Source organism: Rhinoderma darwinii, unplaced genomic scaffold (genome assembly GCF_050947455.1).
Source record: "Rhinoderma darwinii isolate aRhiDar2 unplaced genomic scaffold, aRhiDar2.hap1 Scaffold_102, whole genome shotgun sequence".
NCBI classification, from domain to species: Eukaryota; Metazoa; Chordata; class Amphibia; order Anura; family Rhinodermatidae; genus Rhinoderma; species Rhinoderma darwinii.
In genome coordinates this window covers 121,509-265,687 of record NW_027461901.1, presented here as the reverse complement: position 1 = coordinate 265,687, position 144,179 = coordinate 121,509, and the positions used below count along the sequence as shown (strand labels likewise).

At 45.5% G+C, this 144,179-nt stretch overlaps 6 protein-coding genes and 2 long non-coding RNA genes across 10 annotated transcripts; 6 read left to right on the top strand and 2 right to left on the bottom strand.

Moving 5' to 3' along the window:
* Positions 1-66,400: 66,400 nt before the first annotated feature.
* Positions 66,401-72,832, bottom strand: LOC142698321 (uncharacterized). 2 transcript variants are annotated; one of them, XR_012865804.1, is made up of 3 exons: positions 72,773-72,832; positions 67,415-67,599; positions 66,401-67,342 (listed from the first exon to the last, which is right to left on the bottom strand). It is a non-coding gene; the product is annotated as an uncharacterized LOC142698321 (long non-coding RNA). The 2 variants fall into 2 exon arrangements; XR_012865805.1 differs by having other exon boundaries at positions 67,461-67,599.
* Positions 72,833-93,502: 20,670 nt separating this feature from the next.
* Positions 93,503-94,260, top strand: LOC142698329 (histone H1.01-like). 2 transcript variants are annotated; one of them, XM_075847893.1, is made up of 2 exons: positions 93,503-94,142; positions 94,182-94,240. In XM_075847893.1, the coding sequence occupies exons 1-2, from the start codon at positions 93,503-93,505 to the stop codon at positions 94,238-94,240; spliced, it is 699 nt and encodes a 232-aa protein (XP_075704008.1). The 2 variants fall into 2 exon arrangements, with proteins under 2 accessions (XP_075704008.1, XP_075704007.1); XM_075847892.1 differs by having other exon boundaries at positions 93,503-94,260.
* An 838-nt stretch (positions 94,261-95,098) lies between these two features.
* On the top strand, positions 95,099-95,819 carry LOC142698320 (histone H3). The gene has a single exon (XM_075847887.1). The coding sequence runs from the start codon at positions 95,108-95,110 to the stop codon at positions 95,516-95,518; it is 411 nt and encodes a 136-aa protein (XP_075704002.1). The 5' UTR covers positions 95,099-95,107; the 3' UTR covers positions 95,519-95,819.
* A 712-nt stretch (positions 95,820-96,531) lies between these two features.
* On the top strand, positions 96,532-96,843 carry LOC142698324 (histone H4). The gene has a single exon (XM_075847890.1). The coding sequence runs from the start codon at positions 96,532-96,534 to the stop codon at positions 96,841-96,843; it is 312 nt and encodes a 103-aa protein (XP_075704005.1).
* A 2,127-nt stretch (positions 96,844-98,970) lies between these two features.
* On the top strand, positions 98,971-99,351 carry LOC142698333 (histone H2B 1.1). The gene has a single exon (XM_075847896.1). It carries the CDS (start codon positions 98,971-98,973, stop codon positions 99,349-99,351), a length of 381 nt encoding a protein of 126 aa, XP_075704011.1.
* A 2,485-nt stretch (positions 99,352-101,836) lies between these two features.
* Positions 101,837-102,229, top strand: LOC142698330 (histone H2A type 1). The gene has a single exon (XM_075847894.1). It carries the CDS (start codon positions 101,837-101,839, stop codon positions 102,227-102,229), a length of 393 nt encoding a protein of 130 aa, XP_075704009.1.
* A 10,195-nt stretch (positions 102,230-112,424) lies between these two features.
* LOC142698325 (uncharacterized) lies at positions 112,425-119,692 on the bottom strand. The gene is made up of 3 exons (XR_012865806.1): positions 119,322-119,692; positions 112,629-112,808; positions 112,425-112,530 (listed from the first exon to the last, which is right to left on the bottom strand). It is a non-coding gene; the product is annotated as an uncharacterized LOC142698325 (long non-coding RNA).
* A 1,262-nt stretch (positions 119,693-120,954) lies between these two features.
* LOC142698323 (histone H4) lies at positions 120,955-121,266 on the top strand. The gene has a single exon (XM_075847889.1). It carries the CDS (start codon positions 120,955-120,957, stop codon positions 121,264-121,266), a length of 312 nt encoding a protein of 103 aa, XP_075704004.1.
* The last annotated feature ends 22,913 nt before the right edge of the window (positions 121,267-144,179 follow it).

Below are 144,179 nucleotides of genomic sequence, written 5' to 3'. Positions count from 1 at the left end.
ATATCCCTGTTCCTTTATATTACATGCATTTTGTACCTATTCCTTCATATTACCGGCATTATGTCCCTATTCCTTCATATTACCGGCATTATGTCCCTATTCCTTCATATTACCGGCATTACGTCCCTGTTCCTTTATATTACCGGCAATACGTCCCTGTTCCTTCATATTACAGGCATTACGTCCCTGTTCCTTCATATTACAGGCATTACGTCCCTGTTCCTTCATATTACAGGCATTATGTCCCTGTTGCTTCATATTACAGGCTTCATGTCCCTGTTCCTTCATATTACCGCCATTATTTTCCTGTTCCTTCATATTACTGCCATTATGTCCACTGTAGGAGGGTACAGGGACATAATGCCGGTAATATGTCCCTGTTCCCTCATATCACCGGCATTACGTCCCTGCTCCTTCATATTATCGGCATTACGTCCCTGTTTCTTCATATTACCAGCATTACGTCCCTGTTACCAGCATTATGTCCTGTTTCCTTCATATTACAGGCATTTTGTCCCTGTTCCTTCATATTACAGCCATTATGTCCTTGTTCTTTCATATTACCGGCATTATGTCCCTGTTCCTTCATATAACCGACATTAAGTCCCTGTTCCCTCATCTTACCGGCATTATGTCCCTGTTCCCTCATTTGAACCGGCATTATGTGCCTGTTCCTCCATATTACCGGAATTACGTCCCTATTCCTTCATATTACCGGCAATACGTCCCTGTTCCTTCATATTACAGACATTATGTCCCTGTTCCTTCATATTACCGGCATTATTTTCCTGTTCCTTCATATTACAGGTATTATGTCCACTGTAGGAGGGTACAGGGACATAATGCCGGTAATATGTCCCTGTTCCCTCATCTTACAGGCATTATGTCCCTGTTTCTTCATATTACCAGTATTACGTCCCTGCTCCTTCATATTACCGAAATTGCGTCCCTATCCCTTCATATTACCGGCATTATGTCCCTGTTCCTTCATATTACCAGCATTATGTCCCTGTTCCTTCATATTACAGGCATTTTGTCCCTATGCCTTCATATTACAGGCATTATGTCCTTGTTCCTTCATATTACAGGCATTATGTCCCTGTTCCTTCATCTTACCGGCATTATGTCCCTGTTCCCTCATCTTACCGGCATTATGTCCCTGTTCCCACATTTGAACCGGCATTACGTCCCTGTTCCTTCATTTTACCGGCATTACGTCCCTGTTCCTTCATATTAACGCATTATGTCCCTGTTCCCTTATCTTACAGGCATTATGTCCCTGTTCCTTCATATTACAGGCATTTTGTCCCTATGCCTTCATATTACAGGCATTATGTCCCTGTTCCTTCATATTACCGGCATTACGTCCCTGTTCCTTCATTCTACCGGCATTACGTCCCTGTTCCCTCATCTTACCGCCATTTTGTCCCTGTTCCCTCATCTTACCGGCATTATGTCCCTGTTCCTTCATCTTACCGGCATTACGTTCCTGTTCCTCCATATTACCGGAATTACGTCCCTATTCCTTCATATTACCGGCATTACGTCCCTGTTTCTTCATATTACCAGCATTACGTCCCTGTTCCTTCATATTACCAGAATTGCGTCCCTATTCCTTCATATTACCGGCATTATGTCCTGTTCCTTCGTATTACAGGCATTTTGTCCCTGTTCCTTCATATTATAGGCATTATCTCCTTGTTCTTTCATATTATCGGCATTATGTCCCTGTTCCTTCATATAACCGGCAATAAGTCCCTGTTCCCTCATCTTACCGGCATTATGTCCCTGTTCCCTCATCTTACCGGCATTATGTCCCTGTTCCCTCATATTACCGGCATTACGTCCCTGCTCCTTCATATTATCGGCATTACGTCCCTGTTTCTTCATATTACCAGCATTACGTCCCTGTTACCAGCATTATGTCCTGTTTCCTTCATATTACAGGCATTTTGTCCCTGTTCCTTCATATTACAGCCATTATGTCCTTGTTCTTTCATATTACCGGCATTATGTCCCTGTTCCTTCATATAACCGACATTAAGTCCCTGTTCCCTCATCTTACCGGCATTATGTCCCTGTTCCCTCATTTGAACCGGCATTATGTGCCTGTTCCTCCATATTACCGGAATTACGTCCCTATTCCTTCATATTACCGGCAATACGTCCCTGTTCCTTCATATTACAGACATTATGTCCCTGTTCCTTCATATTACCGGCATTATTTTCCTGTTCCTTCATATTACAGGTATTATGTCCACTGTAGGAGGGTACAGGGACATAATGCCGGTAATATGTCCCTGTTCCCTCATCTTACAGGCATTATGTCCCTGTTTCTTCATATTACCAGTATTACGTCCCTGCTCCTTCATATTACCGAAATTGCGTCCCTATCCCTTCATATTACCGGCATTATGTCCCTGTTCCTTCATATTACCAGCATTATGTCCCTGTTCCTTCATATTACAGGCATTTTGTCCCTATGCCTTCATATTACAGGCATTATGTCCTTGTTCCTTCATATTACAGGCATTATGTCCCTGTTCCTTCATCTTACCGGCATTATGTCCCTGTTCCCTCATCTTACCGGCATTATGTCCCTGTTCCCACATTTGAACCGGCATTACGTCCCTGTTCCTTCATTTTACCGGCATTACGTCCCTGTTCCTTCATATTAACGCATTATGTCCCTGTTCCCTTATCTTACAGGCATTATGTCCCTGTTCCTTCATATTACAGGCATTTTGTCCCTATGCCTTCATATTACAGGCATTATGTCCCTGTTCCTTCATATTACCGGCATTACGTCCCTGTTCCTTCATTCTACCGGCATTACGTCCCTGTTCCCTCATCTTACCGCCATTTTGTCCCTGTTCCCTCATCTTACCGGCATTATGTCCCTGTTCCTTCATCTTACCGGCATTACGTTCCTGTTCCTCCATATTACCGGAATTACGTCCCTATTCCTTCATATTACCGGCATTACGTCCCTGTTTCTTCATATTACCAGCATTACGTCCCTGTTCCTTCATATTACCAGAATTGCGTCCCTATTCCTTCATATTACCGGCATTATGTCCTGTTCCTTCGTATTACAGGCATTTTGTCCCTGTTCCTTCATATTATAGGCATTATCTCCTTGTTCTTTCATATTATTGGCATTATGTCCCTGTTCCTTCATATAACCGGCAATAAGTCCCTGTTCCCTCATCTTACCGGCATTATGTCCCTGTTCCCTCATCTTACCGGCATTATGTCCCTGTTCCCTCATATTACCGGCATTACGTCCCTGCTCCTTCATATTATCGGCATTACGTCCCTGTTTCTTCATATTACCAGAATTGCGTCCCTATTCCTTCATATTACAGGCATTTTGTCCCTGTTCCTTCATATTATCGGCATTACGTCCCTGTTCCTTCATATTACCGGCATTATGTCCCTGTTCCTTCATATTATCGGCATTATGTCCCTGTTCCTTCATATTATCGGCATTACGTCCCTGTTCCTTCATATTATCTGCATTACGTTCCTTTTCCCTCATCTTACCGGCATTTTGTCCCTGTTCCCTCATCTTACCGGCATTTTGTCCCTGTTCCCTCATTTTAGCGGCATTATGTCCCTGTTCTCTCATCTTACCGGCATTATGTCCCTGCTCCTTCATATTACCGGCATTATGTCCCTGTTCCTCCATATTATCGGCATTATTTCCCTGTTCCCTCATCTTACCGGCATTTTGTCCCTGTTCCATCATTTTAGCTGCATTATGTCCCTGTTCTCTCATCTTACCGGCATTATGATCCTGTTCCTTCATATTACAGGCATTATGTCCCTGTTCCTTTATATTACCGGCATTATTTCCCTGTTCCTTCATATTACAGGTATTATGTCCCTGTTCCTTCATATTACCGGAATTACGTCCCTATTCCTTCATATTACCGGCATTACGTCCCTGTTCCTTTATATTACCGGCAATACGTCCCTGTTCCTTCATATTACAGGCATTACGTCCCTGTTCCTTCATATTACAGGCATTATGTCCCTGTTCCTTCATATTACAGGCTTCATGTCCCTGTTCCTTCATATTACCGCCATTATTTTCCTGTTCCTTCATATTACTGCCATTATGTCCACTGTAGGAGGGTACAGGGACATAATGCCGGTAATATGTCCCTGTTCCCTCATATTACCGGCATTACGTCCCTGCTCCTTCATATTATCGGCATTACGTCCCTGCTCCTTCATATTACCAGCATTACGTCCCTGTTACCAGCATTATGTCCTGTTTCCTTCATATTACAGGCATTTTGTCCCTGTTCCTTCATATTACAGGCATTATGTCCTTGTTCTTTCATATTACCGGCATTATGTCCCTGTTCCTTCATATAACCGACATTAAGTCCCTGTTCCCTCATCTTACCGGCATTATGTCCCTTTTCCCTCATCTTACCGGCATTATGTCCCTGTTCCTTCATTTTACAGGCATTATGTCCCTGTTCCTTCATATTACCGCCATTATTTCCCTGTTCCTTCATATTATCGGCATTATGTCCCTGTTCCTTCATATTACCGGCATAATGTCCCTGTTCCTTCATATTACCGGCATTATGTCCCTGTTCCTTCATATTACAGGCATTATGTCCCTGTTCCTTCATATTACCGGCATTATGTCCCTGTTCCTTCATATTACAGGCATTATGTCCCTGTTCCTCCATATTATCGGCATTATGTCCCTGTTCCTTCATATTATCGGCATTATTTCCCTGTTCCTTCATATTACCGGCATTATATCCCTGTTCCTTCATATTATCGGCATTACGTCCCTGCTCCTTCATATTATCGGCATTATGTCCCTGTCCCCTCATATTACCGGCATCATGTCCCTATTCCTTCATATTACCGGCAACATGTCCCTGTTCCTTCATATTACAGGCATTCTGTCCCTGTTCCTTCATATTACCGGCATTATGTCCCTGTTCCTTCATATTATCGGCATTACCTCCCTGTTCCTTCATATTATCGGCATTACGTCCCTGTTTCTTCATATTACCGGCTTTACGTTCCTGTTCCTTCATATTACAGACATTATGTCCCTGTTCCTTCTTATTACCGGCATTACGTCCCTGTTCTTTCATATTACAGGCATTTTGTCCCTGTTCCTTCATATTACCGGCATTATGTCCCTGTTCCTTCATATAACCGGCATTAATTCCCTTTCCCCTCATCTTACCTGCATTATGTCCCTGTTCCCTCATTTGAACCGGCATTATGTGCCTGTTCCTTCATATTATCGGCATTATGTCCCAGTTCCTTCATATTATCGGCATTACGTCCCTGTTCCTTCATATTATCGGCATTACGTCCCTGCTCCTTCATATTATCGGCATTACGTCCCTGTTCCCTCATCTTACCGGCATTTTGTCCCTGTTCCTTCATCTTACCCACATTTAGTCCCTGTTCCCTCATCTTACCGGCATTATGTCCCTGTTCCCTCATCTTACCGGCATTATGTCCCTGTACCCTCATTTGATCCGGCATTATGTGCCTGTTTCTTCATATTATCGGCATTACGTCCCTGTTCCTTCATATTAACGGCATTACGTCCCTGTTCCTTCATATTACCGGCATTACGTCCCTGTTCTTTCATATTACAGGCATTTTGTCCCTGTTCCTTCATATTACAGGCATTATGTCCTTGTTCTTTCATATTACCGGCATTATGTCCCTGTTCCTTCATATAACCGGCATTAATTCCCTTTCCCCTCATCTTACCGGCATTATGTCCCTGTACCCTCATTTGAACCGGCATTACGTCCCTGTTCCTTCATATTAACGGCATTACGTCCCTACTCCTTCATATTATCGGCATTACGTCCCTGTTCCCTCATATTACCGGAATTACGTCCCTGTTCCTTCATATTATCGTCATTACGTCCCTGTTCCTTCATATTATCGGCATTACGTCCCTGTTCCTTCATATTATCGGCATTATGTCCCTGCTCCTTCATATTACAGACATTATGTCCCTGTTCCCTCATCTTACAGGCATTTTGTACCTGTTCCTTCTTATTACCGGCATTATGTCCCTGTTCCTTCATCTTACCGGCTTTATGTCCCTATTCCTTCATATTACCAGCATTATGTCCCTGTTCATTCATCTTACAGCCATTATGTCCCTGTTCCTTCATATTACAGGCATTATTTCCCTGTTCCTTCATATTACCGGCATTATGTCCCTGTTCCTTCTTATTACAGGCATTATGTCCCTGTTCCTTCATATTACCGGCATTGTGTCCCTATTCCTTCATATTACCGGCATTTTGTCCCTGTTCCTTCATCTTACAGGCATTATGTCCCTGTTCATTTATATTACAGGCATTTTGTACCTATTCCTTCATATTACCGGCATTATATCCCTGTTCCTTCATCTTACAGGCATTATGTCCCTGTTCCTTCTTATTACAGGCATTATTTCCCTGTTCCTTCTTATTACAGCCATTATGTCCCTGTTCCTTCTTATTACAGGCATTATGTCCCTGTTCCTTCATATTACCGGTATTATGTCCCTGTTCCTTCATATTACCGGCATTATGTCCCTATTCCTTCATCTTACAGGCATTATGTCCCTGTTCCTTCATCTTACAGGCATTATGTCCCTATTCCTTCATATTACAGGCATTATGTCCCTGTTCCCTCATCTTACAGGCATCATGTCCCTGTTTCTTCATATAACAGGCATTATGTCCCTATTCCTTCATATTACCGGCATTATGTCCCTGTTCCTTCATCTTACAGGCATTATGTCCCTGTTCCTTTATCTTACAGGCATTATGTCCCTGTTCCTTCATATTACCGGGATTATGTCCCCGCTCCCTCATCTTACAGGCATTACCTCACTATTCCTTCATATTACCGGCATTATGTCCCTGTTCCTTCATATTTCCGGCATTAAGTCCTTGCTCCCTCATCTTACCGCCATTACGTCCCTATTCCTTCATATTACCGGCATTATGTCCCTGTTCCTTCATCTTACAGGCATTATGTCCCTGTTCCTTTTTCTTACAGGCATTATGTCCCTGTTCCTTAATATTACAGGCATTTTGTACCTGTTCCTTCTTATTACAGGCTTTATGTCCCTATTCCTTCATATTACCTGCATTTTGTCCCTGTTCCTTCTTATTACAGGCATTATGTCCCTATTCCTTCATATTACCGGCATTATGTCCCTGTTCCTTCATCTTACAGGAATTTTGTCCTTGTTCGTTCATATTACCGGCATTATGTCCCTGTTCCTTCTTATTACCTGCATTATGTCCCTGTTCCTTCATCTTACAGGCATTATGTCCCTGTTCCTTCATCTTACAGGCATTATGTCCCTATTCCTTCATAATAACAGCATTATGTCCCTGTTCATTCATCTTACAGCCATTATGTCCCTGTTCCTTCATATTACCGGCATTATTTCCCTGTTCCTTCATATTACCGGCATTATGTCCCTGTTCCCTCATATTACCGGCATAATGTCCCTGTTCCCTCATCTTACCGGCATAATGTCCCTGTTCCCTCATCTTACCGGCATAATGTCCCTGTTCCCTCATATTACCGGCATAATGTCCCTGTTCCTTCATCTTACAGGCATTATGTCCCTGTTCCTTCATCTTACAGCCACTATGTCCCTGTTCCTTCATATTACCGGCATTATGTCCCTGTTCCTTCATATTACCGGCATCATGTCCCTGTTCCTTCATCTTACAGGCATTATGTCCCTGTTCCTTCATATTATAGGCATTATTTCCCTGTTCCTTCATATTACCGGCATTATGTCCCTGTTCCTTCTTATTACCGGCATTATGTCCCTGTTCATTCATCTTACAGCAATTATGTCCCTGTTCCCTCATATTACCGGCATTATGTCCCTGTTCCTTCTTATTATCGGCATTATGTCCCTATTCCTTCATATTACCGGCATTATGTCCCTGTTCATTCATCTTACAGCCATTATGTCCCTGTTCCTTCATATTACAGGCATTATTTCCCTGCTCCCTCATCTTACCGGCATTATGTCCTTGTTCCTTCATATTACCGGCATTATGTCCCTGTTCCTTCTTATTACAGGCATTATGTCCCTGTTCCTTCATATTACCGGCATTATCTCCCTGTTCCTTCATATTACCGGCATTATGTCCCTGCTCCTTCATATTACCGGCATTATGTCCCTATTCCTTCATCTTACAGGCATTATGTCCCTGTTCCTTCATCTTACAGGCATTATGTCCCTATTCCTTCATCTTACAGCCATTATGTCCCTGTTCCTTCATATTATAGGCATTATTTCCCTGTTCCTTCATATTACCGGCATTATGTCCCTGTTCCTTCTTATTACCGGCATTATGTCCCTGTTCATTCATCTTACAGCCATTATGTCCCTGTTCCTTCATCTTACAGGCATTATGTCCCTGTTCCTTCTTATTACAGGCATTATGTCCCTGTTCCCTCATATTACCGGCATTATGTCCCTGTTCCTTCTTATTATCGGCATTATGTCCCTATTCCTTCATATTACCGGCATTATGTCCCTGTTCATTCATCTTACAGCCATTATGTCCCTGTTCCTTCATATTACAGGCATTATTTCCCTGCTCCCTCATCTTACCGGCATTATGTCCTTGTTCCTTCATATTACCGCCATTATGTCCCTGTTCCTTCTTATTACAGGCATTATGTCCCTGTTCCTTCATATTACCGGCATTATGTCCCTGTTCCTTCATATTACCGGCATTATGTCCCTGTTCCTTCATATTACCGGCATTATGTCCCTATTCCTTCATCTTACAGGCATTATGTCCCTGTTCCTTCATCTTACAGGCATTATGTCCCTATTCCTTCATCTTACAGGCATCATGTCCCTGTTTCTTCATATAACAGGCATTATGTCCCTATTCATTCATATTACCGGCATTATGTCCCTGTTCCTTCATCTTACAGGCATTATGTCCCTGTTCCTTTATATTACAGGCATTTTGTACCTGTTCCTTCATATTACCGGCATTATGTCCCTGTTCCTTCATATTACCGGCATTATGTCCCTATTCCTTCATCTTACAGGCATTATGTCCCTGTTCCTTCATCTTACAGGCATTATGTCCCTATTCCTTCATCTTACAGGCATCATGTCCCTGTTTCTTCATATAACAGGCATTATGTCCCTATTCATTCATATTACCGGCATTATGTCCCTATTCCTTCATCTTACAGGCATTATGTCCCTGTTCCCTCATCTTACAGGCATTATGTCCGTGTTCCTTCATATTACCGGCATTATGTCCCTGCTCCCTCATCTTACCGGCATTACGTCCCTATTCCTTCATATTACCGGCATTATGTCCCTGTTCCTTCATCTTACAGGCATTATGTCCCTGTTCCTTTATATTACAGGCATTTTGTCCCTATGCCTTCATATTACCGTCATTATGTCTCTGTTCCTTCATCTTACAATCATTATGTCCCTGTTCCTTCATCTTACAATCATTATGTCCCTGCTCCCTCATCTTACAGGCATTATGTCCCTGTTCCTTCTTATTACAATCATTATGTCCCTGTTCCTTCATCTTACAATCATTATGTCCCTGTTCCTTCCTATAACAGGCATTATGTCCTCCAGTCCCATCACCCTCTGGTCTATCTGCTTCATGTCATACTATGAAAGAATGCTCTAGAGATTGACATGTGACAGGACTGTGTCTGGAAATGACAGCTCCTGTACACTCGGAGTCGTCTGCTGATGGAGAATGGGATTCGTCCGGTGAGAAAAAATGTTTTCCCTTCTGAGGAACGTATCCATTTTTAGGTTGGGTTTTGTGCGGCCCAGTAGTTCTCCGTTTGTCCCCGATTCCACCCTTCGTGGCCGGGTTTTACCCGTTTAGCTGGAGGATTGCGGCATGTTGGTGAAGAGCTCTGGAATCAGGCGACCATCACACAGCGCGGCTAGCTCTGACCCACAACTTACTTTATTTCATCAGAAAACTTGGAATCTGAAGAAAGTTCAGGCTCCACAACTTACTCAAAGCATCCTGTCAGGTCTCCCAGAACTCTTTCCTAGAGGGGACCTCAGAGGGTCGGGACTGTTACTCATGTGTCCCCAGGGCCGCCATCAGGGGGGTATTAGGGGTAGTGGTGTGAGGGGCCCGGCCAAACCTAACTGAAAGGGGGGCCCGGCAACTGCCGCAACATTCTTTTGGTAGGAAAAAACGGGCCCCTGTAATGGGGCCCGTTTTTTTCACCAAAAGAATGTCGTGAGTTGCTGCTGCTGCTGCTGCGGGCCCCCTCCCCTCGTCATGGGGGGCTGTCAAACAGTCCGCCCGCGCGCGCGCACCCGATGGCGCGCACAAGGAAACTCCCGCGCGTGCGCACTCGCGAGCGCGCACCCACGAACGCCCGCACCCGCGATCGACCGCGATCGGCCGCGCTCGCACCCGCGATCGGCCGCGCTCGCACCCGCGAACGAAGCGCGCGCACCCGCGAACGAAGCGCGCGCAGCCGCGGACACACATGGACAAAACTTACCTGGAGCCTGGCTGGAGGTGAAGGACTGGACGTCTGGACCGAAGACCTCGCCTGGAAGACATCGCCGGAAGAGGACTGGAGTGGGAGCAGCTCTTCTGACACGGTGAGTAAATTATCTCAAAGTGCTGTTTATGTATGGCCCTGTTCACACAGTATTTTGCAGGCAAAAAAAAATTTTGACCTGCCCACACTATCTTGCCGCGTTTTTTTGCTGTGTTTTTTGCTCGCGGCGATTGAGGACAGCAGACAAAAAACGCAGCGAAAAATGCATTTTCTGCCTCCCATTGATTTCGATGGGAGGTCGGAGGCGGAACCGCGGCAAGAAAGGACGTGCTGCTTTTTCTTTTTTCCGCGACTGGCTCCTATTGATTTCAGATTAAATCAATGGGAGGCAGTTTTGGAAGTTTTTTGGTGCTGATTCTGACGCAGTGTCCGAGTCAATATCAAGGCCCAAAAACTCTGTGAACTGGGCCTTATTGTTAGGGCTTATTCAGACGAACGTGTAATACGTCCGTGCAACGTGCGTGATTTTCACGCGCCTGGCACGGACCTATGTTACTCTATGGGGCCGTGCGGACTGTCAGTGATTTTCACGCAGCGTGTGTCCGTGAGTTCGCTGCGTAAAACTCACGACATGTCTGATATTTGTGCATTGTTCGAGCATCACGCACCCATTGAAGTCAATGGGTGCGTGAAAATCCCGCCCAGCACTTCCGCAGCCGTATAAACTATGAATGAAAACAGAAAAGCACCACGTGCTACAAACATCCAAACAGAGTGTCATAATGATGGCGGCTGCGCGAAAATCACGCAGCCGCGCATCATACGCTGCTGCCACACGGAGCTGTTATGGATCTTTTGCATGCGCAAAACGCCACGTTTTTTGCGCGTGCAAAAAGCACATGCTCGTGTAAATCCGGCCTTAGGGTAGGAACACACTAGGCATGAACACTGCGGATTTTATGCAACACATTTTATTGCGGATAATCCGCAGCGTATTACAGTCGCAGCCGAGTGGATGAGATGTGAACAAATCTCATCCACACGCTGCAAAAATAATGGACCTGCAGTGTGGCTTTTGGCTTTTTAAGCCGCAGCATGTCAATGTATTCTGTGGAATCGCTGCTCCTCTGTTGCGGAAATGCTGCGGTTCTGCCGCAAAAATCACACATGAGAAGAAAAAAAAAGGCACTTTTTTAAATTGATAAAAAGTTTAGACTCCCCCGGCCGTAGTCCTGGTGACGCGATCCTCTATTCTTAGCGCAGCCCCGCCTCCTGTCATGACGTTTCATCCCATGTGACTGCTGCAGCGGTCACATGGTCTACAGCGTCATCCCAGGAGGCGGGGCTACGTTCAGAAGAGAGAGATGCGTCACCAGGACTACGGCCGGGGCAAGTCTAGACTTTTTTTTCCCTGCAGGATTCCCGCAGCGGACACGCCTCACCAAACCTGAGCCACTATTTGGTGCGGTTTTGCTGGCAGAATTCCCTGCGGCTACCGGGGCGGATAAGCTGTGTAGTTTTACTCAGCATATCCGCCTAGTGTGTCCCTTATGATGTCGCTCCTGGAGCTGCTGCCGGTCTCTAAATAGGCAGTTGGTCCAGTAGAATTTGGAATTATTTTTTTTTGGGAACCAGTTTAAAAAAATACAAAACTTTTGTGTTAGGGCCTGTTCACATCACCGTTCGCTTCCGCTCCGGGGTTCCGTCTGAGGTTTCTGTCGGGTGAACCCCGCAACGGAAAGTGAAAGTGACAGCACAGCTTCCGTTTCCGTCACCATTAGCGCAGTCGACTGCGCTATTGATTCCGTCCGAAAACCAGCCGGAATGGTGACGAACGGAAACCATTAGCGATGTTTCCGTCACCATTGAGATCAATGGTGACGGAAACGGAAGCTGTGCTGTCACTTTCACTTTCCGTTGCGGGGTTCACCCGACGGAAACCTCAGACGGAACGGAAGCGAACGGTGATGTGAACAGGCCCTAACACAAAAGTTTTGTATTTTTTTAAGCTGGTTCACAACAAAAAATAATTCCAAATTCTACTGAACCAACTGCCTATTTAGAGACCGGCAGCAGCTCCAGGAGCGACATCATAAGGGACACACTAGGCGGATATGCTGAGTAAAACTACACAACTTATCCGCCCCGGTAGCCGCAGGGAATTCTGCCAGCAAAACCGCACCAAATAGTGGCGCAGGTTTGGTGAGGCGTGTCCGCTGCGGGAATCCTGCAGGGAAAAAAAAGTTTAGACTTACCCCGGCCGTAGTTTAGGTGACGCATCTCTCTCTTCTGAACGTAGCCCCGCCTCCTGGGATGACGCTGTAGACCATGTGACCTGCAGCAGTCACATGGGATGAAACATCATGACAGGAGGCGGGGCTGCGCTAAGAATAGAGGATCGCGTCACCAGGACTACGGCCGGGGGAGTCTAAACTTTTTTATAAATTTTAAAAAGTACCTTTTTTTTTTTTCTCATGTGTGATTTTTGCGGCAGAACCGCAGCATTTCTGCAACAGAGGAGCAGCGATTCCACAGAATACATTGACATGCGGCTGCTTAAAAAGCCAAAAGCCACACTGCAGGTCCATTATTTTTGCAGCGTGTGGATGAGATTTGTTCATATCTCACGCACTCTGCTGCGACTGTAATACGCTGCGGATTATCCGCAATAAAATGTGTTGCATAAAATCCGCAGTGTTCATGCCTAGTGTGTTCCTACCCTAAGGCCGGATTTACACGAGCATGTGCTTTTTGCACGCGCAAAAAACGTGGCGTTTTGCGCATGCAAAAGATCCATAACAGCTCCGTGTGTCAGCAGCGTATGATGCGCGGCTGCGTGATTTTCGCGCAGCCGCCATCATTATGACACTGTTTGTATGTTTGTAGCACGTGGTGCTTTTCTGTTTTCATTCATAGTTTATACGTCTGCGGAAGTGCTGGGCGTGATTTTCACCCACCCATTGACTTCAATGGATGCGTGATGCGCGAACAATGCACAAATATCGGACATGTCGTGAGTTTTAGGGTATGTTCACACGGCCTATTTACGGACGTAATTCGGGCGTTTTTGCCCCGAATTACGTCTGAAAATAGCGCCTCAATAGCGCTGACAAACATCTGCCCATTGAAAGCAATGGGCAGACGTTTGTCTGTTCACACGAGGCGTATATTTACGCGCCGCTGTCAAATGACGGCGCGTAAATAGACGCCCGCGTAGAAGAAGTGACCTGTCACTTCTTTGGCCGTAATTGGAGCCGCTATTCATTGACTCCAATGAATAGCAGCGCTAATTACGGCCGTAATTGACGCGGCGTTCAAGCGCCTGCACATGCCGGTACGGCTGAATTTACGGGGATGTTTTCAGGCTGAAACATCCCCGTAATTTCAGCCGTTACGGACCCCCGCCGTGTGAACATACCCTTACGCAGCGGACTCACGCTGCGTGAAAATCACTGACAGTCTGCACGGCCCCATAGAGTAACATAGGTCCGTGCGAGGCGCATGAAAATCACGCACGTTGCACGGATGTATTACACGTTCGTCTGAATAAGCCCTAAAAATAAGGCCCAGTTCACAGAGTTTTTGGCCCTTAATATTGACTCGGACACTGCGTCAGAATCAGCACCAAAAAACTTCCAAAACCGCCTCCCATTGATTTAATCTGAAATCAATGGGAGCCAGTCGCGGAAAAATGAAAAAGCAGCACGTCCTTTCTTGTTGCGGTTCCGCCTCTGACCTGCCATCGAAATCAATGGGAGGCAGAAAATGCATTTTTCGCTGCGTTTTCTGTCTGCTGTCCTCAATCGCCGCAGGCAAAAAACGCGGCAAGATAGTGTGGGCAGGTCAAAATCTGCCTCAAAATTCGGTGCGCGGTTCCAGGCGGTCGCCGGTGCGCATGCGCGGGAGTTTGCGGGTGCGTGCGATCGGTCGCACGGGCGGCAGTGTTTGACGGCCCCCATGACGACCCCCATGCTACCCAGGGCCGCCATCAGGGGGGGTATTAGGGGTACTGATGTGAGAGGCCCGGCCAAACCTAATTGAAAGGGGGGCCCGCAGCTCATGACATTCTTTTGGTGAAAAAAACGGGCCCCATTGCAGGGGCCTGTTTTTTTTCTACCAAAGGCAAGTCGCGGCAGTTTGCCGGGCCCCCCTTTCAATTAGGTTTGGCCGGGCCTCTCACATCAGTACTCCTAATACCCCCCCTGATGGCGGCCCTGGGTACCATGATATAGTGCTGGACGGAGTACCGTTAACAGGCGGTGCCACGGTAGGGGGCCCCGAAAATTTAGCTGTAGGGGGCCCTGAAATTCCTGATGGCGGCCCTGTGTGTCCCGATTCGTGTTGGATTTCTATTTGTAGTTACAGCAGGTTGCCAAGCAACCCAACTCACACTAGCAATGTCTTCCTGCTAGGGGCCACAGTTCCATGCTTCCAGACACATTAAGTTGCCATTGAAACAAGCCCAGCGGCCCATTTAAAGAGGGATCCAACCTGCCATCCCTTACCTGCAAATGAAGGCACTTCCTTGTGTTTCACTGGTTGTTCTGGACTTCAATCATCCGCTTGTTGCTGTATTCTGCCTCTCTCTCGCTCCTTTTGATTTCTTGTCTGGTACATGTAGCTCTACTCCGGGCTTTCACTACTCCGGGCTTTCACTACTCCGGGCTTTCACTACTCCGGGCTTTCACTACTCCGGGCTTTCACTACTCCGGGCTTTCACTACTCCGGGCTGTCACTACTCCGGGCTGTCACTACTCCGGGCTGTCACTACTCCGGGCTGTCACTACTCCGGGCTGTCACTACTCCGGGCTTTCACTACTCCGGGCTTTCACTACTCCGGGTTTTCACTACTCCGGGCTTTCACTACTCCGGGCTTTCACTACTCCGGGCTTTCACTACTCCGGGCTTTCACTACTCCGGGTTTTCACTACTCCGGGTTTTCACTACTCCGGGCTTTCACTACTCCGGGCTTTCACTACTCCGGGTTTTCACTACTCCGGGTTTTCACTACTCCGGGCTTTCACTACTCCGGGCTTTCACTACTCCGGGCTTTCACTACTCCGGGCTTTCACTACTCCGGGTTTTCACTACTCCGGGCTTTCACTACTCCGGGCTTTCACTAGTCCGGGCTTTCACTACTCCGGGCTTTCACTACTCCGGGCTTTCACTACTCCGGGCTTTCACTACTCCGGGTTTTCACTACTCCGGGCTTTCACTACTCCGGGCTTTCACTACTCCGGGTTTTCACTACTCCGGGCTTTCACTACTCCGGGCTTTCACTACTCCAGGTTTTCACTACTCCGGGCTTTCACTACTCCGGGTTTTCACTACTCCGGGCTTTCACTACTCCGGGCTTTCACTACTCCGGGCTTTCACTACTCCGGGTTTTGAGCCCTGGTCTGTACTGTGACTACGTCCTCGTCTTGTCATATCCTCATTGCTCTCTTAGTGATGACCCTTAGCTCTGTTCCGGACTGCGCCTCTGATCTTGCCACTAACATCCCTATGCAACGCTCCGCTGCCAATTTGTCATTACTCTCGGGACTGCAACCTAGGAATCCAAACGGGAAAATCAATACCTCCTTGCTGGGGTTAAAGGTGAGGAAGAGAGAGATTCCTTAAACTCCACAGTTTAAATTAGCGAGCACCAAACGTGACAACGTGCCCTCCTACACGGGACATAATGCCGGGATTATGAGGGAACAGGGACATAATGCCGGTAATATGAGGGAACAGGGACATTATGCCGGTAAGATGAGGGAACAGGGACATTATGCCGGTAATATGAAGGAACAGGGACATAATGCCAGTAATATCAGGGAACAGGGACATTATGCCGGTAATATGAGGGAACAGGGACATTATGCCGGTAATATGAGGGAACAGGGACATTATGCCGCTAATATGAGAGGACAGGGACATAATGCCAGTAATATGAGGGAACAGGGACATTATGCCGGTAATATGAGAGGACAGGGACATAATGCCGGTAATATGAGGGAACAGGGACGTAATGCCGGTAATATGAAGAAACAGGAACATAAAGCCGGTAATATGAAGGAATAGGGACATAATTGCTGGATGTATATAGTGGAGTGATAGGTGTATATGGTATATTGATGGGTGTATATAGTGGAGCGATAGGTGTATATGGTATATTGATGGGTGTATATAGTGGAGTGCTGGGTGTATATGGTATATTGCTGGTTGTATATAGTATATTGCTGGGTGTATATAGTGGAGTGCTGGTTGTATATGGTAAATTGCTGGGTGTATATAGTGGAGTGCTGGTTGTATATAGTGGAGTGCTGGGTGTATATGGTGTATTGCTGGGTGTATATAGTGTAGTGCTGGGTGTATATAGTGGAGTGCTGGGTGTATATAGTGTATTGCTGGGTGTATATAGTGGAGAGCTGGGTGTATATAGTGGAGAGCTGGGTGTATATAGTGGAGAGCTGGGTGTATATGGTGGAGTGCTGGGTGTATATAATGGAGTGCTGGTTGTATATAGTGGAGAGCTGGGTGTATATAGTGGAGAGCTGGGTGTATATAGTGGAGAGCTGGGTGTATATGGTGGAGTGCTGGGTGTATATGGTGTATTGCTGGGTGTATATAGTGGAGTGCTGGGTGTATATAGTGGAGTGCTGGGTGTATATAGTGGAGTGCTGGGTGTATATAGTGGAGTGCTGGGTGTATATAGTGGAGTGCTGGGTGTATATAGTGGAGAGCTGGGTGTATATAGTGGAGTGCTGGGTGTATATAGTGGAGTGCTGGGTGTATATAGTGGAGTGCTGGGTGTATATAGTGGAGTGCTGGGTGTATATAGTGGAGTGCTGGGTGTATATAGTGGAGTGCTGGGTGTATATAGTGGAGTGCTGGGTGTTTATAGTGGAGAGCTGGGTGTATATAGTGTATTGCTGGGTGTATATAGTGGAGCGCTGGGTGTATAAGGTGGAGTGTTGGGTGTATATAGTGTATTGCTTGGTGTATATAGTGGAGAGCTCGGTGTATATAGTGGAGCGCTGGGTGTATATAGTGGAGCGCTGGGTGTATATAGTGGAGCGCTGGGTGTATATAGTGTATTGCTGGGTGTATATAGTGGAGTGCTGGGTGTATATAGTGGAGTGCTGGGTGTATATAGTGGAGTGCTGGGTGTATATAGTGGAGAGCTGGGTGTATATGGTGGAGTGCTGGGTGTATATAGTGGAGTGCTGGTTGTATATAGTGGAGAGCTGGGTGTATATAGTGTAGTGCTGGGTGTATATAGTAGAGAGCTGGGTGTATATAGTGGAGAGCTGGGTGTATATGGTGGAGTGCTGGGTGTATATGGTGTATTGCTGGGTGTATATAGTGGAGTGCTGGGTGTATATAGTGGAGTGCTGGGTGTATATAGTGGAGTGCTGGGTGTATATAGTGGAGTGCTGGGTGTATATAGTGGAGTGCTGGGTGTATATAGTGGAGTGCTGGGTGTATATAGTGTAGAGCTGGGTGTATATAGTGGAGTGCTGGGTGTATATAGTGGAGTGCTGGGTGTATATAGTGTATTGCTGGGTTTATATAGTGGAGTGATGGGTGTGTATGGTGTATTGCTGGGTGTATATAGTGGAGAGCTGGGTGTATATAGTGGAGTGCTGGGTGTATATAGTGTATTGCTGGGTGTATATAGTGTAGTGCTGGGTATATATAGTGTAGTGCTGGGTGTATATAGTGTAGTGCTGGGTGTATATAGTGTATTGCTGGGTTTATATAGTGTAGTGCTGGGTGTATATAGTGGAGTGCTGGGTGCATATAGTGGAGTGCTGGGTGCATATAGTGGAGTGCTGGGTGCATATAGTGGAGTGCTGGGTGCATATAGTGGAGTGCTGGGTGTATATAGTGGAGTGCTGGGTGTATATAGTGGAGTGCTGGGTGTATATAGTGGAGTGCTGGGTGTATATAGTGGAGTGCTGGGTGTATATAGTGGAGTGCTGGGTGTATATAGTGGAGTGCTGGGTGTATATAGTGGAGTGCTGGGTGTATATAGTGTACTGCTGGGTTTATATAGTGGAGTGCTGGGTGTATATAGTGTATTGCTGGGTTTATATAGTGTATTGCTGGGTTTATATAGTGTATTGCTGGGTGTATATAGTGGAGAGCTGGGTGTATATAGTGTAGTGCTGGGTGTATATGGTATATTGCTGGGTGTATATAGTGTATTGCTGGGTGTATATGGTATATTGCTGGGTGTATATAGTATATTGATGGGTGTATATAGTGGAGTGCTGGTTGTATATGGTGTATTGCTGGGTGTATATAGTGGAGAGCTGGGTGTATATGGTATATTGCTGGGTGTATATAGTAGAGTGCTGGGTGTATATAGTGGAGTGCTGGGTGTATATGGTGTATTGCTGGGTGTATATAGTGGAGAGCTGGGTGTATAGTGTAGTGCTGGGTGTATATAGTGGAGTGCTGGGTGTATATAGTGGAGTGCTGGGTGTATATAGTGGAGTGCTGGGTGTATATAGTGGAGTGCTGGGTGTATATATAGTGTATTGCTGGGTATATATAGTGGAGTGCTGGGTGTATATAGTGTATTGCTGGGTGTATATGATATATTGCTGGGTGTATATAGTGGAGAGCTGGGTGTATATAGTGTATTGCTGGGTGTATATAGTGGAGTGCTGGGTGTATATAGTATATTGCTGGGTGTATATAGTGGAGTGCTGGTTGTATATGGTATATTGCTTGGTGTATATAGTGGAGTGCTGGGTGTATATGGTATATTGCTGGGTGTATATAGTGGAGAGCTGGGTGTATATAGTGTAGTGCTGGGTGTATAGTGTAGTGCTGGGTGTATATAGTGTATTGCTGGGTGTATATAGTGGAGTGCTGGGTGTATATAGTGGAGAGCTGGGTGTATATAGTGTAGAGCTGGGTGTATATAGTGTATTGCTGGGTGTATATAGTGTATTGCTGGGTGTATATAGTGTATTGCTGGGTGTATATAGTGTATTGCTGGGTGTATATAGTGTATTGCTGGGTGTATATAGTGGAGTGCTGGGTGTATATAATGGAGTGCTGGGTGTATATAGTGGAGTGCTGGGTGTATATAGTGGAGTGCTGGGTGTATATAGTGGAGTGCTGGGTGTATATAGTGGAGTGCTGGGTGTATATAGTGGAGTGCTGGGTGTATATAGTGGAGTGCTGGGTGTATATAGTGGAGTGCTGGGTGTATATAGTGGAGTGCTGGGTGTATATAGTGGAGTGCTGGGTGTATATAGTGGAGTGCTGGGTGTATATAGTGGAGTGCTGGGTGTATATAGTGGAGTGCTGGGTGTATATAGTGGAGTGCTGGGTGTATATAGTGTATTGCTGGGTGTATATAGTGTATTGCTGGGTGTATATAGTGTATTGCTGGGTGTATATAGTGGAGTGCTGGGTGTATATAGTGTATTGCTGGGTGTATATAGTGTATTGCTGGGTGTATATAGTGTATTGCTGGGTGTATATAGTGTATTGCTGGGTGTATATAGTGTATTGCTGGGTGTATATAGTGGAGTGCTGGGTGTATATAGTGGAGTGCTGGGTGTATATAGTGGAGTGCTGGGTGTATATAGTGGAGTGCTGGGTGTATATAGTGGAGTGCTGGGTGTATATAGTGGAGTGCTGGGTGTATATAGTGGAGTGCTGGTGTATATAGTGGAGTGCTGGGAGTATATAGTGGAGTGCTGGGAGTATATAGTGGAGTGCTGGGAGTATATAGTGGAGTGCTGGGTGTATATAGTGGAGTGCTGGGTGTATATAGTGGAGTGCTGGGTGTATATAGTGGAGTGCTGGGTGTATATAGTGGAGTGCTGGGTGTATATAGTGGAGTGCTGGGTGTATATAGTGGAGTGCTGGGTGTATATAGTGGAGTGCTGGGTGTATATAGTGGAGTGCTGGGTGTATATAGTGGAGTGCTGGGTGTATATAGTGTAGTGCTGGGTGTATTTAGTGGAGTGCTGGGTGTATATAGTGGAGTGCTGGGTGTATATAGTGGAGTGCTGGGTGTATATAGTGGAGTGCTGGGTGTATATAGTGGAGTGCTGGGTGTATATAGTGGAGTGCTGGGTGTATATAGTGGAGTGCTGGGTGTATATAGTGGAGTGCTGGGTGTATATAGTGGAGTGCTGGGTGTATATAGTGGAGTGCTGGGTGTATATAGTGGAGTGCTGGGTGTATATAGTGGAGTGCTGGGTGTATATAGTGGAGTGCTGGGTGTATATAGTGGAGTGCTGGGTGTATATGGTGGAGTGCTGGGTGTATATGGTGGAGCGCTGGGTGTATATGGTGGAGCGCTGGGTGTATATGGTGGAGCGCTGGGTGTATATGGTGGAGCGCTGGGTGTATATGGCGGAGCGCTGGGTGTATATGGCGGAGCGCTGGGTGTATATGGCGGAGCGCTGGGTGTATATGGCGGAGCGCTGGGTGTATATGGCGGAGCGCTGGGTGTATATGGCGGAGCGCTGGGTGTATATGGCGGAGCGCTGGGTGTATATGGCGGAGCGCTGGGTGTATATGGCGGAGCGCTGGGTGTATATAGCGGAGCGCTGGGTGTATATAGCGGAGCGCTGGGTGTATATAGCGGAGCGCTGGGTGTATATAGCGGAGCGCTGGGTGTATATAGCGGAGCGCTGGGTGTATATAGCGGAGCGCTGGGTGTATATAGCGGAGCGCTGGGTGTATATAGCGGAGCGCTGGGTGTATATAGCGGAGCGCTGGGTGTATATAGCGGAGCGCTGGGTGTATATAGCGGAGCGCTGGGTGTATATAGCGGAGCGCTGGGTGTATATAGCGGAGCGCTGGGTGTATATAGCGGAGCGCTGGGTGTATATAGCTGAGCGCTGGGTGTATATAGCGGAGCGCTGGGTGTATATAGCGGAGCGCTGGGTGTATATGGCGTATTGCTGGGTGTATATGGCGGAGCGCTGGGTGTATATGGCGGAGCGCTGGGTGTATATGGCGGAGCGCTGGGTGTATATGGCGGAGCGCTGGGTGTATATGGCGGAGCGCTGGGTGTATATGGCGGAGCGCTGGGTGTATATGGCGGAGCGCTGGGTGTATATGGCGGAGCGCTGGGTGTATATGGCGGAGCGCTGGGTGTATATAGCGGAGCGCTGAGTGTATATAGTGGAGCGCTGGGTGTATATAGTGGAGCGCTGGGTGTATATAGTGGAGCGCTGGGTGTATATAGTGGAGCGCTGGGTGTATATAGTGGAGTGCTGGGTGTATATAGTGGAGTGCTGGGTGTAATTGCCTGGTTATTGGACGAGCAGTCTCTGGTTTCTCTTTTCTCAATTCATTGTATATTTCATGGGAACCTGTCTGGTAGTTTTAACCCTTTGAACCGTCACCATGCGGTAATACATGATCTGACAATATTCCGCTGTATGTTTTTTTCAGATGCCGCAAAATTCTTAAAATCCACTTTTAAAACGACGCACACTATATGCTAATTACTCATTAGAGGGTCATGGGGCGGTGCCGATATCCTCACGAGTCACAGTCCTGCCTCCAAACCCACCTTTCCATGTTTGAGTGACATCTCCCTGGCTGATACAACTTTCTCGGATGTGCCATTGCCTTGTGGCACTATACACAAGGGGGAGAGCTGTGTGGCACTATACACAAGGGGCAGAGCTGTGTGGCACTATACACAAGGGGGAGCTGTGTGGCACTATACACAAGGGGGAGAGCTGTGTGGCACTATACACAAGGGGGAGAGCTGTGTGGCACTATACACAAGGGGGGCTGTGTGGCACTATACACAAGGGGGAGAGCTGTGTGGCACTATACACAAGGGGGAGAGCTGTGTGGCACTATACACAAGGGGGAGCTGTGTGGCACTATACACAAGGGGGAGAGCTGAGTGGCACTATACACAAGGGGGAGAGCTGTGTGGCACTATACACAAGGGGGAGAGCTGTGTGGCACTATACACAAAGGGGGCTGTGTGGCACTATACACAAAGGGGGCTGTGTGGCACTATACACAAGGGGGAGAGCTGTGTGGCACTATACACAAAGGGGGCTGTGTGGCACTATACACAAAGGGGGCTGTGTGGCACTATACACAAGGGGGAGAGCTGTGTGGCACTATACACAAAGGGGGCTGTGTGGCACTATACACAAAGGGGGCTGTGTGGCACTATACACAAGGGGGAGAGCTGTGTGGCACTATACACAAGGGGGAGAGCTGTGTGGCACTATACACAAGGGGGAGCTGTGTGGCACTATACACAAGGGGGAGAGCTGAGTGGCACTATACACAAGGGGGAGAGCTGTGTGGCACTATACACAAAGGGGGCTGTGTGGCACTATACACAAAGGGGGCTGTGTGGCACTATACACAAGGGGGAGAGCTGTGTGGCACTATACACAAAGGGGGCTGTGTGGCACTATACACAAAGGGGGCTGTGTGGCACTATACACAAGGGGGAGAGCTGTGTGGCACTATACACAAAGGGGGCTGTGTGGCACTATACACAAAGGGGGCTGTGTGGCACTATACACAAGGGGGAGAGCTGTGTGGCACTATACACAAGGGGGAGAGCTGTATGGCACTATACACAAAGGGGGCTGTGTGGCACTATACACAAATGTCGTTTCTAAGATATTTCCTATATACCTGATGACTCTGTCGGACATTGTGATTTTTCTCTGGTCTATCCTTGGGGTTCACTGGACTGGCACATCTCCCTGCTGGCCATTTCCTGCTGGATCCATCTATAGGAAACACGTGGACAGTGACTGAATACATAGTGTATATTTGATGAAAAGATGGTGGGGTGACAGATAGGTGACCCTCAAAACTGTTCTCTTCTTAAGGGGTTATGCGGGGACCAATATTTATTAGCGGTGTAGTCTGTGCAGCATGTGAGTACACTCGCTAATATACATTCCGGTCCCCGGTGGCGCGGATTATGAGATTTGATAGATTTTTATAGCGCTGCCGGGGGACCGGAAGTCTAGTTGCAGTGTCTTCTTTGATGACGATATGACTCTTCGTCGTGTGACCGGCCCCGCTTTACTCTATGTACAAGCAGGAGAAATAGAACAGCGATTACATAGAGTACAACGGGCTCAGTCACATGACAAAGAATCGTCATCAAAGAAGGGGACCGGAATGTATATTAGCGAATGTACTCACATACTGCAGGGATAATAATTTTTGGACCCCGCATAACCCCTATAATGGAAGTCTCCTCTTACCCGGTGATGTGTGGTTCCAGTGCTCCTCCATCATGACGTCCTTGTACAGATTCCTCTTACCCGGTGATCCTCCATCATGACGTCCTTGTACAGATCCCTCTTACACGGTGATGTGCGGTTCCGGTGGTCCTCCATCATGATGTCCTTGTACAGATCCCTCTTACCCGGTGATGGGGTCTGGTGGTCCTCCATCATGACGTCCTTGTACAGATCTCTCTTACCCAGTGATGTGCGGTTCCGGTGGTCCTCCATCATGACGTCCCTGTACAGATCCCTCTTACCCGGTGATGGGGTCTGGTGGTCCTCCATCATGACGTCCCTGCACAGATCCCTCTTACCCGGTGATGTGAGGGGCTGGTGGTCCTCCGCCATGACGTCCTTGTACAGATCCTTGTGTTCTTCTATATACTCCCACTCTTCCATGGAGAAATAGACGGTGACATCCTGACATCTTATAGGAACCTGACACACAATGAGACAGTCATCATCCCGACACCTTCATAGCGTTACTATATAATGTCCCAGCATTCCCGGTAGTCCTCACCTCTCCGGTCAGCAGATGAATGATCTTGTTGGTGAGGTCTAGGATCTTCTGCTCATGTATCAGTGAGTGAGGTAGAGGTCCTGTGATGGGGCTGTGGGTCCTGCTCACTCCTCCTGACACACGGGAACGGCCGCCGGAGGTCACACCCTCATCACATGTTTTCTTCAGGACAGCGTAGTCCTGTGTATAGGGAGACACTGATACATGTCCCGATACACATTCTTTCAATCCCTCATACTCGTAGTATATTAATATAGACTAGAGAGACGTCATGTGACATAACTCCCAGAATCCCTCACCTCTCCCGTTAGCAGGTAGATGATCTCCAGAGTGAGGTTTAGTATTCTCTCATTCTTAGGGCAGATTCACACGAGCGTTGCGCGCGTGTCAGCAGCGTGTGCAATGCGTATTTTAACGATGTATGCGTGTAATACGCGCGTAAGACATGCGTTTTTCCCGCGCGTGTAAAAAACGCACTCAGCTGTTCTGTTTACGCCAGGCTTCAAAAGGGCCATGAATGCAATACCCCTGCTTCATCTGTGCACCTGTGTTAATTCATTTGTGTGCTTTGGATGCAACCCACTGTTTCTACTAGTATTTTAGGGAAGTTTGTCTGCCACACTGCATTGATGCCACCTAGCTCTCTGGCCCGTGTCCTATTGGCATGAATGCTATCCCGGAGGTTTGGGCAACGCGGTAGCCTTCTACGGCCACACCGGCGGAGATCAGGTAGGATGTGGGTTCACCCAATAGTGGCCCAACGCACCTCTAAAGGGCATTTTCATACCCTCTTTGCTGACCTCCGTCGTCACCCTGAGAAATTTCGGGCCTTTTGCCGCCTGTCTGTGCATGCCTTTGATATGCTGCTGGGGCTGGTTCGGCCTGGAATAACAAACACGCGACGCTGTATTTCCCCCGAGGAGCGTCTCCTTCTGACGTTACGGTATGTGCAGTTTTGTGATCCAGGTTACACATTATTTTATGTGCTTAATGTCCTAACTGACATGTTTGCTTTGTGGTTTGCTTGTATGATTTCCTGTAGATTTTTGGCCACCGGCAATAGCTACCATGCCCTTCATTTTGAATTCCTTATTGGAGTCTCCACTATTTCCGGCATTGTCCCAGCAACCTGTGTGGTCCTGTGGCAGAGATTGAAGAGCAGCGTGATCCCTCAGCCTACGGCCCAACACTGGCTTCGCATAGCGCAGCAGTTTAAACGCGACACCCAATTTCCAAACTGTATTGGTGCACTCGATGGGAAGCACATCCGTGTGCAGAAACCGCCCCACTCTGGCTCTCGCTACTTCAATTACAAGCAGTTTTTTTCAATAGTCTTGCTTGCCTTGTCGGACTGTAATTTCTGCTTTACCATCGTGGACATCGGGTCCTATGGCAGCTCTGCGGATGCACGCATTTTTCGCTCATCCAGAATGGCCCAGCGTCTAATGTCCAACCAACTTGATGTCCCCGAGCCTAGCATCCTCCCTGGCACCAGCGGTCCACCCGTTCCTTATGTTATGGTTGCAGATGAAGGTTTTGCCCTCAGCAGACACGTAATGCGGCCATTTGCGCGGAGGGGCTTGGATAACCGTAGGCACATTTTCAATCAGCGACTATGCAGAGCACGGAAAGTCGTGGAATGTGCCTTTGGCATCATGACCAGCAAGTGGAGGGTCCTGATGACATCAATGCAATTGTCGCCGTCAAATGTCACATGTGTGATCAAAGCCTGTGTTGTGCTGCACAACTTTACACGCATCCATGATGCCGCTCATGATGGGGAATATATGGTAACGTCTGCACCCACCACCAGCCTGGGCCAGGCTGCTCGGCCTGGCCGGGCACCGACATGTGGGCAGCGAGTGTGCCACCAATTTGCGGAGTATTTTGACAGGCAGGCTTGAGATGTAACCTGCCAGAACGCTGCCATTTGAGGTGTGGTGAAGTTACTATTCTTTGAGAGAACGTCTGTTTATCCCTCAAGGCCTTTTTTGTTTTGGGGGTGTGGGGGAGGGTTAGGGACTCGCAAAACTTGAGGCCCCTTGACGTGGGTTGTGAGCTTAAAGCTCGGTAGGCGCTTGGAATACCCTTTTTAGACGGCAAGAATGCATGGACATCACATCCTCTTGTGGAAACTATGTATTTCCTGCCCTATATGTATGTGAGCCTTTCGGGGTGAGTAAAGTTAGTTATGGCCAAACACTAACTATACTAATTACAGCTGAGTTCCTGGTATTCCAAACCCCTTCCGACCAACGAAGACCTCAAAGATGTGGTGGAGAAATATAATACCGTCACAACCTCTAACGCAATGGCACTTCATAGCGGTAGAGGCAGTAGAAATGGTGCGCAAGGCAACAAAAGGATTGTCCACACAGAAGTTAAAAATATCAAACTTTAGCGGTCATGTTTGTGGCACATACACGCCATATCAGCAAAATACAGACGCGGGAAAACATACCCGAACTAAAAAGTGCACCAACATGATGCATATACAACAAATACATGTAGGGATTCCTAGCATGTCATCGCTTTGTAACATGTGCCCGTAGAAAAAACTTGCCCCTACAGATTCTGATAGGCATGGGGCGGCGAGCTGTAACCAGACAGTTCCGCACCACTATGCTGTCCCCGGCCCTGAGGAGCCTGTTCCTGCACAGCATATTGGGGTTGATACTGCGGTGGGTAGCCCTGAGGCTGCATGTGAGCCTGTAAACTTGGCCCAGGTATGGAGTATGGAGGAAAGTGACGGACTGGCCCAGGCATTGGGGCAGGAGAGAGGTATCTTGGGGCAGGAGGGTATTGCGCCATCTGCGAGAAGACGGGGGCAGGTTGGGAGGGCCGTGGCAAATGGGCACGCGCTGAGGGCATATAGACACTACGCCAGTGCTCAATAGAAGTAAAGCACCGGCCTGGACTTAGCGGGGGTGTCGCACAGTTGATTAGCGACAGCATATTTAATTGCAGCCGCACCAACCTATCCTCTGGTACCCGCCGCATCAAAGGTGCCATGCTCCGACAAAAAAAATCATGATGGTCCTCATCAGCAGCACGGCGCAGGTACTCAAGAACACGGGCGTCCACCTGTGCAGCTGCGGGTGGGTTAACAGGACGTCTGCGGCGGGGTGCTGCTTGACTAGGTGCCACTTGGTCCGGTTGTCCTGCTTCAGGCGCTGAGGCGACTGGACCAGGATCCTCTCTGGTGGCCTCCGGGGTTAGGGCGACCAGGGGAGCAGCGGATTCGGACGCCTGGCTACACTCGTGCCGTGCCTCCTCTTCTGACGCATCCAGAGTGCCGCTAGTTCTATAATATAGGGGACACGTCAGTTGAGGAACCAAATGTCATGTGCAAACACAAAGGTGTTTTGGCGTATCTAACATTTTTGGAAGGTGACGTGGCCACAAAGGGACAACAACGAGTACTTACGGTCGCATGTCCATTATTTCCCGCAGGAACAACAGCTGGTCGTAGTAAATGTAGCGCCGTTTTCGTGGACCACCATCTCCGCTACGGGCGCCGGATCCATGTTCTCGACGGAACTGGTCCCTCGAGCTGCGCCACCGTCTCTTTACATCGTCCACTGTATGATGAATAAAGAACACATCATTGAATAAACTCAGCAGATGTGAGTGCGCACACAGACAGTGCATATAAACTACTGTACCACAACTCCACACAAGAACAAACCTAAGTTGATGATACTATATAAAGATGGCACTGAACCGAAACGTTGGCAATGACAGGCAATTATTCAGCAGGGACGCAATATCCAATATGGATGTCATTATACACATCAATGGCGACACACAGATATCCACTCACCAATTCGTTGCCGGTCACGGGTGCGGCTGTCGGCCCACTCCTGGTCGAATAGCGCCTCTGCTATCTGCTCCCATGCTGCCTCCTTCAATGTGCGGTCATGGTACGACTCCGCATGGGTGTTCCAGACCTCCGGCCGCTCCTGAACTAACCTGATGAGCTTCGCCACATCCATCTGCCGAGGCATGCCTGCAAGGTGCTTGTGGTGCTTTTGCAAACGGTGTGGCCTCTTTTTCAAAACCTGCTGTCTAACCAACTTCCTGCTTTTCTGCTGGTTTCAACTAGTTAGTTCAAACTCCTTTGCATTGAGACAACGTGTCCTGCGTGAAAAACGCGCGTTCGCAGCTGCTGCCAGCGTATGACATGCGTGATTTTCACGCACCCATTGACTTCAATGGGTGCGTGATGCGTGAAATACGCGTTGTCGTGGAAATCCATCGCTCAAAATATATTAGACTGAAATTTATACGAGTCCCAACAGACTCTCAAGGCCAGACTCCATTAGTCAGAATCCTAATTAGGATATTTCACCGATATATATGGAGAGAGGAGAAGAAAACACACAGACGCTGCTGATAATGTTCAAAATTCTCATCTGAAGGATTTATTACCAAACTCAAACTGTTAAACTGAAATTCAGAAGGGGTGTAGGCTTGAGGTAAACCAATCAGAGACAATGTAACAATATTTGTTATTCAGTAAAAAGCATACAATAAAATACATCATTATAATTCTTCACACATTATGTTTACAGGTTTCTTATCTCTCTTTTGGACAGAATGTCCTCGTGGAGATGGGGGGAGACCTTTCTTCATGCATACTTGCCATCCCCCCATCTCACTCCCTATCCAACTTCACATGGGAACCAAGGTCAAAGATAAAACATACGAAATCAACGTTACTTGTATTAAAGGAACAATGACTTTCCTATTCACTACAAAAGAACCAAGATGGGAACTCCAGACAAGATGGCTGCTGCACGAAATCATTTACACATTATCATCACTTTCACATAACACATATCTTAGTAATTCGGCATCCTGCTTGATAATTCACAATGTAATTTCATACAGAGAATATAAGCAAATAAATCATCCTTCACAAACCTCCCTTTTTCTCATATTAAATTACAGAAATTATATATTATGATTATGAAACTCAAACAATATATCAATAGGGCCACAACTAATATGATGCCATCACCAATGTCCGGTTAGGGTATGGGGTCCCACCAGTGTATCGACAAGTCATGTACATCATCGTCCTCTTCTTCTCCTGTCTTCTGATTAGAACACTTGATACTGCTGACGGATTCACTCAGGTCTTTGGTCTTTACTTGGAACTTTGCTGATGTCATCAGGACTTGATTTGGTCCTTTTCATCTGTCAGACACCGTCTCTTTTAGTTTACGTCACCGGGCTATACACAACACCTCATGCTGTGAGCCTGGTGTGAGATCCCACATAGGCGGATTAGTGGGGTGTTATTGTGACCCCACAAACCCTCCGCTCATCTGTCTTCTTACTTGTCTGGGCGGCTGCTTGGAATTGTGACACTGCCGTCAGCTCATGACAAACGCGTTGTACTGGCTCCGGCTGCTCCTGCCGCACCTCAGTAATGGAGTTCATCGTATTAAAAATCTTTTAGTTCATGTTTACTGCCACTTGCTGGGGGACCCCAACCCTTGTCAATTGTTACTAATCTGGTGATAACATCTACGTACTATAAAAATTGTTCTAAGTACATACAATAACAATGTCAGGCCCTTAAACTAAATCAAACAAACAAACACCTTTTATATAAGAAAAACTTCTCTGTTCCAACGGACAGGGCACCTAGAAGATGTGTAATTATTGGGTACATTTCATTTGCACTTGGTGTCACACTTTCCAGCAGGATTTGTACCTTGATCTGAGCTGATTGCCTGGAACATCTCCAGCTCACCAAAATATACACAGATTCCACATGTTTATCTGACAAATGTCACAAACCAATTTTTCTTACTCTAATTTGTATTGCATGGGGAGGCCTCTCAAGGTCTGTTCTCTTTGTGGGAGGCGGGTATGATAAGGTTGGCACCGGTCTGCCAGGACTGTTCTGTAGGAAATCAAACAGCTCTAACAGAATTTAGCAGCAACAGCTGTAAAGCCTGGGACATACCAATTAGATCTTACCACATCGATCCTTGCAGTCTTGGGGCATATGTGAGGTCATACACCATCAATGCAAAAGCCATCAAGAGTGCCTTGGGTCTTACCGGTTCACCTTCCCTTATCCGTCCACATTCTGTTAGAATCTGGTTCTCACTCCTTCCGCTCCCAGTTGGACTCTTCCTGTGGAGAACAAACTTTTTCATTGTATAAACATTAATTGATCTTAATCAAATAATTAATTTGAAGAAAAACATTAACAAATAACATCTTTACATCAAACGTTCACATTGAGCAATAACTAGAAGTGATACATGCAAACTCATTTTTCTTCATTATATATATATATATATATATATATATATATATATATATATATATATACACACACACACACACACACACACACACACACACAAACACTGCACAGAATTTTCCTTTCACAATAACAACGACAAAAAACAAATAACTAAAAATATTTTCAAATGGGAATATTCCACTTCTGTACCTTTTATCTGACGCATGACTCTAATAGTCCAATGCTAAGGCTGATCCAGAACTTTACATAAAACTTAATTTCAATATTTAATATTCCCACAACACTTCTTAAATACAATTATTAAACAAACTAACTTTGGGATAACATCTGGAGAACTGCTGATATCTTATTGTACAAACATCAGGTCAATACTTGGGATAACATTGTTCCCCCGTCACTTACACACAAGGTCTGTAGTGGGGAAAATACAGGCCGGGCTTCAGGCCCCCCTGAGAACAGGTCTACACACACGAGCACATTGTCATACACTTCTACCTCGGGTAGTTGTATGTTCTGCAGTCGCTAGGACGGGTAATCTGGCCGGGCTGCACTTTTCACAGGTACCTTTGCTGTTTTACCTATGTCACGCCGTGCGCACATCATGCCGGCTGCTACAAACCTAGTGGTGGCATTATTGTATCCAGGGACAAGCCAATTTACTGACACCTGGCTGCAAATTCTCTTGCTGTCAGGTCTGTCTTCTCTTGCTCTGTCAATTGGCTTACCCGATGATCCAATAAAGTTCCTACTACCAATGGGCCCATAATTGTGGGCGATGCCAAAAGCGTACCTAGAGTCAGTGTAAATGTCGCCCGTCTTACCTTCTGCCAAGTTACAAGCCTCAGCGAGCACCTCCAGCTCCGCTCCTTGAGATGAACAAGAAGGTGAGAGTGGCTTCTGGGTAATTTACCTTGTGCCTCGTATCCTGTTCTACACATGCTGTATATGATAAAGTATATCTACATTACAAATTTACATTGGAAACCCATGCCACATATAGATAGAACATTTCAAAAGGGTGGAGTTTTATTGTTCCACATTTATCTGATGATCCAGAACACTTGTAAATCCCACCCACCAGGTCCTGTAAATACCTGATTAATACAAAAACAAACAAAATATGTTACGGAAATCTGGCATAAAATAAACAATATTCAAACATTTTTGTTTTGCCTTCTCCCCATCTAAATCTGTAAAGACTCATCTGTGAGTGACGTCACCTCTGCCTCCTGTGTAAATTGGCTGGAGGGGGATCTGGAACCATCTACACAGAAAAACCTCAAAATATAAGTTACTGTCATACACATTTAATCTGGGTTACTGCTTGAAGCTCATACACATTTAATCTGGGTTACTCCTTGAAGCTCATACACATTTAATCTGGGTTACTCATTGAAGCTCATACACATTTAATCTGGGTTACTCCTTGAAGCTCATACACATTTAATCTGGGTTACTCATTGAAGCTCATACACATTTAATCTGGGTTACTCATTGAAGCTCATACACATTTAATCTGGGTTACTCCTTGAAGCTCATACACATTTAATCTGGGTTACTCATTGAAGCTCATACACATTTAATCTGGGTTACTCCTTGAAGCTCATACACATTTAATCTGGGTTACTCATTGAAGCTCATACACATTTTGTAGATCTCCTAGAACCAAATTCATTAATTCAAAAGAAAATAAAACACAAAACAAAACTACCTGATCAGTCCCTTCAACATTCCCTCCTATTTGGACTCTGCGAAAATAATGTAGCAGGGTTCAAAACTACATATTAACATAATGAGATTAGGCACTCTATCGGGGGGGGGGGGGGGCACTAATTTAGCCCCCTGTAATACACAACAGCCTGGAACAAAAAAAGATTACTTTCTCCTGACAAAAATAAATTTTATCTTTAAAATGACCTGCAACCATTTACCTGTAAAACATCTCACATTTTCAAAAATCACATTTAGGCAGCCCCATAGCACGTGCCCCATGTGTGAAAACAAAAACAAGACAAATGTAATTATTCAATAAAACAGAAAATAATATATCTGCTAATATTAATTACTGCAAACCAATAAGCTGTACATAAGAATAGGGAACAGAGGGGGCACATACATCATCAAGACCCCGTGTCTCACAATATCTGTAGTTTAATTCATTTGAATTAACATCAAAACATTCCAACATTAAATCTTATCACATTATAACACATTAATCTGCAGTGTAGCTTTTATCTTTCTACAAACAGATCCAGCCGGCTGTAATATTTTTCTCGCTTGGTGTAGTTACAGACGACTGCGCTGCGCGAAAATAAAACACGTTCCATAAAAAAAAAAATGAAAAAAAGTGGAACTGATTTTAACCCCATACACAAAACACTAACATTTTTAGACATTACTGCTGTTAAAAATAGGAAACATACAAAATAGTTCTGCTTTTATTGTGGCCATTAGTTTCAAACTTCAGACATGTTACATTACACACATCACACAGATGTCTCATCACATCACACATGTTACATTACACACATCACACAGATGTCTCATCACATCACACATGGTACATTACACACATCACACAGATGTCTCATCACATCACACATGTTACATTACACACATCACACAGATGTCTCATCACATCACACATGTTACATTACACACATCACACAGATGTCTCATCACATCACACATGTTACATTGCACACATCACACAGATGTCTCATCACATCACACATGTTACATTGCACACATCACACATATGTCACATCACATCACACATGTTACATTACACACATCACACAGATGTCTCATCACATCACACATGTTACATTACACACATCACACAGATGTCTCATCACATCACACATGTTACATTACACACATCACACAGATGTCTCATCACATCACACATGTTACATTACACACATCACACAGATGTCTCATCACATCACACATGTTACATTGCACACATCACACAGATGTCACATCACATCACACATGTTACATTACACACATCACACAGATGTATCATCACATCACACATGTTACATTACACACATCACACAGATGTCTCATCACATCACACATGTTACATTACACACATCACACAGATGTCTCATCACATCACACATGTTACATTACACACATCACACAGATGTATCATCACATCACACATGTTACATTACACACATCACACAGATGTCTCATCACATCACACATGTTACATTACACACATCACACAGATGTCTCATCACATCACACATGTTACATTACACACATCACACAGATGTCTCATCACATCACACATGTTACATTACACACATCACACAGATGTCTCATCACATCACACATGTTACATTACACACATCACACAGATGTCTCATCACATCACACATGTTACATTACACACATCACACAGATGTCTCATCACATCACACATGTTACATTACACACATCACACAGATGTCTCATCACATCACACATGTTACATTACACACATCACACAGATGTCTCATCACATCACACATGTTACATTACACACATCACACAGATGTCTCATCACACATATTACATTACACACATCACACAGATGTCTCATCACATCACACATGTTACATTGCACACATCACACAGATGTCTCATCACATCACACATGTTACATTACACACATAACACAGATGTTACATCACACATGTTACATTACACACATCACACAGATGTCACATCACACATGTTACATTACACACATCACACAGATGTCTCATCACATCACACATGTTACATTACACACATCACACAGATGTCTCATCACATCACACATGTTACATTACACACATCACACAGATGTATCATCACATCACACATGTTACATTACACACATCACACAGATGTCTCATCACATCACACATGTTACATTACACACATCACACAGATGTCTCATCACATCACACATGTTACATTACACACATCACACAGATGTCTCATCACACATATTACATTACACACATCACACAGATGTCTCATCACATCACACATGTTACATTGCACACATCACACAGATGTCTCATCACATCACACATGTTACATTACACACATAACACAGATGTCACATCACATCACACATGTTACATTACACACATCACACAGATGTATCATCACATCACACATGTTACATTACACACATCACACAGATGTCACATCACACATGTTACATTACACACACATCACACAGATGTCTCATCACATCACACATGTTACATTACACACATCACACAGATGTCTCATCACATCACACATGTTACATTACACACATCACACAGATGTCTCATCACATCACACATGTTACATTACACACATCACACAGATGTCTCATCACATCACACATGGTACATTACACACATCACACAGATGTCTCATCACATCACACATGTTACATTACACACATCACACAGATGTCTCAGTACATCACACATGTTACATTACACACATCACACAGATGTCTCATCACATCACACATGTTACATTGCACACATCACACAGATGTCTCATCACATCACACATGTTACATTGCACACATCACACAGATGTCTCAGTACATCACACATGGTACATTACACACATCACACAGATGTCTCATCACATCACACATGTTACATTACACACATCACACAGATGTCTCATCACATCACACATGTTACATTACACACATCACACAGATGTCTCATCACATCACACATGTTACATTACACACATCACACAGATGTCTCAGTACATCACACATGTTACATTACACACATCACACAGATGTCTCATCACATCACACATGTTACATTGCACACATCACACAGATGTCTCATCACATCACACATGTTACATTGCACACATCACACAGATGTCTCAGTACATCACACATGTTACATTACACACATCACACAGATGTCTCATCACATCACACATGTTACATTACACACATCACACAGATGTCTCATCACATCACACATGTTACATTGCACACATCACACAGATGTCTCATCACATCACACATGTTACATTACACACATCACACAGATGTCTCATCACATCACACATGTTACATTGCACACATCACAGATGTCTCATCACATCACACATGTTACATTGCACACATCACACAGATGTCTCATCACATCACACATGGTACATTACACACATCACACAGATGTCTCATCACATCACACATGTTACATTGCACACATCACACAGATGTCTCATCACATCACATATGTTACATTACACACATCACACAGATGTCTCATCACACATGTTACATTACACACATCACACAGATGTCTCATCACATCACACATGTTACATTGCACACATCACACAGATGTCTCATCACATCACATATGTTACATTACACACATCACACAGATGTCTCATCACACATATTACATTACACACATCACACAGATGTCTCATCACATCACACATGTTACATTACACACATCACACAGATGTCTCATCACATCACACATGTTACATTACACACATCACACAGATGTCTCATCACATCACACATGTTACATTGCACACATCACACAGATGTCTCAGTACATCACACATGGTACATTACACACATCACACAGATGTCTCATCACATCACACATGTTACATTGCACACATCACACATATGTCTCATCACATCACATATGTTACATTACACACATCACACAGATGTCTCAGTACATCACACATTTTACATTACACACATCACACAGATGTCTCATCACATCACACATGTTACATTGCACACATCACACAGATGTCTCATCACATCACACATGTTACATTACACATATCACACAGATGTCTCAGTACATCACACATGGTACATTACACACATCACACAGATGTCTCATCACATCACACATGTTACATTGCACACATCACACAGATGTCTCATCACATCACACATGTTACATTACACACATCACACAGATGTCACATCACATCACACATGTTACATTACACACATCACACAGATGTCTCAGTACATCACACATGGTACATTACACACATCACACAGATGTCTCATCACATCACACATGTTACATTGCACACATCACACAGATGTCTCATCACATCACATATGTTACATTACACACATCACACAGATGTCTCATCACATCACACAGATGTCACATCACACATGTTACATTACACACATCACACAGATGTCTCAGTACATCACATACGTTACATTACACACATCACACAGATGTCTCATCACATCACACATGTTACATTGCACACATCACACAGATGTCTCAGTACATCACACATGGTACATTACACACATCACACAGATGTCTCATCACATCACACATGTTACATTGCACACATCACACAGATGTCTCATCACATCACACATGTTACATTACACACATCACACAGATGTCTCATCACAACACACATGTTACATTGCACACATCACACAGATGTCTCATCACATCACACATGTTACATTGCACACATCACACAGATGTCTCATCACATCACACATGTTACATTACACACATCACACAGATGTCTCATCACATCACACATGTTACATTACACACATCACACAGATGTCTCATCACATCACACATGGTACATTACACACATCACACAGATGTCTCAGTACATCACATATGTTACATTACACACATCACACAGATGTCTCATCACATCACATATGTTACATTGCACACATCACACAGATGTCTCATCACATCACACATGTTACATTACACACATCACACAGATGTCTCATCACACATATTACATTACACACATCACACAGATGTCTCATCACATCACACATGTTACATTGCACACATCACACAGATGTCTCATCACATCACACATGTTACATTACACACATAACACAGATGTCACATCACACATGTTACATTACACACATCACACAGATGTCTCATCACATCACACATGTTACATTACACACATCACACAGATGTCTCATCACATCACACATGTTACATTACACACATCACACAGATGTCTCATCACATCACACATGTTACATTACACACATCACACAGATGTCACATCACATCACACATGTTACATTACACACATCACACAGATGTCTCATCACATCACACATGTTACATTACACACATCACACAGATGTCTCATCACATCACACATGTTACATTACACACATCACACAGATGTCTCATCACATCACACATGTTACATTACACACATCACACAGATGTCTCATCACATCACACATGTTACATTACACACATCACACAGATGTCTCATCACATCACACATGTTACATTACACACATCACACAGATGTCTCATCACATCACACATGTTACATTACACACATCACACAGATGTCTCATCACATCACACATGGTACATTACACACATCACACAGATGTCTCATCACATCACACATGTTACATTACACACATCACACAGATGTCTCATCACATCACACATGTTACATTGCACACATCACACAGATGTCTCATCACATCACACATGTTACATTACACACATCACACAGATGTCTCATCACATCACACATGTTACATTGCACACATCACACAGATGTCACATCACATCACACATGTTACATTACACACATCACACAGATGTCTCATCACATCACACATGTTACATTACACACATCACACAGATGTCTCATCACATCACACATGTTACATTACACACATCACACAGATGTCTCATCACATCACACATGTTACATTACACACATCACACAGATGTCTCATCACATCACACATGTTACATTGCACACATCACACAGATGTCACATCACATCACACATGTTACATTACACACATCACACAGATGTATCATCACATCACACATGTTACATTACACACATCACACAGATGTCTCATCACATCACACATGTTACATTACACACATCACACAGATGTCTCATCACATCACACATGTTACATTACACACATCACACAGATGTATCATCACATCACACATGTTACATTACACACATCACACAGATGTCTCATCACATCACACATGTTACATTACACACATCACACAGATGTCTCATCACATCACACATGTTACATTACACACATCACACAGATGTCTCATCACATCACACATGTTACATTACACACATCACACAGATGTATCATCACATCACACATGTTACATTACACACATCACACAGATGTCTCATCACATCACACATGTTACATTACACACATCACACAGATGTCTCATCACATCACACATGTTACATTACACACATCACACAGATGTCTCATCACACATATTACATTACACACATCACACAGATGTCTCATCACATCACACATGTTACATTGCACACATCACACAGATGTCTCATCACATCACACATGTTACATTACACACATAACACAGATGTCACATCACACATGTTACATTACACACATCACACAGATGTCACATCACACATTTTACATTACACACATCACACAGATGTCTCATCACATCACACATGTTACATTACACACATCACACAGATGTCTCATCACATCACACATGTTACATTACACACATCACACAGATGTCTCATCACATCACACATGTTACATTACACACATCACACAGATGTCTCATCACATCACACATGTTACATTACACACATCACACAGATGTCTCATCACATCACACATGTTACATTACACACATCACACAGATGTCTCATCACATCACACATGTTACATTACACACATCACACAGATGTATCATCACATCACACATGTTACATTACACACATCACACAGATGTCTCATCACATCACACATGTTACATTACACACATCACACAGATGTCTCATCACATCACACATGTTACATTACACACATCACACAGATGTCTCATCACACATATTACATTACACACATCACACAGATGTCTCATCACATCACACATGTTACATTGCACACATCACACAGATGTCTCATCACATCACACATGTTACATTGCACACATCACACAGATGTCTCAGTACATCACACATGGTACATTACACACATCACACAGATGTCTCATCACATCACACATGTTACATTGCACACATCACACAGATGTCACATCACATCACACATGTTACATTACACACATCACACAGATGTCTCATCACATCACACATGTTACATTACACACATCACACAGATGTCTCATCACATCACACATGTTACATTACACACATCACACAGATGTCTCATCACATCACACATGTTACATTACACACATCACACAGATGTCTCATCACATCACACATGTTACATTGCACACATCACACAGATGTCACATCACATCACACATGTTACATTACACACATCACACAGATGTCTCATCACATCACACATGTTACATTACACACATCACACAGATGTCTCATCACATCACACATGTTACATTACACACATCACACAGATGTCTCATCACATCACACATGTTACATTACACACATCACACAGATGTCTCATCACATCACACATGTTACATTGCACACATCACACAGATGTCACATCACATCACACATGTTACATTACACACATCACACAGATGTATCATCACATCACACATGTTACATTACACACATCACACAGATGTCTCATCACATCACACATGTTACATTACACACATCACACAGATGTCTCATCACATCACACATGTTACATTACACACATCACACAGATGTCTCATCACATCACACATGTTACATTACACACATCACACAGATGTCTCATCACATCACACATGTTACATTACACACATCACACAGATGTCTCATCACATCACACATGTTACATTACACACATCACACAGATGTCTCATCACATCACACATGTTACATTACACACATCACACAGATGTATCATCACATCACACATGTTACATTACACACATCACACAGATGTCTCATCACATCACACATGTTACATTACACACATCACACAGATGTCTCATCACATCACACATGTTACATTACACACATCACACAGATGTCTCATCACACATATTACATTACACACATCACACAGATGTATCATCACATCACACATGTTACATTGCACACATCACACAGATGTCTCATCACACACATCACACAGATGTCTCATCACATCACACATGTTACATTACACACATAACACAGATGTCACATCACACATGTTACATTACACACATCACACAGATGTCACATCACACATGTTACATTACACACATCACACAGATGTCTCATCACATCACACATGTTACATTACACACATCACACAGATGTCTCATCACATCACACATGTTACATTACACACATCACACAGATGTCTCATCACATCACACATGTTACATTACACACATCACACAGATGTCTCATCACACATATTACATTACACACATCACACAGATGTCTCATCACATCACACATGTTACATTGCACACATCACACAGATGTCTCATCACATCACACATGTTACATTACACACATAACACAGATGTCACATCACACATGTTACATTACACACATCACACAGATGTCACATCACACATGTTACATTACACACATCACACAGATGTCTCATCACATCACACATGTTACATTACACACATCACACAGATGTCTCATCACATCACACATGTTACATTACACACATCACACAGATGTCTCATCACATCACACATGTTACATTACACACATCACACAGATGTCTCATCACATCACACATGTTACATTACACACATCACACAGATGTCTCATCACATCACACATGTTACATTACACACATCACACAGATGTATCATCACATCACACATGTTACATTACACACATCACACAGATGTCTCATCACATCACACATGTTACATTACACACATCACACAGATGTCTCATCACATCACACATGTTACATTACACACATCACACAGATGTCTCATCACACATATTACATTACACACATCACACAGATGTCTCATCACATCACACATGTTACATTGCACACATCACACAGATGTCTCATCACATCACACATGTTACATTACACACATAACACAGATGTCACATCACACATGTTACATTACACACATCACACAGATGTCACATCACACATGTTACATTACACACATCACACAGAGGTCTCATCACATCACACATGTTACATTACACACATCACACAGATGTCTCATCACATCACACATGTTACATTACACACATCACACACATGTCTCATCACATCACACATGTTACATTACACACATCACACAGATGTCACATCACATCACACATGTTACATTACACACATCACACAGATGTCTCATCACATCACACATGTTACATTACACACATCACACAGATGTCTCATCACATCACACATGTTACATTGCACACATCACACAGATGTCTCATCACATCACACATGTTACATTACACACATCACACAGATGTCTCATCACATCACACATGTTACATTGCACACATCACACAGATGTCACATCACACATGTTACATTACACACATCACACAGATGTCTCAGTACATCACACATGTTACATTACACACATCACACAGATGTCTCATCACATCACACATGTTACATTACACACATCACACAGATGTCTCATCACATCACACATGTTACATTACACACATCACACAGATGTCTCATCACATCACACATGTTACATTACACACATCACACAGATGTCTCATCACATCACACATGGTACATTACACACATCACACAGATGTCTCATCACATCACACATGTTACATTGCACACATCACACAGATGTCTCATCACATCACACATGTTACATTGCACACATCACACAGATGTCTCATCACATCACACATGTTACATTACACACATCACACAGATGTCTCATCACATCACACATGTTACATTACACACATCACACAGATGTCTCATCACATCACACATGTTACATTACACACATCACACAGATGTCTCAGTACATCACACATGTTACATTACACACATCACACAGATGTCTCATCACATCACACATGTTACATTGCACACATCACACAGATGTCTCATCACATCACACATGTTACATTGCACACATCACACAGATGTCTCAGTACATCACACATGGTACATTACACACATCACACAGATGTCTCATCACATCACACATGTTACATTACACACATCACACAGATGTCTCATCACATCACACATGTTACATTGCACACATCACACAGATGTCTCATCACATCACACATGTTACATTGCACACATCAGATGTCTCATCACATCACACATGTTACATTGCACACATCACACAGATGTCTCATCACATCACACATGGTACATTACACACATCACACAGATGTCTCATCACATCACACATGGTACATTACACACATCACACAGATGTCTCATCACATCACACATGTTACATTGCACACATCACACATATGTCTCATCACATCACATATGTTACATTACACACATCACACAGATGTCACATCACACATGTTACATTACACACATCACACAGATGTCTCAGTACATCACACATGGTACATTACACACATCACACAGATGTCTCATCACATCACACATGTTACATTACACACATCACACAGATGTCTCATCACATCACACATGTTACATTACACACATCACACAGATGTCTCATCACATCACACATGTTACATTACACACATCACACAGATGTCTCAGTACATCACACATGTTACATTACACACATCACACAGATGTCTCATCACATCACACATGTTACATTGCACACATCACACAGATGTCTCATCACATCACACATGTTACATTGCACACATCACACAGATGTCTCAGTACATCACACATGGTACATTACACACATCACACAGATGTCTCATCACATCACACATGTTACATTACACACATCACACAGATGTCTCATCACATCACACATGTTACATTACACACATCACACAGATGTCTCATCACATCACACATGTTACATTACACACATCACACAGATGTCTCAGTACATCACACATGTTACATTACACACATCACACAGATGTCTCATCACATCACACATGTTACATTGCACACATCACACAGATGTCTCATCACATCACACATGTTACATTGCACACATCACACAGATGTCTCAGTACATCACACATGTAACATTACACACATCACACAGATGTCTCATCACATCACACATGTTACATTGCACACATCACACAGATGTCTCATCACATCACACATGTTACATTACACACATCACACAGATGTCTCATCACATCACACATGTTACATTGCACACATCACAGATGTCTCATCACATCACACATGTTACATTGCACACATCACACAGATGTCTCATCACATCACACATGGTACATTACACACATCACACAGATGTCTCATCACATCACACATGTTACATTGCACACATCACACAGATGTCTCATCACATCACATATGTTACATTACACACATCACACAGATGTCTCATCACACATGTTACATTACACACATCACACAGATGTCTCATCACATCACACATGTTACATTGCACACATCACACAGATGTCTCATCACATCACACATGTTACATTACACACATCACACAGATGTCTCATCACACATATTACATTACACACATCACACAGATGTCTCATCACATCACACATGTTACATTACACACATCACACAGATGTCTCATCACATCACACATGTTACATTACACACATCACACAGATGTCTCATCACATCACACATGTTACATTGCACACATCACACAGATGTCTCAGTACATCACACATGGTACATTACACACATCACACAGATGTCTCATCACATCACACATGTTACATTGCACACATCACACATATGTCTCATCACATCACATATGTTACATTACACACATCACACAGATGTCTCAGTACATCACACATGTTACATTACACACATCACACAGATGTCTCATCACATCACACATGTTACATTGCACACATCACACAGATGTCTCATCACATCACACATGTTACATTACACATATCACACAGATGTCTCAGTACATCACACATGGTACATTACACACATCACACAGATGTCTCATCACATCACACATGTTACATTGCACACATCACACAGATGTCTCATCACATCACACATGTTACATTACACACATCACACAGATGTCACATCACATCACACGTTACATTACACACATCACACAGATGTCTCAGTACATCACACATGGTACATTACACACATCACACAGATGTCTCATCACATCACACATGTTACATTGCACACATCACACAGATGTCTCATCACATCACATATGTTACATTACACACATCACACAGATGTCTCATCACATCACACAGATGTCACATCACACATGTTACATTACACACATCACACAGATGTCTCAGTACATCACATACGTTACATTACACACATCACACAGATGTCTCATCACATCACACATGTTACATTGCACACATCACACAGATGTCTCAGTACATCACACATGGTACATTACACACATCACACAGATGTCTCATCACATCACACATGTTACATTACACACATCACACAGATGTATCATCACATCACACATGTTACATTACACACATCACACAGATGTCACATCACACATGTTACATTACACACACATCACACAGATGTCTCATCACATCACACATGTTACATTACACACATCACACAGATGTCTCATCACATCACACATGTTACATTACACACATCACACAGATGTCTCATCACATCACACATGTTACATTACACACATCACACAGATGTCTCATCACATCACACATGGTACATTACACACATCACACAGATGTCTCATCACATCACACATGTTACATTACACACATCACACAGATGTCTCAGTACATCACACATGTTACATTACACACATCACACAGATGTCTCATCACATCACACATGTTACATTGCACACATCACACAGATGTCTCATCACATCACACATGTTACATTGCACACATCACACAGATGTCTCAGTACATCACACATGGTACATTACACACATCACACAGATGTCTCATCACATCACACATGTTACATTACACACATCACACAGATGTCTCATCACATCACACATGTTACATTACACACATCACACAGATGTCTCATCACATCACACATGTTACATTACACACATCACACAGATGTCTCAGTACATCACACATGTTACATTACACACATCACACAGATGTCTCATCACATCACACATGTTACATTGCACACATCACACAGATGTCTCATCACATCACACATGTTACATTGCACACATCACACAGATGTCTCAGTACATCACACATGTTACATTACACACATCACACAGATGTCTCATCACATCACACATGTTACATTACACACATCACACAGATGTCTCATCACATCACACATGTTACATTGCACACATCACACAGATGTCTCATCACATCACACATGTTACATTACACACATCACACAGATGTCTCATCACATCACACATGTTACATTGCACACATCACAGATGTCTCATCACATCACACATGTTACATTGCACACATAACACAGATGTCTCATCACATCACACATGGTACATTACACACATCACACAGATGTCTCATCACATCACACATGTTACATTGCACACATCACACAGATGTCTCATCACATCACATATGTTACATTACACACATCACACAGATGTCTCATCACACATGTTACATTACACACATCACACAGATGTCTCATCACATCACACATGTTACATTGCACACATCACACAGATGTCTCATCACATCACATATGTTACATTACACACATCACACAGATGTCTCATCACACATATTACATTACACACATCACACAGATGTCTCATCACATCACACATGTTACATTACACACATCACACAGATGTCTCATCACATCACACATGTTACATTACACACATCACACAGATGTCTCATCACATCACACATGTTACATTGCACACATCACACAGATGTCTCAGTACATCACACATGGTACATTACACACATCACACAGATGTCTCATCACATCACACATGTTACATTGCACACATCACACATATGTCTCATCACATCACATATGTTACATTACACACATCACACAGATGTCTCAGTACATCACACATTTTACATTACACACATCACACAGATGTCTCATCACATCACACATGTTACATTGCACACATCACACAGATGTCTCATCACATCACACATGTTACATTACACATATCACACAGATGTCTCAGTACATCACACATGGTACATTACACACATCACACAGATGTCTCATCACATCACACATGTTACATTGCACACATCACACAGATGTCTCATCACATCACACATGTTACATTACACACATCACACAGATGTCACATCACATCACACATGTTACATTACACACATCACACAGATGTCTCAGTACATCACACATGGTACATTACACACATCACACAGATGTCTCATCACATCACACATGTTACATTGCACACATCACACAGATGTCTCATCACATCACATATGTTACATTACACACATCACACAGATGTCTCATCACATCACACAGATGTCACATCACACATGTTACATTACACACATCACACAGATGTCTCAGTACATCACATACGTTACATTACACACATCACACAGATGTCTCATCACATCACACATGTTACATTGCACACATCACACAGATGTCTCAGTACATCACACATGGTACATTACACACATCACACAGATGTCTCATCACATCACACATGTTACATTGCACACATCACACAGATGTCTCATCACATCACACATGTTACATTACACACATCACACAGATGTCTCATCACAACACACATGTTACATTGCACACATCACACAGATGTCTCATCACATCACACATGTTACATTGCACACATCACACAGATGTCTCATCACATCACACATGTTACATTACACACATCACACAGATGTCTCATCACATCACACATGTTACATTACACACATCACACAGATGTCTCATCACATCACACATGGTACATTACACACATCACACAGATGTCTCAGTACATCACATATGTTACATTACACACATCACACAGATGTCTCATCACATCACACATGTTACATTGCACACATCACACAGATGTCTCATCACATCACACATGTTACATTACACACATCACACAGATGTCTCATCACACATATTACATTACACACATCACACAGATGTCTCATCACATCACACATGTTACATTGCACACATCACACAGATGTCTCATCACATCACACATGTTACATTACACACATAACACAGATGTCACATCACACATGTTACATTACACACATCACACAGATGTCTCATCACATCACACATGTTACATTACACACATCACACAGATGTCTCATCACATCACACATGTTACATTACACACATCACACAGATGTCTCATCACATCACACATGTTACATTACACACATCACACAGATGTCACATCACATCACACATGTTACATTACACACATCACACAGATGTCTCATCACATCACACATGTTACATTACACACATCACACAGATGTCTCATCACATCACACATGTTACATTACACACATCACACAGATGTCTCATCACATCACACATGTTACATTACACACATCACACAGATGTCTCATCACATCACACATGTTACATTACACACATCACACAGATGTCTCATCACATCACACATGTTACATTACACACATCACACAGATGTCTCATCACATCACACATGTTACATTACACACATCACACAGATGTCTCATCACATCACACATGGTACATTACACACATCACACAGATGTCTCATCACATCACACATGTTACATTACACACATCACACAGATGTCTCATCACATCACACATGTTACATTGCACACATCACACAGATGTCTCATCACATCACACATGTTACATTACACACATCACACAGATGTCTCATCACATCACACATGTTACATTGCACACATCACACAGATGTCACATCACATCACACATGTTACATTACACACATCACACAGATGTCTCATCACATCACACATGTTACATTACACACATCACACAGATGTCTCATCACATCACACATGTTACATTACACACATCACACAGATGTCTCATCACATCACACATGTTACATTACACACATCACACAGATGTCTCATCACATCACACATGTTACATTGCACACATCACACAGATGTCACATCACATCACACATGTTACATTACACACATCACACAGATGTATCATCACATCACACATGTTACATTACACACATCACACAGATGTCTCATCACATCACACATGTTACATTACACACATCACACAGATGTCTCATCACATCACACATGTTACATTACACACATCACACAGATGTATCATCACATCACACATGTTACATTACACACATCACACAGATGTCTCATCACATCACACATGTTACATTACACACATCACACAGATGTCTCATCACATCACACATGTTACATTACACACATCACACAGATGTCTCATCACATCACACATGTTACATTACACACATCACACAGATGTATCATCACATCACACATGTTACATTACACACATCACACAGATGTCTCATCACATCACACATGTTACATTACACACATCACACAGATGTCTCATCACATCACACATGTTACATTACACACATCACACAGATGTCTCATCACACATATTACATTACACACATCACACAGATGTCTCATCACATCACACATGTTACATTGCACACATCACACAGATGTCTCATCACATCACACATGTTACATTACACACATAACACAGATGTCACATCACACATGTTACATTACACACATCACACAGATGTCACATCACACATTTTACATTACACACATCACACAGATGTCTCATCACATCACACATGTTACATTACACACATCACACAGATGTCTCATCACATCACACATGTTACATTACACACATCACACAGATGTCTCATCACATCACACATGTTACATTACACACATCACACAGATGTCTCATCACATCACACATGTTACATTACACACATCACACAGATGTCTCATCACATCACACATGTTACATTACACACATCACACAGATGTCTCATCACATCACACATGTTACATTACACACATCACACAGATGTATCATCACATCACACATGTTACATTACACACATCACACAGATGTCTCATCACATCACACATGTTACATTACACACATCACACAGATGTCTCATCACATCACACATGTTACATTACACACATCACACAGATGTCTCATCACACATATTACATTACACACATCACACAGATGTCTCATCACATCACACATGTTACATTGCACACATCACACAGATGTCTCATCACATCACACATGTTACATTGCACACATCACACAGATGTCTCAGTACATCACACATGGTACATTACACACATCACACAGATGTCTCATCACATCACACATGTTACATTGCACACATCACACAGATGTCACATCACATCACACATGTTACATTACACACATCACACAGATGTCTCATCACATCACACATGTTACATTACACACATCACACAGATGTCTCATCACATCACACATGTTACATTACACACATCACACAGATGTCTCATCACATCACACATGTTACATTACACACATCACACAGATGTCTCATCACATCACACATGTTACATTGCACACATCACACAGATGTCACATCACATCACACATGTTACATTACACACATCACACAGATGTCTCATCACATCACACATGTTACATTACACACATCACACAGATGTCTCATCACATCACACATGTTACATTACACACATCACACAGATGTCTCATCACATCACACATGTTACATTACACACATCACACAGATGTCTCATCACATCACACATGTTACATTGCACACATCACACAGATGTCACATCACATCACACATGTTACATTACACACATCACACAGATGTATCATCACATCACACATGTTACATTACACACATCACACAGATGTCTCATCACATCACACATGTTACATTACACACATCACACAGATGTCTCATCACATCACACATGTTACATTACACACATCACACAGATGTCTCATCACATCACACATGTTACATTACACACATCACACAGATGTCTCATCACATCACACATGTTACATTACACACATCACACAGATGTCTCATCACATCACACATGTTACATTACACACATCACACAGATGTCTCATCACATCACACATGTTACATTACACACATCACACAGATGTATCATCACATCACACATGTTACATTACACACATCACACAGATGTCTCATCACATCACACATGTTACATTACACACATCACACAGATGTCTCATCACATCACACATGTTACATTACACACATCACACAGATGTCTCATCACACATATTACATTACACACATCACACAGATGTCTCATCACATCACACATGTTACATTGCACACATCACACAGATGTCTCATCACATCACACATGTTACATTACACACATAACACAGATGTCACATCACACATGTTACATTACACACATCACACAGATGTCACATCACACATGTTACATTACACACATCACACAGATGTCTCATCACATCACACATGTTACATTACACACATCACACAGATGTCTCATCACATCACACATGTTACATTACACACATCACACAGATGTCTCATCACATCACACATGTTACATTACACACATCACACAGATGTCTCATCACACATATTACATTACACACATCACACAGATGTCTCATCACATCACACATGTTACATTGCACACATCACACAGATGTCTCATCACATCACACATGTTACATTACACACATAACACAGATGTCACATCACACATGTTACATTACACACATCACACAGATGTCTCATCACATCACACATGTTACATTGCACACATCACACAGATGTCTCATCACATCACACATGTTACATTACACACATCACACAGATGTCTCATCACATCACACATGTTACATTGCACACATCACACAGATGTCTCATCACATCACACATGTTACATTGCACACATCACACAGATGTCTCATCACATCACACATGGTACATTACACACATCACACAGATGTCTCATCACATCACACATGTTACATTGCACACATCACACAGATGTCTCATCACATCACATATGTTACATTACACACATCACACAGATGTCTCATCACACATGTTACATTACACACATCACACAGATGTCTCATCACATCACACATGTTACATTGCACACATCACACAGATGTCTCATCACATCACACATGTTACATTACACACATCACACAGATGTCTCATCACACATATTACATTACACACATCACACAGATGTCTCATCACATCACACATGTTACATTACACACATCACACAGATGTCTCATCACATCACACATGTTACATTACACACATCACACAGATGTCTCATCACATCACACATGTTACATTGCACACATCACACAGATGTCTCAGTACATCACACATGGTACATTACACACATCACACAGATGTCTCATCACATCACACATGTTACATTGCACACATCACACATATGTCTCATCACATCACATATGTTACATTACACACATCACACAGATGTCTCAGTACATCACACATGTTACATTACACACATCACACAGATGTCTCATCACATCACACATGTTACATTGCACACATCACACAGATGTCTCATCACATCACACATGTTACATTACACATATCACACAGATGTCTCAGTACATCACACATGGTACATTACACACATCACACAGATGTCTCATCACATCACACATGTTACATTGCACACATCACACAGATGTCTCATCACATCACACATGTTACATTACACACATCACACAGATGTCACATCACATCACACATGTTACATTACACACATCACACAGATGTCTCAGTACATCACACATGGTACATTACACACATCACACAGATGTCTCATCACATCACACATGTTACATTGCACACATCACACAGATGTCTCATCACATCACATATGTTACATTACACACATCACACAGATGTCTCATCACATCACACAGATGTCACATCACACATGTTACATTACACACATCACACAGATGTCTCAGTACATCACATACGTTACATTACACACATCACACAGATGTCTCATCACATCACACATGTTACATTGCACACATCACACAGATGTCTCAGTACATCACACATGGTACATTACACACATCACACAGATGTCTCATCACATCACACATGTTACATTGCACACATCACACAGATGTCTCATCACATCACACATGTTACATTACACACATCACACAGATGTCTCATCACAACACACATGTTACATTGCACACATCACACAGATGTCTCATCACATCACACATGTTACATTGCACACATCACACAGATGTCTCATCACATCACACATGTTACATTACACACATCACACAGATGTCTCATCACATCACACATGTTACATTGCACACATCACACAGATGTCTCATCACATCACACATGTTACATTGCACACATCACACAGATGTCTCATCACATCACATATGTTACATTACACACATCACACAGATGTCTCAGTACATCACACATGTTACATTACACACATCACACAGATGTCTCATCACATCACACATGTTACATTGCACACATCACACAGATGTCTCATCACATCACACATGGTACATTACACACATCACACAGATGTCTCAGTACATCACATATGTTACATTACACACATCACACAGATGTCTCATCACATCACACATGTTACATTGCACACATCACACAGATGTCTCATCACATCACACATGTTACATTACACACATCACACAGATGTCTCATCACATCACACATGTTACATTGCACACATCACACAGATGTCTCATCACATCACACATGTTACATTGCACACATCACACAGATGTCTCATCACATCACACATGTTACATTACACACATCACACAGATGTCTCATCACATCACACATGTTACATTGCACACATCACACAGATGTCTCATCACATCACACATGGTACATTACACACATCACACAGATGTCTCAGTACATCACACATGTTACATTACACACATCACAGAGATGTCTCATCACATCACACATGTTACATTACACACATCACACAGATGTCTCATCACATCACACATGTTACATTGCACACATCACACAGATGTCTCAGTACATCACACATGGTACATTACACACATCACACAGATGTCACATCACATCACACATGGTACATTACACACATCACACAGATGTCTCATCACATCACACATGGTACATTACACACATCACACAGATGTCTCACCACATCACACATGTTACATTGCACACATCACACAGATGTCTCATCACATCACACATGGTACATTACACACATCACACAGATGTCTCATCACATCACACATGTTACATTACACACTTCACACAGATGTCTCATCACATCACACATGGTACATTACACACATCACACAGATGTCACATCACACATGTTACATTACACACATCACACAGATGTCTCATCACATCACACATGGTACATTACACACATCACACAGATGTATCATCACATCACACATGTTACATTGCACACATCACACAGATGTCTCATCACATCAGACATGTTACATTACACACATCACACAGATGTCTCATCACATCACACATGTTACATTGCACACATCACACATATGTCTCAGTACATCACACATGGTACATTACACACATCACACAGATGTCTCATCACATCACACATGTTACATTACACACATCACACAGATGTCTCATCACATCACACATGTTACATTACACACATCACACAGATGTCTCATCACATCACACATGTTACATTACACACATCACACAGATGTCTCATCACATCACACATGTTACATTACACACATCACACAGATGTCTCATCACATCACACATGTTACATTACACACATCACACAGATGTCTCATCACATCACACATGTTACATTGCACACATCACACAGATGTCTCATCACATCACACATGTTACATTGCACACATCACACAGATGTCTCATCACATCACACATGTTACATTACACACATCACACAGATGTCTCATCACATCACACATGTTACATTACACACATCACACAGATGTCTCATCACATCACACATGTTACATTACACACATCACACAGATGTCTCATCACATCACACATGGTACATTACACACATCACACAGATGTCTCATCACATCACACATGTTACATTACACACATCACACAGATGTCTCATCACATCACACATGGTACATTACACACATCACACAGATGTCTCATCACATCACACATGTTACATTGCACACATCACACAGATGTCACATCACATTACACTCCCCCCGTTCTGACCCACGTTAGTCACTGCAATGTACCTGGCTGCTCCGTTATCTTCACTCTTCCAATGAAAATTTACACCTGTATTTAAATTGTTCTCTCTCACATCATCTTACTTGTCACCACCTGTAATCACCTGCTTTGTCCTTTTAACTTATGCCTTGTCCTGGCCACTCCACTCCCTTTCTCAACTTACCACAAACCATTGTCTTTATCACATGCAAACATCCATCTTACGGCTGCCAGCCTCTTCAACAATTTTTTTTTCAGTGTATAATTTCATACAGAGAATATAAGCAAATAATTCATCCTTCACACTTCCCTACACTGGGGGCACATAGAAACGATATAACTAATAGAACCTCCTTCCATCCAACATTGGCGGGAAAAGGTCCAAGAACTTTTTTGGGGGAATCTGGTAATAGACTAAAGATCTTCCGCACATTGGACAGGTAGATTAAGTATAAAATGTACAGGATGGGACTTCTCAAACTCCTTCTCTCGCTATCTAGACTGATTGTTTTATAACCTGTGTGCTGTCCTTCCCACCTACTCATATAGCGACATATAATGATATCTCTTTGGCCTAAAGGCTTGGGTATTCTAATTCTATGGTTATTGCTGCTACATATTTACCTTCCTGCTACTTCTAATAATCTTCCAAGACAGACGACACCTTGATTGGAGGTCGCCCTCTGTCTTTTTGTTTTGTTTCCATTTCTTTTCATTATGTTTTATTAAGCGGTCTGGTCTCGTGCGCATTTTGTACTCCGTACTATATAAAATATATGTCTATAATATATGTACATAAGATTTCTTAGCTACACAGGCTTTTGAGATATCATGTGTTTTTTAAGCCGCCCTGCCGGGTCAGCAAATGACTTTGTGCTCGATTTGTTTGTCTATTTATCTGTAATAAAAAAACGTTTTCATAAAAATAGAATCGATCTAAAGTGAGTTCTGTTGAATGTCCGGTTACTGCGCTTTTCTATGAGATGAATAATATGTTCTGGTGGAGCCACTGAGCAGCGAGCTCACAGCTTTTGTGCTCATAATTCAACTTTCCCCCTTTCCCATAGAGCACCATCTATGGGGTGATGAAATGTGACACTTGTTTCAGTGATGAGGATATTGCTGAAATCTGCAATAATGTAGTAGAAAAGTAAGTTGAGTGATGTGTACATTGGTGAAAAGTTTCGCTAAGTACAGCCGTCTCGAAAAAGAGACTGCTGTGTTGGTAACATTCTTCATATAAGTAACTTTCTTAAGCACTGACAATCACGTTGTGCTGCATCCAGACCACTATAAACACCACCCAGGAAGGCATCTTTTTGGACTAGGCCACACACCCCAGGACTTGAACCAGAGATCACACAGAAGACACTCACTGGTTAGACACTGCTCATGCACCATGCCACCAGCTCTGATGGATCTCTGGACTTTCTTATTGTCCCCATTAGACCAAATGTAATTGTCACTTCCAGCAGGAATAAGAACATGTCATCATTGGAAGAATTTGCAGCCAGCTCTCAGCAGCAGAGGTAGCGCACTGGTAAAGTTATTTTCTGATAAATTAGAGGAGTCGGGAACATGTGGGTTCTATCCCCAGAATCTTCTCCTTGTGTATCCAGCCTTGAAAGCACTTAAGCCCCAAGCCACTGTGCTGTCATGCCCCAATGTGGTCTAAAGTTTATCTTCATGAAAGTGTAATCCCGCCTCAGGATAAGCACTCTCTAAACTGACTCACCCAACTGCCTACTTTCAGACTCTTTTAAGGCAGGTTTTAGATGTTAAGGGCTGCTTTGAGCTGCAAGTACACAGGATTAAGGTGATTGGGCAGCCATCCCACTCAGGAGCCAAGATCTGCCCCATTACCTCGCTTTTTATGTGGTGACAGGGTAACGAATTGTGACACTTGTTTGAGTGATGAGTATATAGCTGAAATCTGCAATAATATACTGAGGAAGTAAGTAACTTCCTAATGCAGGAACCTTCTCATTATACCAACTCCACGGTATTCTTTCCAACAAGGTCACACACACATCAGGATTTGAACCAGGGCCTGCACATAAAACACTCACTGGTTAGACACTACTTAAGTACCAGACCACCAGCTCAGGTTGATCGCTGTGTTTTCTTATTGTCCCCATAAGACCAAATGTAATTGTCTCTTCCAGCAGGAATAAGAACATGTCATCTTTGGAACTGTCTCTTGACATCAGAGGTAGCGCACTGGTAAAGTTTTCTGCTGATAAATTAGAGGAATCAGGCACATATGGGTTCTATCCCCAGGATCTCCACCTTGTGTCTTCAGCCTTAAAAGCACTAATGAGATGTAGAGTTTTTCTTGTATGATTACCCATTTTTTAAAGGGGTGATACATGTGTTGCGGTGCAGCTGCGGTGATCTGAGTTGAGTGCAGGGATCACTTCTGTACAGCATGGGTTCAAATCCCCACGTTGTCTCCTGGTGACATTGGGCAGCTCCCCGCTTTCCCAAAGTACCACATGTGGAGTGATGAATTATGATACCTGTTTGAGTGATGAGTATATTGCTGAAATCTGCAATAATCTACTCAATAAATACAGCTGTCTAGAAAAAAGAAGACAGCTGTATAAGTAACTTTCTTATGCTACAAAAAAACTTGTTTCACTGCCCCCACACCACTAAGCAACTTACCTTTTTTTGGACAAGACCACACATCAGGATTTGAACCAGGGTCTGCATAGAAGACATTTGCTGTTTAGAAACTGCTTACGCACCAGACCACCAGCTCAGGGTGATCTCTGTGCTTTCTTATTGTCCCCTTAAAACCAAATGTAATTGTCACTTCCAGCAGGAATAAGAACATGTCATCTTTGGAGCTGTCTCTTGGCTACAGAGGTAGCGCACAGGTAAAGTTCTAAAGTTAGGAACATACAAGTTCTATCCCCTGGTTCTACTCCTTGTCTCCAGTCTCCAGTCTTGAAAGCACTTAAAGCTGCTGTGCTGTTGTACCCCAATGTGATCTAATGGTTCTTTTGTTGAAAATCCGATTACCCCTATTTTTAAAGAGGTGATAAATAGACCATGCCAGTTGCACTGCAGCTACATAAAGTCAGAGTTAAGTGCAGGGATCACTTCTATACAACGTGGGTTCTAATCCCCATGTTGTTCTCCTGGTCACCTTCCCCCTTCCCCAAAGTGTCACCTATGGATTATGATGCCTGTTTAAGTGATGAGTATATTGCTGAAATCTGCAATAATCTACTATATGAATACAGCTCTCTAGAAAAAGAAACAGGTGCACAAGTAACTTTCGTCATATAAGTAACTTTCTTATGCAGCAACATATTTATTGCACTGCCTCCACACCACTGTAAACACCACCCAGCAAAGTATATGTTTTGGATTAGGCCACACATCAGAAATTGAACCAGGGCCTGCACAGAAGACAATCTCTGCTTAGACACTGCTTAAACACCATACCACCACTAGCTCAGGTTGATCTCTGGGCTTTTCCATTGTCTCCCATAAAACCAAATGTACATTTTTTACTTCGAGCAGGAATAAGAACATGTTATCTTTGGAAGAATTTGCAGACAGCTCCTGATAGCAGATGTAGCATGCTGGTAAAGTTCTCTGCTGATAAATTAGAAGAATCAGGCACATATGGGTTCTATCCCCAGGATCTCCTTCTTGTGTCTCCAGCTTTTCACCAGTTTAGGTTCACAAGGCGAGGGATTCTTTTAAAGGAGAAATTCTTTGCCTGTTGAGCGTAAGCTGCTTGACAAAATTGTTGGAAAAACATGGTCACCGTTAAGCACAGGCAGTGTATAAGTAAGGAGAATGCCACCTACCACACAAGCTGCATGCAAGAAGATATGAACCCAGGTACATGGGCTAACTCCATAACTGGTCTAGGCACTTAATCCCAAAGCCACCATGCTATCATGCACCCTATGTGATCTAAAGTTTCTAATGTTGAAAGTCCGATTACCCCTGTTTTTTAAGAAGTGAATAAACGTGTTGTTGAGAAGCTGCAGCACAGCTTGCGTCATCTGAGTTAAGTGCAGGGATCGCTTGTGTCAACGTGGGTTCTAATCCCCACATTGGCCTCCTTGGGCAAAGTGCCACCCATAGAGTATGATACCTGTTTGAGTGATTTGTATATTGTTATAATCTTCTATATAAATACAGCTGTATAAGTAACATTATTCATGTAAGTGACTTTCTTATGCAGCAACATACTCACTGTGCTGCCTCCACACCACTATAAACACCACCCAGCAAGGTATCTTTTGGACAAGACCACACATCAGGATTTGAACCAGAGACCACACAGAAGACACTCACTGGCTAGACACTGATCATGCACCATGCCACCAGCTCAGGTTGATATTTGGACTTTCTTATTGTCCTCATATGACCAAATGTAAACATTACTTCCAGCAGGAATAAGAACATGTCATCTTTGGAATAATTTGCAGCTGGCTCTCGACAGTAGAGGTAGCGCACTGGTAAAGTTCTCTGCTAACAGAAGAGTCAGGAACATGCAGGTACTATCCCCAGAAAACTTGTATAAGTAAGGAGAATGCCATCTACAACACCAGCGGCACGCAGCAAGCTTCAAACCCAGGTGCATGGGTTGGCACTGTAGTGTTCCTGAACTCAGCACTTAACTGCTTCTTTATAGGGTGCAGGAGTCAATATAAATAAAGTAGAAAAATAAATGAGACCATTAAATTACAAAGATGTAATATTATTTTTCTTTTTAAAGACAATTTTGACGCAGCGATTATCAAACAAGAACATTTTTATTATTTCGACATGGAAAGAAAGCCAAAAAACTGGAGGCAAGATAATAATTTTAGGCACAACTCCAAGCAGTAAAGCTCATATAAAGTGCATATAGTTCCCCTCCCCCATCACTTTCATTTATGAATTGTTCTTCTTCACACACTGTACAGTCGTTTATATTTCCTATTCTTACTAAAGATATTTCACAAATATTATCCAAGAAAATGGTGTCAGTAACATCTAGAGAAGCCGAGTAATTCATTAATGGAAAACTTCTAAACCAACTTCCTGTAACACTTGTTGGAGCCGGGTCACTATAAATGACACAGTTTCGAGACTGACACAAATTTTGGTTTTCCCAAAGTTTGCTGCTTTAGTGTTTATCGATCGTTTAGGCCCCATGCACACAACCGTAAAAATCATCCGTACTTGCGGACAGTAATTACGGTCCGCAATTACAGACCTATTCACTTCTATTGACCACGGACAACTTCCCATATAAGTGGCTTCTTTGCTGCCCTTCTTGACACCAGGCCAATCTCCAAAAGCCTTCACCTGCCTGTGCGTGCAGATGCACTGACGCCTGCCTGCTGCCATTCCTGAGCAAGCTCTGCACTGCTGTTAAAACTGATCCCATAGCTGAATCCTCTTTAGGAGACGGTCCTGGCACTTGCTGGACTTTCTTGAGTGCCCTTAAGCCTTCTTCACAGCAATCGAACCTCTCTCCTTGAAGTTCTTCTTGATCCGATAAATGGTTGATTTAGGGGCAATCTTACACGCAGCAATGTCCTTACCTGTAAAGCCCTTTTGATGCAAAGCAATGATGACTGTACGCGTTTCCATGGAGGTAACCATGGCTAACAGAAGAAGACTGATTTCAAGCACCTTTCCATTTTAAAGCAACCAGTCCACTCTTATAATTCTATCAGCTGCCTTGTCCTCATTAACACTTTCTCCTGAGCGAACGTGAAATGATGGTAGGAGGTCATTTTATGGCAGGGCTGAAATGAGGTGGAAATGTTTTTTTTGTGATTAAGATAATTTTCATGGCAAGGAATGACTATACTATTAATTGCAATTCATCTGATCACTCTTCATATCAATCTAGAGTTAATGCAAATAGCACTATGAAAACTGAAGAAGCAAACTGTGAAAACCAAAATTTGTTTCAAAACTTTTGGCCAGGACTGCGCACATAGAACACAAGCCGCACACACACCACTGAAAGCCAGGACATTATCTTACAATGTGGTGAATCGGGCCAGAGCGTGGTGCAACATATAGCATTGTTTTTCCCGTCAAATCTGACGGAAACTGCCATACACGCAGATGAGAACAGACCTTAACTTCTCGGCAGCTACTTGGGGTGTTGGTTTACTGTAGACAGTAATGGAGTCGCACTGCTGAGCAGCTACTGTATACTGGATACTGCTCTCCCCGACAGCCAGGAGGACAGCCCAGCTGGTAGCCGGGGGGATGGTAATGAAGTTAGGGCAAGATAAGAAGTGGTTCTAGGGGATTCAGCCATCAAGAGGCGTCAGACTATATTGGTGGGTGAAGTATTAGGTCACAGGATAATGAGATCCGTGCGTTACAAACCAACATTGAAGACACATGTGCCTAAAAATGTCAATCACATTCCTGAAACTGAACATGAAAAATTGGACGGCAACCTATAGTGTATGTTCACAAATGGCAGAAGTCTAGGAAGCAAAACTGGGGGCGCTTGAGGCCTTGGTACTGGAGGAACATATCGATATAGGTGGTTTCGCAGAAACATAGCCGGGCCCTTCACACAATTGGGCTGTCAATCTTCAGTGTTTTACACTCGTTCGGAAAGACAGGACAAATAGGAAAGGTGGGGGAGAATGTCTGCATGTTAAACGTCATACGAAGGGAAGTGTAAAAGAAGCAATACTGGAGGAAGATTGTCAGGAGGTGGAAACCTTGTGGGTGGAATTACAAAGGAACACAGAAATGATTATTTTTGGGTGTAATCTAGACCCCCCCCCCCACGTCACTCAGGAGACGGATGGTCAGATATAGAAACAGATAGAGTGGGCTGCCCAGGCTGGCACTGCAGTGATAATGGGAGAATAGGAACCGTTCTGCTCCAACTGCAAAGGGAATAACATGTTTGTGGCAAATTGTGGAGAACCAAACAAAATGTGATGCTCAGTTAAAATCTGGTAATGTCTAACAATGCAGAGCTGGTTGGGAATGTCACGGTGTGTGAAAACTTTGGTAACAATGATCACAATATCATTTGATTATATAAACGGTAAAAAAATAAACACGGGCTAGGTGGTCAAAAACACAGGGTTTTTTATTTTTATTTTAAAAAAAAGGCAAATTTCTGCAGGTAAAATGGTAATTGAACTTTCAAAAAAACTTCTGGCGTGTCATAGTGAGATGTCTGAAGTTTTGATGACTGGGTGTCCGAGCACGGAGACCCCCACAGATCGCTAAAACGAAGCAGGAGAAGTGCTCAGGTGAGCGCTGAGCCGCTTCGTTTCTGATCGACTTCTCTCGGAAAGCCGAGCATTTGGTGTACGGGCTCGTATATTATACAGAAGTTGCTGTAGGTGAGGCTGGTGCTTTAAGCCTCTTGTAGCACCAGGACGTAACTGTACCTTATGGCACGAGGAGAGGAGCATGGAGCGGGCTCACTTACGTGGTGTTGATGGTTGTCATGGCAGTCTGGGGGCCTAATAAAAAGGACCCCAGGTCTGCCATCTTTGTGCTCCTATTAAGCCCTTTAATAGGAGGCTGTAAATAGCACAATACACAGCAATACGGAAGTCCTTAGGGGGATGGAAAAAATGTTTACAAAAAAAAAGGGAGTAAGGCCGGGTTCTCGCGTAGCGTAAATGCTGCGGAATTTCCACAACTGAACTCTGTGCGGATATTCCACAGCATTTACAGTAGCAGCAAAGTGAATAAGAGAATCTCATGCCCGCGCTGCGGAAAACAAAACCGCAGAAAAGTCACGCGAAAGTGTTCTGCGGTGCGTTTCTCATGCTGCGTGTTGTGCAGAGATCCTGCGTGTTTGGCCCATAGACTTCAATAGGGAGCAGAAATTCTGCAACAGATTTATGTTGTTGCGGTTTTTACAGCGTTTGCGGAAACACGCAGGTGCACATATACTTTGCTATAACCAATGTTTAAAACGAAATCCGCAGGTAAAACACAGCATTACCGCAGCAAAATGAGCCGAAGAAACACGTTATTTGGTGGGGATTTCTGTCACACATTGACCAGCGTTTTTATTGAGATTCTGCTGCAGATTTTCTGTTTCAGAAAATCTGCAGCGTATCCGGTGTGTGGGAACATACCCTTAAAGTTTTTAGTAATACACCAAAAAAAAAAAAGACCCTCATCCTCTAAAGTGATATAAAAAAAATAAAATCAACATAATTGATGGACTTGTCCGTATAAGTCTGATCTAAAATAACGTTATTTAACCTGCAGGGTAAATGCCATATTTAAAAAAGAACGAGAAAAAACCCACCAGAATTGCTGGTTTTTGGGTACCTTAAATCCTTAAAAAAATGTAATAAAAAGTGATCAAAAAGTACCCAAAATGGTACTAATAACAAACTAGGTTTCTTTCTATACAATCCTATTGTAATGTCGGGGTAGGGAGAAGACAGGTGAGCCCTAATCTACCCGCCACTCAGTCCCTGCCTACTTGCACGGTCCGTCCTAGGCGACGGCGTACAACTGGGCGACGGTCCCTACGCTCAATATGTGCATGACAGACAAACAGACAAGGGTACACTGAAGCTAAGGGAAAAGGGGCAGTTGCCCACGGCAACACCGTGAGCAACAAGAGTAGTGAACGAGACGAGTCAAACCAGGAGTGTACGAGGTACCAAATGCAAAGCAGGAGAATGGTCAGTCAAGCCAGGGTCATATGAAGCAGAGGTGAATAGTTATAGCAGGAACAGTAGAGCCAGGAAACCAGAGAGAATCACAGGCAAAGACAAGCAGGAAATGAAGGTGTAAATAGACCGAGGGCGGGAGCTAGAACTGTCTGGCCAGGCTGTGATAGGTTCTCCCACTCCTCAGCCTACCAGCCTGAGTGGTAACAGATCGAGTCACTCTATCAGACCTAGGAGCAGGAGCAGACTGATTAACCACGGGCGTCGACACAGAAGCGGTGTCTGGCAGATCCTTTACAGTACCCCCCCTTTTATGAGGGGCCACTGGACCCTTCCTAGGTGGACCTGGCTTATTGGGGAACCGAAGATGGAGCCTCCTGAGCAATACCCCAGCGTGAACATCCCGGGCGGATACCCAAGTCCTCTCCTCAGGCTTGTATCCTCTCCAATAGACCAGGTACTGGAGGGAGCCTTGGACCATCCTGCTATCCACAATCTTGGCCACCTCGAATTCTACCCCTTCAGGGGTGAGAACAGGGACCGGAGGTTTCCTTGAGGTAACCAAGGACGGGGAGCAGCATTTCAGGAGGGAGGCATAAAACACGTTGTGTATTCGAAAAGACGGGGGTAACTCCAGCCGGAAGGAGACAGGGTTAAGGACCACAATGACCTTGTACGGCCCTATATACCGGGGAGCAAATTTTTTAGACGGAACTTTAAGGCGCAAATTTTTTGAAGACAGCCACACCAGATCCCCGACCACAAACAAAGGGTTAGCAGAACGTCTTCTATGAGCCTGAGTCTTTTGTACGCTCTGGGACCCCTCTAGGTTCTTCTGAACCTGCGCCCAGACTGTGCACAGTTCCCGATGAACGACCTCTACCTCGGGATTGTTGGAACCACCAGGTGAAACGGAGGAGAACCGTGGATTAAACCCAAAATTACAGAAAATGGGGGAGACCCCTGACGAGTTACTGACCCGGTTATTAAGGGAAAATTCGGCGAGGGGAATGAATGAAACCCAATCATATTGACAGTCCGAGATAAAACACCTTAAATATTGTTCTAGAGATTGATTAGTCCTCTCAGTTTGGCCATTAGTTTCAGGATGGAAGGCCGAGGAGAAGGACAGATCAATCTCCAACTTCTTACAGAAAGCTCTCCAAACCAATGAAACAAATTGTACCCCTCTGTCAGAAACAATATTGACAGGTAGAGATGAGCGAAGCCGGACAGCGAATGCGAACTTCACCGGGTTCGGCCGAACCCGTTTTGACCGAACCCGGTCAAAAATATTATACAAATCGGCAGCCACTTGTCTCTATCAATCACTGATAGAGAAAAGAGGCTGCTGATTAAAAATAAAATAAAAAACATTTCATACGTACCCGGTCGTTGTCTTGGTGACGAGTCCCTCTTCTTCCTCCAGTCCGACCTTCTTTTCTGACGCGGCAGCCTGTGATTGGCTACAGAGGCCTCTGCAGCCTGTGATTGGCTGCAGCGGTCACATGGGCTGTAACGTCACCCAGGAATGTCGGGCCGGATGTCGAGAGGGACGCGTCACTAAGGCAACGGCCAGGAGACCGGACTGGAGGAAGCAGAAAGTTCTCGGTAAGTATGAACGTCTTTTTTTTTTGACAGGTTACTCTATATTGTGATCGGTCGTCACTGTCCAGGGCGCTGAAACAGTTACTGCCGATCAGTTAACTCTTTCAGCACCCTGGACAGTGACTATTTACTGACGTCGCTTAGCAACGCTGCCGTAATGACGGGTGCACACATGTAGTCACCCGTCATTACGGGGCCTCATGCACACGACCGTAAAAACACCCGTTATTACGGGTCGTAATTACGACCCGAAATAGCGGGCCCATAGACTTCTGTTAGCCACGGGTACCTTCCCGTTTTCTCATGGGAAGGTGCCCGTGCCGTTAAAAAGATAGAACATGTTCCATTTTTTTATTTTACGGGCCGTGCTCCTATACTTTATAATGGGAGCACGGCTTGGAAAAACGACCGGCTGCCCGTGGCCGGCCGTGCTCATCTCCTGAAATACTCTGTGCTGCCTTAAACTCTGTGGACAGGTCAGGATCCTGTTTCTTTTAAATGCTGCTGGGGAACCCGCTCGATCCACTATATAAGGCTGCGCTACAGTGCAGCATTTAAAAGAAACAGGATCATGACCTGTCCACAGAGTTTAAGGCAGCACAGAGTATTTCAGGAGAGGAGCGTGCAGATTCTGTGCTGCTGAGAACTCTGTTCTTACCATTACGTAGCTCTCAGTCTGTTACCTCTCCTCCACTCCTGTCCTCAATAACACCTTCACATGATTGGCAAGTCACCACGTAATGGTAAGAGCAGAGTTCACAGCAGCACAGAGTATTTCAGGAGATGAGCGTGTGGATCTTGTGCGGGGTGGTGACTTGCCAATCATGTGAAGGTGTTATTGAGGACAGGAGTGGAGGAGAGGTAACAGACTGAGCTACGTAATGGTAAGAGCAGAGTTCACAGCAGCACAGAGTATTTCAGGAGAGGAGCGTGCAGATTCAGTGCTGCTGTGAACTCTGCTCTTCCCATTACGTAGCTCTCATTTCTCTTAGGTATCAGTGAAGGCTCCGTGATGGTACTGGTCCATCCTCCAGACATGTAGGGACATCTGTTGGGGGATAGAGAGTCACCAGATGTCTTCTTCACTACTGGACAATCCTGGATATCGAGATGGAACATACAAGAGAATCAAAATGAACAGGAAGTTCTTAGTAAACATTTTGATCGTATAAGCCAACCTGCCTCCTCATGGCGACTTCTTTTAAGTGGGTCCCTACTCTATTAGGTGGCGCACCACATGGCAACCAGTGCCACCGCAACACCCCGCCTGCAGAGGGAGCAACACAGTCCCCAGGCTAAGACACCTTATGTTGTAGCCCACAGATCAGTCCATAGTAATGCATCCAAAGGATAACTGAATGTAACCACCACCAGGTAACTCAGTCCAGGTATAGAACAGGTGAATGATAGGTCATTAACCCCTTAATGAACAGCCTATTTTCGGTTTTTTCAATTTTCGTTTTTACCTCCCAGCATTCCAAAAATCATAACTTTTATAATGCGTGTCCACCGCGGACTGTTTAGGAAGGTGAAAGCAGCATTAGGGGGGCAGTCAAAATGCTAGGGGGCGCTATCATTGTATTAAAATAAATATCTATGCACCAGAGAAGATTTGTTACAGCATTTATATTTACAAATCAATTATGATGACGTGATCTTTTGCTTTTTCTATAATATTGTCCGTAGGATAAAAAGATAAGAGAAAGGACATATACATGAGTCCCGGATTATTTTACCTCTCCGGTAAGAAGGTAGATTATCTCCAGGGTGACGTTCAGTATCTTCTCCGTTATGTGTCCCTTATCCATCACAAAGAACAATGACGTGTAGATGGTTCCGAATGAGATCTACAAATAAAGAGATGATAACTAGATGATATAATTATGAAATGTTAAAGGGACACTCCGGCCAAAACTAACCTCTGCCATGTGCTGCATTCTGGTATTCCATGTGTCAGTCCCTCACCTGTTATTTATCTCTATATATCAGAACGGGATGGTTGCTTAGCAGCAGTGTGAATCCGGCTCGGTGACTACTTTCTCTACTTGGATCTCCGGAGATCTATGTGTCACCCATCACAGGCTTCAGCAGTTTCTGTACCGCACTAGTTATACACAGGGGGAAACAGAAACTTCTATCATCAACTGCCACTGATACTTAGACAGGTTCCTGTCACACAGGTGTAGAAGAATATAGTGCAGCCTCACAGTCTGTATACTTATGGTTTCTCAGCTTATTTAGAAGAATATAGAGAGAATAATAATCACAGTGTCCCCCAGCATAAAGAAATTATATGGTCTTTAGCTGGTCATGTGATTGATAGCAAAGCAGAGAGGAAGAGAAAGCTGGGAAAATCTAAGAATCAAGACGGAGGCTTCTTTTAAAGCACGGATAAGGCAGGAGTTCAAAAAGTAAGTACAGTATACATAAAAGAAGTGTAGAGTGATATATACAGTCAGGTGGCGGGTGCAGACATGGAAAGTTGTGCTTCCACTGGAGCTCTTCTTTAATTTTTAGTTCTGTGTCTCTTGTCAGTAAGGAGAAAATACAGCATGTGGGAGGTGAGAGACAATACTATATGGATAAAAGTACGTGAACACCCCCCCTAATTATTGAGCTTCACGCATTGAGCTGTTTCAGCTTCACGCATTGCAAACAGGTGCATAAAATCAAGCCCACAGCCATGCAATTTCCAGAGAAACATTGCTAGTAGTATGGGTCGTACTGAAGAGATCAGTGGCTTTAAACGTGGCGCAGAACAAGAACTGTGTGTCAGGAGCTTCATGAAATGGATTTCCTTAGATCCCCCTGCACAATGCCAGGCGTCAGCTGGAGAGGTGTAAAGCACGTCGTTCTCTAGAGTGATGAATCACGTCTTGTTATCTGGTAGTCTGATGGGTGAATCTGGGCCTCTGAACGTTACCTACAGTAATACATAGTGTCTACTGGGGAAGGACCTTTCCTGTCCCAGCATGACTGCGCCCCTGTAAGCAAGGTCCATAAAGACATGGTTTGATGAGTTTGTTGTGTAGGGACTCGTGTGGCCTGCACAAAGGACCATCCAACACCTTTGGGATGAATTATAACACAGGTTGCGAGCAAAACCTACTAATCCAATATCAGTGCTTGTCTGTGGGAATTTGTGCCCATTCAGTCAAAAAAAGTATCTGTGAGGTCACACTACAAAATCTTGTGGAAAGCCTTCCCAGAAGAGTAGAGACTGTTAAAGCCGCAAGAGGGCAATGATCGAGAGCGAGGGTTCATATGGCAGTAAAACTTCTACCGATGGCAAAATGATGGCATAACCCAACGATATGCCATCACTTTGTGTGATGAGAATATTCCGTTACTTCTTCAGTGGAGATCCGCACAGTAACAGCCAATATCCTATGCAGTGGCGTAACTACCGCCGTAGCAACGGGGCCCGCGGCATGAGGGGGCCCGTGTCGCCCGCCGGCACGGGCCCCCACCATGGCCGGAGGCTCCGCTAGCAGCCGCTATGGCGCGACGCCACTGAACAGTACGGCAGAGCAGGGAGGTATCTCCCCGCTCTGCCATTAAACAAAAGACATGTATCCCCTCTCCACAGGATATCCACAGGACAGGGGAGACATGTGTGATCGCTGGCAGCGATAGGGAGAACGGGGGACTGAAAGTCCCCTGAAGTTCTCCATCACAAACCTCGGACTTCCGGGGTCTGTGTCGGCAGCTCCGGAGAAATGAATGGAGCGCCGGTCGTGCTTGTGCGCATGCGTGACCAGCGCTCCTTTCATTTTTAGTGAGCTGCGCAGACGCCGGAAGTCAGAGGTTAGTCATGGAGAACTTGGGGGACTTTCAGTCCCCCATTCTCCCTATCGCTGCCAGCGATCACACATGTCTCCCCTATCCTGTGGATAGGGGATACATGTCTTTTATTAGGACACACTGTAGGTCGCATTTTTTGGGGAGGGGGGACGCTGTATGGTGTTCCCTACAGGGGGGGGGGCTGTATGGCGTTCCCTACAGGGGGGGGGGCGCTGTATGGAGTTCCCTACAGGGGGGGGGACGCTGTATGGCGTTCCCTACAGGGACGACGACGCTGTATGGCGTTCCCTACAGGGGGGACGACGCTGTATGGCATTCCCTACAGGGGGGACGACGCTGTATGGCGTTCCCTACAGGGGGGGGGACGCTGTATGGCGTTCCCTACAGGGGGGGCTGTATGGCGTTCCCTACAGGGGGGGCTGTATGGCATTATCAAAAGGGGGGGTTTGTAAAAAAGGCACTATCTACAAGGGGGGGTGGGTTGTGTGACACCCAGGGGAGGGGGGGCCCCAGTCAAAAGTTTGCTATGGGGCCCAGTCTTTCCTAGTTACGCCCCTGATCCTATGGCCTTCCTCTATCTATCAGAAGTTTAGTCCAGATGGGCCTGAGCTGTCTATACGTGTCTGCAGGAACATGATCAAAAGATGGTCTCTTGGTTATGGCCATGTCAACTTCCAGCAGACGGTGAGTAATGGTCATTACATTGTGATATGTACCCGGTAATGTAATAAGTGGTGAAATATGACACCCGGACCCCACACCGATCAGATGTTCGGGCTGCCTCCGGGCACCGGATGTTATGCTGGGCATGCAGTGCTTCATACACTGTATAGCGGCCGTGCTGCAGAACTGCAGCTCTAGTCACATTCACGGCCGCTATACTGTGAGCCATCTGCTTCCGGAACGGACCCCCATCAATGATATACCGATGACCTATCCTATAGAAAGGTCATCAGTGTGAAAAACCGCCCCCTGCCCGGACAACCCCTTTAATTCTGGAGCACTGAACTCTCTTTAGCCATGGGAACCTTCCAGTATTACACTTGAAGATCTCTGACCAAAAATGGAGCCAACTCAGCGTTCTGTAAACAAGTCAACTTTATTACCAATGCTGTTGCCGGGTTGTTTCCTTCAAGAAGGACCCCCTGACGCCACTGTCCATATATGGACATTGACGTCAGGGATCTCCTCCTGGAGCGGAATCCCTGGCCAGAGTTGGCAAGGGGATTCCACTCAAGGAGTAGACACTGACATCACTGTCCATATATGGACAGTGGCGTCAGGGGGTCCTTCTTGCGGCAATCCCCGGCCACAGCATTGGTAATGCTGTGGCCGGGGATTCCGTTTAGGGAGTAACCCCTGACGCCACTGTCCATATATGCTAGAGGGAGCTTGAGTGGCGCTATCTACAGGAGAAGGGGGGTAGCGCTATATGTATCCGGTGCTATCTACAGGGGGGCGCTGTGTGGCATAATCTACAGTGGGCGCTGTGTGGCGTTATCTACAGGGGGGTGTGGCATTATATACAGAGGGGGTGTGGCATTTTCAGACCCCAGACAACCTTTTTGGTGGACCATTGTGGTAAAAACTGATGTTAAAAACGGATGACAACTAGCGACAACTGATGGTTTTGTAGTGAAAATTGTGAAAAATTCTGATGCAACTGATACATTTTTTTAATCGGTTTTTGCATCAGTTGTAATCACTTGAGACAAAAAAACTGATGATGATGCAATTGATATATTCAAACAATGTAACAGTGGCTATCAGCTGTTAATCAACTGTTATGGGGGACTTTGACTGTTGCTGTTATGTGGGCACTGTGACTGTCACTGTTATGGGAGCACTATGGCTGTCACTTTCCTGGGGGAGAGTCAGTTGTCCCTGTTATGGAGGACTTTGACAGTTACAGTGCCCACATAACAGCAACAGTCAAAGTCCTCCATAACAGGGACAACCAACTCTCCCCCAGAACAGTGACAGCCATAGTGCTCCCATAACAGTAACAGTCACAGTGCCCACATAACAGCAACAGTCAATGTTATGGGAGCACTTTGGCTGTCACTGTTCTGGCAGAAAGGTGGCTGTCACTGTTCTGGGGGCCCTTGACTGTTGCTGTCATGTGGGCACTGTGACCGTCACTGTAAGGGTATGTGCACACGACCTATTTTCAGACGTAATGGAGGCGTTTTATGCCTCAAATTACGCCTGAAAAGACGGCTCCAATACGTCGGCAAACATCTGCCCATTGCCTGCAATGGGTTTTACGATGTTCTGTTCCCACGAGGTGTAATTTTACACGTTTCTTTACGTAGTAAAAATAGGCTGTGAAAAAGAGGTGCAGGTCACTTCTTGGGACGTTTTTGGAGCCGTTTTTCATTGACTCTAGCGAAAAAAGCTCCAAAAACGGGCGTGAAAAATGCAGCGAAAATTGCGAGCGGCTTCAAGAACGTCTGAAAATCAGGAGCTGTTTTCAAGGGGAAACAGCTCCTGATTTTCAGACGTTTTTTGAGCCACTCGTATTTTTCGCTGTGTTTTTGCGGCGTTTTTGTGGCCGTTCTTGGAGCTGTTTTCAATAGAGTCAATGAAAAATGGCTCCAAAAACGTCCCAAGAACTGACCTGCACTTCTTTTGACGAGCCGTCATTTTACGCATCGTATTTTAACAGTGACGCGTAAAATTACACCTTGTCTGAACAGAACATCGTAAAACCCATTGCAAGCCACGGGCAGATGTTTGTAGGCGTAATGGAGCCGGTTTTTCAGGCGTAAGAGTTTTTTGCAGGCGGAATTTCTGCCTCTAAATTCTGTTTGGAAGTTTGAGGCAGATTTTCCTCTCCCTGCACGCCGCGGGCATAAAACGCTGCGAAATACGCTTTCTCTGCCTCCCATTGAAGTCAATGGGAGGTCAGAGGCGTAAACGCCCGAAAATAGGGTATGTCGCTTCTTTTTCCCGCGAGGCGGTTTTACCGCTGGCGGGAAAAAGACGCCTCCGCCTCCCATTGAAATCAATGGGAGGCACTTTCGAACTGTTTTTGATGAGTTTTTTGGCGCGGTTTCCGCGTCTAAAAACTCGGAAAAAAAACTCTGTGTGAACATAGCCTAAAAATTACACCTGTGAATTACGTCTGAAAATAGGTCGTGTGAACATACCCTTATGGCTACACTGGTGTTAACACGGTTACATAGGAGAGGGGGGTGTCACAGGGGCTCTGAATAAAGATCAAATATCTGTTTTATATCTCCAAAAAGTGTGAGGTTTGATTCTGGAACATGTAAAATGGTACTAATATAATAATGTTATGTCATATCGCCACCTGGTGGCCATAGTACAGACTGCGCTCATCATCCGCCTGATATGCATTTTAGTAAAAATCTCACATACAAAGAAGCTGAATATGTTTATACTACGCGCATCATGCGTCACACACTGACACGTAATAAACGGACAGGAAAGATTCTGACTGTAAATACCTGAATGATTGCCTCGCTTCACCCAGAAGTCATAAACGTCACTTCCTGTTCGTGTGTTCCAGACATTTTTCTTCCGGGTACTCAGATGGCCTACCAAGACAGTTGCCACAGTGACCACACGAGGCCGCTGTTGCTACTGCACATCTTTTGTGCTGTCTGCATCATATAAAACTAGGTCTATAAATTCCCTGCAGTATTGCTATATTATTCATTAAAATATACAATATCGGAATAATTTGAAAGTAAAAAGTTCCCGGCGGTGACCACACGATGGCGCGCTGCTGCTCTTTGTATCACTAGGCTTCCTGCATTACATTGAATTTAGTGAGCATTTCCCAGCATTAACCACACGATGGCGCTGCTGCTCAGCGTATCACTAGGCTGCCTGCACTACATTGAATTTAGTGAGCATTTCTCAGCATTGACCACACGATGGCGCTGCTACTCAGCGTATCCCTAAGGCTGCATGAATTGAATATAGTGTGCATTTCCCAGCATTGACCACAAGATGACGATGCTGCACAGTGTATCACTAGGCTGCCTGTATTACATTCAATTTAGTGAGATTTCTCAGCATTGACCACACGATGGCGCTGCTGCTTAGCGTATGACTAAGGCTGTCTGAATTACATTGAATTTAGTGAGCTTTTCCCAGCATTGACCCCACGATGGCGCTGCTGCAGAGCGCATCACCAGGCTACCTGCATTACAATGAATTTAGTGATCATTTCCCAGCATTGACCACACGATGACGCTATTGCGACGTATAGCCAATGCAGCCTTCCATAAGTAATAAGGTCGTAAAATATAGTCAGTAGTTTCCCAGCGATGACCACATAATGGCGCTATTACTTCATCCATGAAAGTAAACAGTTCCCCGCGGTGACCACACCGTGGCGCTTTACATTATACTTTGTAAGTTTTTTCCTGCAGCGCATCATCTATAGAGGCTGTTCCACTTGCATTATATAACTAGACGAGACACTAGAGTCTGCTCAGGGGCGTAACTAGGAAAGACTGGGCCCGATAGCAAACTCTTGGCTGCCCCCCCCCCTCGGGTGCCACAAGCAGCCCCCCCTTATAAATAGTGCCCCCTGTAGAACGTGCCATACAGCCCCCCTGTAGACAGTGCTATATAGCCCCTCCTATAGACAGTGTCACCCCATTTGTAGATAGCACCCCCACCTTCCCCTTGTAGAATGCCATAAACCCCCCACTGTACATAGTGCCACACAGCCCCCCTTAGTAGAAAGTGCAGCACACCACCCCCCTTAGCAGATAGTGCCACACACAGACACCTGTAGATAGGGCCACAGCCCTCCCCTTGTAAATAGTGCCACACAGCCCCCCTTGTGTATAGTGCCACACAGCCCCCTTTGTGTATAGTGCCACACAGCCCCCTTTGTGTATAGTGCCACACAGCTCTCCCCCTTGTGTATAGTGCCACACAGCTCTCCCCCTTGTATATAGTGCCACACAGCCCCCTTTGTGTATAGTGCCACACAGCTCCCCCTTGTGTATAGTGCCACACAGCTCTCCCCCTTGTGTATAGTGCCACACAGCTCTCCCCCTTGTGTATAGTGCCACACAGCTCTCCCCCTTGTGTATAGTGGCACACAGCTCTCCCCCTTGTGTATAGTGGCACACAGCTCTCCCCCTTGTGTATAGTGCCACACAGCCCCCTTTGTGTATAGTGCCACACAGCTCCCCCTTGTGTATAGTGCCACACAGCTCTCCCCCTTGTGTATAGTGCCACACAGCTCTCCCCCTTGTGTATAGTGCCACACAGCCCCCTTTGTGTATAGTGCCACACAGCTCCCCCTTGTGTATAGTACCACACAGCTCTCCCCCTTGTGTATAGTGCCACACAGCTCTCCCCCTTGTGTATAGTGCCACACAGCTCTCCCCCTTGTGTATAGTGCCACACAGCCCCCTTTGTGTATAGTGCCACACAGCTCTCCCCCTTTTGTATAGTGCCACACAGCTCCCCCCCTTGTGTATAGTGCCACACAGCTCTCCCCCTTGTGTATAGTGCCACAAGGCAATGGCACATCCGAGAAAGCACTCCACTATATACACCCAGCACTCCACTATATACACCCAGCACTCCACTATATACACCCAGCTCTCCACTATATACACCCAGCACTCCACTATATACACCCAGCACTCCACTATATACACCCAGCACTCCACTATATACACCCGGCTCTCCACTATATACACCCGGCACTCCACTATATACACCCGGCACTCCACTATATACACCCGGCACTCCACTATATACACCCGGCACTACACTATATACACCCGGCACTACACTATATACACCCGGCACTACACTATATACACCCGGCACTACACTATATACACCCGGCACTACACTATATATACCCAGCACTCCACCATATACACCCAGCACTCCACCATATACACCCAGCACTCCACCATATACACCCAGCACTCCACCATATACACCCAGCACTCCACCATATACACCCAGCACTCCACCATATACACCCAGCACTCCACCATATACACCCAGCAATACACCATATACACCCAGCAATACACCATATACACCCAGCAATACACCATATACACTCAGCAATACACTATATACACTCAGCAATACACTATATACACCCAGCACTCCACTATATACACCCAGCACTCCACTATATACACCCAGCACTCCACTATATACACCCAGCACTCCACTATATACACCCAGCACCCCACTATATACACCCAGCACCCCACTATATACACCCAGCACTCCACTATATACACCCAGCACTCCACTATATACACCCAGCACTCCACTATATACACCCAGCACTCCACTATATACACCCAGCACTCCACTATATACACCCAGCACTCCACTATATACACCCAGCACTCCACTATATACACCCAGCACTCCACTATATACACCCAGCACTCCACTATATACACCCAGCACTCCACTATATACACCCAGCACTCCACTATATACACCCAGCACTCCACTATATACACCCAGCACTACACTATATACACCCAGCTCTACACTATATACACCCAGCTCTACACTATATACACCCAGCACTCCACTATATACACCCAGCTCTACACTATATACACCCAGCACTCCACTATATACACCCAGCACTCCACTATATACACCCAGCACTCCACTATATACACCCAGCACTCCACTATATACACCCAGCACTCCACTATATACACCCAGCACTCCACTATATACACCCAGCACTCCACTATATACACCCAGCTCTCCACTATATACACCCAGCACTCCACTATATACACCCAGCACTCCACTATATACACCCAGCACTCCACTATATACACACCCAGCACTCCACTATATAGACCCAGCACTCCACTATATACACCCAGCTCTCCACTATATACACCCGGCACTCCACTATATACACCCGGCACTCCACTATATACACCCGGCACTCCACTATATACACCCGGCACTACACTATATACACCCGGCACTACACTATATACACCCGGCACTACACTATATATACCCAGCACTACACTATATATACCCAGCACTACACTATATACACCCAGCACTCCACCATATACACCCAGCACTCCACTATATACACCCAGCACTCCACTATATACACCCAGCACTCCACTATATACACCCAGCACTCCACTATATACACCCAGCACTCCACTATATACACACAGCACTCCACTATATACACCCAGCAATACACTATATACACCCAGCAATACACTATATACACCCAGCACTCCACTATATACACCCAGCAATACACTATATACACCCAGCAATATACCATATACACCCAGCACTCCACTATATACACCCAGCAATACACTATATACACCCAGCAATACACTATATACACTCAGCACTCCACTATATACACCCAGCACTCCACTATATACACCCAGCACTCCACTATATACACCCAGCTCTCCACTATATACACCCAGCTCTCCACTATATACACCCAGCACTCCACTGTATACACCCAGCACTACACTATATACACCCAGCACTACACTATATACACCCAGCACTACACTATATACACCCAGCCAGCACTACACTATATACACCCAGCTCTACACTATATACACCCAGCACTCCACTATATACACCCAGCACTACACTATATACACCCAGCACTACACTATATACACCCAGCCAGCACTACACTATATACACCCAGCTCTACACTATATACACCCAGCACTCCACTATATACACCCAGCACTCCACTATATACACCCAGCACTCCACTATATACACCCAGCACTCCACTATATACACCCAGCACTCCACTATATACACCCAGCACTCCACTATATACACCCAGCACTCCACTATATACACTCAGCACTCCACTATATACACCCAGCACTCCACTATATACACCCAGCACTCCACTATATACACCCAGCACTCCACTATATACACCCAGCTCTCCACTGTATACACCCAGCACTCCACTGTATACACCCAGCACTACACTATATACACCCAGCACTCCACTATATACACCCAGCACTACACTATATACACCCAGCACTACACTATATACACCCAGCTCTACACTATATACACCCAGCACTCCACTATATACACCCAGCACTCCACTATATACACCCAGCCAGCACTACACTATATACACCCAGCTCTACACTATATACACCCAGCACTCCACTATATACACCCAGCACTCCACTATATACACCCAGCACTCCACTGTATACACCCAGCACTCCACTATATACACCCAGCACTCCACTATATACACCCAGCACTCCACTATATACACCCAGCACTCCACTATACACACCCAGCACTCCACTATACACACCCAGCACTCCACTATACACACCCAGCACTCCACTATACACACCCAGCACTCCACTATACACACCCAGCACTCCACTATACACACCCAGCACTCCACTATACACACCCAGCACTCCACTATACACACCCAGCACTCCACTATACACACCCAGCACTCCACTATACACACCCAGCACTCCACTATACACACCCAGCACTACACTATACACACCCAGCACTACACTATACACACACACAGCACTACACTATACACACCCAGCACTACACTATATACACCCAGCACTCCACTATATACACCCAGCACTCCACTATATACACCCAGCACTCCACTATATACACCCAGCACTCCACTATATACACCCAGCACTCCACTATATACACCCAGCACTCCACTATATACACCCAGCACTCCACCATATACACCCAGCACTCCACCATATACACCCAGCACTCCACCATATACACCCAGCACTCCACCATATACACCCAGCACTCCACCATATACACCCAGCACTCCACCATATACACCCAGCTCTCCACCGTATACACCCAGCACTCCACTGTATACACCCAGCACTCCACTATATACACCCAGCACTCCACTATATACACCCAGCACTACACTATATACACCCAGCCAGCACTACACTATATACACCCAGCTCTACACTATATACACCCAGCACTCCACTATATACACCCAGCACTCCACTATATACACCCAGCCAGCACTACACTATATACACCCAGCACTCCACTATATACACCCAGCACTCCACTATATACACCCAGCACTCCACTATATACACCCAGCACTACACTATATACACCCAGCACTACACTATATACACCCAGCACTACACTATATACACCCAACACTACACTATATACACCCAGCACTACACTATATACACCCAGCACTACACTATATACACCCAGCCAGCACTACACTATATACACCCAGCTCTACACTATATACACCCATCACTCCACTATATACACCCAGCACTCCACTATATACACCCAGCACTCCACTATATACACCCAGCACTCCACTATATACACCCAGCACTCCACTATATACACCCAGCACTCCACTATATACACCCAGCACTCCACTATATACACCCAGCACTCCACTATATACACCCAGCACTCCACTATATACACCCAGCACTCCACTATATACACCCAGCACTCCACTATATACACCCAGCACTCCACTGTATACACCCAGCATTCCACTGTATAAACCCAGCTCTCCACTATATACACCCAGCACTCCACTATATACACCCAGCACTCCACTATATACACCCAGCACTCCACTATATACACCCAGCACTCCACTATATACACCCAGCACTCCACTATATACACCCAGCACTCCACTATATACACCCAGCACTCCACTATATACACCCAGCACTCCACTATATACACCCAGCACTCCACTATATACACCCAGCACTCCACTATATACACCCAGCACTCCACTATATACACCCAGCACTCCACTATATACACCCAGCACTCCACCATATACACCCAGCACTCCACCATATACACCCAGCACTCCACCATATACACCCAGAACTCCACTATATACACCCAGCAATACACTATATACACCCAGCAATACACTATATACACCCAGCACTACACTATATACACCCAGCACTCCACTATATACACCCAACACTACACTATATACACCCAGCACTCCACTATATACACCCAGCACTCCACTATACACACCCAGCACTACACTATATACACCCAGCACTACACTATATACACCCAGCACTCCACTATATACACCCAACACTACACTATATACACCCAGCACTCCACTATATACACCCAGCACTCCACTATATACACCCAACACTACACTATATACACCCAGCACTACACTATATACACCCAGCACTACACTATATACACCCAACACTACACTATATACACCCAGCACTACACTATATACACCCAGCACTACACTATATACACCCAGCCAGCACTACACTATATACACCCAGCTCTACACTATATACACCCAGCACTCCACTATATACACCCAGCACTCCACTATATACACCCAGCACTCCACTATATACACCCAGCACTCCACTATATACACCCAGCACTCCACTATATACACCCAGCACTCCACTATATACACCCAGCACTCCACTATATACACCCAGCACTCCACTGTATACACCCAGCATTCCACTGTATAAACCCAGCTCTCCACTATATACACCCAGCACTCCACTATATACACCCAGCACTCCACTATATACACCCAGCACTCCACTATATACACCCAGCACTCCACTATATACACCCAGCACTCCACTATATACACCCAGCACTCCACTATATACACCCAGCACTCCACTATATACACCCAGCACTCCACTATATACACCCAGCACTCCACTATATACACCCAGCTCTCCACTATATACACCCAGCTCTCCACTATATACACCCAGCTCTCCACTATATACACCCAGCACTCCACTATATACACCCAGCACTCCACTATATACACCCAGCACTCCACCATATACACCCAGCACTCCACTATATACACCCAGAACTCCACTATATACACCCAGCACTCCACTATATACACCCAGCACTCCACTATATACACCCAGCACTCCACTATATACACCCAGCACTCCACTATATACACCCAGCACTCCACTATATACACCCAGCACTCCACTATATACACCCAGCACTCCACTATATACACCCAGCAATACACTATATACACCCAGCAATACACTATATACACCCAGCAATACACTATTTACACCCAGCCCTCCACTATATACACCTAGCTCTCCACTATATACACCCAGCTCTCCACCATATACACCCAGCACTCCACTATATACACCCAGCACTACACTATATACACCCAGCACTCCACTATATACACCCAGCACTACACTATATACACCCAGCACTCCATTATATACTCCCAGCACTACACTATATACACCCAGCACTCCACTATATACACCCAGCAATATACCATATACACCCAGGAATATACTATATACACCCAGCAATATACCATATACAACCAGCACTCCACCATATACACCCAGCAATATACTATATACACCCAGCGCTCCACTATATACACCCAGCACTCCACTATATACACCCAGCAATATACCATATACACCCAGCACTCCACTATATACACCCATCAATATACCATATACACCTAGCACTCCACTATATACATCCAGAAATATACAATATACAACCAGCAATTATGTCCCTGTTTCTTCATATTACCGGCATTATGTCCCTGTTTCCTCATCTTACAAGCATTACGTCCCTGTTCCTTCATATTACCGGCTTTATGCCCCTGTTCCCTCATATTACCGGCATTATGTCCCTGTCCTCTCATATTACCGGCATAATGTCCCTGTTCCCTCATATTACCGGCATAATGTCCCTGTTCCCTCATATTACCGGCATAATGTCCCTGTTCCCTCATATTACTGGCATTATGTCCCTGTCCTCTCATATTACCGGCATAATGTCCCTGTTCCCTCATAATCCCGGCATTATGTCCCGTGTAGGAGGGCACGTTGTCACGTTTGGTGCTCGCTAATTTAAACTGTGGAGTTTAAGGAATCTCTCTCTTCCTCACCTTTAACCCCAGCAAGGAGGTATTGATTTTCCCGTTTGGATTCCTAGGTTGCAGTCCCGAGAGTAATGACAAATTGGCAGTGGAGCGTTGCATAGGGATGTTAGTGGCAAGATCAGAGGCGCAGTCCGGAACAGAGCTAGGGGTCATCACTAAGAGAGCAATAAGGATATGACAAGACGAGGACGTAGTCACAGTACAGACCAGGGCTCAAAACCCGGAGTAGTGAAAGCCCGGAGTAGTGACAACCCGGAGTAGTGAAAGCCCGGAGTAGTGAAAGCCCGGAGTAGTGAAAGCCCGGAGTAGTGACAACCCGGAGTAGTGAAAGCCCGGAGTAGTGAAAGGCCGGAGTAGTGAAAGGCCGGAGTAGTGAAAGGCCGGAGTAGAGCTACATGTACCAGACAAGAAATCAAAAGGAGCGAGAGAGGGGCAGAATACAGCAACAAGCTGATGACTGAAGTCCAGAACAATAATAGTAATATGAAGGAACAGGGACATAATACCTGTAATATGAAGGAACAGGGAAATAATGCCTGTAATAAGAAAGAACAGGGACATAATGCCGGTAATATGGAGGAACAGGGACGTAATGCCTGTAATAAGAAGGAACAGGTACAAAATGCCTGTAATAAGAAGGAACAGGGACATAATGCCTGTAATATGAAGGAACAGGGACATAATACCTGTAAGATAAAGGAACAGGGACATAATGCCGGTAATATGTAGGAACAGGGACATAATGCCTGTAATATGAAGGAACAGGGACATAATGCCGGTAAGATGAGGGGACAGGGACATAATGCCGGTAATATGAAAGAACAGGGACATAATGCTGGTAAGATGAAGGAACAGGGACATAATGCCTGTAAGATGAAGGAACAGGGACATAATGCCGGTAATATGAAGGAATAGGTACAAAATGCCTGTAATATAAAGGAACAGGGACATAATGCCTGTAAGATGAAGGAACAGGGACAAAATGCCGGTAATATGAAGGAATAGGTACAAAATGCCTGTAATATAAAGGAACAGGGACATAATGCCTGTAAGATGAAGGAACAGGGACAAAATGCCGGTAATATGAAGGAATAGGGACACAATGCCGGTAATAAGAAGGAACAGGGAAATAATGCCTGTAATAAGAAGGAACAGGGAAATAATGCCTGTAATAAGAAGGAACAGGGACATAATGCCTGTAATAAGAAGGAACAGGGACATAATGCCTGTAATAAGAAGGAACAGGGACATAATGCCTGTAATATAAAGGAATAGGGACATAATGACTGTAAGATGAAGGAACAGGGACATAATGCCTGTAAGATGAAGGAATAGGGACATAATGCCGGTAATATGAAGGAACAGGGACATAATGCCGGTAAGATGAAGGAATAGGGACATAATGCCGGTAATATGAAGGAACAGGGACATAATGCCGGTAATATGAAGGAACAGGGACATAATGCCTGTAATAAGAAGGAACAGGGACATAATGCCGGTAATATGAAGGAACAGGGAAATAATGCCTGTAATATGAAGGAACAGGGACATAATGCCTGTAAGATGAAGGAACAGGGACATAATGCCGTTAATAAGAAGGAACAGGTACAAAATGGCTGTAAGATGAGGGAACAGGGACATAATGCCGGTAATATGAACGAACAGGGACAAAATTCCTGTAAGATGAAGGAACAGGGACATGATGCCGGTAATATGAAGGAACAGGGACATAATGCCGGTAATATGAAGGAATAGGTACAAAATGCCTGTAATATAAAGGAACAGGGACATAATGCCTGTAAGATGAAGGAACAGGGACAAAATGCCGGTAATATGAAGGAATAGGGACACAATGCCGGTAATAAGAAGGAACAGGGAAATAATGCCTGTAATAAGAAGGAACAGGGACATAATGCCTGTAATAAGAAGGAACAGGGACATAATGCCTGTAATATGAAGGAACAGGGACATAATGCATGTAATAAGAAGGAACAGGGACATAATGCCTGTAATATGAAGGAATAGGGACATAATGCCTGTAAGATGAAGGAATAGGGACATAATGCCTGTAAGATGAAGGAACAGGGACATAATGCCTGTAAGATGAAGGAACAGGGACATAATGCCTGTAATAAGAAGGAACAGGGACATAATGCCGGTAATGTGAAGGAACAGGGATATAATGCATGTAATATGAAGGAACAGGGACATAATGGCTGTAAGATGAATGAACAGGGACATAATGCCGGTAATATGAAGGAATAGAGACATAATGCCGGTAATAAGAATGAACAGGGACATAATGCCGGTAATATGAGGGAACAGGGACATAATGCCTGTAAAAAGAAGGAACAGGGACATAATGCCTGTAATAAGAAGGAACAGGGACATAATGCCTGTAAGATGAAGGAACAGGGACATAATGCATGTAAGATGAAGGAACAGGGACATAATGCCTGTAATAAGAAGGAACAGGTACAAAATGCCTGTAATATAAAGGAACAGGGACGTAATGCCGGTAATATGAAGAAACAGGGACATAATGCCTGTAAGATGAGGGAACAGGGACGTAATGCCGTTAATATGAAGGAACAGGGACATAATGCCGGTAATAAGAAGGAACAGGTACATAATGCCTGTAATAAGAAGGAACAGGGACATAATGCCTGTAAGATGAAGGAACAGGGACATAATGCCGGTAATATGAAGGAACAGGGACATAATGCCGGTAATATGAAGGAACAGGGACATAATGCCTGTAATAAGAAGGAACAGGGACATAATGCCGGTAATATGAAGGAACAGGGAAATAATGGCTGTAATAAGAAGGAACAGGGACATAATGCCTGTAAGATGAAGGAACAGGGACATAATGCCGGTAATATGAAGGAATAGGTACAAAATGTCTGTAATATAAAGGAACAGGGACATAATGCCTGTAAGATGAAGGAACAGGGACAAAATGCCGGTAATATGAAGCAATAGGGACACAATGCCGGTAATAAGAAGGAACAGGGAAATAATGCCTGTAATAAGAAGGAACAGGGACATAATGCCTGTAATAAGAAGGAACAGGGACATAATGCCTGTAATATGAAGGAACAGGGACATAATGCCTGTAATAAGAAGGAACAGGGACATAATGCCTGTAATATGAAGGAATAGGGACATAATGCCTGTAAGATGAAGGAATAGGGACATAATGCCTGTAAGATGAAGGAACAGGGACATAATGCCTGTAAGATGAAGGAATAGGGACATAATGCCGGTAATATGAAGGAACAGGGACAAAATGCCGGTAATATGAAGGAACAGGGACATAATGCCTGTAATAAGAAGGAACAGGGACATAATGCCGGTAATATGAAGGAACAGGGACATAATGCCTGTAATAAGAAGGAACAGGGACATAATGCCTGTAAGATGAAGGAACAGGGACATAATGCCTGTAAGATGAAGGAATAGGGACATAATGCCTGTAAGATGAAGGAATAGGGACATAATGCCTGTAAGATGAAGGAACAGGGACATAATGCCTGTAAGATGAAGGAATAGGGACATAATGCCTGTAAGATGAAGGAATAGGGACATAATGCCTGTAAGATGAAGGAACAGGGACATAATGCCTGTAAGATGAAGGAACAGGGACATAATGCCTGTAATAAGAAGGAACAGGGACATAATGCCGGTAATGTGAAGGAACAGGGATATAATGCATGTAGTATGAAGGAACAGGGACATAATGGCTGTAAGATGAATGAACAGGGACATAATGCCGGTAATATGAAGGAATAGAGACATAATGCCGGTAATAAGAATGAACAGGGACATAATGCCGGTAATATGAGGGAACAGGGACATAATGCCTGTAAAAAGAAGGAACAGGGACATAATGCCTGTAATAAGAAGGAACAGGGACATAATGCCTGTAAGTTGAAGGAACAGGGACATAATGCATGTAAGATGAAGGAACAGGGACATAATGCCTGTAATAAGAAGGAACAGGTACAAAATGCCTGTAATATAAAGGAACAGGGACGTAATGCCGGTAATATGAAGAAACAGGGACATAATGCCTGTAAGATGAGGGAACAGGGACGTAATGCCGTTAATATGAAGGAACAGGGACATAATGCCGGTAATAAGAAGGAACAGGTACATAATGCCTGTAATAAGAAGGAACAGGGACATAATGCCTGTAAGATGAAGGAACAGGGACATAATGCCGGTAATATGAAGGAACAGGGACATAATGCCGGTAATATGAAGGAACAGGGACATAATGCCTGTAATAAGAAGGAACAGGGACATAATGCCGGTAATATGAAGGAACAGGGAAATAATGGCTGTAATAAGAAGGAACAGGGACAAAATGCCGGTAATATGAAGGAACAGGGACATAATGCCTGTAATAAGGAACAGGGACATAATGCCGGTAATATGAAGGAACAGGGACATAATGCCTGTAATATGAAGGAACAGGGACATAATGGCTGTAAGATGAATGAACAGGGACATAATGCCGGTAATATGAAGGAATAGAGACATAATGCCGGTAATATGAGGGAACAGGGACATAATGCCTGTAATAAGAAGGAACAGGGACATAATACCTGTAATAAGAAGGAACAGGGACATAATGCCTGTAAGATGAAGGAACAGGGACATAATGCATGTAAGATGAAGGAACAGGGACATAATGCCTGTAATAAGAAGGAACAGGTACAAAATGCCTGTAATAAGAAGGAACAGGGACATAATGCCTGTAAGATGAAGGAACAGGGACATAATGCCTGTAAGATGAAGGAATAGGGACATAATGCCTGTAAGATGAAGGAATAGGGACATAATGCCTGTAAGATGAAGGAACAGGGACATAATGCCTGTAAGATGAAGGAATAGGGACATAATGCCTGTAAGATGAAGGAATAGGGACATAATGCCTGTAAGATGAAGGAACAGGGACATAATGCCTGTAATAAGAAGGAACAGGGACATAATGCCGGTGATGTGAAGGAACAGGGATATAATGCATGTAATATGAAGGAAAAGGGACATAATGGCTGTAAGATGAATGAACAGGGACATAATGCCGGTAATATGAAGGAATAGAGACATAATGCCGGTAATAAGAATGAACAGGGACATAATGCCGGTAATATGAGGGAACAGGGACATAATGCCTGTAAAAAGAAGGAACAGGGACATAATGCCTGTAATAAGAAGGAACAGGGACATAATGCCTGTAAGATGAAGGAACAGGGACATAATGCATGTAAGATGAAGGAACAGGGACATAATGCCTGTAATAAGAAGGAACAGGTACAAAATGCCTGTAATATAAAGGAACAGGGACGTAATGCCGGTAATATGAAGAAACAGGGACATAATCCCTGTAAGATGAGGGAACAGGGACGTAATGCCGTTAATATGAAGGAACAGGGACATAATGGCGGTAATAAGAAGGAACAGGTACATAATGCCTGTAATAAGAAGGAACAGGGACATAATGCCTGTAAGATGAAGGAACAGGGACATAATGCCGGTAATATGAAGGAACAGGGACATAATGCCGGTAATATGAAGGAACAGGGACATAATGCCTGTAATAAGAAGGAACAGGGACATAATGCCGGTAATATGAAGGAACAGGGAAATAATGGCTGTAATAAGAAGGAACAGGGACATAATGCCGGTAATATGAAGGAATAGGTACAAAATGTCTGTAATATAAAGGAACAGGGACATAATGCCTGTAATAAGAAGGAACAGGGACATAATGCCTGTAATATGAAGGAATAGGGACATAATGCCTGTAAGATGAAGGAATAGGGACATAATGCCTGTAAGATGAAGGAACAGGGACATAATGCCTGTAAGATGAAGGAATAGGGACATAATGCCGGTAATATGAAGGAACAGGGACAAAATGCCGGTAATATGAAGGAACAGGGACATAATGCCTGTAATAAGAAGGAACAGGGACATAATGCCGGTAATATGAAGGAATAGGGACGTAATGCCGGTAAGATGAGGGAGCAGGGACATAATGCCGGTAATATGAAGGAACAAGGACATAATGCCTGTAAGATGAGGGAACAGGGACATAATGCCTGTAATATGAAGGAACAGGGACGTAATGCCGGTAATATGACGGAATAGGGACGTAATGCCTGTAATATGAAGGAACAGGGACATAATGCCGGTAATATGAAGGAACAGGGACATAATGCCTGTAATAAGAAGGAACAGGTACAAAATGCCTGTAATATAAAGGAACAGGGACATAATGCCTGTAAGATGAAGGAACAGGGACATAATGCCGGTAATATGAAGGAACAAGGACATAATGCCTGTAAGATGAGGGAACAGGGACATAATGCCTGTAATATGAAGGAACAGGGACGTAATGCCGGTAATATGACGGAACAGGGACGTAATGCCGGTAATATGAAGTAATAGGGACATAATGCCTGTAAGATGAGGGAACAGGGACATAATGCCGGTAAGATGAGGGAGAAGGGACATAATGCCGGTAAGATGAGGGAACAGGGACATAATGCCTGTAAGATGAGGGAACAGGGACATAATGCCGGTAATATGAAGGAACAGAGACATAATGCCTGTAATAAGAAGGAACAGGTACAAAATGCCTGTAATATAAAGGAACAGGGACATAATGCCTGTAAGATGAAGGAACAGGGACATAATGCCTGTAATATAAAGGAACAGGGACATAATGCCTGTAAGATGAGGGAACAGGGACATAATGCCTGTAATATGAAGGAACAGGGACGTAATGCCGATAATATGAAGGAATAGGGACATAATGCCTGTAAGATGAGGGAACAGGGACATAATGCCGGTAAGATGAGGGAACAGGGACATAATGCCGGTAATATGAAGGGACACGGATATAATGCCTGCAACATGAAGGAACAAGGACATAATGCCTGTAATATGAAGGAACAGGGACATAATGCCTGTAAGATGAGGGAACAGGGACATAATGCCGGTAATATGAGGGAACAGGGACATTATGCCGTGTCCCTGTCTCCTGACCAGCTCTTGGCAATCGGCTGTCCCTGACTCATGTCCGTCTCTCTGCCCTCGGCTGTCCCTGGCTCCTGACCGTCTCTCTGCACTCGGCTATCCCTGGCTCCTGACCGTCTCTCTGCACTCGGCTGTCCCGGTTTCCTGACCGTTTCTCTGCACTTGGCTGTCCCTGGCTCCTGACCGTCTCTCTGCACTCGGCTGTCCCTGACTCCTGACCGTCTCTCTGCACTCGGCAGTCCCGGACACCTTATCGTCTCTCTATACTCGGCTTTCCCTGACTCCTGACAGTCTCTCTATACTCGGCTGTCCCTGACTCCTGACCATCTCTCTATACTTGGCTGTCCCTGGCTCCTGACCGTCTCTCTGCACTCGTCTGTCCCTGACTCCTGACCGTCTCTCTGCACTCGGCTGTCACGGACTCCTGACCGTTTCTCTGCACTTGGCTGTCCCAGGCTCCTGACCGTCTCTCTATACTCGGCTGTCCCTGACTCCTGACAGTCTCTCTGCACCCGGCTGTCCCTGGCTTCTGACCGTCTCTCTGTTTCCGGCTATCCCTGTCTGATGACCGTCTCTCTGCACTCGGTGTCCCTGGCTCCTGACCGTCTCTCTGCACTCGGCTGTCCCTGGCTACTGACCGTCTCTCTGCACTCGGCTGTCCCTGTTTCCTGACCGTCTCTCTGCACTCGGCTGTCCCTGTCTCCTGACCGTCTCTCTGCACTCGGCTGTCCCTGGCTACTGACCGTCTCTCTGATTCCGGCTGTCCCTGTCCTGTACTGTATGTGCTGGGACTTGGGTTCTTGTAATACAGATGGAGCGTACTCTAATGTCTTGTCTATTACAGTACACTAGAATGAGTTCCATCTGTAATACATCAATACGTATGTGCTGGGTTTTATTTATACAGGTGAAGTAGACTCTGGTGTCTATTCTGTGCGGGGTTATTGTATTACATGTGAATCAAACTATAGTTGCTTGTCTTTTCCGAAATATTATAATACAGGTGGAGCAGACTATAGCTTCTTGTCTGTGCCGGGTTATTGTATTGCAGCTGAAGTAGACTATAGCTTCTTGTCTGTGCCGGGTTATTGTATTACAGGTGGAGAAGACTATAGTTGCTAGTCTGTTCTAGGTTATTGTAATACAAACTTTGTTGTTTCTTTTTTTTGGTGCAAGGTTATTGTAGCCGCAAACTCTAGTGTGTTTAGTCGTTATTGTAATTGCCTGGTTATTGGAGGAGCAGTCTCTGCTTTCTTCTACACGCTGTAATAGAATAGGGACATAATGCGTAAATAGGAGGGAACAGGGACATAATGCAGGTAATAAGTAGGAACAGGGACATAATGCCGGTAAAAGGAAGGAACAGGGACATAATGCCGGTAAGATGAGTGAATAGGGACAAAATGGCGTTAAGATGAGGGAACAGGGACATAATGCCGGTAATATGAAGGAACAAGGACATAATGCCTGTAATATGAAGGAACAGGGACATAATGCCGGTAATATGAAAGAACAAGGACATAATGGCGGTAATATGAAGGAACAGGGACATAATGCCTGTAATATGAAGGAACAGGGACATAATGCCTGTAATATGAAGGAACAGGGACATAATGCCGGTAATATGTGGGAACAGGGACATAATGCCGATAATATGAAGGAGCCGGGACGTAATGCCGGTAATATGAAGAAACCGGGATGTAATGCCAGTTTTATGAAGGAACAGGGAGGTAATGCCGATATGTCCTTGTACTTTCAGATTACCGCCATTATGTCGGTAAGATGAAGGAACAGGGACATAATGCCGGTAATATGAGGGAACAGGGACAAAATGCCGGTAAGATGAGGGAACAGGGACGTAATGCCGATAATATGAAGAAGCCGGGACGTAATGCCGGTAATATGAAGAAACCGGGACGTAATGCCGGTAATATGAAGAAACCGGGACGTAATGCCGGTAATACGAAGGAACAGGGACGTAATGCCGATAATATGAAGGAACAGGGACATAATGTCGGTAAAATGAAAGAACAGGCACATAATTCTGGTTCAGATGAGGGAACAGGGACATAATGCCGGAAAGATGAAGTAACAGGGACAAAATGCCTGTAATATGAAGGAACAAGGATATAATACCGGTAATATGAAAGAACAATGACATAATGCCGGTAATATGAAGGAACAGGGACAAAATGCTTGCAATATGAAGGAACAGGGACATAATGTTGGTAATATGAAGGAACAGGGACATAATGCCAGTAATTTGAAGAAATAGGGACGTAATTCCGGTAATATGAAGGAGCAGGGACGTAATGCCGGTAATATGAGGGAACAAGGACATAAAGCCGGTAATATGAAGGAACAGGGACATGTCCCTGTTTACTCAACTTACAGGCATTATATTCCTGTTCCTTCATATTACCGGCTTTATGTCCCTGTTCCCTCCTAGAGGGGATATAATGCCAGTAATATGAGGGAACAGGGACATTATGCCGGTAATATGAGGGAACAGGGACATTATGCCGGTAATATGAGGGAACAGGGACATAATGCCGTTATTATGAAGGAACAGGGACATCATGCCTGTAAGATGAGGGAACAGGGAGATAATGCCTGTAATATGAAGGAACAGGGAAATAATGCCTGTAATATGTAGGAACAGGAACACAATGCCTGTAATATGAAGGAACAGGGACATAATGCCTGTAATATGAAGGAACAGGGACATAATACCTGTAATATGAAGGAACAGGGACATAATGCCTGTTATATGAAGGAACAGGGAGATAATGCCGATAATATGAAGGAACAGGGATATAATGCCGGTAAGATGAGGGAACAGGGACATTATGTCCTTGTACTTTCATATTACTGGCATTATGTCCTTGTACTTTCATATTACTGGCATTATGTCCTTGTACTTTTATATTACCGGCATGATGTCGGTAAGATGAAGGAACAGGGACATAATGCCGGTAAGATGAGGGAACAGGGACAAAATGCCGGTAAGATGAGGGAACAGGGACGTAATGCCGATAATATGAAGGAGGCGGGACGTAATGTCGGTAATATGAAGAAACAGGGACGTAATGCCGGTAATATGAAGGAACCCGGGACGTAATGCCAATATTATGAAGGAATAGAGATATAATTCGTGTAAGATGAAGGAACAGGCACATAATGCCGGTTCAGATGAAGGAACAGGGACAAAATGCCTGTATTATGAAGGAACAGGGACATAATGCCGGTAATATGAAGGAACAGGGACATAATGCCGGTAATATGAAGGAACAGGGAAATAATGCCGGTAATTAGAAGGAACAGGGAGATAATGGCAGTAAGATGAGGGAACAGGGACATAATGTCTGTAAAATGAGGGAGCAGGGACATAAAGCCGGTAATATGAAGGAACAGGGACATAATGCCTGTAAGATGAGGAAACAGGGAAATATTACCGGCATTATGTCCCTGTACCCTCCTACAGGGGACATAATGCCAGTAATATGAGGGAACAGGGACATTATGCCGGTACTATGTGTGAACAGGGACATAATGCCGGTATTATGAAGGAACAGGGACATAATGCCGGTATTATGAAGGAACAGGGACATCATGCCTGTAAGATGAGGGAACAGGGACATAATGCCGGTAATATGAAGGAACAGGGACATGAAGCCTGTAATATGAAGGATCAGGGACATAATGCCTGTAATATAAGGGAATAGGGACATAAAGCCTGTAATATGAAGGAACAGGGACATGAAGCCTGTAATATGAAGGATCAGGGACATAATGCCTGTAATATGAAGGAACAGGGACATAATGCCTGTAATATGAGGGAACAGGGGCATAATGCCTGGTAGATGAGGGAACAGGGACATAAAGCCGGTAATATGAAGGAACAGGGACATAAAGCCTGTAATATGAAGGAACAGGGACACAAAGCCTGTAATATGAAGGAACAGGGACATAATGCCTGTAATATGAGGGAACAGGGGCATAATGCCTGGTAGATGAGGGAACAGGGACATAAAGCCGGTAATATGAAGGAACAGGGACATAATGCCTCGAAGATGAGGGAACAGGGATATATTACCAGCATTGTGTCCCTGTACCCTCCTACAGGGGACATAATGCCAGTAATATGAGGGGACAGGGACAATACTACGGTGTCTTGTCTTTTGCCGGCTTAATGTAGTACAAGAGGAACAAGCAGTGTCTGTTCCCTCTGTGCTAGGTTATAGTTATACAGGTGGAGAAGTCTCTAGTGTCCTGTCTGTGTCCGGGTAATGTACTGCTGGAGGAGCAGGTTCTGGGGTCTGGCCTGTGTCAGGTTAGTTTAGTAAAGGAGGAGCAGACTTGTGCCTTTTATGTGCTGGGAAGTTGTAATACAGGTGGAGCAGACGCTGGTGTCCTGCCTCTGACGACTTATTGTAACATAGGTAGAGCAAACTCTGGTGTTTCCTCTGTGCTGGGTTATTGTAACACAGGTGGAGCAGTTTCTGGTGTCTCCTCTGTGCCAAGTTACAGTAAGACAGGCGGAAGACACTCCGACATCGCGTCTGTGCCGGGTTACCCTTCTGGGCTCTCTGCAGCTCCAGGTCGCCCCCGCATCGGACAATCAGCTTCCCGCACGTTAGACATTGTGGTAAAGAACCCTGTGATAGTGACAAGTGCCGGGAATAGAGGGAACGAGCTCCCGCAAACACATTTATCTTGTCCGATCACAGCGACGTGCAGATCGTCAGAACTATGGCAGAGATCCCGGGGCCTCCACCCGGCTCCTTCCCAGCATCTCTGCCAGTGAAGGCTAGAAATGAGTAGGGGAATGTCAGGGAGGGGGAAGTCACGTAGAGAGCCCGCTCGCCCGGCCGCTTCTAGTCGGTAAAGGGCTCTTATCCCGGGCAGGGAAGCACAAGGGGAGAGCGGAGCTTCACTCCTGTCAGATGAGGAAAGGGAGGACATGTGATCAGTGTCAGCCAATAGACGCTCAGGACAATCGCAGCCAATCACCGAGCAGCCGCTGTACATATAAGAGGCGCCCCCCATCTCTGTTCTCAGTGTTTTTCCCTCGCAGAATAATTGTTTTAGTGGATTCCCGTGTTATACGATGGCAGAGACCGCACCAGCCGCCGCTGTCCCTCCCACCGAGCCGGCCGCCAAATCCAAGAAGCAGCCGAAAAAACCTGCAGCAGGGGGCGCCAAGAAAACCAAAAAACCCTCCGGTCCCAGCGTGTCCGAGCTCATCGTGAAAGCCGTGTCCGCCTCCAAAGAGCGCAGTGGGGTGTCTCTGGCCGCCCTGAAGAAGGCTCTGGCTGCTGGAGGATACGATGTAGACAAGAACAACAGCCGCCTGAAGATGGCGCTCAAGACTCTGGTGACCAAGGAAACCCTGCTCCAGGTGAAAGGCAGCGGCGCCTCCGGCTCCTTCAAGCTGAACAAGAAGCAGCTGGAGACTAAGGACAAAGCGGTCAAGAAGAAGCCGGCGGCTGCTGCCAAATCCCCGAAGAAGACTCCGGCCAAGAGCCTGACAAAGGCCAAGAGGCCTGCCGCTGCCAAGAAGGTGGCGAACAGCCCCAAAAAGCCAAAACCTGCCCCCAAGAAAATAACAAAGAGCCCAGCAAAGAAGGCGGCCAAGCCCAAAGCTGCCAAGAGTCCGGCTAAGAAAGCTGCCAAGAGTCCGGCTAAGAAAGCTGCCAAGAGTCCGGCTAAGAAAGCTGCCAAGAGTCCGGCTAAGAAAGCTGCCAAGAGTCCGGCTAAGAAAGCTGCCAAGAGTCCGGCTAAGAAAGCTGCCAAGAGTCCGGCTAAGAATTCGTCTAATTCCAGGAAGACCGTGACGAAGAAATAACCGAGAGCCGCCCGTTTCTTGTCCCACAAAGGCTCTTTTCAGAGCCACCACCTTCTCCCCGGCAGAGCTGTATGATCACTGGCCGCTGTTTCCTCCGGTACAGACAGCAGCGCGATCCTGAGATAAAGGAGGCGCTATCATCGCGTGTGCACGGAGGAGCTTCATGTCCCTGTTACTCTATGACAAGTGTCATTTCTGGTCATCTGCGCTGGACGCCATAGCTGCTGTATCCGGACCTCCACAGTGTCCGTCCCGTCACTATGGTGTAACATCCAGGCAGAGTTTATCAGGTCACAGTCCACCAGGTGTAATGTGGAAATAAGGACGGGGCAGCAATAGACTTGTAGCTTACAGCACAGGATCCACGTGAAGGAGGCCGATGGTTTACACTCTCTCCGGTGTAAATAGAGCACAATGTCCCCTGCTCCTCATTACACGTGGTGGATGGTGACCCTTATATGCTGCCTCTGGATACGGGGCACAGTGTTCTGTGTAAGGATGGGGTGGGGGATTGTCCCTTTGTGTAATCTATAAAACCACTGAAGCGGCGGATGATGGGGAAGTTGTCTCTTATATAACGCTGTGTACGTGATCTGCGGACATGGAAATACAGTGAGCTGTTATTAACACCCCCTGCTGTACAAGCTGCGTGTGGACGTCATGTAAACCGGTGTCCGCCTCTTCGGAACGGTGATTGGTGGCGAATATCACATTTGCTTTGTCGGTCGCATATTTTTTTTATGAAGAAGCCAATAGAATGTAGGGGTGTGTCTTTCATGGACCAATGAGGACACGCTCAAGTGTATAAATACTCTGCTCTTTCCTCTCCTCGTATCAGTCTACTAGTGTGCACGTTGTTGTAGAGCTATGGCCAGAACAAAGCAGACTGCGCGTAAATCCACCGGCGGGAAAGCGCCCCGCAAGCAGCTGGCTACTAAAGCTGCACGGAAGAGCGCTCCCGCTACCGGCGGAGTGAAGAAGCCTCATCGTTACCGCCCGGGCACAGTCGCTCTCCGTGAAATCCGCCGCTACCAGAAGTCCACCGAGCTTCTTATCCGTAAGCTGCCTTTCCAGCGCCTGGTGCGAGAGATCGCTCAGGACTTCAAGACCGATCTGCGCTTCCAGAGCTCAGCAGTCATGGCTCTGCAGGAGGCCAGCGAGGCTTATCTGGTCGGACTGTTTGAGGATACCAACCTGTGTGCCATCCACGCCAAGAGGGTCACCATCATGCCCAAAGACATTCAACTGGCCCGCAGGATCCGTGGGGAGAGGGCTTAGGTCTGAACCCGGCAACGATTACAACACAAAGCCACCAAATCCTCCCTCAAACGAGCTGAATCCTTTTCCTCCGTTAATTCTACCGCGACTCTCCCGCTGGCTTCTCGGTGCTCTGCTATTAATATGTGGAGGTGCCATTGTTAACCCTTTCAGTGCTTAGCGCCATTTACACTATAACCAGTCCCCGTCTCTAGCACTCAGGTTATTCGGCCCTTTTCATGTGTTATGCCGGGTGTCTGCGCTGTATTCATCACCTCGCTCTCCGGCTGTATCGCAGTGATAACCCGCCCCATTCCTCACTGATGACCGCAGATCGCTCTTCCGATAATAACCTCCGCTGCTGCTGCGAGGAATGACGCCGTTATGTGCAGCTAATCATCCTCCGCTGACCAGTGTGTGCGGAGTCCTTGTTCCCTACTCCTTGTAAAGGCAAACCAGGCGCAGCGTGTAGGGTGGGGGAGCAGGTATCCTCCGCCCGGTGTGAACACAAGCGCAGGGGAATTATACTCTTATTCTGTGAGGTCATGATCATCGGGTGTAGTCCTGGTCACTTGTAAATCAGAGATCTAAACCTATTAACACTGCCCGAGTCCTCTCCTCCCTATTCATTCTATAAAACCGTTGTGGTGCTGGTGGCCGGAGGGGTGATCTGCGGGCACACAAATCCTGAACCTGACGGCAGATGACGAGCAGCCGCCATACTAATCCAAGACGTCACGCTTGTTCCTTGTTTCCCTTAACATTACGCTTTAGATTTGGGGCAGATAGAGATTACACAGCAGTCGCGCTATAAGCGGGAAAAGAGCGGCCGGTATTGTAAAATGAACGTGCAATTCAAAATCTGAGTTAAGCCAATCAACGGGAGGGGGAGGGATTGGTAATGTGAATTTACTTAAAGAAACGCCCCGGAAGTGACATGTCTTACAGTTCTCTCTCTGGTCCGCCCAAGGTCTATATAAAGACGCGCCCCGCGGTTGTCGGTACAATAGTTCTCTTCAGCTCCAGCTTACATGATGTCTGGTCGTGGTAAAGGAGGCAAAGGACTCGGAAAGGGCGGTGCTAAGCGGCACAGGAAAGTGCTCCGTGATAACATCCAGGGCATCACCAAGCCTGCAATCCGCCGTCTAGCTCGCAGGGGAGGCGTCAAACGCATCTCCGGTCTCATCTATGAAGAGACTCGCGGCGTCCTGAAGGTTTTCCTGGAGAACGTCATCCGTGACGCCGTCACCTACACCGAGCACGCCAAGAGGAAGACTGTCACCGCTATGGACGTGGTGTACGCGCTCAAACGCCAGGGCCGCACTCTCTACGGCTTCGGAGGTTAATTCCGCTCCTGCTCAGCTCCATCTTACACAACACAAAGGCTCTTCTCAGAGCCGCCACATCCTCTATAGATCAGCTATGATGTCTGATGGTGACCGCTCGTGTATCTGAGCAGTGACCTTCTACTTCTATATACACGGGGGTAGGGGCTTCAGTATCACGTCGGTCTTCCAGTGAGGAGCAGGATATAGGACTGCAGTGTGTCCCCTAATAGCGTCCTAGAAGCAGCTGACAAACCGGTCTTGGACCAGAGAGTGTTAATCTGAAGGGAAAGAGTGCCTTAGTGCTATACTTGCTGGCGAGTGATCCTCCGGCAGGAATACACCTCGTAGCGGCGCTGCCGGACGCCGTTTGTGCCGATGCCTGCACGTACAGGAGTGGCAGAAACTCACCGCTGAATATCCGCTCAGTTGCTCATAGCGCTGTATAAGCGCACGAGCAGTGGATCAAACAGCTGACTTGCGGTGTTGCTTCTTCGGCGTCCAGCTTGCTGCTGGGCAACGTGCTTTCCGCAATCCTTGGAGAGAGGGCCAGTGTTTTCTTAGCTGCTGTCACTGCTACTAATGTTACGAGATTCTTACAACAAACAATAAATCTGTTACTGGGACCAACTTTGACACAAGTATCGGCTCGGCCCGTATCTCATTCTGCCGGACGGCTGGGATTAATAAGGCTGCTGGCAATAAATCTGTTAACCTCTAGTACTAATAATGAATCTGTCTGCTGTCCCGATATAGGACTCACTTTATTACAGTAACGCGTGCAGTTTCTTGCAGAGCAGCATTTAGTGAGACGCATTCAATGAATGAAAAAGGAGAAAACTGATGCAGCTGATACGGCATTTTACAAGAGCAAATCCCAATGTTGGAGGGGCCGTGTTTTCCAAGCTGCTCTCATTGCTACAAATGTTACGCGATTTTCAAAACAAACTAGCAATTTGTAGCACCAAGTTCCACATAAGTATGGACTTGCATTGTCTTGTATGTCACTTTGCCAGACTGCTGGTATAATCGAGCTGCTGGCAATACAATGACAGGAAACAGAATGCACCTATTTCTACTTCGTACTAACACTGTGCGTTGTCTATACTTAGGACTCCCCTCATCCCACTAACGCATGAAGTTGCTGCAGAGTAACATTTACTGAGACGCATTCAGAGAATGAAAAGGACAAATTGATGCAGCTCTATTCAGAAGTAACATCTAATATCAGAGCTCCAATAGTGCGGTACTTGAGGGAGACGAACATTACAGCCCAGTTTGTCCCCTTTATGCCCCCACTTTTGATATTTGATTTATGTACCTTTCCCTTTTATTCCCCTTCATCTACGATAAGTCACAATGCTGAATGGGATTTGTTCATTAAATGGGGTGTTCTCTACACAGGGACCGTTCACCCCTTCCCTGTTAGGTAGAATATACCTCTAAGCTCGTTGTTTTATTGATCTATAATTTTTCTTAATTCGAGAGATTCTTTGATCCGTGTGCTTCTTGCCCTTCTCTTCCCCTCCCTTTTTCATTTGTTCACATTTAGTTGGTGGTGTACACCAGGGCAGAATTAGAAGCAATAACAGTCCTTGAGAGGAAGGGTTTGTTACCCTAATAGCGTCTCCTGTGTATATAAAGCATTGCCGCAGACCCCTCGTAGGACTTCTCCTTTGTAGTTTAGGAACTGCTCTTATCCGTACATGACGCGGGGATGGAATCTTACCTAAACACCTGGGATGATGGTGGTTATACTTCAGGGGGACCGAATTGTGACAACGCTCTTGAGACTGGAAGATATAATTTAAGACACTATGTAGTCGGGGGCAAGTTGTAGATCATGAACATGAATCACTGGAGTAGTTGTACTATTAATGTGTTCTGTACAGTATAGTTAGTGCATCAATGAGGACTGCGCCACCATCTACCCGAGGCAGTAGTTAACAACTGCACCGCTCACCAGCTCCTGTGATCGGATAGATTTAAATCCACCAACAGAGAACAGACTCGTGGAAACCACCAATTAGCTGCACTGGGAGTGGCTTATGACGATGCTCATTTGCATAGCCCGTGTATAAATACAGCAGCGGTGGGAGGGTAAAGCATTCCATTATCTCAGTTGTGAGCAGATCACAGTGTGTTATCATGCCTGAGCCCGCCAAGTCTGCCCCGGCGCCCAAGAAGGGCTCCAAGAAAGCCGTGACCAAGACACAGAAGAAGGACGGCAAGAAGCGGAGAAAGAGCAGGAAGGAGAGCTACGCCATTTACGTGTACAAGGTGCTCAAGCAGGTCCACCCTGACACCGGCATCTCGTCCAAGGCCATGGGCATCATGAACTCCTTCGTCAATGACATCTTCGAGCGCATCGCAGGGGAAGCCTCCCGCCTGGCTCACTACAACAAGCGCTCCACCATCACCTCCCGGGAGATCCAGACTGCCGTGCGCCTGCTGCTGCCTGGAGAGCTGGCCAAGCACGCCGTGTCCGAGGGCACCAAGGCCGTCACCAAGTACACCAGCGCCAAGTAATGTGCCCCGTCCCTGCAGTAAGAACACAAAGGCTCTTCTAAGAGCCACCCACCTTGTCTACAACAGAGCTGTGCCTGCTATTGTCTGGCCTCCCGCTAGTCCCCCTGTTCTATGTGCGGCCGCTCTCGTGTCGGTGCAGATGCTGCTTCATACATTATGTGGCTGCCGGACAGGGAGGGACATTGCCGCGTGTGAGGAAGCCGGCACACGGATCCTGCGGGCAGATGACCCGTCATAATATCACACTGTCCAGAAGAAACGGAACATTGTACATTAGGAGACGGAAGGAAGCATGGGACATCTGTAAATAACAATGATGAGGGTAGTAGTCAGATTTATAAAAGATGCCAGGGAAACTGCTTGTCGACGATAGAGAACAAGCAATCACACTGGCGAGGACTGGATAAAGGGTGGTTATTGTAATACAGGCGGAGCAGACTCTGGTGTCTCCTCTGTGCCGGGTATTGTAATACAAGTGGAGCAGACTCTGGTGTCTCGTCTGTGCCGGGTATTGTAATACAGGCGGAGCAGACTCTGGTGTCTCCTCTGTACCGGGTGTTGTAATACAAGTGGAGCAGACTCTGGTCTCTCCTCTGTACCGGGTATTGTAATACAGGCGGAGCAGACTCTGGTGTCTCCTCTGTGCCGGGTGTTGTAATACAAGTGGAGCAGACTCTGGTGTCTCCTCTGTGCCGGGTGTTGTAATACAAGTGGAGCAGACTCTGGTGTCTCCTCTGTGTCGGGTGTTGTAATACAAGTGGAGCAGACTCTGGTGTCTCCTCTGCCGGGTATTGTAATACAAGTGGAGCAGACTCTGGTGTCTCCTCTGTGTCGGGTGTTGTAATACAAGTGGAGCAGACTCTGGTGTCTCCTCTGTGCCGGGTGTTGTAATACAAGTGGAGCAGACTCTGGTGTCTCCTCTGTGTCGGGTGTTGTAATACAAGTGGAGCAGACTCTGGTGTCTCCTCTGCCGGGTATTGTAATACAAGTGGAGCAGACTCTGGTGTCTCCTCTGTACCGGGTGTTGTAATACAAGTGGAGCAGACTCTGGTGTCTCCTCTGTGTCGGGTGTTGTAATACAAGTGGAGCAGACTCTGGTGTCTCCTCTGTGCCGGGTATTGTAATACAGGCGGAGCAGACTCTGGTGTCTCCTCTGTGCCAGGTATTGCAATACAGACTTTGCTGTTACAATAATCTTGCACAAAACAACAAAGTTTGCTCCACCCGTATTACAATACCCGGTTTTTTTTTGGTGCAAGGTTATTGTAGCCGCAAACTCTAGTGTGTTGAGTCGTTATTTTAATACAGGTGGAGCAGTCTCTGGTTTCTTCTACACGCTGTAATAGAACAGGGACATAATGCGGTAATAGGAGGGAACAGGGACATAATGCCGGTAATATGAGGGAACAGGGACAAAATGCCGGTAAGATGAGGGAACAAGGACATAATGCGGGGAATATGAGGGAACAGGGACGTAATGCCGGTAATAGGAAGGAACAAGGACATGATGCCTTTAATATGAGGGAACAGGGACATATTACCGGCATTATGTCCCTGTTCCCTCCTACATAGGACATAATGCCTGTAATATGAGGGAACAGGGACATAAAGCCGGTAATATGAAGGAACAGGGACATAATGCCGGTAAGATGAGGGAACAGGGACATAATGCCTGTAATATGAGGGAACAGGGACATAAAGCCGGTAATATGAAGGAACAGGGACATAATGTCTGGAAGATGAGAGAACAGGGACATGTTACCTGCATTGTGTCCCTGTACTCTCCTACATAGGACATAATGCCAGTTATATGAGGGAACAGGGACATAATGCCGGTAATTCGGGAACGATACGGATGTAATAAAGACGTGTTACATGTTTGTACGTCACCCCCTTTATACTGGAGATTGGTACGTTGGAATTGTGCGTTTCACGGTATCGTTGGATAGAGAAGAATCAGCCCGTGCAGCCCGCAGATAACAAGCCCCTAATGCAGCAGCAGCTCTGCGCTATCACACCCGGGAATGTCCCCCCATATCCTGCAGCATGAAGGAGCCGCTGCACGGACTGAACGACTCTTCCAGACATGGGAGACCAGCGGGAATAAAGACATGCGCACGAATAAGCACAAGATGGAGGCGGCAGCTCTGTTGTAGACTTGGTGGGGGCTATTAGAAGAGCCTTTGGGTCCTTCCTGCGGGGACGGGGCACATTACTTGGCGCCTAATGAGAAGAAGCCGCCGCTGCTGCTTTATTCCTGCTCCATTCGAGTTCAGGCGGGAGATGTTCCTATTGGTAGAGACAGAGGAGGAGGCGTGGTGTTATCTGCGAGTCTATAGAAATATTCTACTTCCTCATTGGCTACAGCGTCTGGCGTTGAATATCAGTTTTAGTTGCGGCCAATCAGAGAAGAAGCTCTCTGCTCCATCCGGGTATAAGAAGTGGCGGTCGGAGCGCAGCCGTTAGATCTGATCAGATAATAGACATGTCTGGAAGAGGAAAGCAAGGAGGCAAAGTGCGGGCTAAAGCCAAGACCCGCTCATCCCGGGCAGGACTTCAGTTTCCTGTCGGTCGTGTGCACAGACTTCTCCGCAAGGGTAACTACGCTGAGAGGGTCGGCGCCGGCGCTCCGGTCTACCTGGCCGCTGTGCTGGAATATCTGACCGCTGAGATCCTGGAACTGGCCGGAAATGCCGCCCGGGACAACAAGAAGACCCGAATCATCCCCCGTCACCTGCAGCTGGCCGTGCGCAATGACGAGGAGCTCAACAAGCTGCTGGGTGGTGTGACCATCGCTCAGGGAGGCGTCCTGCCCAACATCCAGGCCGTTCTGCTGCCCAAGAAGACCGAGAGCAGCAAAAGCGCCAAGAGCAAGTGAGCGCCGCTTATCCCACATTTAACCACAAAGGCTCTTTTAAGAGCCGCCCACGTAATCCTTAGAACAGAGCTCTCACCGCTGATCTCCGATATGTAAACGTTCTGCGCCAGATAAGTGGCGCTGCTTGTACAGAGATCTAGCCATATGAATTCATATACCGCGGGGTTTCACATTGGAGAGGAAGCCGTAGGGTGGGTGGGTGTAGAACTGCGTTACTCATGACCTATACATTCACTACTGCCTCGTGCAGATGGTGGCGCTGTCCTCATTGGTGCACTAACTATACTGTACAGAACACATTAACCCGTTAGTGACCGCCAATATGCCTTTTCACGGCTGCCACTAACGGGCTTTATTCTGATGCATAGGCCTTTTCACGGCACTGCATCTGAATAAAATTGTGGCGCCGCGAAAAGAGATAGCTCCCTGCTCTCAGCTACCGGAGGTAGCTGAGGGCTTGGAGCACAGTCTGGGGACCGTTGTTGCGGTCCCCAAACCGGCGATCGCCGGTATTCAACGAATACCGGCGACCGCCGTTACAATTAATACAGCGGTTGAAAATTTACATTTTTATCTCCTCTCACCATGAATGTTTGGTGAGAGGAGATAAAAAACTACTTGTTAGGCCCCCGATCGTGCCCCCCCTCCCCCCAACCGCCGGAAAAAAAAATGGCGCACGCATGCGCTGTCAGTGAAAGGCAGCTATTCTGCCTGTAAATAGAAACTGATCAGGGACCGTTATAATTGGTCCCTGATCAGATGGTCACTGTGATATACCTATCACAGTGACCATAGTCCCAGATTTTCAAAATACAGCACAAGATTTGTGCTCTTTCCCTCCCTCCTCTCACTGTAGTTGATCTGTGAGAGGAGAGAGAGAGATACTATACAAATCTTGTGCTGTATTATACTGTAAAATACACCACATACATACTCGCCAGTGTTCAGATATTATCCGAATATTGTCCGTAATCACCCCAGATTACCCGTAATCACCCCAGATTACCCGTAATTACCCCAGATTACCAGTAATCACCCCAGATTACACGTAATCACCCCCGTTTTTTTGTTTGTCTTCTAAAAAAAAATACAATTATTAGTGTGGTGAACATGAACCGCAGAAGCCGCAGAATGTTCTCTGCAGAGCAGGCATACGCCATGCTATGCTCTAGCGGTTCCGGCAGTGATACGGACACTGCGTCAGAAGCAGAACTTGGCTCAGAAAGCGACACAAGTTCTGCTTCTGCCACTGGACCCCCCAGCCCTATGGTGGTGGACGCAGCGGTCAGCGGTGAAGCGTCGGGAGACGGGCCTAGTACTGCAGTCCCTTCCGCAATTTGGGATCCTGCAATTGCTTTCTCCCCCCAAGTTTTGCCATTTACAGCGACTCCAGGCATCAACGCAGATGTCTCAAATTTTAGTCCCTATAATTTTTTTCATTTGTTTATAGGCGATCAGGTCCTGGAAATAATTGTCCAGCAGACGAATTTATACGCCAGGCAATTTGGCACCCAAAATCCCAGGTCTTGCTATGCCAGAGGATGGATCCCCACAACAGTTTCTGAAATAAACATTTTTGTTGGGAATTACCCTAAACATGGGCATAGTAAAAAAAACCTCTATCCGCTCCTATTGGGCTACCAGCGCTATCCATAGCACGCCTGTATTTGCAGCCGTTATGGCCCGAACGCGCTATGAGACTCTAATGCGTTTCATGCATTTTTCTGACAATACACAAATCCCCCCAAGAAGTGACCCAGCCTATGATCGCCTCAACAAACTGAGACCCCTCATCTCCCTCCTAAGCGACTCATTTTTCAATTTATACACCCCAGGCCAAAAACTAGCGGTAGACGAGTCCCTTATGTCCTTCAAGGGCCGTCTATCGTTTCGCCAATACATCCCCTCCAAAGAGCCCGATACGGAGTGAAACTCTATAAGGTGTGCGAGAGCACAACGGGCTACACCTGTGCCTTTTTTATATATGAGGGCAGGGACCGCCACCTTAATCCCCCAGGATGCCCAGAGGATATTGGCATTAGTGGGAAAATTGTCTGGGAACTCATGGTGCCATTCCTACAGAAAGGTTACCATGTGTACACCGACAATTACTACACCAGTGTCCCCCTGTATAAGTCCCTCCATGCTGCTAATACAGGGGCCTGTGGGACGATACAAAAAAATAGAGTCGGCTTCCCTCAACGACTGGTGTCCAGGCGACTAGTAAGGGGTGCGTCACTCTCATTCACCAGTGACCAGTTGCTCGCTGTCAAATGGAGTGACAAAAAGGAGGTGTACATGCTCTCCACCGTGCACGAGGACACCACAGTGGCAGTGAGAGAGAGGGGCTCTACCTCTGATAAGAGGAAACCGGTCTGCGTTGTGGACTATAACAAGTTCATGGGGGGAGTCGATCTATCTGACCAGGTCCTACAACCGTACCTGGTCAAGTGCAAAACTAGGGCCTGGTATAAAAAGGTAGCGATCTACCTCATCCAGATGGCCACTTACAACAGCTATGTGCTGTACAAGACCCAGGGAACGCTCAGTTTCCTCCAGTATCAGGAGAAAATTATAGAGCGCCTCCTGTTTGACTCCCCCGCACCTGGAGACTCCTTTGAGTCGGAGAATGTCAAAAGGCTCACTGAGCGCCACTTCCTTCACCCCGTCCCTGCCACTGTGAACCAAAGATACCCCCAAAAGAGATGCCGGGTGTGCAGTAAGCACGGAAGGAGGAGCGATTCCCGGTTTTACTGCCCCATGTGCCCTTCAAATCCAGGCCTGTGCAACTACCCCTGTTTTGAGTCCTACCACACCGTATAATTTAGGGAACACCAAAAAGGGTGGGGGGGATTCTTTTTAGGGAGTCAATTTCATTTATTCATATTTTATTTTTCGTTTCTGAGCTTTCCAAGGGAGGGAGGGATTCTCACGGGGAGGAAGTAAAGTATTTATTTCAGACTGTAAAACTAAATTTTCCCTTTATGATTTTTTTTTATACATTTCTTGGACAATTAAATCCAGGACTTGATCACTCACAAATGAATACTGTTTATTGTGCAGGAGCCACATCTGTCTATTCAGAACATGGACCCCACAAGTGTTCTTGAAATAAAAAATAAATGTGGGCATTGCATTTATTAGTGGATAAATCCCACACCTGCGGCCCGTGCCGCCCCTGAATTAGTGGATAAATCCCACACCTGCGGCCCGTGCCGCCCCTGAATTAGTGGATAAATCCCACACCTGCGGCCCGTGCCGCCCCTGAATTAGTGGAGAAATCCCACACCTGCGGCCCGTGCCGCCCCTGAATTAGTGGATAAATCCCACCCCTGCGGCCCGTGCCGCCCCTGAATTAGTGGATAAATCCCACACCTGCGGCCCGTGCCGCCCCTGAATTAGTGGATAAATCCCACACCTGCGGCCCGTGCCGCCCCTGAATTAGTGGATAAATCCCACACCTGCGGCCCGTGCCGCCCCTGAATTAGTGGATAAATCCCACACCTGCGGCCCGTGCCGCCCCTGAATTAGTGGATAAATCCCACACCTGCGGCCCGTGCCGCCCCTGAATTAGTGGATAAATCCCACACCTGCGGCCCGTGCCGCCCCTGAATTAGTGGATAAATCCCACACCTGCGGCCCGTGCCGCCCCTGAATTAGTAGATAAATCCCACCCCTGCGGCCCGTGCCGCCCCTGAATTAGTGGAAGTCGTGCATTTTAGCAATGGTTACAAGAATAAATTGAGGATGTATTTCCTTTTTGTTATGACTGTGTCCTGCCACATGCGGCTGTTACATTCCTAATTCTGTACCGTGATACGGGCATGATATTTTTTTTTTGGAGGATCTCTAATAATCGAGCTGTTCCTTATCAATACACCATGGGCTTTGTTACGGTTCTTCTGGAAATACTGACATCATTTTGGGGATTAGTGATCCTTTACTGTTCCTATAGATGGTTTTGGACACTGTCCTTTTATATATTCTGTAGGTGATTGGTTGTTTTGTGCACATAGCGGTTCCTACCTTGCCGGGCAGGGGCCTGTTATGGTGTACCGCGTCACTTGGCACGTTCGTCCCTCATAAGGATTGATGGAGCTAAAGAGACGTTGTACAACCAGTCACTGAAAAAAAAAAACCTTGTCATGGCCGCCCTGCAGGTTCTTCTATCTAGTGAAGACTCGAGTTTTTTTCAAAAGTGCTGCCAAAATAGAGTAAAGAGATGGAAATATATATTTAATAAAAAAAATTGTACAGTATGTGTGTACATATGTGACATATTGCAGTTAAAAATAGGGAAAAATGATAATTTTTACAAAATTTCTTCATTTTTTTCTATTTTTTTATTCATTTCCGCAAATCGTATCAGTCTACTTTTACCACTAAAATAAAGTACAACATGTGACGAAAAAACAATGTCAGAATTACTTGGATATTCAAAACTTTCGCAGAGTTATTCTCTGATGAAGTCACACATACCAGATTTAACAAATCTAGCTTGGTCATTAAGGCCCAAACAGGCCCCGTCATTAAGGGGTTAATACAGGTGGAACAAACTCTGGTGTCTGTGCCTGGTTATTGGAGCAGTCTCTGGTTTCTTCTACACGCTGTAATAGAACAGGGACATAATGTCGGTAATATGAGGGAGCAGGGACATAATGCCGGTTATATGAAGGAAGAGGGACAAAATGCCGGAAATATGAAGAAACAGGGACATAATGCTGGTGTCGAAGAAACCCCTTCCAGGTAGCACCTTTTGGGATGGGCGTTCTAATGGGCTCCCTCTGCTTTGTCAGGTGGTATTCTAATATGGTAATTGAAGTATCAGCAGTGCACCGGGAGATCAATAAAGACAATAGCAATCTGTCGTCTCAATCAATATTCTCATTTATTATCAAGATACATAGGTTAATATACCCTCAGGGCGTACCCTCTAACCAGGGTGTTACCTCTCATGGAACAACCAATCATAACATTTTACACGTAGACTGAAAATACGTCACAGGGACCTTCCCACTGAGGTCACGTGATCTTTCTAACACCTGCAAATCCTGGCCTACAAACAATAGAAATGTAGGAGGTTTTCATAAGTGTATGTGGTGATTTCATATATGTGTGTGAAATACTGAGATGAAGAGAATTAATTACAAATATGATGATTATTTCAGGCCTAGGCGTTCTGCCAGACTCCTATCTACCAGTATTGAAGGCCACGAAGAAGAACACAAAGTAATAACTTATTCCCTTGTGATTCAAACAGAACCAGAAAGAGATCATTACAAAATGGAGAATCCATATCTTCATAATCCGGCATCCTGCTGGATAATTCATAGTGTCGTTTAATACAGAGAACATAAGCAATTTGACCATCCATCACAAACCCCCCTTTTTCTCATATTAAAATACAGAGATTAAGAATGATCTGATTATAAACCTCAAATAAAATAGTGAATAGGGCCACTACTAATAATATAATGCGATCACCAAGTTCAGGTTTGGGTATAGGGTCCCGTCAGTGCGTTGACGAGTCCCGTAGTTTCTCGTCTGCACGGCTGCTTAGATTTGTTGGACTCTACCTCTGTCAATATTTTATATGGTGATAACAATAACAACATGCCCTGTATAAAAGTCCTAACATGTATATAAGATATAAGTGGCAAAGCTTTAATAAATGAACACACACTTAGTGTTACATGGGGGGGGGGGGGTGTTCACCCATTCACCAGGTTCTGGCCTTGTGCATAAAATCCCTGTGACATAGGGTATTGTTGATTAAAAGGTTTTGGCTTATGATAGACAATTTTCTTAGCCTTCTTACATAGCATAGGTATCAGATATGCTACTAATTTAACAAAAACGTATATAATCAATATTATGAGTAATATATGTAAAGCGCCTTGCATGAGTCCTGCAGCCCATCCCCCAATGCCTCTGAACCATGAGTCCTGCAGCCCATCCTCCAATGCCTCTGAACCATGAGTCCTGCAGCCCATCCTCCAATGCCTCTGAACCATGAGTCCTGCAGCCCATCCCCCAATGCCTCTGAACCATGAGTCCTGCAGCCCATCCTCCAATGCCTCTGAACCATGAGTCCTGCAGCCCATCCTCCAATGCCTCTGAACCATGAGTCCTGCAGCCCATCCTCCAATGCCTCTGAACCATGAGTCCTGCAGCCCATCCTCCAATGCCTCTGAACCATGAGTCCTGCAGCCCATCCTCCAATGCCTCTGAACCATGAGTCCTGCAGCCCATCCTCCAATGCCTCTGAACCATGAGTCCTGCAGCCCATCCTCCAATGCCTCTGAACCATGAGTCCTGCAGCCCATCCTCCAATGCCTCTGAACCATGAGTCCTGCAGCCCATCCTCCAATGCCTCTGAACCATGAGTCCTGCAGCCCATCCTCCAATGCCTCTGAACCATGAGTCCTGCAGCCCATCCCCCAATGCCTCTGAACCATGAGTCCTGCAGCCCATCCCCCAATGCCTCTGAACCATGAGTCCTGCAGCCCATCCTCCAATGCCTCTGAACCATGAGTCCTGCAGCCCATCCTCCAATGCCTCTGAACCATGAGTCCTGCAGCCCATCCTCCAATGCCTCTGAACCATGAGTCCTGCAGCCCATCCTCCAATGCCTCTGAACCATGAGTCCTGCAGCCCATCCTCCAATGCCTCTGAACCATGAGTCATGCAGCCCATCCTCCAATGCCTCTGAACCATGAGTCCTGCAGCCCATCCTCCAATGCCTCTGAACCATGAGTCCTGCAGCCCATCCTCCAATGCCTCTGAACCATGAGTCCTGCAGCCCATCCTCCAATGCCTCTGAACCATGAGTCCTGCAGCCCATCCCCCAATGCCTCTGAACCATGAGTCCTGCAGCCCATCCCCCAATGCCTCTGAACCATGAGTCCTGCAGCCCATCCCCCAATGCCTCTGAACCATGAGTCCTGCAGCCCATCCTCCAATGCCTCTGAACCATGAGTCCTGCAGCCCATCCCCCAATGCCTCTGAACCATGAGTCCTGCAGCCCATCCTCCAATGCCTCTGAACCATGAGTCCTGCAGCCCATCCTCCAATGCCTCTGAACCATGAGTCCTGCAGCCCATCCCCCAATGCCTCTGAACCATGAGTCCTGCAGCCCATCCCCCAATGCCTCTGAACCATGAGTCCTGCAGCCCATCCTCCAATGCCTCTGAACCATGAGTCCTGCAGCCCATCCTCCAATGCCTCTGAACCATGAGTCCTGCAGCCCATCCTCCAATGCCTCTGAACCATGAGTCCTGCAGCCCATCCCCCAATGCCTCTGAACCATGAGTCCTGCAGCCCATCCCCCAATGCCTCTGAACCATGAGTCCTGCAGCCCATCCCCCAATGCCTCTGAACCATGAGTCCTGCAGCCCATCCTCCAATGCCTCTGAACCATGAGTCCTGCAGCCCATCCCCCAATGCCTCTGAACCATGAGTCCTGCAGCCCATTCTCCAATGCCTCTGAACCATTAGTCCTGCAGCCCATCCTCCAATGCCTCTGAACCATGAGTCCTGCAGCCCATCCTCCAATGCCTCTGAACCATGAGTCCTGCAGCCCATCCTCCAATGCCTCTGAACCATGAGTCCTGCAGCCCATCCTCCAATGCCTCTGAACCATGAGTCCTGCAGCCCATCCTCCAATGCCTCTGAACCATGAGTCCTGCAGCCCATCCTCCAATGCCTCTGAACCATGAGTCCTGCAGCCCATCCTCCAATGCCTCTGAACCATGAGTCCTGCAGCCCATCCCCCAATGCCTCTGAACCATGAGTCCTGCAGCCCATCCTCCAATGCCTCTGAACCATGAGTCCTGCAGCCCATCCCCCAATGCCTCTGAACCATGAGTCCTGCAGCCCATCCCCCAATGCCTCTGAACCATTAGTCCTGCAGCCCATCCCCCAATGCCTCTGAACCATGAGTCCTGCAGCCCATCCTCCAATGCCTCTGAACCATGAGTCCTGCAGCCCATCCTCCAATGCCTCTGAACCATGAGTCCTGCAGCCCATCCTCCAATGCCTCTGAACCATGAGTCCTGCAGCCCATCCTCCAATGCCTCTGAACCATGAGTCCTGCAGCCCATCCTCCAATGCCTCTGAACCATGAGTCCTGCAGCCCATCCCCCAATGCCTCTGAACCATGAGTCCTGCAGCCCATCCCCCAATGCCTCTGAACCATGAGTCCTGCAGCCCATCCTCCAATGCCTCTGAACCATGAGTCCTGCAGCCCATCCTCCAATGCCTCTGAACCATGAGTCCTGCAGCCCATCCTCCAATGCCTCTGAACCATGAGTCCTGCAGCCCATCCTCCAATGCCTCTGAACCATGAGTCCTGCAGCCCATCCTCCAATGCCTCTGAACCATGAGTCCTGCAGCCCATCCTCCAATGCCTCTGAACCATGAGTCCTGCAGCCCATCCTCTAATGCCTCTGAACCATGAGTCCTGCAGCCCATCCTCCAATGCCTCTGAACCATGAGGCCGGGTTCAGCCATGACAACCAGTCTGGCCAATCTAGGTTCCAATCTTCTTCAGAATTGGCTTCCCTATATTCCTCCTTTAATTGCTGTGCTTGCTCAATATCATGTTTAATCTGTACTGTCCCTTGGGGATCTATATAATGACAGCATGCAGGACCCACTATCTGGCACATACCCCCTTGACTTGCAGTTAAGTAATCTAGTACAAGTGTATGTTGGTTAGTAACAGTAATAAGCTGTCGGGTAAGTACTGAAGAAACATTTAAAGCATCAAATATTAATTCGGTCATATTGTCAAACAACTCTGCTAGTTTTTCTATGTTATGTGCGTTTCTAATTGGTCCTCCAAAGATAGATAGAGCATATCCTAACTTGGTGTGCCAAGGTAAGTGTACCAATGGGTGGGCTTTTTGCTTTCCCTCCCTTTTGTACAGCATATGTTTTGGTTCTTTATCATAAGGAGTTTTGGTTCTTTATCATAAGGAAGAGCATCCGTGTCCCATGTCCAGTTAGCAGACTGTAACCTAGCTAGGGTACAGGTACCTGTGTAGTCTGCGGGATCCATTTATATGCATTATGTCCGCACACTATATATATATCATGGGGAAGGTCAAACCATTGCATACTTCCTAGGGTTAACATATGAGCAAAATGAACTAGGGGAAAAGACTGCTGTAATACACACCAAGGACAATTTGTTCCCAAAGAGCCATGGTATACTCCTGTGCATCCACAATACATAGTTTCATTCCCTTGTAAGTCTGTTTCTTCCATATACCCTGGATAACGTTTACGATCAGTCTTACTTCCTGAAGGGAAGAAATGGCCGTATTCCCAACTACCATTATGTATGTACCGTTCTACCAGACTTGGTCTAAATACATCTGAGGTCTGTTGGGTTTTATTGAAGCTTATCTTTATGCCTTTTATGGGGATCTCACCTAGTGTCAGTGTTTTAGTGACATTTTTAGGGACCCATTTTCCATTTTCCTTCTGTGTGAGAATCAGTGCCTTACCAGGTATCAGGGTTAGATTTACCTGCCACCAGGGATCCTCCATCCATCCTGCTATGGGTAAGGGCACACTGGTATTAGACCATGTATACCTTTTTGTGTTATCCTTTACCTTTGAGGGATCCCAACATGTAGTGTTAAGAAGTTCTTTCTCACTAAGGGGCACAGCCATGTATGGCATGGATTTTGAACTTATAGGACTGTGTGTACATATCCAACAATTAGATAAGTTTGTTAATGCTGTTATAATTTGATGATGTTTTATGAATTTATTGTCCACTTCCTCCTTGAGAACTTGAGTCATCGTCCCCACGAGGGGCAACATCAACACCAACCCTGCCAAGGGCAACATCATCGATCGAGGCGACGTCATCTGGGCTGATAACTTTTTTACAATGGCTTGCATGTATCCAATTGGCTCGTCCTTGGAGCTTCACTGATGTGGCGGTGACCAGCTGTACTTCTACTGGTTGGCTGTACCTTGGAGCTTCACTGATGTGGCGGTGACCAGCTGTACTTCTACTGGTTGGCTGTACCTTGGAGCTTCACTGATGTGGCGGTGACCAGCTGTACTTCTACTGGTTGGCTGTACCTTGGAGCTTCACTGATGTGGCGGTGACCAGCTGTACTTCTACTGGTTGGCTGTACCTTGGAGCTTCACTGATGTGGCGGTGACCGGCTGTACTTCTACTGGTTGGCTGTACCTTGGTTCCAGACTGCTCCTGTTGTGTATCTTTGTTACCACCCAGTCTCCAGGTTGTAGTGAGTGGGTACCTGAAAGAAAGTTTGGATCTTACCACTGCTTTGTGGGTGATTGGGAGTATGAAATGCTTGTTCTATCCCAAGGCTTTTTAATATGTTCCTCAATAGTTCTTGGGTAAAATGAGTACCTCTGTCACTTTCAATTGTCTCTGGTACTCCATAGCGGCACACTACCTCAGCTATCAGTTTCTTTGCTGTGGTATCTGCATTTGCTTTAGCCACTGGAAAAGCTTCTGGCCATCCATTGTGGACCACAGCATACCCGGTGAGGAAATGTCCTTTGTCTTCGCTCCAATATCGAGATCCATCTTGGGAAATACAGTGACCAAGGAAAACCACTGTTTTGGCACATAATTGCAGCTTGTGCTCGCACGTTTTACAGCCACTTCTTCTAGGAACATTAATAGTGATTTAGAATCTGTTTCACTCTTCTCCAGACTCTGACTACAAAGTAACAAATCATCTACATATTGTAGTAGAACTGAGGACTAATTGGGGGGCTGCCAGGTGTCCAGAATATCTTTCATGGTACGTGAGAAGATATCAGGGGAGTTTGTGGCACCCTGTGGCAGCACTACCCAAGCATACTGTCTTCCCCTATGTGTAAATGCAAAATACTGCTGGCACTCTTTATCCAGCAGGATGGAGAAGAATGCATTGGCTAAGTCTATAACTGTGAAATAGACTGCAGTGCCGGGGACCTGGTTGAGCAGGGTATGTGGGTTATACCTGTGACATAGACTGCAATGCCGGGGACCTGGTTGAGCAGGGTATGTGGGTTATACCTGTGACATAGACTGCAGTGCCGGGGACATGGTTGAGCAGGGGATGTGGGTTATACCTGTGACATAGACTGCAGTGCCGGGGACCTGGTTGAGCAGGGGATGTGGGTTATACCTGTGACATAGACTGCAGTGCCGGGGACCTGGTTGAGCAGGGGATGTGGGTTATACCTGTGACATAGACTGCAGTGCCGGGGACCTGGTTGAGCAGGGGATGTGGGTTATACCTGTGACATAGACTGCAGTGCCGGGGACCTGGTTGAGCAGGGTATGTGGGTTATACCTGTGACATAGACTGCAGTGCCGGGGACCTGGTTGAGCAGGGTATGTGGGTTATACCTGTGACATAGACTGCAGTGCCGGGGACCTGGTTGAGCAGGGTATGTGGGTTAGGCACTTGTGGTGTATTAATTATTGTCACAGCATTCACAGCCCGTAGGTCATGTACCATCCGGTACTGTACAGGTTGACCGGGCAGTGTCTTTTTCTTTACTGGGTAGAGAGGAGTGTTGAAAGGCGAGATTATGGGCACTATAAGATTGTTTTCCAGTAAGGAGTTAATATCCTTTTCTATAGCAGCGTCTTGCTGTGGACTCAGAGGATATTGCTTTATACATACAGGACGGTTCTGCATGTCTGATTTTACATTTACTTGTACAGGCGGCACATTTAAAACTCCTACATCCATCTTATCTTGTGCCCATAGTTTTTCTGGGATGTCTGCCAACCAAAGGGGAGGGGTACTTGGGGCTTTTTCAGTGTCTGGCATACTTGCCATACTAAGGAGTTTGCATAGCAGAGACTCTGGAATGGCAGAGGTTAATATAGGCGTGCCAGAAGAAAAGTCCAATGCTGCTCCCAGGGCACAGAGTACATCTGTCCCCAATAAATTGTAGGGAGTGTGTGGTGACACTAACACACAGGAGACAATTGATTGTGTGTCATGTATATTCAGTCGCATTGGTTTTGTTAACTGTAACTGAAATGATGTTCCCTGCACCCCTTCACAATCTATATAGTCTGGTGATAGCAACTCTGCCGGTACATATTTGGTTTGTAACAGGGGCGTAGCTAAAGGCTCATGGGCCCGGGTGCAAGAATTCAGCTTGGGCCCCCCTACCCCTCCCCAGCACCACCATCATCATCAGACCCCTGCGCGCTCCTATGCCCAGACGCCTTGCCCAACAGCCCCCATAGTATAATGCCCCCACACAGTTAATACTCCCATAGCTGCCCCCAATATCAGCCTCCCCCATACAGTATAATGCCCCCATATGTGCATAATTACTTACCTATCCCCGTTCCCACGTCGAGTGGAGGATCCTTCGCCTCCTCCGGTGTGTACTATGAGTGACTCAGCGCAGGAAGGCGCGATGATGTCGCTACATCCCGCCTGCCTGCGTCGAGCCGCTCACGGCACAGGGAATGCTGGATCAAGGAGATGTCAGCTCCTTGCTCCAGCATTGATTGGAACCGGGACCTCGGTGAGTGACTCACGAACCCCCAGGGGGACGCGACCCACAGTGTAGGGATGTCACGATACCAAAATTTGGACTTCGATACCGATACTTCGTTTAATTTGCCAACAGTAATAAAAATTTAAAAAAAGTTCTTCCATTTTCTGATGTGAGGCACGAGGTGTGATGATGAATTTTGAATGTGCCTCACATTAATAGTAATTAACCTCATCATGTTTCTCAATCATAATGGGTTAATGTGTAAGGTACATGATGGGGTTAATTACTATTAATGTGAGGCACATGGAGGTTAAATTCATCATCGCACCTTGTGCCTCATAATTAGGCCCCATGCACACGACCGTAAATAACCTCCATTCACTTTCATTGAGCGCGGACACATTTCCGTAGCACTAAAATTATGGAACATGTCCGTCCTTTTGCATTTTGCGGGCCGTTCTCCCATACTTTGTATGGGAGCACGGCCCGAAAATGCGGGTGGCAGTCGGCGGCCGGCCGTGCCCGCAATCGCGGGCCCTGATTGCGGGCACGGTCGTGTGAATGGGGCCTAAGTGATAGAAAGCAATTTTTATTTTATTTTTTTACAGAGTACACATCATAAATGATGCAAAAAAATTGTTGTGCAGGTTATTACGGGTGCGCCAATACCGATTATGTGTATGTTTTATGTATTGAGACTTATTTTAATGTTTATTATAAAAAAAAGTGTATGTGTATTTTTTTTATTTAACATTACTTTGTTTTTATTTTATTTTTAAACTTCAATGTACTGGCCTATAGCTATATGCCAGTACATTAGCCTGTGTACGGATAGTACACAGGCAGTTGTTAGGACATACCTCAGTATGCCCTAACAACAGGAAATATGGTAGGACAGCCCTGGGGTCCTTCAACAGACCCTGGGCTGTCTGCCCATATATGGTATGTCCCTTAATCGCATCACAGGAATTCCCTGTGATGCGATCCAGGGGCATCCCCCCTTCTCATTTTCCCCTGAATGCTGCAGTCAGCTTTGATCGCAGCATTCAGGAGATGAGCAACGGAGATGAGCGGTTTCTCTGATCTCCGCCGTTATAGAGCGGGGCTGCAGCTGTGTAATACAGCCATTGCCCCGCTCCTGATATAAGTGTGGGCGCAGTCAGCATGTGGAGATGCGGCCGGCGCTGCACTAATGAGCGGCGGTTCAGGCATTGAGGACAGAACATGGGGGTGTTTTGCAGTGCGCCCACCATGTTCTGTCTTCAGTGCCGACGCTCATTAGTGCAGCGCCGGCCGCATCACATCATCCTGACGGCGCGCACATGTTAGGACTCAGGAGCGGGGCAGTGAATGTATTACACAGCCGCAGCCCCGCTCTCATACACTCATGTGTACTATACTGTATTGTGCAGTTTGCGGTGGAGGAGGGGGGGGGGGCTGTGATTTAACGCTCCCCCCCTCTCCACCGCATACAACACAACACATTACAAGGCATCACATACATTACATTACAATACATAACGTTACAACACAATACATTACATTACATTACACTGCAGCTTACCTGGAGTCCTCCGCACCGACTCTTCTGCTCTGTCTGGAAGCTGTGTCACGTGACAACACGGTCACATGGTACACTAAGTGTGCCATGTGACCGTAACCCGGAAGTGCCGGCTTCACGGCACAGAAGATTTAGTTAGAAAAAATGCTGTATGGCAACGGGGGCCCGTGGGCCCCCCAGGCTTAGGGGCCCGGTCGCAACTGCGACCGCTGCAACCCCTATAGCTATGCCACTGGTTTGTAATACAGTTCTGGCTGCCCCTGTGTCTACTAGAAAATAGGTATTTTCCCCTGTGGGTAAAGTAACAGGCACCATCAATGATGGACCTGTCGGGGGGGAGCACTGGGCAGAGGGAGACATCAGGGTTGCCAGTTTCCTATGCAGCAATCAAAGAATTGGGAGGCTCAACTGGACGGGAGGGACATCGGGCTGAATAATGACCCTTCTTATCACAATTCCAGCATGTAATCTGGCTAAGATCCCTTCTCCGGGTTCTCAAAGTGTCTTTTTGTTCCCTGCCTCTTCCTCTATAGCCCCCCTTTTGTTGCATCGGGGCGAGACGGGTTCTTTTAGGAGCTAAATCTAACTCTGCACCTTTTGCAATGCTTACTAAATCATTAAACTGGCATGTACGCCAGTCGGGGCGGGATCTTTTAGCAGCTTCTTGTACTGCCGGCTTAAGACCGGACATAAAAGTTATTTTTAGTAGGCGCAAGTCTTTTGCATCACCTTCTTCATACCCGTGATCTAACCACTGCTGCTGTAAAGTTGTGGCATAATCAGGGACTGACAGTTTTATGTCATTTTCCCAAGATGTTAAACAATCAGTTGGATCCTGTTGAGTAGTATCTACCCAGGGCTGCATAGCGTTCAGGTATTCTAGTCCTGATTGCTCATTGGTTTTATTTGCTGGTACAGGATTTGTAATAGCAGCTTGTATTTGATTTTTGAGCACTTCCCCTCCCTTTGTTTCTACCAGGCTCTCCATATCTGACCATGTAGCACGGTAAGCTAGATGTACTGCTCGCAGCTTTCTATGGAAAGCGCTGGGTGTTTTCCGTGGGTCTGGGAGTGTGCCACATACAGCTAGTAAATCAGCCGGGCTCCAGGGGCGATACACAGTGGCTTCATGTGACTGGATTTCCCCTACTGCCCCTTGTACTGGTTGCCCGTCTACATCTACTGGTTTTGGTCCCCTGTGTGTATGGATACTTGATACTAACGGAAACAATCTAGTGGGGCGCTGCGTACCACAACTGACACAATATCCTGCAGTGAGGGGGTTCTGCTGCCCACAGTGTGGACATGTCCAGCAGCTGCCTTTCTTTATTTTCAGGACAAGGAGATGGCGCAGTTGCTGCTGTGGGGCTGTTTGGCAGTTGTAAAGGGGTTAACACATTAGTGAGGAGCTTTTCACTTAAAGGGTCATATAAATCATACATTATTCCATGATTTGCTTCCATACTCTTATGTTCTGTGTTACTCACTCTCTGTGCTACCTCATACCACATTTGGGCTTTTTCCACCATGTTATTGTCTTTCAACCATCCAACACAATTTGTCATAAATCTTTTCCAATCACATTCTGCTAATGTTCCATAGGACCCAACTCCCATCATTTTAAACATTCTTTTACAATCCTTCACAGCCTCAGATCCTTTTGCTCTTTCTACTATTTTGATGGCAGAGACCCACGTCTCAGGGCTGTTCCGCATTTTTGTCTTACTATTTCCTGACCCCATGGTCAGAGGGCGTAGGGTAGTCTCCGGAAAACTCCCCAGCTCCAAACAGACAGGCCTTAGTCTGTTGACTGATATCTCAGACAATCTTACAGTTCCAGAAAGACTATCAATATCAAAAGTCGTTCCTTCAGACTATTCTAGCAGTGGGATATCCTTTTCTCTGATCCCTCACTGTTTTGAACATCAAGAACAGACAAAATGCTGCCAATCCACAAATTACAAGAGCAAATCCTTCAACACAATCTACATTCATGAACTTCCATTGATTCAAGCAGGAGTTGGTCACATTCATTTCAAACTTCTACAAACCCTTCGTCTCTTTCACTTATGCAGAACACTTGCTGCCGGGGGGGGGGGGGGGGGGGTGTCTTTCGGTTCATACAGCCTGTGATGTAGCATATATATCCCAAACTCTTTCCTCTAGCACTTTGCAATGGTTTCACATGCAAATTATATTTGGTAACATATATGTTATCCTCCCCGCTCAGCCGTTCACTCTGTGGGTTGTAGTTTAGGGGCATGTTATGTATGTTGGTGAAGATTTCTTTAGGGGCTCTGGGTCTGAGCCAATACCAATGTCCTTCACTGTAATTAGTCTGGGTAGTTATACTACTCCGACACAGGTGGCACCTGGGGTAAGTGTCAGGGTCATTCGTTGAATACAGGATGTTATATTACAACGGTATTCAATCCAGCGGTCTGATGTTATACTACTACAGACTTCATTACTTGGATGTTATTTTACATCAAAGTGTATATGCCGGATTATCATGTGCTAGAAATCAGTCTGTACTGATTCCCACCTTATGCCAGTCTGGCAATGCATACAACTGGTTTATGGACCCTTACACACAATATCACTGTCTGGCAGTGAATTAGGAAAATATAAATGATTTTCTAATACAGTATTCAAAGTTTTCCCTATTGCACTGGGTAATGGTATTGAGTGCAAATTCAATATAGACACAATTGCTCCTCCTTGCACTGAGTGGATATCGTCTTCTATGAAGTGGATATTACTTCTGGGCTGGGAGCCATACAGTTTCAACCATTTGATATGTACGTCTTCTCACAGATGTATTCAACATCACACTACACACACATTTATCACACTTGTCACATACACCCCCATGTAAATCCATCTAACCACACTACCATCCTGACAAAGGACCTGATTATTACGGGACCCCTTTGTAGAGACTTACATATACAAAGTACGTTTCCAGGGACTTAACAGAGTGGCTGAAACAAATGGTGTAACATAAAGTCTGTTACTTACCGATCGGTTTTGGTTTCAGTGACTCCCCAGGTCCTTCCAGATTAGTGGACTTTGCACAAAATTCTCATTAGGAGGTCCCGGGCTGTTCGGCACCATAACTGTCGAAGAAACCCCTACCAGGTAGCACCTTTTGGGATGGGCGCTCTAATGGGCTCCCTCTGCTTTGTCAGGTGGTATTCAAATATGGTAATTGAAGTATCAGCAGTGCACCGGGAGATCAATAAAGACAATAGCAATCTGTCGTCTCAATCAATATTCTCATTTATTATCAAGATACATAGGTTAATATACCCTCAGGGCGTACCCTCTAACCAGGGTGTTACCTCTCATGGAACAACCAATCATAACATTTTACACGTAGACTGAAAATACGTCACAGGGACCTTCCCACTGAGGTCACATGATCTTTCTAACACCTGCAAATCCTGGCCTACAAACAATAGAAATGTAGGAGGTTTTCATAAGTGTATGTGGTGATTTCATATATGTGTGTGAAATACTGAGATAAAGAATTAATTGGAAATATAATAATTATTTCAGGTCTTGGCGTTCTGCCAGACTCCTATCTACCAGTATTGAAGGCCACGAAGAAGAACACAAAGTAATAACTTATTCCCTTGTGATTTAAGCAGAACCAGAAAGAGATCATTACAAAATGGAGAATCCATATCTTCATAATCCGGCATCCTGCTGGATAATTCATAGTGTCGTTTAATACAGAGAACATAAGCAATTTGACCAGCCATCACACTGGTAATATGAAGAAACAGGGACGTAATGCTGATAATATGAGGGGACAGGGACATTATGCTGGTAATATGAAGGAACAGGGACATAATGCCTGTAATATGAAGAAACAGGGACATCATGCCTGTAATATGTTACCACCGCATGTGTATAAAAATGACCATTGTACAGAACAAACACTATTACACTTTGTGTCTCCTTTACTTCCTCATAGATTGTAAGCTCTTGCGAGCAGGGTCCTCACTCCCCAGGTTTGAATTGTAAATGGACTTTGTCACTATGTAATGTCTGATATTGTTTGTTTCATGTCCCCTCTAAATTGTAAAGTGCTGCGTAATATGTTGGAGCTATATAAATAAAGATTATTATTATTATAATATGAAGGAACAGGGACATAATGCCGGTAATATGAAGGAAAAAGGAGATAATGCCGGTAATATGAAGGAACAGTGACGTAATGCCGGTAAGATGAGGGAACAGGGGCATAATGCCGGTTATATGAAGGATTAGGGACGTAATTTCGGTAATTTGAAGAAACAGGGACGTAATACAGGTAATATGAAGAAACAGGGACGTAATGCCGATAATATGAAGGAGCAGGGACGTAATGCCGGTAATATGAAGGAACAGGGACATAATGCCGGTAATATGAAAGTACAAGTAGAAGCGGGAAAAGTGCGGCCAGTATTGTAAAATGAGCTTGCAATTCAAAATCTGAGTTAAGCCAATCAACGGGAGGGGGAGGGATTTGTAATGTAAATTAGCTGAGGGAAACGCCCCGGAAGTGACATGAATAACAGTTCTCTCTCTGGTCCGCCCAAGGTCTATATAAAGATGCGCCCCGCGGTTCTCGGTACAATATTTCTCTTTAGCTCCAGCTTACAGGATGTCTGGTCGTGGTAAAGGAGGAAAAGGACTCGGAAAGGGCGGTGCTAAGCGGCATAGGAAGGTGCTCCGTGATAACATCCAGGGCATCACCAAGCCTGCAATCCGCCGTCTAGCTCGCAGGGGAGGCGTCAAACGCATCTCCGGTCTCATCTATGAAGAGACTCGCGGCGTCCTGAAGGTTTTCCTGGAGAACGTCATCCGTGACGCCGTCACCTACACCGAGCACGCCAAGAGGAAGACTGTCACCGCTATGGACGTGGTGTACGCGCTCAAGCGCCAGGGCCGCACTCTCTACGGCTTCGGAGGTTAATTCCGCTCCTGCTCAGCTCCATCTTACACAACACAAAGGCTCTTCTCAGAGCCGCCACATCCTCTATAGATCAGCTATGATGTCTGCTGGTGACCGCTCGTGTATCTGAGCAGTGACCTTCTACTTCTATATACACGGGGGTAGGGGCTTCGTTATCACGTTGGTCTTCCAGTGAGGTGCCGGATATGTGGACCGCAGTGTGTCCCCTAATAGCGTCCTAGAAGCAGCTGACTGAATTGGGTCTTAGACCAGGGAATGTTAATGTGAAGGGAGAGTACCTTAGTGCTATACTTGCTGCCGAGTGATCCTCAGGCAGGAAAACACATCCTCGTAGCGGCGCTGCCGGACGCCGTTTGTGCCGATGCCTGCACGTACAGGAGTGGCAGAAACACCGCTGAATATCCGCTTAGTTGCTCATAGCGCTGTATAAGCGCCCGAGCAGTGGATCAAACAGCGGACTTGCGGTGTTGCGTCTTCGGCGTCCAGCTTGCTGCTGGGCAACGTGCTTTCCGCAATCCTTGGAGAGAGGGACAGTGTTTTCTTAGCTGCTGTCACTGCTACTAATGTTACCAGATTCTTACAACAAACAATAAATCTGTTACTGGGACCAACTTTGACACAAGTATCGGCTCGGCCCGTATCTCATTCTGCCGGACGGCTGGGATTAATAAGGCTGCTGGCAATAAATCTGTTAACCTCTAGTACTAATAATGAATCTGTCTGCTGTCCATATATAGGACTCACTTTATTACAGTAAGGGCATGACCACACATGGCGGAATTCCTCCGCAACTGTCCGCATCAATGCCGCACCTAATCCGGGTTGCGGATTACGGCTGCGGATCTGCACAAAATGTGCAGAAAATTGATGCGGACTAGCTGCTGCGGACTGCGGGAAAAGTGCTTCCCTTCTCCCTATCAGTGCAGGATAGAGAGAAGGGACAGCACTTTCCCTAGTGAAAGTAAAAGAAATTCATACTTACCGCCCGTTGTCTTTATGACGCGTCCCTCCTTCGGCATCCAGCCCGACCTCCCTGGATGACGCGCCAGTCCATGTGACCGCTGCAGCCTGTGCTTGGCCTGTGATTGGCTGCAGCCGTCACTTACTCTGAAACGTCATCCTGGGAGGCCGGACTGGAGACAGAAACAGGGAGTTCTCGGTAAGTACGAACTTCATTTTTTTTTACAGATACATGTATATTGAGATCGGTAGTCACTGTCCCGGGTGCAGAAACAGTTACTGCCGATCGCTTAACTCTTTCAGCACCCTGGACAGTGACTATTTACTGACGTCTCCTAGCAACGCTCCCGTCATTACGGGAGCCCCATTGACTTCCTCAGTCTGGCTGTAGACCTAGAAATACATAGGTCCAGCCAGAATGAAGAAATGTCAAGTAAAAAAAGCAAGACGCATCCGCAGCACACATGACATGTGCATGACAGCTGCGGACTTCATTGCGGAACTTTGAATCTCCATTGAAGTCAATGGAGAAATTCCGCCATGAGTCCGCCACTGCTCCGCAACAGACAGAGCATGCTGCGGACACCAAATTCCGCTCCGCAGCCTATGCTCCGCAGCGGAATTGTACGCATCGTGTAAACGAACACTGCGAAATTAAAGTGAAAGTCAATGTAGAAACGGCTCCGCTGCGGATTAACGCTGCGGAGTGTCCGCAGCGGAATTTAAGTGCAATTCCGCCATGTGTGAACCCGCCCAAACGCGTGCAGTTTCTTGCAGAGCAACATTTAGTGAGACGCATTCAATGAATGAAAAAGGAGAAACTGATGCAGCTGATACGGCATTTTTCAAGAGCAAAACCCAATGTTGGAGGGGCCGTGTTTTCCAAGCTGCTCTCATTGCTACAAATGTTACGAGATTTTCAAAACAAACTAGCAATTTGTAGCACCAAGTTCCACATAAGTATGGACTTGCATTGTCTTGTATGTCACTTTGCCAGACTGCTGGTATAATCGCGCTGCTGGCAATACAATGACAGGAAACAGAATGCACCTATTTCTACTTCGTACTAACACTGTGCGTTGTCTATACTTAGGACTCCCCTCATCCCACTAACGCATGAAGTTGCTGCAGAGTAACATTTAGTGAGACGCATTCGAAGAATCCAGTGAGACTGGAAGATATAATTTAAGACACTATGTAGTCGGGGGCGGGTTGTAGATCGTGAACATGAATCACTGGAGTAGTTGTACTATTAATGTGTTCTGTACAGTATAGTTAGTGCACCAATGAGGACAGCGCCACCATCTGCACGAGGCAGTAGTGAATGTATAGGTAATGAGTAACGCAATTCTACACCCACCCACCCTACGGCTTCCTCTTCACTGTGAAACCCCTCGTTATATGAATTCATATGGGTAGATCTCTGTACAAGCAGAGCCACTTATCTGGCGCAGAACGTTTACATATCGGAGATCAGCGGTGAGCTCTGCTCTAAGGACAATGTGGGCGGCTCTTAAAAGGGTAGTAGTCAGATTTATAACATAGATGCCCGGGAAACTGCTTGCTTGTTCTCTATCGTCGTCAATCACACTGGCGAGGACTGGATAAAGGGTGGTTATTGTAATACAAGTGGAGCAGACTCTGGTGTATCCTCTGTGCCGGGTATTGTAATACAAGTGGAGCAGACTCTGGTGTCTCCTCTGTGCCGGGTAATGTAATACAAGTGGAGCAGACTCTGGTGTCTCCTCTGTGCCGGGTATTGTAATACAAGTGGAGCAGACTCTGGTGTCTCCTCTGTGCCAGGTATTGCAATACAGACTTTGCTGTTACAATAATCTTGCACACAACAACAAAGTTTGCTCCACCCGTATTACAATACCCGATTTTTTTTGGTGCAAGGTTATTGTAGCCGCAAACTCTAGTGTGTTGAGTCGTTATTGTAATACAGGTGGAACAGCCTTTATTTCTTGTCTGTGAGGGCTTATTTTAATACAGGTGGAGCAGACTCTGGTGTTTGTGCCTGGTTATTGGAGGAGCAGTCTCTGGTGACTTCTACACGCTGTAATAGAATAGGGACATAATGCCGGTAATATGAGGGAACAGGGGCATAATGCCGGTAATATGAGGGAACAGGGACATGATGCCGGTAATATGAGGGATCAGGGACATAATGCCTGTAATATGAGGGAACAGGGACATAAAGCCGGTAATATGAAGGAATAGGGACATAATGCCTGTAAGATGAGGGAACAGGGACATAATGCCGGTATGATGAGGGAACAGGGAGAAAATGCCGATAAGATGAAGGAACAAGGACATAATGCCGGGAATATGAAGGAACAGGGACATAAAGCCTATAGTATGAAGGAACAGGGATATAATGCCGGTAATATGAAGGAACAGGGACATAATGCTGGTAAGATGAGGGAACAGGGACATAAAGCCTGTAATATGAAGGAACAAGAACATAATGCCTGTAATATGAAGGAAGAGGGACATAATGGCTGTAATATGAAGGAACAGGGACATAATGCCGGTAATATGAAGGAACAGGGACAAGATGCCGGTAAGATGAGGGAACAGGGATATAATGCCAGTAATATGTAGGAACAGGGACATAATACCGCTAATATGAAGGAACAGGGACATAATGCCTGCAAGATGATTGAACAGGGACATGTAACCAGCATTATGTCCCTGTGCCCTCCTACAGGGGACATAATGGCAGTAAAATGAGGGGACAGGGACATTTAGCAGGTAATATGAAGGCACAGGGACATAATGCCAGTAAGATGAGGGAACAGGGACATAATGCCGGTTATATGAAGGAACAGAGACATAATGCCGGTAATATGAAGGAACAAGGATATAATCCCGGTAAGATGAAGGAACAGGGACGTAATACCGATAATATGAAGGAACAGGGACATAATGCCGGTAGGATGAGGGAACAGGGAAATAATGCCGGAAATAATAAGGAACAGGGACATAAAGCCTGTAATATGAAGGAACAGGGACATAAAGCCTGTAATATGAAGGAACAGGGACATAAAGCCTGTAATATGAGGGAACAAGGACATAAAGCCGGTAATATGAAGGAACAGGGACATGATGCCTCGAAGATGAGGGAACAGGGACATATTACCGGCATTGTGTCCCTGTACCCTCCTACAGGGGACATAATGCCAGTAATATGAGGGGACAGGGACAATACTACGGTGTCTTGTCTTTTGCCGGCTTAATGTAGTACGAGAGGAACACACAGTGTCTGTTCCCTCCTCTGTGCTACGTTATAGTTATACAGGTGGAGAAGTCTCTAGTGTCCTGTCTGTGTCCGGGTAATGTACTGCTGGAGGAGCAGGTTCTGGGGTCTGGCCTGTGTCAGGTTAGTTTAGTAAAGGAGGAGCAGACTTGTGTCTTTTATGTGCTGGGAAGTTGTAATACAGGTGGAGCAGACGCTGGTGTCTTGCCTGTGACGACTTATTGTAACATAGGTAGAGCAAACTCTGGTGTTTCCTCTGTGCTGGGTTATTGTAACACAGGTGGAGCAGTTTCTGGTGTCTCCTCTGTGCCAAGTTACAGTAAGACAGGCGGAAGACACTCCGACATCGCGTCTGTGCCGGGTTACCCTTCTGGGCTCTCTGCAGCTCCAGGTCGCCCCCGCATCGGACAATCAGCTTCCCGCACGTTAGACATTGTGGTAAAGAACCCTGTGATAGTGACAAGTGCCGGGAATAGAGGGCACGAGCTCCCGCAAACACATTTATCTTGTCCGATCACAGCGACGTGCAGATCGGCAGAACTATGGCAGAGATCCCGGGGCCTCCTCCCGGCTCCTTCCCAGCATCTCTGCCAGTGAAGGCTAGAAATGAGTAGGGGGAATGTCAGGGAGGGGGAAGTCACGTAGAGAGCCCGCTCGCCCGGCCGCTTCTAGTCGGAAAGGGCTCTTATCCCGGGCAGGGAAGAACAAGGGGAGAGCGGAGCTTCACTCCTGTCAGATGAGGAAAGGAAGGACATGTGATCAGTGTCAGCCAATAGACGCTCAGGACAATCGCAGCCAATCACCGAGCATAACTGGCATTATGTCCTTTGTAGGAGGGTACAGGGACACAATGCCGGTAACATGTCCCTGTTCTCTCATCTTACCGACATTATGTCCCTGTTCCTTCATATTACCGGCTTTATGTCCCTGTTCCCTCATATTACCGGCATTACATCCCTGTTCCTTCATATTACAGGCATTATGTCCCTGTTCCTTCATATTAGCGGCATTATGTCCCTGCTCCCTCATCTTACAGGCATTATGTCCCTCTTCCTTCAAATTACCGGCATTTTGTCCCTGTTTTTTCTTATTACAGGCATTATGTCCCTGTTCCTACATATTACCGGCATTATGTCCCTGTTCCTTCATATTACCGGCATTATGTCCCTGTTCCTTCATATTACAGGCATTATGTCCCTGTTCCTTCATATAACAGGCATTTTGTCCCTGTTTCTTCTTATTACAGGCATTATGTCCCTGTTCCAACATATTACCGGCATTATGTCCCTGTTCCTTCATATTACAGGCATTATGTCCCTGTTCCTTCATATTACCGGCATTATGTCCCTGTTCATTCATATTACAGGCATTATGTCCCTGTTCCCTCATATTACCGGCATTATGTCCATGTTCCTTCATATTACAGGCATTATGTCCTTGTTCCTTCCTATTACCGCCATTACGTCCCTGTTCCTTCATATTACCGGCATTTTTTCCCTGTTTCTTCTTATTACAGGCATTATGTCCCTGTTCCTTCATATTACCGGCATTATGTCCCTGTTCCTACATATTACCGGCATTATGTCCCTGTTCCTTCATATTACCGGCATTATGTCCCTGTTCCTTCATCTTACAGGCATTATGTCCCTGTTCCTTCTTATTACAGGCATTTTGTACCTGTTCCTTCATCTTACAAGCATTATGTCCCTGTTCCTTCTTATTACCGGCATTATGTCCCTGTTCCTTCATCTTACAGGCATTATGTCCCCGTTCCTTTATATTACAGCCATTTTGTACCTGTTCCTTTATATTACAGGCATTTTGTACCTGTTCCTTCTTATTACAGGCATTACGTCCCTGTTCCTCCATATTACCGGCATTATGTCCCTGTTCCTTCTTATTACAGGCATTATGTCCCTGTTCCTTCATATTACTATTATTGTTCTGGACTTCAGTCATCAGCTTGTTTCTGTATTCTGCCACTCTCTCGCTCCTTTTGATTTCTTGTCTGGTACATGTAGCTCTAATCCGGGCTTTCACTACTCCGGGCTTTCACTACTCCGGGTTTTCACTACTCCGGGCTTTCACTACTCCGGGCTTTCACTACTCCGGGCTTTCACTACTCCGGCCTTTCACTACTCCGGCCTTTCACTACTCCGGGCTTTCACTACTCTGGGTTTTCACTACTCCGGGCTTTCACTACTCCGGGTTTTCACTACTCCGGGCTTTCACTACTCCGGGTTTTCACTACTCCGGGCTTTCACTACTCCGGGCTTTCACTACTCCGGGTTTTGAGCCCTGGTCTGTACTGTGACTATGTCCTCGTCTTGTCATATCCTCATTGCTCTCTTAGTGATGACCCTTAGCTCTGTTCCGGACTGCGCCTCTGATCTTGCCACTAACATCCCTATGCAATGCTCCACTGCCAATTTGTCATTACTCTCGGGACTGCAACCTAGGAATCCAAACGGGAAAATCAATACCTCCTTGCTGGGGTTAAAGGTGAGGAAGAGAGAGATTCCTTAAAGCATCACCAAACGTGACAACGTGCCCTCCTACACGGGACATAATGCCGGGATTATGAGGGAACAGGGACATTATGCCGGTAATATGAGAGGACAGGGACATAATGCCAGTAATATGAGGGAACAGGGACATTATGCCGGTAATATGAGGGAACAGGGACATTACGCCGGTAATATGAGGGAACATGGACATTATGCCGGTAATATGAGAGGACAGGGACATAATGCCGGTAATATGAGGGAACATGGACATAATGCCGGTAATATGAAGAAACAGGGACATAATTGCTGGGTGTATATAGTGGAGTGCTGGTTGTATATTGTATATTTCTGGATGTAAATAGTGGAGTGCTAGGTGTATATGGTATATTGATGGGTGTATATAGTGGAGCACCGGTTGTATATAGTGGAGTGCTGGGTGTATATAGTGGAGTGCTGGGTGTATATAGTGGAGTGCTGGGTGTATATAGTGGAGTGCTGGGTGTATATAGTGGAGAGTTGGGTGTATATAGTGGAGTGCTGGGTGTATATAGTGGAGCGCTGGGTGTATATAGTATATTGCTGGGTGTATATAGTGGAGTGCTGGTTGTATATGGAATATTGCTGGATGTATATAGTATATTGCTGGGTGTATATAGTGGAGTGCTGGTTGTATATGGTAAATTGCTGGGTGTATATAGAGGAGTGCTGGTTGTATATGGTATATTGCTGGGTGTATATAGTGGAGTGCTGGGTGTATATAGTGGAGTGCTGGGTGTATATAGTGGAGGGCTGGGTGTATATAGTGGAGAGCTGGGTGTATATAGTGGAGTGCTGGGTGTATATAGTGGAGTGCTGGGTGTATATAGTGGAGTGCTGGGTGTATATAGTGGAGTGCTGGGTGTATAAGGTGGAGTGCTGGGTGTATATAGTGTATTGCTGGGTGTAAATAGTGGAGTGCTGGGTGTATATGGTATATTGCTGGGTGTATATATTGGAGCGGTGGTTGTATATAGTGGAGCGCTGGGTATATATGGTATATTGATGGGTGTATATAGTGGAGTGCTGGGTGTATATAGTGGAGTGCTGGGTGTATATAGTGGAGTGCTGGGTGTATATAGTGGAGTGCTGGGTGTATAAAGTGGAGTGCTGGGTGTATAAAGTGGAGTGCTGGGTGTATATAGTGGAGTGCTGGGTGTATATAGTGGAGTGCTGGGTGTATATAGTGGAGTGCTGGGTGTATATAGTGGAGTGCTGGGTGTATATAGTGGAGTGCTGGGTGTATATGGTGGAGAGCTGGGTGTATATAGTGGAGAGCTGGGTGTATATAGTGGAGTGCTGGGTGTATATAGTGGAGTGCTGGGTGTATATAGTGTAGTGCTGGGTGTATATAGCGGAGTGCTGGGTGTATATAGCGGAGTGCTGGGTGTATATAGCGGAGTGCTGGGTGTATATAGCGGAGTGCTGGGTGTATATAGCGGAGTGCTGGGTGTATATAGCGGAGTGCTGGGTGTATATAGCGGAGTGCTGGGTGTATATAGCGGAGTGCTGGGTGTATATAGCGTAGTGCTGGGTGTATATAGCGTAGTGCTGGGTGTATATAGCGTAGTGCTGGGTGTATATAGCGTAGTGCTGGGTGTATATAGCGGAGTGCTGGTTGTATATAGCGGAGTGCTGGTTGTATATAGCGGAGTGCTGGTTGTATATAGCGGAGTGCTGGGTGTATATGGCGGAGAGCTGGGTGTATATAGTGGAGAGCTGGGTGTATATGGTGGAGTGCTGGGTGTATATAGTGGAGTGCTGGGTGTATATAGTGGAGTGCTGGGTGTATATAGTGGAGGGCTGGGTGTATATAGTGTATTGCTGGGTGTATATAGTGGAGAGCTGGGTGTATATAGTGGAGTGCTGGGTGTATATAGTGGAGTGCTGGGTGTATATAGTGGAGTGCTGGGTGTATATAGTGGATTGCTGGGTGTATATAGTGGATTGCTGGGTGTATATAGTGGAGTGCTGGTGTATATAGTGGAGTGCTGGGTGTATATGGTGGAGAGCTGGGTGTATATAGTGGAGAGCTGGGTGTATATAGTGGAGTGCTGGGTGTATATAGTGGAGTGTTGGGTGTATATAGTGTATTGCTGGGTGTATATAGTGGAGTGCTGGGTGTATATAGTGGAGTGCTGGGTGTATATAGTGGAGTGCTGGGTGTATATAGTGGAGTGCTGGGTGTATATAGTGGAGTGCTGGGTGTATATAGTGGATTGCTGCGTGTATATAGTGTATTGCTGCGTGTATATAGTGTATTGCTGCGTGTATATAGTGGAGTGCTGGGTGTATATAGTGGAGTGCTGGGTGTATATAGTGGAGTGCTGGGTGTATATAGTGGAGTGCTGGGTGTATATAGTGGAGTGCTGGGTGTATATAGTGGAGTGCTGGGTGTATATGGTGGAGTGCTGGGTGTATATGGTGGAGTGCTGGGTGTATATGGTGGAGAGCTGGGTGTATATAGTGGAGAGCTGGGTGTATATAGTGGAGTGCTGGGTGTATATAGTGTATTGCTGGGTGTATATAGTGTATTGCTGGGTGTATATAGTGGAGAGCTGGGTGTATATAGTGGAGTGCTGGGTGTATATAATGGAGTGCTGGGTGTATATAGTGGAGTGCTGGGTGTATATAGTGTAGTGCTGGGTGTATATAGTGTATTGCTGGGTGTATATAGTGGAGAGCTGGGTGTATATAGTGGAGTGCTGGGTGTATATAGTGGAGTGCTGGGTGTATATAGTGTATTGCTGGGTGTATATAGTGGAGTGCTGGTGTGTCTAGTGGAGTGCTGGTGTATCTAGTGGAGTGCTGGTGTATCTAGTGGAGTGCTGGTGTATATAGTGGAGTGCTGGGTGTATATGGTGGAGTGCTGGGTGTATATGGTGGAGTGCTGGGTGTATATAGTGTATTGCTGGGTGTATATAGTGTATTGCTGGTGTATATAGTGTATTGCTGGTGTATATAGTGTATTGCTGGGTGTATATAGTGGAGTGCTGGGTGTATATAGTGGAGTGCTGGGTGTATATAGTGGAGTGCTGGGTGTATATAGTGGAGTGCTGGGTGTATATAGTGGAGTGCTGGGTGTATATAGTGGAGTGCTGGGTGTATATAGTGGAGTGCTGGGTGTATATAGTGTATTGCTGGGTGTATATAGTGGAGTGCTGGTGTATATAGTGGAGTGCTGGGTGTATATGGTGGAGAGCTGGGTGTATATAGTGGAGAGCTGGGTGTATATAGTGGAGTGCTGGGTGTATATAGTGTATTGCTGGGTGTATATAGTGTATTGCTGGGTGTATATAGTGTATTGCTGGGTGTATATAGTGGAGAGCTGGGTGTATATAGTGGAGTGCTGGGTGTATATAATGGAGTGCTGGGTGTATATAGTGGAGTGCTGGGTGTATATAGTGGAGTGCTGGGTGTATATAGTGGAGTGCTGGGTGTATATAGTGGAGTGCTGGGTGTATATAGTGGAGTGCTGGGTGTATATAGTGGAGTGCTGGGTGTATATAATGGAGTGCTGGGTGTATATGGTGGAGTGCTGGGTGTATATGGTGGAGTGCTGGGTGTATATGGTGGAGAGCTGGGTGTATATAGTGGAGAGCTGGGTGTATATAGTGGAGTGCTGGGTGTATATAGTGGAGTGTTGGGTGTATATAGTGTATTGCTGGGTGTATATAGTGTATTGCTGGGTGTATATAATGGAGTGCTGGGTGTATATAGTGGAGTGCTGGGTGTATATAGTGGAGTGCTGGGTGTATATAGTGGAGTGCTTGGTGTATATAATGGAGTGCTGGGTGTATATAGTGGAGTGCTGGGTGTATATAGTGGATTGCTGGGTGTATATAGTGTATTGCTGGGTGTATATAGTGTATTGCTGGGTGTATATAGTGGAGAGCTGGGTGTATATAGTGGAGTGCTGGGTGTATATAGTGGAGTGCTGGGTGTATATAGTGGAGTGCTGGGTGTATATAGTGGAGTGCTGGGTGTATATAGTGGAGTGCTGGGTGTATATAGTGTATTGCTGCGTGTATATAGTGGAGTGCTGCGTGTATATAGTGGAGTGCTGGGTGTATATAGTGGAGTGCTGGGTGTATATAGTGGAGTGCTGGGTGTATATAGTGGAGTGCTGGGTGTATATAGTGGAGTGCTGGGTGTATATAGTGGAGTGCTGGGTGTATATAGTGGAGTGCTGGGTGTATATAGTGGAGTGCTGGGTGTATATAGTGGAGTGCTGGGTGTATATAGTGTATTGCTGGGTGTATATAGTGGAGTGCTGGGTGTATATGGTGGAGTGCTGGGTGTATATGGTGGAGAGCTGGGTGTATATGGTGGAGAGCTGGGTGTATATAGTGTATTGCTGGGTGTATATAGTGTATTGCTGGGTGTATATAGTGTATTGCTGGGTGTATATAGTGTATTGCTGGGTGTATATAGTGTATTGCTGGGTGTATATAATGGAGTGCTGCGTGTATATAGTGGAGTGCTGGGTGTATATAGTGTATTGCTGGGTGTATATAGTGTATTGCTGGGTGTATATAGTGTAGTGCTGGGTGTATATAGTGGAGTGCTGGGTGTATATAGTGGAGTGCTGGGTGTATATAGTGGAGTGCTGGGTGTATATAGTGGAGTGCTGGTGTATATAGTGGAGTGCTGGTGTATATGGTGGAGTGCTGGTGTATATGGTGGAGTGCTGGGTGTATATGGTGGAGTGCTGGGTGTATATGGTGGAGTGCTGGGTGTATATAGTGGAGTGCTGGGTGTATATAGTGGAGTGCTGGGTGTATATAGTGGAGTGCTGGGTGTATATAGTGTATTGCTGGGTGTATATAGTGGAGTGCTGGTGTATCTAGTGGAGTGCTGGTGTATCTAGTGGAGTGCTGGTGTATCTAGTGGAGTGCTGGTGTATATGGTGGAGAGCTGGGTGTATATGGTGGAGAGCTGGGTGTATATAGTGGAGTGCTGGGTGTATATAGTGGAGTGCTGGGTGTATATAGTGTAGTGCTGGGTGTATATAGTGGAGAGCTGGGTGTATATAGTGGAGTGCTGGGTGTATATAGTGGAGTGCTGGGTGTATATAGTGTATTGCTGGGCGTATATAGTGGAGTGCTGGGCGTATATAGTGGAGTGCTGGGCGTATATAGTGGAGTGCTGGTGTATATAGTGGGGTGCTGGGTGTATATAGTGGAGTGCTGGGTGTATATAGTGGAGTGCTGGGTGTATATGGTGGAGTGCTGGGTGTATATAGTGGAGTGCTGGGTGTATATAGTGTATTGCTGGGTGTATATAGTGGAGTGCTGGTGTATATGGTGGAGTGCTGGGTGTATATGGTGGAGTGCTGAGTGTATATGGTGGAGTGCTGGGTGTATATAGTGTAGTGCTGGGTGTATATAGTGTAGTGCTGGGTGTATATAGTGTATTGCTGGGTGTATATAGTGTATTGCTGGTGTATATAGTGGAGTGCTGGGTGTATATGGTGGAGTGCTGGGTGTATATGGTGGAGTGCTGGGTGTATATGGTGGAGTGCTGGGTGTATATGGTGGAGTTCTGGATGTATATGGTGGAGTGCTGGGTGTATATAGTGGAGTGCTGGGTGTATATAGTGGAGTGCTGGGTGTATATAGTGGAGTGCTGGGTGTATATAGTGGAGTGCTGGGTGTATATAGTGGAGTGCTGGGTGTATATAGTGGAGTGCTGGGTGTATATAGTGGAGTGCTGGGTGTATATAGTGGAGTGCTGGGTGTATATAGTGGAGTGCTGGGTGTATATGGTGGAGTGCTGGGTGTATATGGTGGAGTGCTGGGTGTATATGGTGGAGTGCTGGGTGTATATGGTGGAGAGCTGGGTGTATATGGTGGAGAGCTGGGTGTATATAGTGGAGTGCTGGGTGTATATAGTGGAGTGCTGGGTGTGTGTAGTGCTGGGTGTATATAGTGTAGTGCTGGGTGTATATAGTGGAGTGCTGGGTGTATATAGTGTATTGCTGGGTGTATATAGTGGAGAGCTGGGTGTATATAGTGTATTGCTGGGTGTATATAGTGTATTGCTGGGTGTATATAGTGGAGTGCTGGGTGTATATAGTGGAGTGCTGGGTGTATATAGTGGAGTGCTGGGTGTATATAGTGGAGTGCTGGGTGTATATGGTATATTGCTGGGTGTATATAGTGGAGAGCTGGGTGTATATAGTGGAGTGCTGGGTGTATATAGTGTATTGCTGGGTGTATATAGTGTATTGCTGGGTGTATATAGTGGAGTGCTGGGTGTATATAGTGTATTGCTGGGTGTATATAGTGGAGTGCTGGGTGTATATAGTGGAGTGCTGGGTGTATATAGTGGAGTGCTGGGTGTATATAGTGGAGTGCTGGGTGTATATAGTGGAGTGCTGGGTGTATATAGTGGAGTGCTGGGTGTATATAGTGGAGTGCTGGGTGTATATAGTGGAGTGCTGGGTGTATATAGTGGAGTGCTGGGTGTATATGGTATATTGCTGGGTGTATATGGTATATTGCTGGGTGTATATAGTGGAGTGCTGGGTGTATATAGTGGAGTGCTGGGTGTATATAGTGGAGCGCTGGGTGTATATAGTATATTGCTGGGTGTATATAGTGGAGTGCTGGTTGTATATGGAATATTGCTGGATGCATATAGTATATTGCTGGGTGTATATAGTGGAGTGCTGGTTGTATATGGTAAATTGCTGGGTGTATATAGAGGAGTGCTGGTTGTATATGGTATATTGCTGGGTGTATATAGTGGAGTGCTGGGTGTATATAGTGGAGTGCTGGGTGTATATAGTGGAGTGCTGGGTGTATATAGTGGAGTGCTGGGTGTATATAGTGGAGGGCTGGGTGTATATAGTGGAGAGCTGGGTGTATATAGTGGAGTGCTGGGTGTATAAGGTGGAGTGCTGGGTGTATATAGTGTATTGCTGGGTGTAAATAGTGGAGTGCTGGGTGTATATGGTATATTGCTGGGTGTATATATTGGAGCGCTGGTTGTAAATAGTGGAGCGCTGTGTATATATGGTATATTGATGGGTGTATATAGTGGAGTGCTGGGTGTATATAGTGGAGTGCTGGGTGTATATAGTGGAGTGCTGGGTGTATATAGTGGAGTGCTGGGTGTATATAGTGGAGTGCTGGGTGTATATGGTGGAGAGCTGGGTGTATATAGTGGAGAGCTGGGTGTATATAGTGGAGTGCTGGGTGTATATAGTGGAGTGCTGGGTGTATTTAGTGTATTGCTGGGTGTATATAGTGGAGTGCTGGTGTATCTAGTGGAGTGCTGGTGTATCTAGTGGAGTGCTGGTGTATATAGTGGAGTGCTGGGTGTATATGGTGGAGTGCTGGGTGTATATGGTGGAGTGCTGGGTGTATATGGTGGAGTGCTGGGTGTATATGGTGGAGTGCTGGGTGTATATGGTGGAGTGCTGGGTGTATATGGTGGAGTGCTGGGTGTATATAGTGGAGTGCTGGGTGTATATAGTGGAGTGCTGGGTGTATATAGTGTATTGCTGGGTGTATATAGTGGAGTGCTGGTGTATATGGTGGAGTGCTGGGTGTATATGGTGGAGTGCTGGGTGTATATGGTGGAGTGCTGGGTGTATATAGTGTAGTGCTGGGTGTATATAGTGTATTGCTGGGTGTATATAGTGGAGTGCTGGTGTATATAGTGGAGTGCTGGGTGTATATGGTGGAGTGCTGGGAGTATATGGTGGAGTGCTGGGTGTATATGGTGGAGTGCTGGGTGTATATAGTGGAGTGCTGGGTGTATATAGTGTATTGCTGGGTGTATATAGTGTATTGCTGGGTGTATATAGTGGAGTGCTGGTGTATATAGTGGAGTGCTGGTGTATATAGTGGAGTGCTGGGTGTATATAGTGGAGTGCTGGGTGTATATAGTGTAGTGCTGGGTGTATATAGTGTAGTGCTGGGTGTATATAGTGTAGTGCTGGGTGTATATAGTGGAGTGCTGGGTGTATATAGTGGAGTGCTGGGTGTATATAGTGTATTGCTGGGCGTATATAGTGTATTGCTGGGCGTATATAGTGGAGTGCTGGTGTATATAGTGGAGTGCTGGGTGTATATAGTGGAGTGCTGGGTGTATATGGTGGAGTGCTGGGTGTATATGGTGGAGTGCTGGGTGTATATGGTGGAGTGCTGGGTGTATATAGTGGAGTGCTGGGTGTATATAGTGTATTGCTGGGTGTATATAGTGGAGTGCTGGTGTATATGGTGGAGTGCTGGGTGTATATGGTGGAGTGCTGGGTGTATATGGTGGAGTGCTGGGTGTATATAGTGTAGTGCTGGGTGTATATAGTGTATTGCTGGGTGTATATAGTGGAGTGCTGGTGTATATAGTGGAGTGCTGGGTGTATATGGTGGAGTGCTGGGTGTATATGGTGGAGTGCTGGGTGTATATGGTGGAGTGCTGGGTGTATATGGTGGAGTGCTGGGTGTATATGGTGGAGTGCTGGGTGTATATAGTGGAGTGCTGGGTGTATATAGTGGAGTGCTGGGTGTATATAGTGGAGTGCTGGGTGTATATAGTGGAGTGCTGGGTGTATATAGTGGAGTGCTGGGTGTATATAGTGGAGTGCTGGGTGTATATAGTGGAGTGCTGGGTGTATATAGTGGAGTGCTGGGTGTATATAGTGGAGTGCTGGGTGTATATAGTGGAGTGCTGGGTGTATATGGTGGAGTGCTGGGTGTATATGGTGGAGTGCTGGGTGTATATGGTGGAGTGCTGGGTGTATATGGTGGAGTGCTGGGTGTATATGGTGGAGTGCTGGGTGTATATGGTGGAGTGCTGGGTGTATATGGTGGAGTGCTGGGTGTATATGGTGGAGTGCTGGGTGTATATGGTGGAGAGCTGGGTGTATATGGTGGAGAGCTGGGTGTATATGGTGGAGTGCTGGGTGTATATGGTGGAGTGCTGGGTGTATATAGTGTATTGCTGGGTGTATATAGTGGAGTGCTGGTGTATATAGTGGAGTGCTGGGTGTATATGGTGGAGTGCTGGGTGTATATGGTGGAGTGCTGGGTGTATATGGTGGAGTGCTGGGTGTATATGGTGGAGTGCTGGATGTATATAGTGGAGTGCTGGGTGTATATAGTGGAGTGCTGGGTGTATATAGTGGAGTGCTGGGTGTATATAGTGGAGTGCTGGGTGTATATAGTGGAGTGCTGGGTGTATATAGTGGAGTGCTGGGTGTATATAGTGGAGTGCTGGGTGTATATAGTGGAGTGCTGGGTGTATATAGTGGAGTGCTGGGTGTATATAGTGGAGTGCTGGGTGTATATAGTGGAGTGCTGGGTGTATATAGTGGAGTGCTGGGTGTATATGGTGGAGTGCTGGGTGTATATGGTGGAGAGCTGGGTGTATATAGTGGAGTGCTGGGTGTATATAGTGGAGTGCTGGGTGTATATAGTGTAGTGCTGGGTGTATATAGTGTAGTGCTGGGTGTATATAGTGTAGTGCTGGGTGTATATAGTGTAGTGCTGGGTGTATATAGTGTAGTGCTGGGTGTATATAGTGGAGTGCTGGGTGTATATAGTGGAGTGCTGGGTGTATATAGTGTATTGCTGGGTGTATATAGTGTATTGCTGGGTGTATATAGTGTATTGCTGGGTGTATATAGTGTATTGCTGGGTGTATATAGTGGAGTGCTGGGTGTATATGGTGGAGTGCTGGGTGTATATAGTGGAGTGCTGGGTGTATATAGTGGAGTGCTGGGTGTATATGGTATATTGCTGGGTGTATATAGTGGAGAGCTGGGTGTATATAGTGGAGTGCTGGGTGTATATAGTGTATTGCTGGGTGTATATAGTGTATTGCTGGGTGTATATAGTGGAGTGCTGGGTGTATATAGTGTATTGCTGGGTGTATATAGTGTATTGCTGGGTGTATATAGTGGAGTGCTGGGTGTATATAGTGGAGTGCTGGGTGTATATAGTGGAGTGCTGGGTGTATATAGTGGAGTGCTGGGTGTATATAGTGGAGTGCTGGGTGTATATAGTGGAGTGCTGGGTGTATATAGTGGAGTGCTGGGTGTATATAGTGGAGTGCTGGGTGTATATAGTGGAGTGCTGGGTGTATATAGTGGAGTGCTGGGTGTATATGGTATATTGCTGGGTGTATATAGTGGAGTGCTGGGTGTATATAGTGGAGTGCTGGGTGTATATAGTGGAGTGCTGGGTGTATATAGTGGAGTGCTGGGTGTATATAGTGGAGCGCTGGGTGTATATAGTATATTGCTGGGTGTATATAGTGGAGTGCTGGTTGTATATGGAATATTGCTGGATGCATATAGTATATTGCTGGGTGTATATAGTGGAGTGCTGGTTGTATATGGTAAATTGCTGGGTGTATATAGAGGAGTGCTGGTTGTATATGGTATATTGCTGGGTGTATATAGTGGAGTGCTGGGTGTATATAGTGGAGTGCTGGGTGTATATAGTGGAGTGCTGGGTGTATATAGTGGAGTGCTGGGTGTATATAGTGGAGGGCTGGGTGTATATAGTGGAGAGCTGGGTGTATATAGTGGAGTGCTGGGTGTATAAGGTGGAGTGCTGGGTGTATATAGTGTATTGCTGGGTGTAAATAGTGGAGTGCTGGGTGTATATGGTATATTGCTGGGTGTATATATTGGAGCGCTGGTTGTAAATAGTGGAGCGCTGTGTATATATGGTATATTGATGGGTGTATATAGTGGAGTGCTGGGTGTATATAGTGGAGTGCTGGGTGTATATAGTGGAGTGCTGGGTGTATATAGTGGAGTGCTGGGTGTATATAGTGGAGTGCTGGGTGTATATGGTGGAGAGCTGGGTGTATATAGTGGAGAGCTGGGTGTATATAGTGGAGTGCTGGGTGTATATAGTGGAGTGCTGGGTGTATTTAGTGGAGTGCTGGGTGTATATAGTGGAGTGCTGGGTGTATATAGTGGAGTGCTGGGTGTATATAGTGGAGTGCTGGGTGTATATAGTGGAGTTCTGGGTGTATATAGTGGAGTGCTGGGTGTATATAGTGGAGTGCTGGGTGTATATAGTGGAGTGCTGGTTGTATATAGTGGAGTGCTGGGTGTATATAGTGGAGTGCTGGGTGTATATAGTGGAGTGCTGGGTGTATATGGTGGAGTGCTGGGTGTATATGGTGGAGAGCTGGGTGTATATGGTGGAGAGCTGGGTGCATATGGTGGAGTGCTGGGTGCATATAGTGGAGTGCTGGGTGTATATAGTGGAGTGCTGGGTGTATATAGTGGAGTGCTGGGTGTATATAGTGGAGTGCTGGGTGTATATAGTGGAGTGCTGGGTGTATATAGTGGAGTGCTGGGTGTATATAGTGGAGTGCTGGGTGTATATGGTGGAGTGCTGGGTGTATATGGTGGAGAGCTGGGTGTATATGGTGGAGAGCTGGGTGTATATAGTGTATTGCTGGGTGTATATAGTGTATTGCTGGGTGTATATAGTGTATTGCTGGGTGTATATAGTGTATTGCTGGGTGTATATAGTGTATTGCTGGGTGTATATAATGGAGTGCTGCGTGTATATAGTGGAGTGCTGGGTGTATATAGTGTATTGCTGGGTGTATATAGTGTATTGCTGGGTGTATATAGTGTAGTGCTGGGTGTATATAGTGGAGTGCTGGGTGTATATAGTGGAGTGCTGGGTGTATATAGTGGAGTGCTGGGTGTATATAGTGGAGTGCTGGTGTATATAGTGGAGTGCTGGTGTATATGGTGGAGTGCTGGTGTATATGGTGGAGTGCTGGGTGTATATGGTGGAGTGCTGGGTGTATATGGTGGAGTGCTGGGTGTATATAGTGGAGTGCTGGGTGTATATAGTGGAGTGCTGGGTGTATATAGTGGAGTGCTGGGTGTATATAGTGTATTGCTGGGTGTATATAGTGGAGTGCTGGTGTATCTAGTGGAGTGCTGGTGTATCTAGTGGAGTGCTGGTGTATCTAGTGGAGTGCTGGTGTATATGGTGGAGAGCTGGGTGTATATGGTGGAGAGCTGGGTGTATATAGTGGAGTGCTGGGTGTATATAGTGGAGTGCTGGGTGTATATAGTGTAGTGCTGGGTGTATATAGTGGAGAGCTGGGTGTATATAGTGGAGTGCTGGGTGTATATAGTGGAGTGCTGGGTGTATATAGTGTATTGCTGGGCGTATATAGTGGAGTGCTGGGCGTATATAGTGGAGTGCTGGGCGTATATAGTGGAGTGCTGGTGTATATAGTGGAGTGCTGGGTGTATATAGTGGAGTGCTGGGTGTATATAGTGGAGTGCTGGGTGTATATGGTGGAGTGCTGGGTGTATATAGTGGAGTGCTGGGTGTATATAGTGTATTGCTGGGTGTATATAGTGGAGTGCTGGTGTATATGGTGGAGTGCTGGGTGTATATGGTGGAGTGCTGAGTGTATATGGTGGAGTGCTGGGTGTATATAGTGTAGTGCTGGGTGTATATAGTGTAGTGCTGGGTGTATATAGTGTATTGCTGGGTGTATATAGTGTATTGCTGGTGTATATAGTGGAGTGCTGGGTGTATATGGTGGAGTGCTGGGTGTATATGGTGGAGTGCTGGGTGTATATGGTGGAGTGCTGGGTGTATATGGTGGAGTTCTGGATGTATATGGTGGAGTGCTGGGTGTATATAGTGGAGTGCTGGGTGTATATAGTGGAGTGCTGGGTGTATATAGTGGAGTGCTGGGTGTATATAGTGGAGTGCTGGGTGTATATAGTGGAGTGCTGGGTGTATATAGTGGAGTGCTGGGTGTATATAGTGGAGTGCTGGGTGTATATAGTGGAGTGCTGGGTGTATATGGTGGAGTGCTGGGTGTATATGGTGGAGTGCTGGGTGTATATGGTGGAGTGCTGGGTGTATATGGTGGAGAGCTGGGTGTATATGGTGGAGAGCTGGGTGTATATAGTGGAGTGCTGGGTGTATATAGTGGAGTGCTGGGTGTGTGTAGTGCTGGGTGTATATAGTGTAGTGCTGGGTGTATATAGTGGAGTGCTGGGTGTATATAGTGTATTGCTGGGTGTATATAGTGGAGAGCTGGGTGTATATAGTGTATTGCTGGGTGTATATAGTGTATTGCTGGGTGTATATAGTGGAGTGCTGGGTGTATATAGTGGAGTGCTGGGTGTATATAGTGGAGTGCTGGGTGTATATAGTGGAGTGCTGGGTGTATATTGTATATTGCTGGGTGTATATAGTGGAGAGCTGGGTGTATATAGTGGAGTGCTGGGTGTATATAGTGTATTGCTGGGTGTATATAGTGTATTGCTGGGTGTATATAGTGGAGTGCTGGGTGTATATAGTGTATTGCTGGGTGTATATAGTGGAGTGCTGGGTGTATATAGTGGAGTGCTGGGTGTATATAGTGGAGTGCTGGGTGTATATAGTGGAGTGCTGGGTGTATATAGTGGAGTGCTGGGTGTATATAGTGGAGTGCTGGGTGTATATAGTGGAGTGCTGGGTGTATATAGTGGAGTGCTGGGTGTATATAGTGGAGTGCTGGGTGTATATGGTATATTGCTGGGTGTATATGGTATATTGCTGGGTGTATATAGTGGAGTGCTGGGTGTATATAGTGGAGTGCTGGGTGTATATAGTGGAGCGCTGGGTGTATATAGTATATTGCTGGGTGTATATAGTGGAGTGCTGGTTGTATATGGAATATTGCTGGATGCATATAGTATATTGCTGGGTGTATATAGTGGAGTGCTGGTTGTATATGGTAAATTGCTGGGTGTATATAGAGGAGTGCTGGTTGTATATGGTATATTGCTGGGTGTATATAGTGGAGTGCTGGGTGTATATAGTGGAGTGCTGGGTGTATATAGTGGAGTGCTGGGTGTATATAGTGGAGTGCTGGGTGTATATAGTGGAGGGCTGGGTGTATATAGTGGAGAGCTGGGTGTATATAGTGGAGTGCTGGGTGTATAAGGTGGAGTGCTGGGTGTATATAGTGTATTGCTGGGTGTAAATAGTGGAGTGCTGGGTGTATATGGTATATTGCTGGGTGTATATATTGGAGCGCTGGTTGTAAATAGTGGAGCGCTGTGTATATATGGTATATTGATGGGTGTATATAGTGGAGTGCTGGGTGTATATAGTGGAGTGCTGGGTGTATATAGTGGAGTGCTGGGTGTATATAGTGGAGTGCTGGGTGTATATAGTGGAGTGCTGGGTGTATATGGTGGAGAGCTGGGTGTATATAGTGGAGAGCTGGGTGTATATAGTGGAGTGCTGGGTGTATATAGTGGAGTGCTGGGTGTATTTAGTGTATTGCTGGGTGTATATAGTGGAGTGCTGGTGTATCTAGTGGAGTGCTGGTGTATCTAGTGGAGTGCTGGTGTATATAGTGGAGTGCTGGGTGTATATGGTGGAGTGCTGGGTGTATATGGTGGAGTGCTGGGTGTATATGGTGGAGTGCTGGGTGTATATGGTGGAGTGCTGGGTGTATATGGTGGAGTGCTGGGTGTATATGGTGGAGTGCTGGGTGTATATAGTGGAGTGCTGGGTGTATATAGTGGAGTGCTGGGTGTATATAGTGTATTGCTGGGTGTATATAGTGGAGTGCTGGTGTATATGGTGGAGTGCTGGGTGTATATGGTGGAGTGCTGGGTGTATATGGTGGAGTGCTGGGTGTATATAGTGTAGTGCTGGGTGTATATAGTGTATTGCTGGGTGTATATAGTGGAGTGCTGGTGTATATAGTGGAGTGCTGGGTGTATATGGTGGAGTGCTGGGTGTATATGGTGGAGTGCTGGGTGTATATGGTGGAGTGCTGGGTGTATATAGTGGAGTGCTGGGTGTATATAGTGTATTGCTGGGTGTATATAGTGTATTGCTGGGTGTATATAGTGGAGTGCTGGTGTATATAGTGGAGTGCTGGTGTATATAGTGGAGTGCTGGGTGTATATAGTGGAGTGCTGGGTGTATATAGTGTAGTGCTGGGTGTATATAGTGTAGTGCTGGGTGTATATAGTGTAGTGCTGGGTGTATATAGTGGAGTGCTGGGTGTATATAGTGGAGTGCTGGGTGTATATAGTGTATTGCTGGGCGTATATAGTGTATTGCTGGGCGTATATAGTGGAGTGCTGGTGTATATAGTGGAGTGCTGGGTGTATATAGTGGAGTGCTGGGTGTATATGGTGGAGTGCTGGGTGTATATGGTGGAGTGCTGGGTGTATATGGTGGAGTGCTGGGTGTATATAGTGGAGTGCTGGGTGTATATAGTGTATTGCTGGGTGTATATAGTGGAGTGCTGGTGTATATGGTGGAGTGCTGGGTGTATATGGTGGAGTGCTGGGTGTATATGGTGGAGTGCTGGGTGTATATAGTGTAGTGCTGGGTGTATATAGTGTATTGCTGGGTGTATATAGTGGAGTGCTGGTGTATATAGTGGAGTGCTGGGTGTATATGGTGGAGTGCTGGGTGTATATGGTGGAGTGCTGGGTGTATATGGTGGAGTGCTGGGTGTATATGGTGGAGTGCTGGGTGTATATGGTGGAGTGCTGGGTGTATATAGTGGAGTGCTGGGTGTATATAGTGGAGTGCTGGGTGTATATAGTGGAGTGCTGGGTGTATATAGTGGAGTGCTGGGTGTATATAGTGGAGTGCTGGGTGTATATAGTGGAGTGCTGGGTGTATATAGTGGAGTGCTGGGTGTATATAGTGGAGTGCTGGGTGTATATAGTGGAGTGCTGGGTGTATATAGTGGAGTGCTGGGTGTATATAGTGGAGTGCTGGGTGTATATGGTGGAGTGCTGGGTGTATATGGTGGAGTGCTGGGTGTATATGGTGGAGTGCTGGGTGTATATGGTGGAGTGCTGGGTGTATATGGTGGAGTGCTGGGTGTATATGGTGGAGTGCTGGGTGTATATGGTGGAGTGCTGGGTGTATATGGTGGAGTGCTGGGTGTATATGGTGGAGAGCTGGGTGTATATGGTGGAGAGCTGGGTGTATATGGTGGAGTGCTGGGTGTATATGGTGGAGTGCTGGGTGTATATAGTGTATTGCTGGGTGTATATAGTGGAGTGCTGGTGTATATAGTGGAGTGCTGGGTGTATATGGTGGAGTGCTGGGTGTATATGGTGGAGTGCTGGGTGTATATGGTGGAGTGCTGGGTGTATATGGTGGAGT

What these genes read in the sequence shown, in the direction of transcription:
- LOC142698329 (XM_075847892.1), top strand. Translation starts at nt 93,503, where the DNA reads ATGGCAGAGACCGCACCAGCCGCCGCTGTCCCTCCCACCGAGCCGGCC.
- LOC142698320 (XM_075847887.1), top strand. Translation starts at nt 95,108, where the DNA reads ATGGCCAGAACAAAGCAGACTGCGCGTAAATCCACCGGCGGGAAAGCG.
- LOC142698324 (XM_075847890.1), top strand. Translation starts at nt 96,532, where the DNA reads ATGTCTGGTCGTGGTAAAGGAGGCAAAGGACTCGGAAAGGGCGGTGCT.
- LOC142698333 (XM_075847896.1), top strand. Translation starts at nt 98,971, where the DNA reads ATGCCTGAGCCCGCCAAGTCTGCCCCGGCGCCCAAGAAGGGCTCCAAG.
- LOC142698330 (XM_075847894.1), top strand. Translation starts at nt 101,837, where the DNA reads ATGTCTGGAAGAGGAAAGCAAGGAGGCAAAGTGCGGGCTAAAGCCAAG.
- LOC142698323 (XM_075847889.1), top strand. Translation starts at nt 120,955, where the DNA reads ATGTCTGGTCGTGGTAAAGGAGGAAAAGGACTCGGAAAGGGCGGTGCT.